The sequence below is a fragment of the Bombus affinis genome, chromosome 8, assembly GCF_024516045.1.
Source record: "Bombus affinis isolate iyBomAffi1 chromosome 8, iyBomAffi1.2, whole genome shotgun sequence".
NCBI lineage: Eukaryota > Metazoa > Arthropoda > Insecta > Hymenoptera > Apidae > Bombus > Bombus affinis.
The window spans coordinates 15770392-15885194 of NC_066351.1; the positions used below are offsets into that span (position 1 = coordinate 15770392).

The 114803-nt window shown below is 40.4% G+C and overlaps 11 protein-coding genes across 29 annotated transcripts; 5 read left to right on the forward strand and 6 right to left on the reverse strand.

The window, feature by feature from the left end:
* Positions 1-4309: 4309 nt before the first annotated feature.
* On the reverse strand, positions 4310-8819 carry LOC126919752 (ionotropic receptor 25a-like). Its single transcript, XM_050729331.1, has 4 exons — positions 7120-8819; positions 6074-6612; positions 5320-5649; positions 4310-5098 (listed from the first exon to the last, which is right to left on the reverse strand). The coding sequence occupies exons 1-4, from the start codon at positions 7402-7404 to the stop codon at positions 4822-4824; spliced, it is 1431 nt and encodes a 476-aa protein (XP_050585288.1). The 5' UTR covers positions 7405-8819; the 3' UTR covers positions 4310-4821.
* A 3205-nt stretch (positions 8820-12024) lies between these two features.
* On the reverse strand, positions 12025-21980 carry LOC126919744 (hrp65 protein-like). 7 transcript variants are annotated; one of them, XM_050729314.1, is made up of 11 exons: positions 21637-21974; positions 20909-21127; positions 20416-20717; positions 19864-20156; positions 19585-19775; positions 19187-19280; positions 18958-18977; positions 14343-17420; positions 13625-14231; positions 12585-12867; positions 12025-12201 (listed from the first exon to the last, which is right to left on the reverse strand). In XM_050729314.1, the coding sequence occupies exons 1-8, from the start codon at positions 21826-21828 to the stop codon at positions 17205-17207; spliced, it is 1527 nt and encodes a 508-aa protein (XP_050585271.1). In that variant the 5' UTR covers positions 21829-21974; the 3' UTR covers positions 12025-12201; positions 12585-12867; positions 13625-14231; positions 14343-17204. The 7 variants fall into 7 exon arrangements, with proteins under 7 accessions (XP_050585271.1, XP_050585272.1, XP_050585270.1 ...); XM_050729315.1 differs by having other exon boundaries at positions 12585-12672; positions 12812-12867; positions 13625-17420; XM_050729313.1 differs by having other exon boundaries at positions 13625-17420; positions 21637-21980.
* A 1077-nt stretch (positions 21981-23057) lies between these two features.
* On the forward strand, positions 23058-27930 carry LOC126919725 (ionotropic receptor 25a). Its single transcript, XM_050729263.1, has 5 exons — positions 23058-23683; positions 23793-24925; positions 25828-26666; positions 26761-27090; positions 27172-27930. The coding sequence occupies exons 1-5, from the start codon at positions 23557-23559 to the stop codon at positions 27512-27514; spliced, it is 2772 nt and encodes a 923-aa protein (XP_050585220.1). The 5' UTR covers positions 23058-23556; the 3' UTR covers positions 27515-27930.
* Positions 27721-34030, reverse strand: LOC126919737 (uncharacterized). 3 transcript variants are annotated; one of them, XM_050729299.1, is made up of 7 exons: positions 33889-34027; positions 32164-32456; positions 31674-32076; positions 31264-31590; positions 30776-31181; positions 29883-30522; positions 27721-29258 (listed from the first exon to the last, which is right to left on the reverse strand). In XM_050729299.1, exons 3-7 carry the CDS (start codon positions 31998-32000, stop codon positions 29198-29200), a joined length of 1761 nt encoding a protein of 586 aa, XP_050585256.1. In that variant the 5' UTR covers positions 32001-32076; positions 32164-32456; positions 33889-34027; the 3' UTR covers positions 27721-29197. The 3 variants fall into 3 exon arrangements, with proteins under 3 accessions (XP_050585256.1, XP_050585254.1, XP_050585255.1); XM_050729297.1 differs by having other exon boundaries at positions 31264-31593; positions 33889-34026; XM_050729298.1 differs by lacking the exon at positions 32164-32456 and having other exon boundaries at positions 31264-31593; positions 33889-34030.
* A 585-nt stretch (positions 34031-34615) lies between these two features.
* LOC126919730 (mitochondrial proton/calcium exchanger protein) lies at positions 34616-38724 on the forward strand. Its single transcript, XM_050729282.1, has 7 exons — positions 34616-34905; positions 35251-35708; positions 35801-35971; positions 36047-36361; positions 36449-36916; positions 37006-37443; positions 37508-38724. The coding sequence occupies exons 1-7, from the start codon at positions 34848-34850 to the stop codon at positions 37922-37924; spliced, it is 2325 nt and encodes a 774-aa protein (XP_050585239.1). The 5' UTR covers positions 34616-34847; the 3' UTR covers positions 37925-38724.
* Positions 38725-39497: 773 nt separating this feature from the next.
* LOC126919775 (MOB kinase activator-like 3) lies at positions 39498-41709 on the forward strand. Of its 3 annotated transcripts, none has more exons than XM_050729371.1 (6): positions 39499-39778; positions 40021-40171; positions 40263-40490; positions 40560-40675; positions 40745-40971; positions 41081-41709. In XM_050729371.1, the coding sequence occupies exons 1-5, from the start codon at positions 39728-39730 to the stop codon at positions 40907-40909; spliced, it is 711 nt and encodes a 236-aa protein (XP_050585328.1). In that variant the 5' UTR covers positions 39499-39727; the 3' UTR covers positions 40910-40971; positions 41081-41709. The 3 variants fall into 3 exon arrangements, with proteins under 3 accessions (XP_050585331.1, XP_050585328.1, XP_050585332.1); XM_050729375.1 differs by having other exon boundaries at positions 39508-39772; XM_050729374.1 differs by having other exon boundaries at positions 39498-39778; positions 40745-41709.
* Positions 41710-42051: 342 nt separating this feature from the next.
* LOC126919749 (mitochondrial-processing peptidase subunit beta) lies at positions 42052-44493 on the reverse strand. The gene is made up of 6 exons (XM_050729329.1): positions 44328-44493; positions 43544-43762; positions 43081-43466; positions 42644-43007; positions 42305-42559; positions 42052-42238 (listed from the first exon to the last, which is right to left on the reverse strand). Exons 1-6 carry the CDS (start codon positions 44394-44396, stop codon positions 42098-42100), a joined length of 1434 nt encoding a protein of 477 aa, XP_050585286.1. The 5' UTR covers positions 44397-44493; the 3' UTR covers positions 42052-42097.
* A 377-nt stretch (positions 44494-44870) lies between these two features.
* Positions 44871-49233, forward strand: LOC126919727 (nuclear pore complex protein Nup107). Of its 2 annotated transcripts, none has more exons than XM_050729264.1 (7): positions 44871-45532; positions 45617-46092; positions 46170-46377; positions 46460-47313; positions 47398-47715; positions 47791-48042; positions 48134-49233. In XM_050729264.1, the coding sequence occupies exons 1-7, from the start codon at positions 45010-45012 to the stop codon at positions 48233-48235; spliced, it is 2733 nt and encodes a 910-aa protein (XP_050585221.1). In that variant the 5' UTR covers positions 44871-45009; the 3' UTR covers positions 48236-49233. The 2 variants fall into 2 exon arrangements, with proteins under 2 accessions (XP_050585221.1, XP_050585222.1); XM_050729265.1 differs by having other exon boundaries at positions 45409-45551.
* Positions 49234-50321: 1088 nt separating this feature from the next.
* On the reverse strand, positions 50322-103922 carry LOC126919732 (protein Skeletor, isoforms B/C). 8 transcript variants are annotated; one of them, XM_050729290.1, is made up of 12 exons: positions 103822-103922; positions 87558-87736; positions 71723-71948; positions 70701-70812; positions 57630-57868; positions 57360-57540; positions 57206-57226; positions 56700-57090; positions 56222-56542; positions 55934-56057; positions 55379-55673; positions 50322-55294 (listed from the first exon to the last, which is right to left on the reverse strand). In XM_050729290.1, exons 2-12 carry the CDS (start codon positions 87622-87624, stop codon positions 55172-55174), a joined length of 2100 nt encoding a protein of 699 aa, XP_050585247.1. In that variant the 5' UTR covers positions 87625-87736; positions 103822-103922; the 3' UTR covers positions 50322-55171. The 8 variants fall into 8 exon arrangements, with proteins under 8 accessions (XP_050585247.1, XP_050585244.1, XP_050585243.1 ...); XM_050729287.1 differs by lacking the exon at positions 103822-103922 and adding an exon at positions 103288-103398; XM_050729286.1 differs by lacking the exon at positions 103822-103922 and adding an exon at positions 90410-90542.
* A 376-nt stretch (positions 103923-104298) lies between these two features.
* On the forward strand, positions 104299-106364 carry LOC126919768 (protein BCCIP homolog). Its single transcript, XM_050729355.1, has 3 exons — positions 104299-104466; positions 105300-105554; positions 105629-106364. The coding sequence occupies exons 1-3, from the start codon at positions 104356-104358 to the stop codon at positions 106166-106168; spliced, it is 906 nt and encodes a 301-aa protein (XP_050585312.1). The 5' UTR covers positions 104299-104355; the 3' UTR covers positions 106169-106364.
* A 105-nt stretch (positions 106365-106469) lies between these two features.
* Positions 106470-111548, reverse strand: LOC126919736 (shootin-1). Its single transcript, XM_050729296.1, has 10 exons — positions 111526-111548; positions 109592-110040; positions 108811-108924; positions 108639-108733; positions 108301-108454; positions 108097-108225; positions 107880-108025; positions 106998-107529; positions 106859-106917; positions 106470-106784 (listed from the first exon to the last, which is right to left on the reverse strand). The coding sequence occupies exons 1-10, from the start codon at positions 111531-111533 to the stop codon at positions 106638-106640; spliced, it is 1833 nt and encodes a 610-aa protein (XP_050585253.1). The 5' UTR covers positions 111534-111548; the 3' UTR covers positions 106470-106637.
* Between the last annotated feature and the right edge of the window lie 3255 nt (positions 111549-114803).

The following is a 114803-nucleotide window of genomic DNA, read 5'->3' on the forward strand; positions in this document are numbered from 1 at the left end:
AATTATTCGTATGGAAATTCGTCGTCAAAGGTCAACTACTTTTGATACGTAAATCGTTTACGAATTTATAGAAAAAGGTTGCGTTCGCGTGTGCTCGTAAATCAACCATCCCTTCTATCCAACTCGTTGAGTAACATCAACCCGATAACTCCCAGAACCAGCGTTTCATTCCTTTCAGCAAATGACTCTGTTTGCTGGTAATCAAACGAATCAGTTGAAAAAGCATTGGAACGTCGAAGCTTACGGCGTATGACTTTGGCGCAAGGAAACTTATCGATTCGTTTCTGACCCTCTTTCATACTCCTCTAGAAACGCATTAATTCGTGAAAATTTGATTTCGTTTATTTCGTTTATTTCGTTTATTTGGGCATCGCCTTCGTTAAAATTTCACCTGGCCGACTTTGCGCTCGTAGGAATTTTATCTCACCGGCTTCGCTCTCATCGAAATTTCATCTCGTCCACTTTGCCTTGGTCTGGCGTGCGCGCCACAATTAACCAAGATACAAGATTAACTCGGAGCAACGAACATTTTTTAAAACTCCAGTGCCAATATTTGTGACGTTCTAACCAAGTCCAGCCACGGCTTAGTCGATTCGTCTTGTTTGCTCTGCTCCGTTTCCTGGCCGAGCCCGTCCCTTTCTAGAAGCTGGAAAATTCATTTTCCGCCGTGACTATTTTTATACGCAACGTCGGTGTGTACACGCGCCAGATATATCTAGCGCTGGAAATGCCGAAGCGGGAGAAAAGGACGAAACGGGGGGGAAATAAAATGAACGACGCGGGAAAACGCAGTCGAAATATGCATGTAGATGACCAGAGGCAGGTTCAATGAAAAATACATGAGTGGCCTCCGGGGGAACTTCGTTATCGAGGTAAGTTGTAAAATCCACGCCAGCCGAGTGCCTATTAACGTCTCTGATTAATGTTTTATGCATAGCGCAGCCGCGTTTTTTCGCCCAGCTCCTCGAACGAATATCGCTTCTGTCCATTCGAACGACCGAAAACCGTCCAGTTCGATTTCTTCCCTTTGAATCGTCGTAATATCCAGCTCCTCCTATCTCCTCCTTTGGAAATCAGCCTCGTCCCGAGGATTAAAGCGACGTTCGCGCGTTTCGATATTTAGACGGATCGTCGAACGTGCTTGTCACGCTTCTTCCGTGAAATCTACAGCCCATAGCTTCGCGCATACACGCCGCGTTTCTGCATAATACACAAAGTACACGAAGACGTTTCAGCTCGCTCCCCGGAGTGCACGCGAGCCTTTGCAATTCCGGAAGATAATTGCAGATGCCGGTTCACTCTCCCGGTGGACAAACAAACGCGGTGCTGTTTGTCGCGAAGGGCCCCTGAGGAAGCTGCAAGTAGCGGCCGGCTATTTCCGACCTCCGCCCTTAACAGTAGTCGAGAAGAAACTAGCTCGTACCACCTTAGCTGCTTTCACGTGGGCGAAAGAGGCGGCGCAAGTACGAACGAACAACCGGCGCAAAAGATTTTGCAATTCGCGATATCCGAAAATCTCGCGGACGTCGGTCATCGTACGATCGCGATATCACGTGCACGAATAGCGACTATCAGCCATTGGACCATCGTATTTCTCGCGATCATCCAGCCGAGGGTTCACGTGCAACTCGCGATAGGGAGACCAAGGCGCGCTTTTCTGGCTTTCGTAATGAAACGTCCCCCTTCGACATCGCGAGATCTAGGTAAGTGCTCTTTCATCTTCGTTCTCGGTGTCGATCGTTGTTATAACTCCCACTGAAAGTGTCCTGACTACGAGTCAGTCTACCGAATACAGCATAGCTCGGTAATAACAGCATATAGACCGGTTACAACTCGATCTTCACCCTCTTTTGCGCTATTTTTTTTTTCTTTTTGCTTGTTGCGCCAATATAAAGACACGTGAATCTCGTAGATTATTTCGTTGAGTTACGAACGGTTGTTTCTAGGATATTCTGTTATATCTCGTGCAATGTGCGTTTTTTAAATATACAAGCTATCGGAAAATATGCGGAAGATTTCTATAGGGTGGATTTTAGATAACGAAACTGTGAAAAAGATTCGGGTGCAAGTACGTCGTTTGAAGTTTATTTCTCCAGTTTCGAACAATTCTATTTTCCGCTATAAATGTACCGGTATCGATGATCAGCTGGTCGATCTTCCCTTTTATCTGACTCGCATCTCGCTCGTCTTTCTCTCTCTTAAACCGAAAGAAACGACACACGGTACGAGTAAGATCTCGACTGCTGTATTAGAAGGATCAATGAAACTGTTCGTAAGTGGAAGAACAAGCCTCGCGAACGACGTTTCTTCGTTACGTTCATATGTATAACGCGATCCAATCAATATCCCGTAGACGTACGTACAAGACAGTCGTTTGAGAATATAGCAGCTTAGTTTGCACACAAATGTGTCCAGTTGAGAACCGCTACGAAATAACGACAAATTACCGATACGATAGTGAATTAACGGACAAAAGTAGCGGATAAACCAGAGTTTATCTGAATATCGGGCTCGAGAGGACCGCAACGTGCGAAGCGTGCAAGAATCGATCGATCGATGATAACGGTTTATTAAATTTTTCGGTGCGTGTAGGTGGTCGCTCTATCGTTGATCTCGTACCTCGTTTGAAACTGATAACCGGTAGCCTAATATCTATCGAAGCTGCAATTATCGCGTAATAACGTTATATTACAACGATTGAACGACGCGCCACGTTTTAAAGATAAACCAGCGCGATGTTTTTCACCGTAGAATTTTCTGAAATTCGATTTTCTCGGTCCATCGATTTGCATGTAAATTGATGCGAGAATGCACGGAGCTTGTATCTGTGTATCGTTCCTTGAGGCACGAATAGAACAACGAACCACCACGTTGCAACTGATTGCACGCTCGTAAATCGTTACGACCATGTTGGAAACTAGGAAACGTTCGGTGGATCGTCAATTATCGTCCACTGGTATTATTAAATACTTGACATTCATGGGGTTGTACGACGGTGTATCAAGAATATTTGATCGAAAATTATACCGCCTGACCCGTCAACTCACCGTATACCAGCCACTCGAACGACAGATTGTATTTCGATCGCTTATGCTTAGTTCTAGTCTACTCCGATGGATCCGCCACGACATAGTTGTACGACCGTTCTAGGACTTCACTGGCGGACCATTAATCATTTACAATGGACCCGTGGATTATCCGGATGTTAAAATTCTTCGCGAAATTCTCGACGATTCCGGTAAATGAGAAATTTTGTTCTATCCGGTGAAAGATCGGTGCAACGGCCTTCGTGCGCAAAAAATTAAAGTTTATGTGTGTATTATTGCGATAATTGTTACTGGCAATAAGCACGCTATGGTTGTACCGATATTCTCTCGAACGTAACGTTTCAGAGTCGACGTAGTTTCCGCTGGGATTATGTAACTTTCATAAATCGTAGTAGATAAGTTGGAATAAGGAAACGGAATTTCTCTAAATGAAACATTCCCTCGATAGAAAATTAAACCGCGTGGCCATCGGTGTATCTTTAACTTAAAACTAAATTATAGTGGGAATTTGACGAACCACGTTACGAAAACGAATATTTAAACATTGAAAAATTCAAAGCCTGAGATTCGAAATTGAACGATTTAATTACTCGCGAAGATCAACGAGCCACGTCCCCGCAGACCCTCGATCACTCACGACGGCGTTCCTCTCGACGTGAACCGCAAATTCGCCGCAAAATCCTTGAAACATCGTCGGTGGCGATCATAAATCGCACGAACTTGATTCCGAACACATAAAAACCAACTGCGATGATCATCAATTTTTACGTTCCATCCTTACGAGATCTCCGTAATTCCTTTTCCCCTTTTTTACTTTATTCTCCAATTTCTTCGAAAGTTCCTCGAAATAATTCCTCTTATCGGACAGAAGAAAAAAATCCAGCGTCGAAATTGCAGCTAATTTTCTCACGATAAGTAACCGGCCGATAATCGAGTTGGTTTCGATCGCGTACACGGTGCTTCTCGAGGCCGGTGTATCGCGTGCAAAAATCGGTCAAGCGACCGACGGTGGTCTCGCCACTCAAAGCTAAGCTTTCGCATCGTTTCATTTGTTTTCGTCCATTGGTTGCCACGGCCGTGATCCACTCGATTTTTCCTATCGACGCAGTTTGTCTCTTCGTTCACTTTCGATAGTTTCTCGTCGAAATTCTCGATCGCAGATCGTCTCGCATTGCCGCGAAGAGGATAGTGGTCGCGTACGACGTTGAGTCATCGCGAAAAATTTGCATGTCACGCGTCGCGTGCCGTCACCTCTCGTTATCTCGTAATTGACCGGTCGATCGTTAGTTTCCTCTCGTCACGTGTACGTACATACTCACGTGTATCGTTGAAACTTTCATTTTAACGTGTTATCGATATCTTTGCGACTGAAAATCGTGACCACTTGCGACGCACCGTTCGACGAAATTGATTCTTTTCTTTTTTCTTTTTCTTCTTTTCTGGAAATCGTTCGAACGATCGATGGGAATGATTTTAATTTTAGTTAAGGATAAAGAAAAGAACAACGGGCAAGGTTGGTTGATCGATGTACATGTTAATCGAAAATATCGGAATTTATGTATGCCTCGGCTACGTTACAACGCGATACGCGAAACTGATGAACAAACAAAAGCGGCAATAGCTAACAACCATTTTCCTCTGATTAACATTTACTTTTTTCGTTGCTCTGTTTGTTACATAGTTTGAAAAAATACTGCTGTGCATTCACGGAAGCACACACACGTACAAAACAGCGTGCAAATATGCCATGTTATTGTCATTTTTCTGTTTTTATTTATTTTCTACGAGAAATGTATCGCGTTGTCGCATAGAGGCCTACTTTTTTTATTCTTCTATTTAACCGATAGCAATACCAGCAATATTGAAGGCAGAGTATTAGAACAGCGAGCAATATACCGAGAAGGATTAGCAGGAACGTAACAGCCAAATTGTCGACGTCGAAGCCCGCGTTAAAATCCTTGTCAGCCGGGCAATTCGCTCTCGAAGGATTTTCGTCCCACCATTTCTTCTCCAGAGCGTTTAATCTCCGTTCAATTGCCAGCTTGGTAATCCTTTAATTAAACATTTATCGTTACGCACTAAATGGAGCTTCGAACGAACGAGCTAATGGCAGTCGTTTTCTTCCACTTCGAGATTATATCATGGTAATATCGTTAGCCCGGTAACGCGTAGTTCAATTTTATGACTACGAGAGACTAGGATTTGACCGTTGCGATATCGTACGAAACCGAGCAGAACAAGGAAACGAATCGATTTGGATCGTTAGACTCACGCGTCATTGAGCTTCGTTCTCAAAGGAGAGTCCCTCTGTACCGCAAAAGCGAACGGTTTCTTGCCAAACTCTTCCCCGATCTGTCTGAAGTCGCAGTTCGTCAACATCAGATATTTTACGGTTATAGCTTCCGCTATAAAGGCGAACTCGTAAGTACGGTTTGCTTCCCGGACCATTTTCACCGCTTCTTCCACGCTTCGAACAAATCCCGTGTCTTCCATCGCAAGATACATCTTCGTGAACTTGTCCTCCAACGGATAATCCCACACGGCATAATCGGATCTCTTTGCTTCTGGTGTATTCTCGTCTAACGCCATACGTCTCCAGTTCCTATATATAGCAATGTTCATTTTACCATTCTGCAAGAACCGTTCGAATCGATGCTAACCCTGCTGCGTTACTTTCTAGCTCGTTCTAACTAGCTGTTTGCATCTCTGCAACGCCAAACGATACTTCAAACTCGGACAAGATGTGAGAACACCGTTGCATTGCTCGTTTCGACTCTACATCGAAGCGTTAAAAATCTTTGTTCGTCGAAACGAGAGCAAGATCGGAGTATAAAAATTCGAGGATCGCGGCAGGGTTGAGCGTAACTAGTCTAGAAGCAAGAAGCTTTCTTCGTCGGGTCATAAGAAAACAGTGGCTATATCGTGAATGAATAATTAATTATCATCGTGGGATGAATAATTTTAGGCCCTGAAAGAGGATTCATTTTTTAAGTGGAAAATGGCACTAAAAGGCAAAAGCGACTTACGCGTAGAACCATTCCTCCGTCCTTCTCATTGCTAAGAAATATCTGAAAGCCGAGGAATTGGCCACGGTGGAATACTGAACTCGATACTGCTTTCTAAGGTCGTCCATGGACTCGATGTTTCTCTCCAACCGTTCTAGAGTTTCATAGGCCGCGAGATTGGCAGAGTAAGCGGCGACCATGACGAAGCCAAACAGCCACCAGGTCCCGGCCACTATTTTCCCTGATAAATTTTTGGGCATTTCTCCTCCTCCGTGGGGAGTGATTGACGTGAACGCGAACCAGAAACACTCCTTCAACGAGGAGAATCGATCGTCCGCCTCGTTCCGATACTTTGCCCGATTGTTCCGGTAGCTAAAGGGCGAGTACCTCTCCAGACTATATAATAGAAATATCGTGAAGAGGAAAGCGAACGCAAAACCTATCCAGACATCGATCTCCAAGATCATTAGGAATCTGAGGAACGGGACTTGCCTCCTTTTCTTCAGCATCATTATCGTGAAACCGCTTGGTCTTTGGTACGGAACAGCGAAGTCGACTACCTGGGTATCATACCATTATACCACTAACTTTTACCAACTTTTTATCATCGAGAAGTTCGATCGTCGGTTACTGGTTAGCTTACCGGTAAAGCGATTCGAATTAAACAATTTTAAAAGCGAAGTAAAAGTAATAGAATAATAATTTCAAGATAACTGCTTATTCGACGCAATGTGGTTTTCTCGAACTTTGCCTCTCGCTTAAAACTTTTCAAACATTCCCTCTCTCTCTCTTTCTCTCTTTTCGATCATACCGCGTTCTTAAAGATCTCGCACGAGCAAATTTCCACGCGTATTCTACGAATCGCTTTTTAGTCGCTGCCAATGTTCGAACGATTTTGAAACGCTCATCATCGACGCGGAATTCACATTCCGCCATCGCGATATAAAATAGATGTATCAAATATACGTCTGTGTATCAATTGATCTTTCCGGGCGTTTCGTTCGTCGCTTAGGACACGAAAAGAAATTTTATATTCTTTTTACGACGCGGCAAGGATCGATAAATACCTGAGCCCTGCTGGATGTGATCCATATGGGTCCGACAGCGATGTCCGACGTATTGCTCGTTAACTCGTAGATCATACCGTTCCAAAGCCCGGTCTTCGGGTCCAAATCCCCGTATTTTTCGTCGAAAGACTTTCTGATCGTGTAATCGAAACCCGCCAACGATCCAATGTCGTTCAGAAGATCGATGCAATATCCGTAAAAAGCGCCACTGGTATTATTGTACATGACATACGGTGGAGCGATTCCCGTTACCGCCCGATAGATCGGTCTGCTTCCGATGGTCATTTCTTACTTTTATCTACTTTTCTCTTGGCTTGGTTGCAGTTTTATGGCCGCGAGATACACCTATCTAATTTCGCAGAAAGATCGAGCGATGTTCACCCCTTTTGTTCTATAACCTCGTGAAAATCTTACGCTCTATCGCGGTTATATTCGGCTATTTGTTAGAGAAACGTTGCTTTCGATCGTAGGATAAAAGGTATATTATAAGACGTTAAGGGAAAGAACAGTTCAGAGATTAATAGATTCACGGTATTCCAGGAACAAAGTGGAATAGAATTTTTGGTGTAAATAAAATAGCAAAATATTTCCCGGCAATGTGTCTCTATCGAATTCTTCTTATATTCAAATGTTCGTGTCTTTCAAACAGGCAAACAAACGTAGCAAAGGAAAGTGTAAGAGTTTAAAAGCAGGTAATAGTAGTAACTGGTCGCATATCCGACACGTCTGACCAGTCGCCAACTTGTTCTACTTACACGCGACTACTGCACGCTTTCTCCGAAATAATCAACAGGCTAAATAAAGGATAGTCGATAATACGGCAAGCACGGACACGTATCTGACACGATCACTGTCCATAATTGGAATTGTTACATTCAATTTGCAAAGCACGCCACGATATTAACAACGAAAACGCAAATGACAAAGTTCGGAGAAGTGGATTCGAGTGTCCGTTTCCGGGTCGAAACTGAGGCTTCCGTAAATTTGTTCGTGTCGCCGAGACGTCTTAGAACGTCAAATCCCTGTACTTAAGGCGCTATTAATCTTCGTAGCTCGGAAGCCTGACACTATACACGTACTCTGATCGCAATCGTGGACGACGAGCGACGTCATAAATTTCGTAGTTAAAGCCGGTGCCGCGGTTTCGAGTAATTAATGCAACCGGTGATGGACACGCGGATAAATCTGTCCTTGGTAAGCTTTCGTCTTAGCCTTTTCGAAAAGCCTAGCCAAATATGTATACACCTTTAAATCCGTACGAATTGAAATTGAACAATTCAGAACGAGAATTAATTGCGTTTATATTCGTCGCAATTATATTATTTAATTATAAGTAACTATTCGCAACCCTTGGTGATCAACTCAGGGATCGCACGTGTAATTTCGTAGTTGGGTAATTCAAGGTGTTTCGCGTAATAACGAGAATAGAAACACGTGATAGAACGATGTACAATATCTTAATAATTAATCAATTTTGCTGTCATATACAGAGCTCGTTCGCGTTTCTCAATTTTAATAAAAAAAAAAAAAAAAAAAAAAAAAGGAAAACATCGAAGATATTTACTGGTGTTAATTCGATAGCCAGGAATCGTATAGATCGAAACAGAATATAACAAACGTTGGAATTCAGGGAAATTGGAACGTATCTCTGAGCGATCGGTCGAGTGGTAAATCTCGAGAGAAATAAGGGTGGTAAGAGTGGCGTACCATGCGATATAATTACGAATCTCATCGAGCCGCAAGCCAGATGACGATATCTATGGATCGGTTATTAATTCGTCGGCAACCTTTTGGCAGAGCCGATATCGAAATCGTGAATTTATTGCCGGTGGCAGCGTGCTACAACAAAGGCAGGCCAATTCGGCTTTGCCAGGAGAATTAACGACGTAAATTTATCGTCGTTGCAGCCGTGGTTAGATTCGCTTTCACTGCCTCTCCCCCTTTTTTTTACCGCCCCGAAATATCGTCATATTTGCGCGCGGTCCACGTTCCCGCGATTAATAACCCGAAAAACCACCGCTGCCCTCGAAAATTGGATTATGAATTTCCATCCCCGGGAAAGGAGAAAAGCTGCAAAAAGGCAAGGGAGGCCGATAGAAGAGCGCGGCGGTATAACGAGGACGAAACGAAAAAGCGTGGAGAACGCGATCGCCAAGCGAACTTTAATTGCCGCGAGTCACTGAATCCCGATAAAATAAACGAAAAAACGCGGCGCCGTCGAAAAAGACCGGATCGTTTGATGCAATTCGTGGGAAATTAGCACCGATATCGTCGCTGCATTAAATCAGAAACTGTAACGGACCTCTCCTATTTCTTTCGATCACGTTGGAAAATTGCAAAATTTCGATACGTTCTTAACGTTCTCGGTTTCTTGCCCCGCGTTTCGCGATAAAGGGCAATTTTACGTTAGAAAGGCGATCGTTCGATCGGAGTACATTAACGCGTTTAATCCCTGAACGACGACAATAGATCGTACCCGCAAATTTTGGGAATCCTTGTGGAAAGCCGCTGCGTTGGTCGGAAACTTCCCAATGGCTGTAGGAAGTTGTTGGCTACAAACGGTGACTGTAAATCTTCGAGAAGGCTGATTCTCGGCTTCGTTTCTATACTATGTAGCTAGTTGCCGCGGCAATGGCACACTGAAAGCTTGCCCACTGCTTTTCCACCGTCTCTTTTCCCTCTCCTCGCTTTCGGTCTGTTCCTCGACTTTTCCCTCTCTGTCTCGCCCGCTCTTTCTTTTCTTCTCCCCCCCCCTTTTTTTTTTTTTACACAAAGTATTTCTTTTCTAACAATGCCGAGCACTATAGTTAGGCGCCGTATTGTAAAATCACCGGCGAGCTTTTTCCACGTATTCGCGCGCAAATTGGAGCACCTTGACATGCACACACATAGATACGTTTGTTGCTTCCCATTCTTCGATTTTCCCGACGTATGATATTGTCTCCGTGGCTGTGCGTCTGTTCGGAGTTAGTTGCACAGGGGAGAGACAAGGGGAGAGAAAGAGAGCGAGAAATCGAAGGAAAGAGGCAGACACGGACGAGAATGCAGTCCTTGACGAAATACCCTCGCCTTTCTATCTTCCAGTCGTCGAATGAATCCTCATTATCAAATGACGTTACTTTCGGTAAAGAGAAAGGGAACGACGTTGAGAACTAGTAATTAGAATCTTCTTAGTAGAGTCACATTTGGTCTTTACGAGCTTCTCGGTATCTTGTATGTCTCTCTCTCTCTCTCTCTCTCTCTCCATTTATCTATCTATCTATCTATCTATCTATCTATCTCTTCTTTTTCTTTAATTAACGAGAAACGATTCCTCCGTTGTTTTAAGACTCTCTTTAATCGCGAAAATGTTTGGAACTTGTAAATACTTTGTATCTATATGTAGTATCTTAATGGGTCTTAGAGGAAAGGACAAGTAATGATGTTTTGATTTAATTAATAATATTCGAAGCAACGAAATAATTACAATGCTGTCGTACGTCTTATTTTCAGACGCGGCTTTCGACTTCCCGATTCACACTCTTCGGCTTCTACACTCGCTCGCTCTCGCTTCTCAATTCACACTCTGCACACCTTTTGCATCCGTTCTCTCCGGCTTCTCAATTAATACTGACTTCAACGTCTCTTTTGTCTTTTCCCGTCGTTCGAGACACGTGTCCCGAAACGCGCGTGGCCAGGGTCACGCGGGCCCTTTCCACGAAACTATCCACTTAAAAAGGATCGACGACACATTGATGTACCCGACGATGCCGCGGCTCTCGCGACATTGTTTACGATTCGGCAGATATCTTAGGCCTTTTGTCCACGATACTACATATATATTATGTGTATCGCGCAATTTCAACATATTTTGTATAACACATGTAATTATGAGACATGTAATTATTCATTTAATTAATATAATATGGATACATAGGACATATAATTCTCTACGGTAAATATCGAAATATTTTCGTAAGCCAATGTATATCGAAACGTGGAGTTTTAACTGTTTATTTTTAATTAGCCGGAAATTAACTTCGCAGATTCGATATACGTAACATTCATTTTGTCAGATATTAACATATTCCAGTGCAATTTTCGTTCGGTTAATACCACGATAACGGCCAATGAGATGCGAATTTTCGATAAATAATTCTTTATGACGACAGCGATGGAGAGGAGAAGTATAACGAGGATACCAGTTTCATCGACAAAATTCACATATTTTCTATGAATATATATCCCGATCGGTGACACTTTGGACATGCCGCTGCCACTCTAATTGAAATCGCTGTATTAACTGGATAGCCGCTGGTCCCGATGCAATTCGTTTGCTTTCGCGAGTATTCGACCATCGTTTATTCAACACCTCGGAATGGATGGAACGCGTAATTCTTTTAAACGAGAACTCTTTGGCCGACGAATTCTGCGAATTTCATGCAAAGTGCCATAGCAAAAAGTGACTCGTCACGCCGCCCTACCACGAGAGTCAACGAAAAGGGCAAACGAAGCGTGTCGATTTTTCCACTCGTGGTATATGCATACCGACCAGATTTTTCTCAAATATCTGACTGCAAACGTAGGCGAATACGCTGTGGCGTCCCATTAAAAACATTGAAATTAACATTCAGGAATAATATTCGTAATAAACGTAACGAAATCCAATCTAACACCAGTCTAAGATCCGAATAATATTATATTGTACTTCTCATCAAATATAACAATGTTTTACAATACAAATTAAAACCAAGTAAAATAGCTATTTTACAGAATGTATTCTATTTTCTATTTTCTAGAATCTATTTTCCTTTTTTTTTTTTTTTTTTTATTTATTAAATAGGCAAGTTTTACGTGCGATAAATTGCGTCTGAGGACGAGGGAGTCTTTTTTGTGTGAAATGGTGCATTAATTTTACAACATTAATGCAGTTTTCGAAGAGACTATATTAAAAGTCATACAATCTGGCGAGTATGAAAAATTGTAATCGAAATAACCATCACTGCTGCGCTCTTGCCATCGCTCGCTCAATTGTCTCCGGAAAATGAAGCGTCCATCATGGTGTCAATAAAGAAAACGACTTTTAACGCGTAGATTTTCCTCCTATGAAAGAAAAAAATATTTTGTTAATGCTATGTGTAGATGTTAAGTCGATTGAAATGTTCAGAGCAATACGCTCAGAACACGTTGGGTCAATCATTGAAATCTCTCTTCAATTATTTGTCATCATGTCAGAAAGGAATTTTACTAAAAGAACGTAATCTCAATTTAACACCACGTTGAATGCCACGGGTGTCACCGGTGACCTCAGTGAGATAAATTCATTACTGACGATTATACACAGTAACATATCTCTTGTAGGTAATATTTCAACGTTATATGTATCGCATAATAAATAATTCATCGTGGCGGCACGGGTAATCCCTAAAACTAGGGTGGCATTCAACGCGTTAATATAGAAAAATAAGGAGAGAACTGAAACAAACCTTATGATCTTAAACTTCTTTTACACGCATATCTTTCGTTTGTATGTCCAATACTACAGGATGCGTACTAACAGATGCAATCAAAAATCTGTAAATAGATATTATATATAATGCCAAGTCTTAAATTTTATATAATCGATACATTATGATTAATATTTCATCGTTATATTTTATATGATTTCTTGTTTGATTTTTAAGGATACGTAATGATTTTTGTGCAAATTTACTTTCCGTTTTTCAATACGTTTTATTCATTTCCTCAGCCAGGAACTGCTATAAGCGCCTGTAAACATAAAAAGTAATATAAATATATTACATAAAAACAATGCACCGAGTTTTAACATAGAACGTAATAAATTAATGCACTTTACACGTAGATTACATGTGAGTCAAATAAAATCAGTAATGCGATTGTTATTAAAAATTCCTTCAGAATCTTAAAGTTCAAGAGTATATCTTGTTAGATATAAATAGCATATTTTACGTAAGTATAATTTCAGTTATCAGCCTAGATTTCAATAATGAACCCAGACAACCTTCGCTAAAGTTGGTATACGAGCATATTTTGGTTGTCAGAGGTAAAAACACCGTCTAGGCTGGACAATTTCCTCGTATTAATTAAGTTCCTACAGAATAATTATATAACAGAATGATTAGATTTTCGTTAGAATTATTATCGGTTGAAAATGATGTCAGTCACATATTGGGTGCATATAATTAACAAAAATAAACCACTTTGTATTATAATTTCCTATTCGTTTTCTAACTTTGAAGTCTAACGATGAATTCAACTTCGCTGGCAATGATTACAAATTATTAATTCCTTTAAAAATATAGAGTTGCTTAATGGCTGCAATATAATTTATATATTCAATATCGAATAAATAAAGATTAATATGTTTAAACATATGAAACGTCTGCGCTTTAAATATCCGACTAATGACAAAATATGGATTAAAATTATATATACTTATATAAATATCCCACCCGAAGATTAAGACAGAATTATGCATAATAACACTTTGACAAAATCTACTCACCTCGTACCAGTAGTTTCAAGTACGCAAGCCTATCTTGTAATTGCAGACTCTCTTCTGTCAGAAATATAGATACATTGCAGACTTTACAATGTATCTCTCGTTTGATGATCGTCTGAAACGCGTGCCCTGATCTACGCTGCGAGCGTCGACATTGAGGCTCTGCTCCATTTGGAGCAGAAAAGAATTTCATTCATTCTCTGAAAAAGAATTCCTTTCGCTCGGCGATTCCACGCGTTCGAGTTTACACATCCATATTCTCTATTTCGTCGCAACTTAGAAGCTGGACAAACGACGTTTTCTCGCCAATGTACGAGTTATATTTAATATTTAATAAAAACACGTAATGTCTGTGTAGTAAGAGACAGTGACGATACAGTGGAGACGACTGTACTGTAATCGACGAGTCGCCGTTACAAATCACATAAACCGCGTGATAAGAGGAAGACAAGGTCGGTTATCATTGACATCAAGTTCGAGCTCCGCTGACAAACGTAAAGACGTATGTACGATCGAAGCAGCTCCAAGTGCTTAAGCAGCTAGTGGAGGGATCGCCGTCCATTATCGTAATCGCTCTCTCGCCCTTCATCCTCGGAGACGAACACACAATCTCCGTGTTTGATCCGGCAGAGGTATAAATGCAGAGGTGAAGAAATGGTTAACAGGACAAAATAGGAGCAAGGAAAATACATAGAAATATGTACTGTTCTCTATCGCTCACCGTTATCCGTTGCTATATTTATATATGCGATTCTTGCAGCCAATACACGCGCTTATCTTCGATTATACCGGGTCTGTCAGAAGTAAGCGATCAGATGCGCATTCCTTTGCCTGGTCATTTTTCTCATCTCTGCGAATATACTCGAAGGAACGAAATACCCATTAGTATACCTGCCAATACCCAAAGTATCGGTTCAAGTAACGAGCGAGTCAGCGAGTCGTATAGTAGAGGATATAGTCGGAAATTAATAGCCAGAATTCAAAGCATCGTATCAATGTTCTCTCTTCAGTGCTCTCAATTCAGGAAGATAATTCGTAGATGGTGTGTCGTTTAATTGTTTAGATACAGCAATAAAAAATTATTACAGCTGAAGAGTACCGCCCTCGAATGACGATAATGTAATGTTAAAGGGTCGAGCGGCCACAAAGAGTACAATGATGTTCGGAACAGCATTAATGGGTCGAGCGACCAAAAAAATATATAGGGTGTTCAAGGCCAGCACAATGGTGCTGTACCGAAAATTGTTCACAAGGACCATAACGATGCTACACCAGAAATAGTTCGTGATAGTTAGCAACGGCTAAATTAATAACCCAGCCGCCGGGCGATTAACAAGTAGTTAGGCGAGTAACAACGCAACCAAGTTATATGCAGCTAGCAATGTTTACAAAGTAACGATTATTATAATACGAGAATACAATAATAATAAATGAACTGAAAAGCGATTGGAAATTTGTCAATCACAATTTATATAATAGTTATATCGTAGGATTAAGATCAGATAGAGAGACAAAATATGGTTAAAGAATAATGCAAGTCGTTTAAAATAGATTTTATGAAAATATATTTTTCCGTTTCATATTATATCTTCAAATAAACAAAATTTTCCGAAGGAAAGGCAAATATTATAGTTCATATAAAAAGTGAATAGAAAAAATACAAAATATTTTCATAATAAAAATTTGTACTATAAACTCACATTATTAAAAGATTTATGTTGAAGATTTCCTGAAAGAAATGCGGCGATATTTAAAAATAATAGATTTTTAATAAAAACAGAATAGAGAGTTCCTTTATATTACATTCACCATGATTTTTAAATTCTCTCTAAACAAATATACTTTTCATTATGCTTAATTGCCTATAACTTTATTTAAAACATCAATATGAAAATGTCGATCTTACTGCCAAAATGAGGCAAGCAAATATGTTGCAAGCATTTTCATATAACAAAGTTTACTATCTTTTAATGATTAACATTTATCTCAAATGAATTCTCAAACGATTATAAAAAGAAAATTCATTTGAAAAGAGATATATTTTGTAACGCTATTTAAGACAAAAAATAATACTGTTATTACTTTCTATTGTAATTAGAATGTCCCTATTCTTTTAGGAAATTCACAACTCACATTTAAGTTCGAGAAATTTAACAGATATACCAATGTCAAAATACTTTCGCTTAATTATCACCTATAAGTAGTACGATTACGTGTACATATGTACGAATAGAGATAATGTACAAGGTAAAACAGACAATCTTTGATACAGACACATATATACGCCTGTGCAATTTTATTTTGTTCTTAAAAAGGTAAGTTACCAAATTACTTTGATATTGGTATCAGTCAATATTAAACGCACTTCTCGCTTATAAGCTAATTTCATATTTTTTTATAATCATAAAGAACAAAACTAAAGATACGATCAGAGTATATACTTTCACTTTGGAAATCTATTGGATCAAATGAAATGACAAACTATGAATGGTATATAGTATATACTATGACAATACAGTAGCAATAAAAGTTAATATACATTATTTGTAATATTTACATATTGTTTCATGAAGTAAAATCCTATGAGATTATACATTACTATTTATATGTTAGCATGGCAAAAATTTATGAAATAACACTGTTCTACTATTGACAACTTAGGGTTCATTTTTCCACTATATGCGATTCTCTTCTTTAGAAATCGGTGTTACTGGCAACTCAACTTGTTCCTTTACCATTAAAAATGATATGATTGTGTTGCTAATCAATGTTTTTAACAGTATTTTGATTTCTTTTTTACAATTCAGTCAAAAAAAAAATACCTGCCAAAATCTTCGCAACTTGACAATACATATAACAAATTCATAACAAATTAGTATTTTTTAAAATGAATATACTTTATATTCGCAAATTTATATTCGTAAAAGAATAACTACACTGCATAATATATTATATATTTATAATTAATCTACACTTCATCGGTCTCAAAAAATTGAAAAAATAGTCAAAAATTCATAGAACATCGTATTAAGATTCTTTTAAATTCGAGAAATGGGTAAAGTTAGAGCATTAAAAATGACTGTACGTTATATAAGGCAGACCGATCTAACGTAACGTAACATTCATAAAACAAAGATTTCGACTGTTTTCTCATCATCGATAAGATATTTTAGACTTGCTTATTGAAGTAATGTCGAGAAACTATCTCGGCCCAGAGAATTTCAACCCTTTGAAACAATGTGGAGTGATTCATCCAAAGTAATGAAGAACGTAGATTCTATAATTTGGACGATCGTTCCGAAGACAACAATCTGTACTAAGCTTTTATTGCTGCTAGCATTTCCAATAAAACGGACATAGATTTTACATTTGAAGACAAAATAATAAGAAGAAATCAAAGAAAAATGTTTGTAAAGATGTAATGCTACTATTTTTATCCCAAAACGCTATGTTATGATATAAAATGTGAGAAAGATGATCGGTCGCAAACGTTGTTGGAAAAAATGAGTGAAGACTACCAATGCAAACTATCGATTCTTCTCAATCGATTAAAGAAACAGAAGTTATTTTAATTCTGCAATTTTTAATAGCGTCTCCTTTTATTAGGATAATCATTCTGACGATTACGATCATTTCCACCTTGCCAACGTCCACCAGCACTATTTCCACGACCACCACCCCTATTACCACCCATATTGACCCTCGTATCCCTCAAATCCATTTGACTACGATCATCGTTGTAAACCCCACGACTACCACGATCCATATTATTATAAGCATTCATAAATGTCTTTGGATCCTAATCATCATTATAGAGAAAAATGAATTTAATTATTACGTGTAGAGCAAAAGCACAATAATATTTTAAGGTCAATGGATTCGAAAGTTATGTGCCGACAATATCACCGAAATGCCAATGATTTTCATTTAATACGGTGAATAACGGTGTTTTGTAAATTTTGGATGTACCATAAATACATTTCACGGTTCAGGGCGCCCATCCATGTTTGTCAGCAGCACAGGTCATCGTCAATTTTCGTCAAATCACATAGAAAAGAAAGGGGAAAACACAATGTTAGATGTTGTTCGCAGATGGAGAATGCTTGAATGCTTGTAAACTAAAAAAAATCGATTCTATTTATTATAACCTACGGATAAAAATTAGGATGTTCAGAAATTAGTCACGTACGATGTAGATTGAAATAAACGATCGCTGCTTAAACGTACTGAACTTGCAGTACAATCAAAAACTAAAAATTTTAAGCATAGAGAGAAGAATTCGTCCAATAAAACCTTAATCTATCTATGCAACTTGTATGTTGCATTATCTACATAGAATTAATAAAAATTCCCTAACATTTCTTCAAAATTTTGTATATTTATTGCTTCCAAATGTCAACGGTTAATTCCATAACATTGAATATTAATAAGTGTTCCACCATGATGAAATCTTCCAATGAGCGATAGATGCATTAAGATATTTTTATTAGCATAGAATAAAACTTTTAGAGAAGCCGCGCCAAGTTTGAGAAAAATAAAAAGTGTGACATATTTCAATAGTTGTTTGTTACAGATAATAGGAAACATGTCACTCGTATTCGTAAATAGCGAGGAGACTAGCAGAAATTGCACGATATATTATTATATGAATGTAGATAAAAGGTTTCAAACATAACATGTGATATGTTTTTCTTATTAGGTAAATTAATTTACAATTAAGTACTTATTTTACGTCGTAAGAAAATTAAGTAAAAAATTTGATTTTAGTGCCCATTCATACATCTCTACAGGCCAATTAATTAATATTATTAGTGTGAGATATACATTTGATATTAAACAGATTTCGTTGCACATATTAAAATCCTGTTATATTGGAAAGCATGTTTCATGAGAATACTCTTAAAGTTCTTTCATTTATGTTTTTTTGCGAAAGTGTTCACTAATAATACTTTTTTACCGTGCAAGAACATAGTTCAAGTTTTTTCCAACAAAAAATTCCCGTATATAGATATAATAATGTTTCATAGTATCACCAAATGGAAATACACATAAATGAAATATCAAAGAAATACTTTAAGAAAAAACAAATATTTTGTGAAAAATATATACAGGATGTTTCCAAGATCGTAAAATTGAGTAGACGCATAGTTAAAAAATATTCAAACTCGATTTTCTCGAAAACGGAACTCTGTGTGAACAAATTTTATTGTATATTTCCGACTTACTTCTACGTTAGGAATCACTTTCTTTCCAGTTGTATCACGAATTCGGAAATACTCTGTATATATATATATATATATATATATATAAAATGATAATTTAATGGGATACATTACCACTGGCATGTTGCTTCCACCTATAATAAAGTAAAATTTACAATTAAAAATAATTTTAACAAATTATGGTGTAGAAATTTTATATGTAATAAAAACATACACATTTCATATTTCATAAACATTTTCTATTTCAAAAAGAACTAATTCAATTCAAATTCAATTAATAAATAAATATGCGTCAGATTGGAAAAACTTTAAAATTTATAAAAAATGACATTTTCAGACTTACCATCAGGTTGTCCAAATCCATCGCGGTCGTTACTAATGGGATCATAACCTTTCCCTACTATTCCACTTCCTCCGCCTCCTCTCATTGCTTGTCCCTTAAATAAAAAAGAAACATAACTTTAAACATTAGTAAGAAATATGAATATTCTAATAACATTTCATATTCCGAAATCATCATAAGCAGTACGTAATATGCCCCCATTATGCCTCTATAATAATAATAATAAATGCTAATAATAAATAAAAGAAAATAAACACATTGTGAAATACATAAGAAGTAATAGTCTTATGATGTAACCTATGCACGTATTTTTCAAATAATTTTTTAAAAATTTCATTTGTTATAGAAATTTTTTGTGATCTTGAAATTTGTTTTTGTTGAAAGTATGAAGTAATTACCTGCAAAAATAAATTATTTTCCTGTTGACGCCTATGCAGCTCCTCTTCTTGTCTTCTAATAGCCATTGCCATTTCTTCTTGCTGTCGCCTTCGTAACTCTTCCTCGCGTGTTCTTTGTTCTTCAGCCTGTCTTTCTTTCATTTCCCATTCTCTTTTTTGCCTCTCACGATCAGCCTCACGCATACGCAATTCTATAATCAATCAAAACCAATTTATGAGGACACACTGCTTATGTTATACGTATCAAAACAATATCTTTTAATGCTTTTAAATATCTACCTTCTCTTAAACGCTTAGTTTCGAACTCGCATCGTTCGAACTCCATTTGAGCTTCCAATTTTTCTTCCTCGATTGCCATTTCTCTTTCTATTGCTTCTATTTTTTGTTTACGTAATTCATAAAGTTGTTTCCATCTTGTTCCATACTCATATTCAAAACTTCCTACTTCTGCAAATCTTGGACCAATTTCACGAGCTTTAAAAAATTCAGTAGTTCGGGGTAAACTTTTATCCGGATAACCATCTATATCGTCTTGTTGTTCAAATAATTCAACAATCACAGGTAATGGAGACCTATAATATAAATATCTCATGTAAATCTTCAAGAGCTTTCTTTATCTTATCTAATATAATTATGTTTAATATAAGATTTTGTGTTCCAATCTTCAGCACACAATACAAACATCTGTTGTATTATGCTTCCTTTGGGAACTATTTTTCTTTCCCCCAATATTATTAATACTTAGGCACTTGTTGATAAGGAAAATACATCAAACAAGCGTGGCATTGGGCTAACAGACTTTTTGAATTTTTACTTATATTGGAAACATACGCTGTTAGACGGTAGCATCCTTCTGTGCATTTCCGCAAAGCAAGTTGGGCTGAGTTCTTCTTGCAAAATTCTATAATTCCTTCTCCACTGGACTTCCCCTTTTTATCTACTATAACTATAGCACGTTCAATTTCACCAAAGACACTGAATGCTTTTTCAAGCAATTCATTTGAAATCCAAGGTGTAAGATTCTTAACTTTAATTGTTGAATCAAGAGGAGCAAATCGAACTTTAAGTGCACGTCCTTTAACCATTTTGCGATCTAATTCATGTTTTGCTTTCTCAGCATTTACCCTGTAATCCTGTAAAGAATAACGATTATTTTGTAGTTTAACAATGTATATATGTATATAAATATGTATATAATATACGTATCATCATAAAAATAACAGCCAAACATTATTATCATTTTTTATCAAACGGTAATTAATTTAATCATTTTGTTTATGTAAGAATATTATAAAAGAAAAAAAACAAAACTTATTGAACTTGCCATTTTAACAAATGAAAAGTTTTTCTCTTTATTTAGAAAAAGTTCAGATGTTTCACCATATTGTTGAAACATCTGTTGGATCTCCTCTTCTGTAACGTCATTTGTCAAGTTTCCAATATATAGACGATTACGACCGCTAAATTTTTTTTCTATAGTTTCTTGAGGTGGCAAATCATGCGTAGGTCCACTAATACTCATAATTCGCTCCATTATGCGATCCTAACCATAAAAATAAGAGCAATATTAATTATCTCTAATATGTAGAAATTCTGGCAAAGAAAAGCAACATTTACCGGTAGTAAATATTGCTCACTCATAGTGATAGAATTATTAACGTATAATACGCAAAATTTGAGATGTACCGATCTGAGAAATATTAATATAATCACTCAAGTACTTCTATATTTTATTTAAATTATATTTGCCATAGTAAAATATGCAATAATATAGTAATGTATAGTAATGTAGTAATATATGAAATATAATCAACTATGTGTACTGAATCATAAAAAAAATTAACTTTGCTTAGTCGCAACACTACAATAAACTAAGTATATAATACAAACAGAGATTATAGTTATAAATAATAGCGTTTAATAAATTAAAAAGCTAGCAGTTTACAACCAGTCGTAGTATGTATTACGCATCAGTTTATAGCAAAAATGGCGATAGAAACAAAAAATATATTTTTTAAATGTATATAAAAAGAAATATATATAATTTCATACGGGTCCATCGCTATATCTGTTTCCTCCGCTCATTCCGCCACCGCGTCCACCAGAAAAACGTGCTCCTCCTCTTCGACCACGCGGATTGCGATTATCGCCCGGAGGATTCCGTTCCCGTGGATTTTCATTACTATTTTCTGTAGAAATATTCTGAGGTTCTTGTATTACTTTAGGTGTTTCAATTCCTGCCATCGCTCAGATGTTTCAAGCAGTAATTATTAAGAATAAACTCCGTCGTGAAACAGTTCGACTCACTTTCGACTTTCCGGATAAATAAATGGCGTCCTAAAACGAAGTGGTAAGATTGGTGATCCACCAATGGCAGCCAGAGAGCAGAGGAACAATTCCCCTATGTAGCTCCATTCTCGGTGCATTATGGGTACATTTCTCTAAGAACATAATAGGTTATTTCATTAGTAGGAATTACATTTGATTGGTTAATTCAGACAGATAAAACATTTAATGGATGTATGATAGATGAGATTAACCGAAAGTGATATTTCAACACTAACAGGATTTTGACGTTCGAAAACGTCTTAGCAACGGTATGAAAAGAGAAACCTCAGCTTCGGCCCGAAAACGGGCCTTTAAAGCTACTCCTTGGAAAGAACATTATCATTTACGTTCCCATTGTAAATACCCAAGTGTACGCTGTAAATTGAATGTAACAATTGCAACTGTAGATAAAGATGGTTTCAGATACATGTTCATACTTACTACTTTATCGACCCTTATTTAGCTTGTTGATTATTTCGGAAAAGCGCGCCAGCAGTCGCATGTAAGTCAGCGGTTGATTAGGCGCTGTTGTTACTACTAGAGTTTAAAACTTTCATTTTTTCCTATGCTTGCCTATTGTTTTCTTTCAAAGTTACTAACATTTGATTGTCTACCTAAAAGCTATACAAGTTTTGATATTAATAGAAAGAATTCGGTAGAGTATATTACCAGGGAACATCTATGTATGTCAGAAATTCCATTCTACTTTGTTTCTAAAATACTATAAATATATCACTTTCTGGACTATTCTTTCTTTAGTACCTTATAAAATACCTTTTATTCCATAATCGAAAACAGTGTTTCATCAAGAAATATGTAACTGAATGTGATCACGATAGAACGTAACATTTTTACGGAATCATAGAACGGAAAGTTAGATAGATCAAAATTAGATCGATCCTATCTTGCGGACATAAAGCTGCAGTCATTCCAAGAGACAAACGGACAAAAGTAAGAAACGAGCATTGAACGCAGATCGCTTCTATCAAGTGATCACGATCGTTAGTCACGAAAATATCGATATCACATCAAACTGAAAGTTTCAACAATACGTGTGTGCATATATACACAATGAGATAAAACTAACAATCGGCCGGTCAATTACGAGATAACGGGAGCTGATGGCACGCGATGTACGACATGCAAATTCTTCGCGGTAACTCGACATCGTACGCGTCTACTACTCCTTTCGCAGCAACGTAAGACGAACGACGATCGAGAATTTTGTCGAAAAACTAACGAAAGAGAACGAAAAGACAAGTTGCGTTGATAGGAAGAATTGATTGGGTCATCCCCGCGGCAACCAATGGGCAAACACAAATGAAATGGAGAGAAAGTCTGGCTATGGGTTTCGAGACTACCCTCAGTTGCTTGACCGATTTCCGCACGCAATATCCCCATCTCGAGACACATCACGTACACGATCGAAACCAAGCCGATTATCGGCCGGTTACTTATCGCAAGAAAATTAACTGCAATTTTAACGCTGTATTTTTTCTTATACCCAATAATCATTTCGAATAACTTTCGAAGAAATCGGAGAAGAAATTTAATGTAAAAGAGAAAAGACGAATCATGGAGGTTTTGTAAAAGGCGGCCTTAAAAACTGATTATTATTAGAGTTAGTTTTTCTGTATTCTCGAAATGAGGCTCGTGGGATTTACGATCGCCGTGTGTGGATTCCTCCAATTTTGCGGTGAATCTGCGGTTTACGCGCAGAGGAACGTCGTGGGCAATCGAGGGTCTACAAAGACAAGAGCTGTTAATCTTTGTGAGTAATTAAATTTTGAATCTCTAAATGTTTAAAGTTATCTGATCAGATCCATTAAATTCCAACGATTTTAACTTTAATCTTTTCTTTACACCGTCTTTCTCCCTAGATCTTATTAACGACGAAGCCAACAAAGTAGCAAAGAGTAGCATAATAGCGGCGTTAGAGACAATCAAAGAAAAATACCCGAATTATTTGGGCGAAGTTTGGAGCGTTCAAGTGAATGAATCTGATGTCAACGATACTCTCGATCGTATCTGCAAACCTTGGGATTCGGCTGTAAAAGAAGGAGGAACCAGAGTTCCAGATTTAGTTATAGACACGACGACAGCCGGTTTAGGGGCCAAGATATCTAACTCATTCACAGCTGCTTTGGGAATCCCCACGTTATCCGCTCAATACGGTCAAGAAGGAGATCTTTTATACTGGAGGAACTTAAACACAGACCAGGAATCCTATTTGATTCAAGTGATGCCTCCGACAGATTTAATACCAGAAGCGATCAGACAATTGTGTATTCAGTTGAACATAACAAACGCTGCGATTCTGTACGATCATAATTTCGTCATGGATCATAAATATAAAAGTTTGTTGTTGAACGTGCCAACAAGACACGTGATCAACGAAGCTTCTCAGCAAGTAATGGAAATGAGAACACAGTTGCCTCGTTTACGAGATTTGGATATAGTGAACTATTTCATTCTCGGTGATGAAAATACCATCAATATAGCTCTGGAAGCGGCGGAAGCTTTAAACTTTACTGGCAAAAAGTACGGTTGGTTTTTATTGACACCGCAACTTAACGTTTGGCCGAGATGCGAGTGTAGAAATATGAACATCCTCTTCATGAAGCCAGAATTTAACAAGAAAAGCCCGATAGAGTCGTCTTTGTCAAAACCGGTTATTTCTTCCGCATTTTATTATGATTTAATACAATTAGGCGTTCGGGCAATGAAATCGGCCTTGGATGACGGGGAATGGCCAATAGAACCTCGACATATCACGTGTGACAAATATGATAAAACTAATACCCCAGAAAGGAAGGTGAACTTTTTTAATAGGTTAAAGGAAACTTATAAAAACATGACACCGACTTATGCTGGGATTAAATGGGGATCGAAGAATGGAGAACACCGGGCCAACTTCGAGATGTCCATTCATTTAGTGGACATAAAAGATGGCATTGTTTCAAACACTATCGATAGTGGATCTTGGAACGCGAGCATCTCCGCACCATTGCAGGTAAGCTTACGTATACAGAATATCAATTTCTTTTCTCAATATCTTCCTTTCTTTCCGTTTACTTTTCTTCCCTGTTATTTTAAGCATTCGCGTTTAACTTCAATTTTTCAAGTATCAAAGTGTATATTCGTTCAACATGCAGAAGAGAGCGTAGAAAGTTCATTACGCGTGAAATTAATCAGACGAACTGATAAACTGTGCACGTGATATTTCTAAGGAAGATTAGGTCAGTCTATTGATCAGCAAGAAAAAATTATGGTGTGTTTGAGTCACGCGACGATAGGAATCTGTTCGATAATCGAATGTCACGGCTCTAGTGTAATATCGTGCAGAATTAATCACTACAAATTACATTACGATTAAATAAAATGGATCGAATTAAACAGAGATGAATGCCTCGTTAAATTTCTTCAAATTAGGAGTGCTAAAATATCCTTATTATGAAATTTTTGTATTTTAAGTTGATGAATTATAAAGAGGAAATTTAATTTCTTAGTCGTGACCTCCATTCGGCTAACCATCGCGATAGTCATGCCCCTGACATATAATCGTTATATTTATTTACCGTTATTGCTGATAACCACGCACGCTAATGGAAATAGTTCATGCAACTATATTTGTTCATCCAATATGTAACGCGAAACCCTTCAACTACGTAAGTGCAATTTGACATTCGCGAGTCATGCATCGAGTAGGTACTTATCCATTCGTTTCGAGATATCATCGTTACTTAGCCTAATAAAAATATAACTGCGTTCATCGAGGTCTTATTATCAGAGAAAACACAATATCTTTACAGAACCATTCCAGTCCTGCGAAAGAATCCGGTCTCTTAATAATTCAATTTTTACATTTATCTGTCTAATCGACCCAATTCGAATTTAATTGCATTTTCTCTAAAGATAACGAATAACGACGTGATGAATACCACAGCGGTGAAGAGCTACCGTGTAGTCACCATAATTCATCCGCCATTTGTGATGTACAATGAAGAAAACGGCACGTATTACGGTTTCTGCATCGACTTGCTGGACGAGATTAAAGACACGGTAGGCTTTCAGTACGAAATACGAGAAACGGAGGACAGACGATATGGAAGTTTAAATCCAAATGGGAGTTGGAACGGAATGATGAGAGAGCTGATCGACAAACGAGCTGATATCGCTCTAGGATCGGTCTGGGTCACAGCGGAGAGGGAGAGGGTGGTCGATTTCACGGTGCCTTACTACGATCTGGTCGGTCTGTCCATCATGATGTTGAAAACGAAAACAACCAGCTCGCTATTCAAATTCCTCACTGTATTGGAGAACGAGGTCTGGTTCTGTATCCTAGCCGCTTACCTCTTTACCAGCGTCTTGTTGTGGATCTTCGACCGTTGGTCTCCGTACAGCTATCAGAACAATCGAGAAAAGTACAAGGACGACGACGAGAAAAGAGAATTCAATTTAAGGGAGTGTTTCTGGTTTTGTATGACTTCCTTGACGCCACAGGGTGGCGGAGAGGCTCCAAAAAATCTTTCCGGACGACTGGTCGCTGCTACTTGGTGGTTATTCGGATTTATAATCATCGCGTCGTACACGGCGAATTTAGCTGCGTTTCTGACAGTGTCCAGGCTAGAAATTCCAATCGAAACGTTGGAGGATCTCAGCAAACAGTATAAGATTCAATATGCGCCAGTGATAAATTCTTCAGCTTATATTTACTTCAAGAGAATGGCTGCCATTGAATGGAAATTCTATGAGTAAGTAATCGAAGAGATTAGGATTACTTTCAAGGTTTTAAGTTGAATAATTTGAAGATCAAGGGACGAAGAGCATTGATCTTGTACATTTTAGCATCTGGAAGGAAATGAGCCTTAACGATAGTTTGTCAGATGTAGAGAGGGCAAACTTGGCAGTGTGGGATTACCCTGTCAGTGACAAATACACGAAAATGTTGCAAGCCATGGAAGAGGCTGGATTTCCAGCTTCCACCGAAGAAGCGCTACGACGAGTTCGGCGTCTTGATTCGAATAACGAGTTCGCTTATATAGAAGATTCAACGACCATTAAGTATCTTACTATGACGAACTGTGACCTGGTCCAAGTAGGCGAAGATTTTTCGAGGAAGCCTTACGCGATTGCCGTTCAACAGGGATCGCCATTGAAGGATCAGTTTAACAACGCGTATGCATCTTTTGTCTACCTAAAATAACAAATTAATTACCGAGTAATTTAATGTCATTGCCTAATTTCCTTTTGATGTAGAATTTTGCTACTACTAAACAAGAGGAAATTGGAGAAATTAAAGGACACATGGTGGAAGAAGAACCCTGACAGAAAAGACTGCGACGCAGAAAACAGTCAAAGTGACGGTATAAGCATCCAAAATATCGGAGGAGTATTCGTTGTTATATTTCTAGGTATTATTTTTGCTTGTTTCACTTTGGCCTTTGAATACTGGTATTATCGACACCGTACGAAGATCACGAAGATTAATCTAAACAGCACAACCAAAGGAAAAGTCACACAAGTAAAACCACTTAGATTCAACTTACAGCCAGCGCCTACGCACGGTTTTCAGAATAGCCAACTCAGACCAAGATTTTGAATGTGTCTGTGAAAAAAAAAAAAAAAAAAAGATATTCATGAATCGATCATCGTGTATTACACATATAACACCTCAATGTTTAATATTTACCGTTGATTAATGTTCAATAAAAACATAAAAAGACGATGGACAAAAATACCTAAAAAATTAACAATTTTTTTTATTACAGAAGAAAGTCTGGACCAGAATTATAAATGACATAGAGCTTCAGCGTTTGCAATGCCTTTATTTGGTTACTCCCTTTGCGTACATTACTTCGCGCAGAGAATACATATTCGGATATTCTTTCGTTTCTTTTCCCTCATATTCCGTTCACTCTCTTCGCATTACAATTCACGTACATTGTTTGTCATTTTAACTAACCTTCCTCGCGACGTCTTAACATATCACCATTTTTTTTCTTTCTTTTTTTTTTTTTAAATAACGTTTTACTCACCCTTTTCCTTTCGCTCTAAAAGGCATTCGTTTTTTTTTCTTTTTTTTTTTCTAATAACGTTGCTCTCACGTTTTCGTCCGCTTATCCGCTTTTTCGCCGAGGTAGGCATAGTATTTTGTTTTCAAGTTATACGGTTCTTTTTTTTTTTTTATATACATATATATTTTTTGTTTTTCCTCACATGTACGCTTTCAATAATATTTTCCGATATTCTCTCTGAGGGAGCATTGGAAAAGCATTGGATACTCTGGGTTTCTTTAAAACGTGGGATCTGGTGGATGATGGAATTGGGGGACAGGGTATTAATCATCTAGGATGTTAAATTATAATTAGGGGGATATAATTAAGATAATCCATTAATAGTTACGAAAAAAACAACAAGAAAATAGAATAGTACTTCGATGGTTCTCGGTTTAATATCGTGCGGCACTTTTTTTTTATCCTTTTTATTTATACTTATAAGTACTCCGTCCTCGAATATTACTCTTTTGGCTTGATCTTCTCTTTCTTTATTCTTTTCTTTAAATTAATTCCATTCTTTTTTTTTTGGCATTTTTTTTTTTTCTTAGTTACATTTTATTTTCATTTTTTTCTCTCTTTCCTGCAATGCATCAAATGCAAACACACAGTGAACGCCTGCACATCAGATGAGAAACAAAAAAAGGAAAACTGCACGCTACAATTCCTAGAAAAATCAGCGCACTAATTATATATATATATCTTTTTTTTTCGTTTTCGTTTCTTTCTCCTCGAAAAAGTTCACATAAAATTATCAACAAGCTACAAACGAAATCTCATTGACTACGTTCTCCATACTTCTCTCCTTTTTCATCGCATGCGCCCTCATCGTTAAACGCTGCGTAAACATATACACCTTTTTTTTCTTTCTCTATTTCATCCCGTTTCTCTTTCTGCCTTTTGTTTATCAAAGGATTAATAATAATTATCTAAATGAACGTTTAATATTTCTCTCGTCTCGCTTTGCAATCATTATTTATTTATTTCTTTTAACTCTTTGTTCAACGACAACGGGGGATACATTTTTTTTTTTTTTTTTTTCATTTAACGGCACCATCTTGGATACATGCATAACAAATTCCACATGCCAAGAGGCCCCCCAATGTCATATTTTTACTTTTTCTCTTTTCTTTGTTAACAATTTGCGTCTTCGTCTTGAGAAAAAAAGTATAGCTACACCTCAAACTCTCCAGTCACAAAGCATTTGTAGCAGCTCATATCTATCCAGTTCATAAGGTCAACGGACGCAAAGTCGTCAGAGGCTGGCATCCGAAACTGCTACTGTGCCTTCTATCGGAAAAAACATATTAAATATGTAACGTTAATTGTAACTGCAGTAAGTCCGGCTAAGTACTCGGACCATATACATTCTACGTTACGCCAAATCGCGTGCTTCAAATTAAAACCCGATCGATGTAGTAATGCATCGAGACCAATCTCTCAAGAGGCGTTTGCTCAATTAAATGTTCCTCTATTTCGTAACATGTACTACATATCACGTGATTAATTACGCGTATATAAGTACATATACATATACACATCTTCCAATTTCAGGTTACATAACAACAAATATAACAAAAAAAAAAGTATTTCAACGTTCGTAGCTCGAGTAACATAATACATAACGTATAACAGTTTTCAATTTGACTGTTCAGCCAATAATCTTTGGTTTTATTGTATATCTGTACACATCGTACACATTCGAACAAATGAGAGAGGTCTTATTAATTTGTGTATATTTTGTTATACTAGTACGAAATAACGGGTACACAACGTTTTTTCGTTCGTATTTTCCAACACGGTGACGGTTGACGAATAGTACAATGGAGCGTAATAGATCAAAACGGAAAAAAAAAGAAAAAACCAAAGCCTTCGGCACGTAGTATGATTTCCTTTTTATGTACACTTTATTACCTTTTCCTATCATTGTGCAGAGGTACATTAGACCGTACCCAGTCCAGCTGACCCAATGTATAGCAATCTTTCTCGATTTTCTCTTCTTCGCGAATAATAGTATCTTCCATTCCGATCGGAGTATAATGAAAATGATCCTGTTCGGAGAGAATTCTGCGTTTGACCGGAGATCGAATGGGCTCGGTTTGAACGCACTTGTCACATTGACGCACCCTGAATTTCAACGTTAAATTCGAAGATACTGGAGGAAGCGGTGAGTCATTCTCTCGATACTCCATGTAAGGACTTTCTCCACCAGGAAGATATAACAAGTTTCCTGACTCAGATCTGCGATACGCGACCCGCTCTAAAGTATTGTTCACAGGAAATGTTGTCCCATCGGCCCACTGACCATCATCCTTTATTGGACGAAAGTGTGTCCGCGCGGAAGTGAGCAAATCCTCGTCCGGTTCTGGAAGGCTGTTTACCTTCAGATTTGAACGAGATTCTTTGCGTGTTCCAATGGGAGTTTTACGCGGTGCGACTGGAAAGAAGCAGCTACCTGTCTGAGGACTGTGGCCCAAGGTAGCTATGTTACTACCTAGCCCTTTCCAGCACCATGATCCATCCATAGCTGAGTCAGACCAATTAACATTGCTCTCTGGAATGGTATACGTCAAATATTTACTTACCATTGATTTAGATAACAAAGTTAGCGACTAACTTTTGCACGTATATGAAACAAAAAATGAGAATAAAACATACATTGCAGTACGACACAGATATTCTACGTCTAACTTGATGTACTCTGTTATTTACTTACATGTCACAACGATCTCCTATCCGTTAGATATACTTAAGTCAGTATTACTATGTCGTGATACTGGAAAATTATATGTATCTAAGATACTCACTTAATTTATTCTTGTTACTACATTCATCCGCATAATCTTCAATGCTGATTAAATCGATGTCCCATGGAATGAGCGGCGAGTCGTCAACAATAGATTCCTGATACGGCGTGTCAGTAGCATAGCCATTATCTGAGGTGGATACAGTAAAGATTGTCTCGGTAGTGTCTGTCGGCCAAAGGGGTCCTGAAGGAATAGAAAGCGTAGGTGCTGCCCAAATCGAAGCCGTGTCCTGTGCATTGCCTGGTCCTGAATCCCAAAGTGCTTCCAAGCTCTCGTCAAATTTTGCTTGTAACTGTGCCAATCGAAGTTTATCCAATTCTAATTCTAGTTCTTTTTCCCTCTCGCGTTCCATTGATTTAGCAAATCCAAAACTTTGCTTTTCTTCTGCTCTGCGTGAATCGATACTCTATAACAAATAGATCAACTAGTCAATGATTGATGATCCTTGATAATATATTACGATAGTTGACTTAATCTCGGATACTTACAATGGACATTTTAGTTTTCTTATTGCGAGATTTACTAGCGTTCTTATTGTTATTGTAGTTGACTCCGTTGATTTTGTTATTATTGTTGTTGTTATTATTTCCAAAATTCCTATCTTTCCTCTGAGAAAATTTCTTCAAGGTCGTAGGTTGCAAAGCAGGAAATGCCGCGTAATATCTGAGAGCTCTGTCGCGAGGTGTAAGCGACTCTAGATTTGTTTTGTTTTCACCATCAGACTTCTTGAAATCTTCTTCTTTTTCATCTGAACCGCTTCCTTCTAGGTCTCGAAGTTTCATACATAATTCGTCGACCAACGTTTCCACCCCACACTTCTATAGAATAAAATATATTGTTGATACGCGTAAAAAGATGTTTAAAGTATGAAATGATAATAACAATTACAATTACGTACATTATCAGCAGCACTTGTTAAACATTGCACAACAGCACGTCTTTGTTCTGTGTCTCCTCGCGTGGGCAGTTTTGCTTTAGGTCGGGCCCGAATGCGACGTCCTCCGTTTCTACCTGTACCAACTGCTTCTTCTGGAGGGCTTAGGGCCGAGTCGGGGCAGCGCAGTAGGCTGAGTACAAATCGCGAGTACGCAACGGGGTCGATTCCCAGTGCGTCCAAGCGTGCCTCGAGCCACTGGCGCAACTCCTCCTCGGCCCTGGTACCAAACACTTCACCTCCTCCAGGGGACGTCGCTATCCCAACTAGGTGCAGTGCTGGATTCCTCATTTCCTTTTAATAAAGCTCCTCCTAGACCCAGGAACTTTCACAGACTTCACTACCTCCAGGGTGATCATCTTCTCTCCTTGAAAAGCAAATCAATTTTAACAGTTGTATACTAAATATTGGTATGATGAAGATTAATGAAAGAGCTAGTAACAAATCAAATTACCTATTTACAATAGAGTTACAGTATTATATTATTGTCCTTTAATGTTTCAATTTTACTGAATCCACCACCTTGACATTTACTAGATTAATAAATGTACTTTTGTTTCTTGTTACTTGTAATTTCTCTCTTTTAGTTTCGTTGCCCACAATCAATGGTGGTACTTCCTGAGATTTCAGTTACGTGGATATTAAAAATTATTTAGTTCTTGTGCACAGGTGGTGGATATCTTGTGGAAATGAGGCTGGCAGGTCTTAGCGAAGGATAACAAATATAGTCTCCTCCCCATTTTGACACTGAAATTTTATAATTCCCAAATTATCACTTTAGACATTCTGAATGCAAATAATATTTCATGCAAATAAAGAAATACATGTTATTTCTTTTTCATTATTCTCATTTATTTATACGATAGAAAATATAATTCTTCACTTTACAATACATGTTTTGAAAACTCCATGTTACACATATGTAGCAAACTTAAATTTATAAAAGACTTCATAACTGAACTATAAATTATTGTTATCACATTTCTTACATAAACAACACTAACTGGTAATTGTGTAGAACTTTCACTTTCATATAATCTAAATAAATGTTGGTGCCAATACATTAATAGCTCATATATCATCCTATAAACATATAAAGTAATACAAAAATAAAACAATGTTTATTGAAACAAAGTTCCGTCAATAATAAATCTCACTTTTACCAACTTAGATTAATTTGGCTAACTTAGTCTCTTGTAATAACAAACATTACCGAACGATACATATCACATATTACAAAAAAATAAAAAGTAAAATGAGTCATAGATATTTAAACATAATAGAACATAAATTGGTGACTAAGGTTAGATCTCATATAAAATATCAAAGTATTGCTGAAAAATTTATTCTCTTTATTTCATAGATATAATATAATACAAAATATATTAAATGTCTAAAGCAAACTGATTTCTTAACCCTAAGTGGGAACAATATTTACTCCAGAATAAACACAAAACATTTAATATGAAATTTTGTTTATTTTACTATAACACAATGTCAACATATATTTCTCCTCTAAATTTTTAAATGTCACGTTCTGTAACACGTTCATTTAAATTTTAGAGTATTGGAAAATTTTTATGTAAAATACAGTTAGTAATCTAAGACGCAGTTAGAATCGTACGTTCATGTATTAGAGACTATTAAATCACGTTGCACGGATCGTGGAGTTAAAATACATGTTCCACATCGTGGTCAGGAGATGAGCTATCATAGTGCGTACGCAAATAAAAACAAGCTACAGAATCTACCAGGACGAATCGACACTTTTATCACTGTTGTCAAAAACGTTTATCATTGGGTTACGCGGGTACAGGAATTCGAGCATGATAGGATAAAATTTTCGAGTTTTCCACGTATTATCAACCAGCCTCGTCCACTTGATAGGTGTCTCTCGTACTGATACACGAAAACAAACCGTAAATTCGTGTGCACAATGCTGCAGCTTGACTGTCTATGAATTGTTGGCAAAGATATTTGTTCGAGCAATGCGAATAACCTTGCAGATTGCGCTATGCATTTTGTCTGAGTCATAGTTCTCTCGTCAAGAGAATGAGCAACTGCATGACGTTACAAAATAACAACAAACCTGCCTTCATACACAACGCACTGTCAACTCGTGACAAGCATGGTAGCTAGTTCGATCATGATCAACAAATATTTGGAAATTTTGACGTACCTGCATGCCTCGAGAGATGATTTTCACCCCGGCCTCTTCTACACACCCCACTCAGAGAAAAACATGGCGGCTACTAAAAGCTTCACTGTCCCTCCCCCTTCCAGGTGCTGGCAATCGCACAGTTCTTGCACAAGATTCCGTGGTCTGTTCAGAAATGAATCTTCTATTGATAAATATAAATTTTCATAAACATTCATAGTCTAATTATCTGACTTCATTTCATACTTCATTTTTGAGGTTTTATTTAATATAGTTCATTGTAAATAAATATATATTTTATACATATTATTGACATATTATTAATGATACATAATGACACATAGCAGTAGAGATGACTGTAATCTAGGGAGATCGTAATGAACAAATCCAGATAAAAGAAAAGATTCATCAAACCATTTAAATACCTTCGATGAGAATTTAATATTTCACTCTCTGATATTAAATTGATAACAAGATAAAGAGAAAATTTAAGGAAGATATATGTACATAAAATATAAAATATATTATACATTTAAAAGTAAAATAATATTTAATTAATTATAATTTATGTATTTATTAAATCATTCAATAATGTATATTTTATAAAGAGAAGTTCATGTGTTTTCATTCGTGCAACTAATTTGCATTAAAAATGCTACCTGTATGTTCTTAAACGGTTAAGAATACACTATAAATAAACAAAAACTATTTTTCCGGAAAAATTATGATGTATATTTCATTGCAAATATACTTCTAAAAAGAAAATATATTGAAAGAAGTAATCCTAGATCGGTATTAACGGAGATATTAATTATTACACTAAAAATAGTAATACACTAGTTCAACAACTAGCTGATCTTTGTTCTCTCATCACTATGTTCAAGTTGGAAAATGTATGACGGTGAAGTATTTTACCACATTGCAGTTAAAAACGGCTTCGAAAGATTACAAAAATTACAAACAAAATATTGTAGTACAAGATGAATTCTTTAATTCATACAAAAAGGATGGTATCTGGCCACAGAACAGCAATTCGCCGTATGTATAATTATTTTTATTCGATAATAAATTGAATAATGATTGTAACATTTTTTAATACACATATTCTAGATTGTACACACTATGTTTATGTAACAGGCGAATTTGTAGTTAAAGCTATTAATATCGGTGACAAATTAACATAAATTTTTCATTTTGCATTGACATTTTGTTAATGATCTATCTAATTATTCCGATTGTAGGTTATGTTGTGAAATAGATATTACATCGATATTATTAAAATATATATGTCATTGAAACTGATGAATATTAAAATATCTTGAATTATACTCGTGCTTTGCTTCATCTTACATCCAAATGATTTATAAAGTATATTTATTACAGAATATTACGGTTTTAAACTGTGGTATAATACCAATCAAATAAATGGTAACTTAGCATTTATTTATATGGGTAGAAGAGATACCAGGAATAATAGATTATTATTGCATTCAACGATAACAGAGAACTGCAATAGTAATAACTTGTCATATGTACAGTCTCGTTCATTTTATATTACACCAACTTGGCATGGTCAAGAATCATCTTCCAAAGTGGAAGACACTGTAAGAAATATCAAGGAACAAAAAGAAATAAAAAATAAAGCACAAGAATCTATTGTTCAAAGTAGTTCAAAATCAGTGGAAAAAGTAGAAAAGCTAACTGTATGGCAAAAAGTCAAAGGAGAAATTATACATTATTATCATGGATTTAGGTTGTTAGGTCTTGATATGAAAATTTCAGCAAAGCTGATATGGAGAATTTTGAAGGGTAAAGAACTCAGTAGAAGAGAACATAGACTTGTAAGTTACAAATTGTGTATAATTATAAATGATAGTTATAAGTTATATTCATTCAATTACTTTAATGATTTATTTAACTTAATTATTTTTAGCTTATAAAAACAACAGGGGATGTCTTCAGACTTATTCCTTTCTCTGTCTTTATTATTGTACCCTTCATGGAATTTTTACTTCCAATTGTGATTAAATTTTTCCCTGGTTTATTACCATCTACTTTCCAAACAGCAACAGAGAAAGAGGATAAACTAAAACAAGCACTGAAGGTATCATCTCTATAATATTTAGTAACAATTGTCATCTTAATAAGTTGCATATGTATATAATTTTCTGAATTTTAGATGAAAATTGAAGTGGCGAAGTTTCTGCAAAAGACATTGGACGATATGGCAGTGCAGTCACCTGATTATAAATCGAAAAGAGCCAAAGAATTTGCCGAATTTTTTTATAAAGTACGGTCATCTGGTGCTGTAGCCAGCAACGAAGAAATTATGCAATTCAGCAAACTTTTCGAAGACGAGATTACATTAGATTCTCTTACTCGACCACAATTAGTTGCATTATGTAGAGTACTGGATGTACAAACTCTTGGAACATCAAACTTTCTACGATTTTTACTTAGAATGAGACTTAGAAGTCTCACTGCAGATGATAAAGTAATTATTATGTATATGCACATAATAAGCTTTTTCGGAAATAGTAATTAATGTTAATATGATAATAATTAATATTTATCTTTACAGCTAATTGAAAAAGAAGGTATAGACTCACTTACTAGAACTGAGTTACAACAAGCGTGTAGGGCCCGTGGAATGCGAGCGTACGGATTACCAGATAGCAAGTTAAAGGAACAATTGTCTCAATGGTTAGACTTAAGTCTAAATAAAAAAGTTCCACCTTCGTTACTGCTTCTTTCGCGCGCGCTTATGGTCCCCGAAACGATACCTATGTCAGACAAATTGAAGGCTACCATTTCTGCCCTTCCTGATACTGTTGTTGCACGTACCCAAGGTGCAATAGGAGAGAAAGAGGGTAAGATGGACCATAAAACAAATATTGAAATTATTAAAATGGAGGAACGTAAAATCGAAGAGGAGCGGCAAGAGAAAGAACCGCAAACCATCACTGTTGCTTTCCAAAACCATAAAACCGACGAGATTACAAATTCAGATGTAAAAGTAATAGAGCAGGCTTTAGATTCTCTGGGGAAGGTATGTGAAAATTATTTTTTATGATAGTATTAAATTAGTAGTTTTTATTACTATTTTTGAGAGATAACTGTGTATCCAATTTTATAAAGGATAAGAAAATGTCTGTTGAAAAAGAAGAATTAAAAGAGCTGAAGGAAGAAATGGCAGAATACCAAGAAGATATCAAAGAACTTTATGAAATAAAAGCAGCTGCTAAAGGCCAAGAAGATATAGAAAATATTAAGGTATCCAAAGGTGCTACACGTTTGTTTAAGAAAGTGAATAAGATGATTAATAAGATGGATGCGGTCTTGACACAACTTGAATCTGAAAAACAAATGAAAGAATTACAAAAGAATACTGTTGGCGAAGAGGAAATTACTGTTTCACAAACTGCTGAAGAATTAGTTAAGATAGATGAATTAATTTCAGTAATTAAAAAAATTCAAAATGTACCTGATCAGCATCGATTACAACGCATAGCCGAAATTCTAGCAAAAATTGACGACGATAGGGACGGATCTATAAAAATTGAAGACGTCTTAAAGGTATAATATATAATATAGAATTGAATAACGAAAATTTATACTAATTGCATATTGTAATTTTAAGGTGGTGGAGTTAATAGGTAAAGAAGATATTAAGTTAAGTAAAAAGCAAGTAGATGAATTGCTTGAATTGATTGATAAAGAAGAAATCTTAGAAGAGAAGGGGCAGACCGAGAAAGTGGTACAAAAAGATGCAAGTGAACTTAAAGATGGAAATTGTACTCAAACAAAATATGTTCCACCTAAATCACCAGTTCCTGCTACACCAGTGACGACTGAGAAGAGTTTCGGCAAAGAAGAATTAGAAGAAACTGTTGAAGAATCGAATAAAAGTTTTGCTGCACATTCATCCGAAAAAGAAAGAGAGAAGTCAGCTGCAGTTTTTAAGAGTAATTCCAATTCTGACCCAGTCAGAAATCCTCCGTTGACTCCCGGTGTTCCACCACCTGAAAAAAAAGCGGAAGGCTCTAAACAGCTGTAATAACCGCACAAACAAATATGATTAATGTATGTAATTATGAATACAACCCTTTTACTGGGTACTAATTTAGAAAGCTATTATATTTTCATCTTTAGATTATGTTTCTACCTCCATAGTACGATATTATTATAATTTTTTTTTTTTGTAAACGAACTTGTAAAGTAAAAAGTGTTTGCGAGAAAAACAGCTGTATTAGCTTCATGTATGTAGTAACGCACTGTATGGTAAATGTTACTGTTACTTGCATGTCTTTAGATTTAAAACATCTGATTAAGGACAAACAAAATATTAATATAATTTTTATATTTATGAAATTAAAACAGATATTGAATTCTGAAGACTGTGGTGCATTTAATCGCATCAATATACCATTTGTTTTATGAATTTTCTAGGCAACACGTGCTGGACACAAAAACTATATCTTGCATGTAAACTTTCAATGTAAAAAAATGCTTTGTAAAATTGTATGTCGTGATAATGTTATTAATATTGATGGTTAGTAATGAAATACGATAGAAATATACAGCTTTTATTTCAATAAAATCTAATTACAAAATACTGTAATAGCATAAAGAGATCATTCCGTCTGTTCAACTATTGATTATTACGGAATTATAATCCGCAAATAATAGGTCATTTCTTTTGTTGTATAACAGCTTCTTAATCAAGGTTAAAACAAAATGTACATTTATAAATAAAATAATTAATTGCTAAGTATACAACAGAGAACTAGTGGTTACCTGTATGTACCAATTACATAAAGATGAGATTATATAATAAAGTATACAATATTTTAATAAGTACTATATATTATATGAAAAATTGAATAATAAATATTATATATTATATATATATATTATATATATATATGTATTATATATATATTATATAAGATATATATAATATATGTATATTGTCATGTTACAATTATTTTATTTCAGGAAAAATATGAATGATAATGATGCTTGGGGCAAAATATTTACTTCTTTACACTAGTGCATCAAACTCCTAGTTTATATAATAAAAGCATTTCTGTATAAAAGTTACAGCAATTTTTTCAAATTTAAGTCAATAATCATATTTACATATTTATCATTGATACATTAATATATATCTTTCACTCACATTTTTATTATATTCATTTAATATGTTATGTTTTATATGAGTTATAGAAAATTATATATGTAAATAAAAAAAAAATCAAATAAATTTATATATATGAATATAAGAGATATTTATTATGATTTCTTTTCTCTTTCAAATATCGATGTTTTACATTTTTAATTTGCAATTATTTAATTTCTTTAAATCCATTTGATTTTGTACATTATTATTTAACTTTAGATATATATATAAATCCTTCTATCTTTAGATGCAATTTTTTCTTGAAATAAATATAATTTTCATAAAATCTTAATCATACATATTCAAGATATCTTAAAATTACTGTAATAATGTGAATTTTACATAAACTACTTGGTCAATGAATAAGACATTTAAAGGTATCATCATATATCATAAATCACTTATATTTGTTCATTTTATTGTATATTTGATTCGAGCACTAATTTTGAAATTTATTTATAAGGAAATAATATTACATATATGATAAATATTTCAGCAATTCATCTTCATTCTAATGTTTGTAAATAAATTAAAAATAATAAAATGTAGTGAAGATTTATACATACATACGATACAAGGATTTCCTAGCACATGTAAGAAGACAGAGTGAATACTTTGTACTACCGGTTACCTCGCTACTCGCGAAAGAGGTGCAGGTTTTGTGTATATTTAACCATAATGACTGCGTTAAGTGGTTTTATGGAATTTTTTCAAAAAGGGAAGGTGAATGTAAATTTCTGTTTGTTACATTTTTTTTAAATATAATAACAATTCTAACCTGATATTACCGATCAATTCTTATACTTAAATGCATTCTATTTAAACTACGTAAAGTTATTAAAACTTTATAAAGTTTTTTACATAGAGTTTTGTGAATTAAATTTTAATCCACATCTTTCGCTTTATTCACTGTATAGGTATTTAAAAATAAATTTGTTTAATAATGGATTTTTAATTATTTGACATTTCAGACATTTAGGCCAAAAAAAAAATTTGCTCATGGCACATTACGATATTCTTTGCATAAACAAGCACAAGCTTCATTGAATTCAGGAATTAATTTGAGATCTGTTGTGAAATTACCACCAGGAGAAGATCTGAACGATTGGATTGCAGTTCATGGTATTTGAAATTTTTTATTAATCTTACTATCTACTATATAACAAAAAGGCTTAAAAGATCATAATCTTTATAAATAATAATATAATTTCAGTGGTAGACTTTTTTAATAGAATAAATCTGATATATGGTACTGTATCTGAATATTGTGATTCTGCGTCTTGTCCAACAATGAGTGGCGGAGCTCGTTTTGAATACTTATGGGCAGATGGTGAAAAATATAAAAAACCTACTGCACTGCCAGCACCACAATATGTTAGCCTTCTTATGGATTGGATTGAAGCACAAATTAATAATGAAACCATTTTTCCCGTATCAACAGGTATAAAGTTTTAAAAAATTTTAATATTTTGTAATTTGATAACTTATATATGTTACAATTTCTTTTTAGATGTACCATTTCCAAAAACATTTGTACCACTCTGTAGGAAAATTTTGACACGTTTGTTCAGAGTTTTTGTCCATGTCTATATACATCATTTTGATCGTATTGTAGCAATAGGAGCAGTAAGTTTCATGTACATGCTCAATAAATGTTATCATATTAAAATATAATTTAAAATATTTCTATTTTAGGAAGCACATGTAAATACATGTTACAAACACTTTTACTATTTTGTAACAGAATTTGAATTAATAAATACAAAAGAATTAGAACCATTGGCTGAAATGACTGCTAAAGTTTGCAAGGATACTGCATCACCAACACAAGCAACAGCACCATCAAGTAATGCTAGATAGTTGTAAGCTTAATAACTGCATGAAGTCATAATCAAATTAGAACGAAACAAATTTGCTTTAATGTAAGTAAAATAGACAATGACCATACAATTTTATTGCCTTTCAAAAAGTATTGCAAAATTTTTATTACTAGGATACCACAGGATAATATTATTTTTTTGCAATTTACAGAATCAAAGAATTTTAACAAATGCTTTATTGTGTACAGTGCTTAAGTTCTTTAATTATAATATTGATATTTTTGGGATATCTTATTAATGTAACTATATCTCTCTCTTCCTGGTTAGCCATATTAAATGCGTAATAAATGAAACAATTAGATTTTGAAAATCTATACTTTTTGTGCGTAAATAGTTACAGCAATTATTACAATAATTGTAACAGTAAGCAATTAATGTATAAACATACAAGTCATGTTTTTACAATTGTATGTCTTAAAATTAGTTTATGTATCTTTAAATGTACAGATTAACACTTGTACTCAAGCAATTTTATACGTCGAGTTTTATAAATAGACTAATAATTTTATAAATAGATTATTTATGATACATATTAATTTTATAAATAGATTGTATTTATAAAATTATTTTATAAAATATATTTGTATATATAATTTTGCGTCATTAAGATGTTTGTGTAATATTCTTATATATTGCATTTAAAATTAAAAACATTTTCTATGAATAACACTGTACTAATGATAAAAATAGATAACATCGCATATTGTAAAAAAAAAAAGAAAAAAAGAGTACAAATTTAAAAATTAATAAAACACAATAAACCAATTTCCATGATAAAAACTTGTTTACTGTTTATAAATAACTTAAAATGGATTATGACTATTTGAAATAATTTCACTTATTATATACAATTTTCGTTTACTGCAGATTACAAGTCAACAAATAAACTTTTCGAGGATAAATTTATTGTTATATTGTAGCCAGATAATACATGATTTGGAAATGTACTATTTATTTACCAGGATTAAAATAAGACTATAAAATATCACATTAAAGATTAAATACAACATTTTTTTATGTAGCTTCAATAATAATTTTATATTATAGTTATGATTATATTTTATAGTTACAAAAAATTTGAATTTTTATAGTCTCACTTTAATTCCAATTCCTTTGCTAAAATCTGTGTTACTTATAACTTGTTCTAAATTTATTGATGGTAACATGTTTACACTCGTAATCTATACATGCCGGAACGAATGACATTATAATCTTGTAAGTTTTCCACTGGTCCAACCGCTGCAATTACTGGACACTGATCATAAATGTATTTCATGCCAATATCGTGAATATTTGAGGCAGTTATGCTCTGTAAATAATTTTATTGATATGAGAACTGTATTTAAAACATTAACAATATGTGAATGTTACTTACATTTATCCTAGCTTCAAGTTCGTGAAGTGGTATGCGGCGGTTATAACAAAGCATTTGCCGGCCGATGTCTTCACAGATTGCAGTTGTTCCATCCAATTGAAGGAGCATATTTGTTTTAAGAATGTTTTTCGCGCGTTCTACTTCTTTTTCAGTCACTGACGTGCATAATCGCATCCATTCACGTTGTACATTATGTACAAACCATTCAATTTCCATTGGGTCAGACACAAAGTATACGCCCCAAAGTCCTGTGTCCTATAAAGAAGATATCTCATATTAACACATGATTAATGTACAATATTATATACATATGTAGTAATATAAATTAATAATAAGTACTTGGTAACAAGTATTGAAGCTTTGGTAACTATGGCATAATCCATCAGTTGCAGAAGCTTCAGCCAAGAAACTTATATTGTTTACACCTCCTCCTTGGCTACGGTCCCATGCTCCCATAAGGGTATTTGCAACCATAAGAGGAATATTATCTGGATCAGTCCAACCAGCACCTTCAACAGCAATAGCAACATGTGCGAGAGGTATACTATCATCACGAACCCTTATTTCTGATCCTGTGTAACGGCATGGTTCTAACAAAGGAGGAATTTCATCATAGAATGGTCCTTTCATTTGGCCAAAATGCTTCTGAGCTAAATCTACTAGTTGATTGTGATTTACACCACCTGCACCAGCTAAAATGAATCTGTGAAGATATTTCAATAATTTTTAAATACATATATATATAATAAAATTATTTTATGGATAGTTGCAATTACCTAGGTGGACCATAGTATTGCTTAACATAATTAACAAGATCGTTTCTTGTAATACTTTTAATATTTTTAGTAGGGCCAAGAATCGTTCTTCCTAAAGGTGTGCCTTGATATGCACTAGCATGTAAATGGTCAAAAACAACTTCCTGCAGATTTGTTTCAACTTCTTGCATTTCTCTCAAAATAACACTACGTTCTCTTTCGATTTCACTTTCACCAAGCTTTGAATTTTGAATGATATCACTCAAAATTTCAACAGCTTTTGGAACATCTTCTGCTAAACATTTAGCATAAAATACTGTTTGTTCCCTGCTTGTATATGCATTTAAATGAGCACCCATGTTTTCAATTTCTAATTCTAAATCAGTTTGTGAACGTTTAGTAGTTCCCTGTTTGTAATTACATTCTCATTTTGATTGTCATTTTTAACATTTTATTTCAAGTAAACTTGAACACCATTACTTACTTTAAAAGCCATGTGCTCCATAAAGTGGGCAACTCCATTAATTTCATCGGTTTCAAAACGGCTGCCAGCATCAATCCATAATCCCACTGTAGCTGTTGGTGCACCACTGTCTTCAGTAGCAATTCTCATACCGCAATCTAAAGTTGTAACATGTGTTGGTGGTTGATTCACCAATATTTCTTTTAATGATGCTGATGTAGATTGCCATTGCTTTGGTACCTGATATTAAATATAACTATAGACATATAACAAAGAAAACTAAAAGGACAAAAGTGTAAAAGAATTTCATTTTATGCTGGTTTATTTTATTTAAAAGATATACCAATAATAATAATCTTGACAAAACTAATTTTATAGGCTGAAATAATAACTAAAAGATTGTACAAATTGTAAATTTGATAATATTATGAATTATTGAAATGAAATTGATTTGATCATTGTAATAATATAGAAAACGATATCTGTCAAAATTAAAGTTCTCTCTGTTTACGACACCGTTGTGCAAGATGAATTAAGGTTATGATAGCTTAATACAAATATTTCTATATATATCATAGAACACGATTTACTGAATTCTATTTGTTATTCATTAATAATAATTCATCATATTTCTTTTGTTTCTACAAACATTTAAAAAGTTCATTCTTATTACGTAAGCAGTAAAAGGATTCAATGGTTCCTCAGCTTGAGAAAATCATATTGAATGGAACGTAAAGTTCGAGAAATTATTCTGTTAGTATTTGATAATAATAGCGACGTTATGATAGAACTTGAATTTTACTACCTTTACGAGGCTGGTTTTGTTAGAATAAGCCCGCAATGCGGAACTAACTTTAAGCAGACGAGTCGCCATTTCTTTAAGTCTTTACAATTGTACGACCTTGCGACGAGTATGGTGGTAGAGTTCGAACTGATGCTTAGAGGAGTATAGTTTCGACACACTTTTTAATATTATATATATATATATATATGTATATATATATAAATAAATGTTGATGAAACAATACATCAAAATCCATATCTATTATGATAACAATCCAATTGTACAAAGTTTCATATAGTATAAATGATATAAAGTCGATTCTTTTAAAATAGAGAATACTGAGGAGATTATTACTTGATTACATTTTATAAAATCTTCGTAATACTTTTATTTCTTAACATACATGTCCGACGTGAGAGAAGAAAACATAATCATATTAAATATTACATATTAACAATACATTACGGCGTAAATATAAAAAAAAGTGCATGTTTCGTACTTGATCGTGAACTTTATGCGATATTGATGTAGGGAATTTCGTTACATTGGAATAATTCCCTATCCTCATCCCGCCTCTAGTACCTACTGTGAATTTGAAAACCGGTACGATTGTTAAATATCCTGCAGTTGTAAATATTCTCTATCTGAATGAAATAAGAAGTCTTGCATAAACGTTTTTAAATCTTTAAGTCTATGTTTCAAAATGGATACCATAAACAATAGTAATGAGAACTTAGAGCAATCTATTCAAATGCTTAATCAAGAAAACGCTCAACGAAGGTCATTTTTGAGGTTAAGCGGAAAAAGCACACCTTCTAAAAGACTATCATTACAAAACACTAATTATTTACGAAAAGATGTGGATGATTCTCATAACTTTAATGACATCAATAGTTCAAGAATGTCGGGCAAATCCTATCTTCATTCAAGATTAATTAAAGCTCATGATCTTTTGGATATTGATACTTCATTAACGCTTGCTCCTCATGAAGTACGAGATATAATGGCTGCTTCAGACAAAAGTGAATTTACCTTGAGAGAAATGATGGAAGATAGTAGTGCGACTGGCATGATTTTAAAAGCGAGGGAACCTTGGAGAGATGTTATGTCTAAACTCTTCTATGATTTCTTACATAGTTTACAGGCAAACTTTTCAGAGGCACAGGTATTTAATACTATTGCAGATTTTATACAAAACTGCACAGACACGTTAGATATAATGAGAGGTACATAGAAAATTATAATGTATGTATTGACTTTGTACTTTAGTATTATATTTTGCATATAATTATATATTTTTTATCCTTTAGGTATGCAGTCAAAAGTAGAAACTACTGAAATATCAGAAGATGAAATTTCTTTAGAAAATGAAAGGAACACATGGAGACTTATTTATTGTTTATACCAAAATAGAATAAATAGTCTCAATTTTCCTACTCCAGTCGAAAATAATATATACATATCAGAAAAAGTTGTAATAGATAATTTGTTCAAAACTGAAAGTTACATTAGAGAATACCAGTTAATAATTGACTGGTTGGAGAAAAATGCATTAGACCAAGCGGATAAATATCCAATCACTGAACATTTCACAGATAAAACAGTCGCATGGGAAAATACTGTGAGACAATTATTAATGTATAAAGACAAAGAACAAATTCCATTTCGTTCATCTAGACCATTGGTATCGTCTCTAGATCCGGATGCTCCAATAAGAGAAGGAAAACCTCTCCATGATTTAGACAGGGAAGATGACGCAAGGATGGAGAAGAGAATGTTCATAGAGGTACCTGATGTTTAATAAAGAATTAATCGAAAAATGTTTAAAGAATGTAATATATAAAATATATTTTATTTAAATAGGTTCGCTGCGGTCGTCTTCAGAAAGCACAAGCATTAGCTCAATACTGTGGACAACCTTGGCGAGCTGCTTGTCTGTTAGGATGGATACCTCATCATGATCCTAACTATCAAAACCCATTATCTGATTCTAAATTACCTATTGAAGGAAATCCTAACAGAAGTCTTTGGAAATTATGCGCTTGGGAACTTTCTCAGGAAAGGCGTGTAGGTAATGATTGTTTTATTATCTGTACTATTAAACATGACTTACCACAAGCTGCATCTTATAATTAAAATTTTTCTGCGTTCAGGTCAATTTTATCGCACCATATATGCTAGTCTTTGTGGAAATGTTCAACAAATGCTGCAAGTGGCGTCTTCTTGGCAAGATGCACTATGGGCTTATATGAAAACACTGTTAGACATTAAAGTAGAAAGGGAAGTGAGAGATCTAGTTGCAAAAAGTTTTACGGACATGCCTGACGATTATTGGAAAAATGAGATCTCGTTAAAAGATGTATTTAAAGAACTTCACGCATCGAAAAACCCTGATATTCGAGCACAATCGAATAAACCCGATCACCTTATTCAGAAATATCTGATACTGGATCAAATACCAAAATTGATGGAAGAAATAGAGGACATGATATGTTCGAAGTCTTGCGATCCTCACTTCTTAAGGTTTTTAGCGCATCTAATATATTTCTTTCGCCAAATTGGGAAAAATGCAAAAGATAAAATTGGAGATAAAGTTCTGTTGGCATATGTTCGCGTTTTAATTGAAATGGATGATCCAATTTTAATCGCTTTCTATACAGCTATGTTACCTCAAGAACTTCAAATAACAAATTATGCCAGTTATTTGGAGACTATAAAAGATTATGAACAACGGAAAAAATGCTTAGCTGCAGCAGAAGATGCCAATCTGAACGTAGAGGCAATTACGAAACTAGTAGTAGAAAGCATACGTTCTAAAAATATCGACGTCGATCCCACTGATTTGAAAGGTACTATGACTGACGCGGACGTTGACAAGATTAATGCTCTGGATTGGTTAATATTTTATCAAAGTCAACGGGAAGAAGCATTGTCGCAAACTAATGCTCTTATAAGATATTTTCTGACAAATGAAAAAATTGACGCTGCTAGAAAAGCTTTTAATAAGGTACGAAGTCGAACGATTCTTTACTTTTTAAATGTTTCTCCAGTTGTTTTTAATCGGTGATTCTTTGCTTGTCAATTTTTATAGATTCCAGTAGATTCCATTGAAGCTATTATGGCTGAATATCCAACGCTAGAAGGTACTTTAACAAATCTCACGATGACAAATAATCTGTCGAAAAGAGCGTCTTCAACGATTCGGGAATACCTTTGTTATAAAACTTATCTCGATGCCCAAGAAGGTTTCGCCGAATGGTTTTCTCATTTTCATCATGGAAAACCTACGCCGTTAGAAGAGTTACCAGCATATGCGACATTTACCGAAAAAGTCGCATATGAACATAAAAAGTCACAATACAACGTAGAAATGGAAAGGTGGAAGTCTACGATGCAACATCATACGAAGGTTCGTGAAATAAAATTTATCATATTAATACGAGATAAAGATCGTTAAGTATTTTTAATATTATTAATCTCATAGGCAGTGAAACAATTATTGTTTAACGTATTGTTATTCCCGGATGGTGGTTGGTTGGTTGATTCAAATAACAATAACGACGAATCATGTACCCCTGAAGAAGCGGCCCGCGAGCATCAAATGGAAAAGTTACGGGAACTTTGTATTCCGAAAGTTACGCTTCTTTTACATTCTGTGATGACCGAAATGAATGAACACGCTGAATGTATACAATTGGCAGACATTCTTGCCTCTGAACAGTATCAACTTTATAAGGTACATACTGATACTATATATCACTGTTCGTACACGATCAATATGTACTAAAACTGAAAGGTAAAATAATCGATACTTTAATTTATTTCAGGTGTTCCAAAAAGGAAGACTGCGCGAAGTGTTTAAGAAAATCTGCGAATCTTCTCTCGTCCTAATGGATCAAAAGAAAGATCCTTGGGGATACCCGAAATAAATTTAGCAAAATTAAATAAATAGCTAAGGAATATATTTAATCGTATATGTAACAACGAAACAACGTATTGGAATTTTAATATCGAAAAAATTTATAGAAAATTTCTTTAGCTTTTTTATAAAACCAGTTTATTGTCAACCACAAGAAGTGAATATAAAATTTGATACAATGTTCAATAATTCATAATCATAATATATTATATACTTCATGATTATTTAGATGCTCCTTTTACCCAATCATTAATAAATGTAGCGCTGTCAAAGCTGTAGATTTAACGCGTGAAATATTGCGGAGAAATTCAGGGTCAATGAAGGACATATATTATCCTGAGATATTTTCATTCGAATAATAATAATAATCATCGTAATTCCACGATCTTTCTCTATAGTTTAGTCACTTCTAAATCTCATACACATCGTTGGTATTCTTCGGACGTGGATCTGCGTATAGTGGATAAATACATACAAAAGTGTTTATTCGTATATAGAATTTCAAAGAAGACCTTTTCAAAGGTTTTATGTATCGAACGAAAAGGTAAGAATCATGATAAAGAACGAAGGTGGTCGTGATGCGTGATGTACATTGGAGTCTCTATTTCTATATTCATAGGGTGTTGATACTTTTTGCCGGTAAGAGCAGTCTTTTCATAACATGTTTTTTTTTTTTTTTTTGAGAGCATTTTTCTCTCTATGTGGTTTTATGCGTACATTTGCTGTCTTACTTTCCTCTTTATTTCCGTAAAAAAGAGACCAAGAAAAAGAAAGAAAGAAAAAAAAAATGAACCGATATTATAAACGAACCATCGCCTATTCTCGTACAATGTATAGACTATATCAAGAAAGTTAACATTGCACGGAAATGTCTTCATTCGTAGCTGAATCAGAGGATCAAGTAGGCTTTCGTAGATTATTTGTAATTATTCACCAATGAATCGAAACTAGAAAGATATGTATATCACGGAATAATTGACCAAAATATACATGTTTACTCCATTTTTATCCAAATTACTTTCATTTCATATTTTAGAGTTCTTAGCCAGTACGTAGAATTTCAGAACGTGAAATTATTTATACATATTTGATGGACAGTTATTGAAAAAATTTACTATATTCAAATTTAATCGTTAGTTTGATAATTAAATAAAATTTGATTCGATAGTACGTTTCGAAAATTGTTGAACTTATTTCAGAAAGCTACAATGCTCTTATTAAGTTGATCGATTAACCTCAAATATATTAGTAATCTCGCAGAAAACAATTTTTATAGCACCGAAATCAGAGAAATAACTGTTTGAAGATTTTAAAAGGAATGTATATATTCAATGATGCAATGCGAATAGTTGTAGCGTCGTGAAACAAGTTGTCCGAGCATTTATATTTTTACAATATCTGTTCTCGCTCGATGATATATAAATCTATTCGGTGTAGAATCAATTTCACCACGAGTAAGATTGTTGGATCGAAAACAGACAAAAATAAGATGAAAAGAAACGACGACACGTGCAACATCATACACATACATGGCTTAAAATGCACTACACTGCATTGACATCGAAATTCAAACTCGTATACATCTTTGTATGCAGTTAGGCTTACACTCTGGACCAGAGCGTTTTATTTTCGCATTCACGATGACCATAAACTTCAGACACGTGCGAGTAGTTTGGTGTTCGATAAACGCAATCAACAATTGCATTACATTCAAAACGTTTAAATTAAGCTGGTATTCCAACTATTTAGGTACTTTCATTTCTCTTTCTTTTTTATTTTTTCCTTTGAACAACATAAAACACAATGCACGATTAAATTATGAAAAAATTCGATATGTTCTTAAAACCATGTTCGCACGTGTCTCGTAAAAACACGAGGACCTTGACAATTGAATCGACTTTACAGTAATACGAGTACACGATTAATAGAGTTACTTTGTTGATTAGTCTAGTCTAACACGTAAACGTTGAAAAAAACGGTTGACAATTGTTTTACCATTTCTCGATAATTCTACGTTATATTTTTTACTTTTTTGTTCACGCGAGAGCTGGATAAATTCGCCGAAACATCTCGCATACTTTCCAGAATCAGGTTCGTTTTCGTTTCTTCCTCTTCTCGACACGTTTCTCGGATAGAGTAGTTGATAAATATTTTACTTCTTTTTTTTTTTTTCTTTATTTTCGTTTCTTCGTTTAAACTTTCACGAGCTATGTCATCCTCTACGAGATCTACTAATTACTAATGGGTGGGTGTCAGCATGTTCGAAAACGACTTATCTACGGATACTTGGATATGGATTTCACGAATTTTTCTCTCCTTCGACTCTTCGCACTCGCGTCTGGCCATTCTACCACTTTCGATCGGATTTTTAAACACGGTTTTTCCTCGACGCGTTCTCTCTTAACGATAAAACATCGTACCACTCGTCCGATGATACTCGCCGTTCAAAAATATAGATCCTTAGAATTTGTTAAACACAACTGAGGACGGTCTATCGCAATAAATCAATTCTTTCTTATCGACACCACTTTGTACGTTGTTCGTATCGCGCTGGCGAATAAAATCCTTCCGAATGTTTTGCTACTCTTAAACTCGATACCCGTACGCGTCCTCTATCTTTCGTTTCTTCTTTACACGTACGTCACACGCGTAGACGTACTTTATCAGCGAAAGCAAGAGAGCAGACTGTTTCACAAGAGCGCAAAGAGCCGAAGCACCGATATACCGTTTCTCCCTTTTTTTCTCTCGCTCTCGACGCCGTGTTCTTAAGTGTGAAAATATATTCTACGACAAGGATAAGATTCACAAAGATATCCACTTTTAAAAGCCTTCCAGTTCTCTTCGCGATACATCGTTGAAACAAGAAGACCTTTGTCGTTACATACATATTGACAGTGTTATACATCCGTTCGATTGATCGACGCTATTAAAATCGCTAGTTCGAACGTTCTTCTTTACTTATCTCTACGGTTCGTTTGCCACTCGCTCGATCTTTCCCATTATCAATTCCGATCGATCTCGATTCTTCTCTTTCTTATTTCTTCGTCCGATCGTTCGAGATATCCCTGAGACGGCATTTGCGAAAAATCAGAGACACAAACGCCGATCTCGAATGACTCTCGACAATTTCCACCTAATTTCCTTACGTTCCGATTCAAACGACAGTCCGCTGTTGTCTTTTCTTTCGTCGAATAAAACGCTGATCGAGAACGTTTCGTCTCGAACCTTTCGAGCCTTACATTAGGGATATGTTCGTAGGGATATGTGAGCGGGTATAGTAGAAGGAAAAAACTGGGTATAACAAATAGAGAAGTTTGTCGAAACTATCGGCCAAGAAAGGATTACACAAGGAGGAACGTGCTTGAATACGAATTGAGCGCTATATATTGAACGGTATAGAATCAGATTCTACCGGTCTCTTAGGTTCTTCTTTTTCGCTTAAATTCCTCGAGTTAATCGATTCTTGGATTCGTCGATTTCCACGAGAGGATCGACGCTTATGGAAGGAAAGTTACACGAGTAAAACGCTATTTGAACTACGATACGAGAGACACAAAATGTAAACGTGTTTACCTGCTATAAGATAATCGCTAACGATTCGAAATTCACGCTTCGAACGTCGTACATTGGAAACCAAGCCATCGTTTCGTCGATCCGAACGACGGCCGATCGATCGTACGATCGTCTTCGACGCTCCTACATTTTCATCTTCTCTTTTCTTCGCTTTTCATATTTTCTTCTTACGTCGTTTTTAAATTACACTTGGATACGGCGAGAAAAGAAGGTTTTCGCTTAACTTCTAAACTATCGTTTTTTTCTTTTTTTTTTTTTTTTCTCTCTCTCCTTAACTGCTAACAACTTGAGGGACATCGCTCGGGCTGCTCCGTGAATATTCTACGGGACAAAGTGAAAACGAGAGACAAAGAGAGAGAAATAGTGGCGTAGAAAGTGCACATATACACGAAAGAGACGGACAGAGAGAAAAAGAGAGGAGAGGAGAGGAGAGGAGAGGAGAGACGAGATTATTAAAAAGAGAAGATCTTTACATTCCTATCTAAAACTTTCGTTCGTTCTGTACACTCGTTTACAGCTAGTAGCTTAATGCCGGCGCAACTGTGCGCCGTTTAAGTTCTCTTTTTCTACACTTACACCTCGAATAATTGATCCGTACAGATACATATTTGTCTTCTAACGAATGGCGTCTGCTGTCCTACGACCGAGCGTTCTCTTCGCGCGGCCATTCCTTTCACCAATGACCGTATCCGTTGTCCGATCTAATAACCGACAAACGCGATCGATTATTATCGGACGTTTGTACTTGAAAGGATCGAGCGTGATTATTGTCGGAATTTCAAAATTTAGAACAGTAAACCGTATCCACGAATATCGTCAAGCGTTACTTTCGATCGTCGCGATCGAGATACGTTTTACCATCCCCTGCATAAAATATAGAACTCTTTGGTCGCGATTAATCGCGTTATTGTCCGAGTAACATTGGCGAACGAACGATCGATCCTTACGGTTTCAACAGCTCGTTTATTGTCTCGAGTAAAAGCAGGAAACGCGGGACAGCAAGTTTCGTGGAGTCCGGCGTCTTTCGGAACGTTCCTTTCGCTCGCGGCTCGCGCGTAAATCGCTGGATTCATCGGAGCAGCCCCTCTGCTGAATTTCCGATCCGGCAAGTCGGTATCATATTATTGTCGTTCACAGAAGTAGGAGTTTTATATCCGCTTACATGCTACAATCCGCCTCGCTCTCTCGAAGGACTCGCTTAGAAAGAAGAATAACAGATACGATAAGGGAGAAGGGACGAAGAAAAGCAGTGAGACGAGGAAGAAGAACGAAAATGGCGACGAGGATGCGTTATTCTAAGGTGTACAGACCCGAAGAAAATCATGTGGAATCGTATGGTATTCTCTGGAGGATCGCCGTCGAGCATCGCTGGAAATACTGCAATCCAGACGCGTTGAATCGACACGGCGATCAAACGAATCTTCGGCTTCGCCTTATGGTCGCTTAATTAACTTTACAAACGCGTGTAATACGTAGTATCCTTACTTGACACTCTCGTTTCTTTGACGCATCTCGCTTAAAAGCTCGAGCAACGATGTCCAACGTGCGTATTCGTTGCTTGTTTACACGTGTTGCTCGAAGAGGAGCCGATCCTTCGATCTATCGCAAATCGAAGGTAGAGCTGAACGGTATAAACTGTTGTGCTAGGTATTTGTCCAATTGTCATTGTCATTGTCATTGTCATTTTTGGTTATCGCGATTGATAAGCGCGGACGAATACAAACTGGACAACGTTGACAGCTAAACGATGTAAATTTCCGAATTTTCTTTCATATTTATGCATGTAGTACCTCGTATAATGTATGTATGTTTAATATATATATATATATATCTGTGTGTGCGTGTGTGTGTTTTTGTGTATGTATGTATATATATATATAATGTTTATGTTAGGTATGAATGCATATGTAATTAAATACAGGCTGGTCTTCGTGCGTTAAGCAATCGGAATTGCAAAGAATTTTGTTGGTTGCTGGCAATTTTGAGGACACCCCGTTACTTAGAATCTGGACACTGTATAGTTTTTATCATTCACGTTTAAAAAGAGGGAGAGATATATCGTTTTTTTCCTTTTGCTACCTCGTTAATCTCTACGTTTCTAGAGTGATTATGTATTTTTCTGATTTCTTGGTTGCACGACGTCTCATTCCTTGCACGTATCACGCTACCTGTTCGCTCGTCGTTACGTCTTTGTGAATTGATTTCGATCGGATTCACCAGTTAAAACAGACTAAACCGTTTCACTCGGTATACCCTTGTGAAACGAAACATCAACGTTGATATTCGGTTCTACGAATTGACCACGTACGGATACGTTCAACGCGCAAGAAACCAGCTCCTAAGTACTACAGGGTATCTCTTGTCCGAGTGGTTCCTAATTCGTGTAATTAGAGAAGTTCATTATCTGTACCCAAGGCACATTTTATACTTTCATTCCGTTTTAGGAAGGTCCACTCTATAGTATGTACATATTATAGCATTGTTACACGTATAGGGGATAGTTTGCAACTGTATCACCCTTAAATTACATAATGTTTGACGTTACCTTGTACATATTCCCCCGTTTTTTTTTCTTCAGCGATTCCTTCATCGTTTACTACCCTACGTATTATTGTCAAGTCGACAGCATTTATAAATGTATATCTTAAGTACTACTCGATCTTTAATGTTACATTATACTCAACTATAGCTTTGTGCAAAATTTACATTGTACATGTACCACGGATACTTTCCCCGTTCTTTCGTTTATCACCGATATACGCATCGATCTACACCGATCGATTCCGCTCGATAAATTATAATATCCCTCCCTGTACCCACGATAAACGATACAAGTTTCACAATACAGTTTATTGTCAGAAATTATCCACGTTTATACCCCGCTCCCGAATTATTATTATTGTCAGAAATTATTCTCGCTCTCCTTTTCCTAAGTAATCTCTTAAATTCTTAAACGTTAAAAATCACCTCGAATCTCGTTCTCCTCAAGTGCCGTGTTAATACGTGTATGTATGTATGTATATAATATATATAATTATATATATATGTGTATATATAAATATACATATACATATATATATAGTATAATATGAAATATTGAATCTGATAGAGATCTTAAAAATATTCTGCTAATCTTTTACGTACGATTAAACCTTACGGGCTAAGTACTTTCTTACAACCTTGTATCGTGTTCAGCGGATTTTAACAATCGCCTTTTTTTGTTTTTGTTTTATCACTCTCGTTATCTACGCGAGTTTCATTCGAATCCGAATTCACCTTTCCCTTCGTCTCGTTTTGTTTCAGATCTATCCTCGCGATCGCACGAACGGTCGTAACTTGCCGCGTATGTTTTAGGCAATATTTAAGGGTTAATTCATCTTATGAATTGTAACATACCGACGACGAACGTCGTTGTAACCATCGACAGTAACGGCATGACCGCGTGTGCGCTGTTGACAACGTTTATCTTCCAGCCCAGGTTATTGTGCGTGTAACACTGCGGAGACAAATTGTTCTCGTTGAATAACGTTTTCTATTCGTGACAATTGACATTCGTCAATTGTATCTTTATGAATCGTACCTGATAATAGACCAAATCCGGAGTATCTTCGGCCACGGTCCAAACAAGTTTAGCGGGCTCACCCTTGTCACACTCTAGTCTAAGGGTTTCAAAGAAATTCTCAAAAGTTTCCATATCCGCGCTCATGTCTACCGTCTTGTGAACCCATTCGCAGTAGCGACCAGCCGCCGTGGGATAAGGATATCCGTCCGTGTCGTATTTCACTCCAGCAAACACTCTCTGTGCCCTTTGCTCCGTCTCGGTCTTTTGACCGAATCCACCCTCTGGACTGTCGGTGATATAAAATGGATGGTACCTGCAGGAAAGAAATCGCGTTCTTGCACTCTACGCGAAGCAGAAACTTATCGTTTCGCGGGTAATTTCGAAAAGAAACAATTCGTAAAACGATAGCTTCGACAATACGTTCTAAATTCCATGGAAAATCGTAATCGAATGGCAGCGAACGACGTATGCCGGCGCTACAAATTTCCTATAATTATCGAACATCGAACGAGCGGCGAAATCAAGGAAACAGAATACAAACCGGACTATTAATAGTTTGAAATTTCAACTCGCCTTGCTGGATTAGCCGGATCGTTCCCACCTTCGACTATGAACGTGTACGTCTGTCCTCTCTCCACTGTGATTTCAGGGATCAGCAAGTCGTTGATGTACCACGCGATTCCCCAAGCAGGTTGTCCTACGTTTTAATCCCCGATCATTACGATATTCGAACGACACGACACGAACGTATAAAAGAGATACGGGATAAAACGATTTGTTAAAAATAATAGCCCAATAGGTTCTCTTTTTAACACTCGTTTTGAAAGTTATCCAACGAACGTAGCATACAAGGGAGGATACCTGTGATCCTCGTGTATCCTCTTTTCCCACCAGCAGGTCCGATCCTCGTGCTGAAGGTAGTTTCGTTGGTGATTACGGCTGCTGGCCAGGGTTCGATGTCAGACATGTCCGGGAGGTTGTAGAGGGAATTTGTACACTCGTGCACGTTCCTCGACGTAAAATCAATACGAATGTCCTCGTTCGTCCTGTCGAAGCTGTGATGAGCATTGGCTTCTCCTCTCATATTCAGAGGTCCTATGGCCGCGATTACGCTCGTCTCTGTGTTCGGGATCATTCTGTCCTTTACCGGCTCGTTTGTACTCATAGGTCTCATATAAGTAACTGAAATGTCGATCGCGAACGTTACATCACGCTGTAATCTTCGATGATAAACGCGATAAATAAATTTAATATACTTGGACCTAATTAATCAGTACGTGTACAAATGCTACGATAAATACAGATGCTTTTCGCGATCATTGAAAAAGTAATTTCTTACCTGTCGTTACGCCGTTCTTTCGTTCTCCGTGCACAAGAACGGCGTCGTTCTTCCCTCCGACCCTTTCATCGGGACACACACCCTTTTTGCCGTCGCATTGAGCGTAATCCGACAAATAATAGTCGACCGCGATGAATTTACCGGTCCTGTTGTCGTAAGCGACTACAACCACGTCGCCACCGATCATTTCGGGCTTCCCTTCGCGACCGGATAAACCGAACGCGACGTACTGGTCCTCGTTGATCCGGCCGGACACTCTGATCTGGATATCGTCTCCTATCATCTCCCATTGAACCTGCACACGGCCCTCCATTATTTCTTTGCAGTTGGTCAACTCGAGTTTCGACAGAGGCGGCGTTTCCTTGTCCGGTGGCGGTGGCGTGCTGCTTGTCTGCAAAAACAACGCAAGTTTTTGCTTTTTATATAGGAGCCACGCTTGTATTTAAAACGGATGATCGTTTCTGACACGTGGAAATCGTCTGTTTGATAGACTCTACGTTACTTACAGGATCGTACCACCAAGGCGGCTATCCCGATAAAAATACATTTCGTTAATGAAATGTCAGATTCAATTGAACGAACGTAACTTTTTGTTTAACAGGTGCATGAATACTAAGAAATGAAATTCAGTTTGTTCGCGAACAGTTCGTTTCCAGTTACCGCGATCTTTGTCTGTCCAAGAGCCGGTGGAACGTCGAGGTCCTTCGGGATCATAACGTGTCCAAAGTTGTGCTTAAACTGAACGCACCAAACCGACAGCCAGTCGATGTCGTGCACGGTCAAGTTAGCCGGCAGAACGATTTCTATGTCCGCTCCTTGATAACCACTTAATGGCGCCAAACTGTAAAATACAAATGTTCGTTTCTTATTCGTAATGCGCCAAGTCTAAAGGAAAGTTCGAACGGATGGAATAGATCAAGTACGATGTACCTTTGTCTCTCGCTTGGTACTTTGATGCCAAACGTGTTGGGCTCCGAGCCGTTTCCAACCCAGAAATAAGCGTCAGGACCGGCGCCGTCGTAATGCAGATTCGGGATGTAGATAGTTTTGCAATCTAAGATGGTGATGTTGCCGCTGCGGAGGCCGTGCGCCAACCTCGAGAATTCAGGCAGCACTCTGGCCTTCGGCGCTTTCAGGTTCGCCGGGATGAAAACGTCTCCGAAGTTCACCTGCGGCAAATTAGACGTAAGTTCGATTCGATCCAACATTTGCACCGATGAGATCCGACCGATGGAATAGCGTCAACGTATAACGCGACAATTTCCAGCAAACGTATTTTTAAAGTTGATGTTTTTCAAAGTTGCGCGGGACATTGCATTCTCTGACTTTTCTGATCTTCTTGTTGAAAAAATTCTTCCAGTCTCGCGTGGGACCAAGTTTCACGAGAAAGTTGAGCGATTCGAAGGTTCGATTTGCCTGTCGAAGGTAAAGGATCAAGAGGGCAGACAGAGGGGGAGAGAGAGAGAGAGAGAGAGAGAGAGAGAGAGATTTCCGGCGTCGAACAGGAACCGTCTCATCAAGCTGTCTTTCAGAGACCGCATATTTACACCCTGCCAGTCGAAAAAGTCGATCTATCATTCCTTACCCCCTGTTGAAGCTGACGTATCGATAGGGTCTGGTTTGGGGTCGTTTATATTCTAAGTTCCGTCAAACGTCTGAATAAGCGAGACGAGGAAAGCATAGGAGTGGAATAACGATAGAAAGAAAAAGAGAGGAACGCGATTGGAGAGGTGGAGGTTTAAAGGGCGAGAGAGAGAGAGAAAGAGACTGAGAGAGAGGGGAGTAGAAAGTAGAAAAAGAAAGATCTCGAGCGGGACCTCGTAAAATCCGAGAAACGGATTCCACCCCGTATACAGGGTGATCTACTCGCTTATCCCCTGGGGAACGTTTTATGGGAGAAAATTCAGCGCTCGCGACGATTTCTCAACTCATTCCGTAACCCTGGACAAATCTATTTCGCGTACGATACAGTTTTATACACTTCCGCTTTTCCCCCTTTTATTCTCTGCTCCTTTTTTTCTCCCATTTTTACGTCGTTTTCATGTCGTTTATATATTTAAAAAACGTTTGCTAGCCTTTTTGCTTTAGATCGATCAAGAGACTTTGCAAATTTATATCTACAGCGAGCTATTCCGTTTTCGGTCATTTTATTCGATCCGAACGTGCCAATTTTGTTTCGACTATTTAAGGATTTTTCAGTAGGTTCAAGCATCTACTCGCACGTGTGATTGGCGTAGACCGATTAACCGGCTCTGTCGGCCGCTATTTCTCTATTGTCTTTTTTATCGACTCCTCGAGAAGTGTGCCAAGAGTGGAAGATTGAAAAGTCGGTGAATATCTTCGACGTCTTCGATATTCCGCTCAAGGCTACTGTATACGTGGCCTGATTCCGCCCGTTTCGAGATGTTCTTTGGAACCGACTCGCAGACTTTTGTCTACAAAGAAATCGATACGCGCGATACCTTGAACCGACGATATGAGTTTTCCATATCAGGGTCGCCGGATTCGTTAAATTATTTGCTTTTCCCTCCCGACAAGCTTTTCGAGTCACGGAAAAACGTCGCTCCAATCGGGCCAAGAAATTTCCAGGAGAACCACTCTCCCGGCAACTTTGTCGTTTTTCTTGTCTCGGCAACTCGATCCATCGATAAACGGCGCGGAAAATTTCGAACAGCAGTTCCTCAGAAATCGTTCTTTTACTTTCGTCTCGAGCGGATTGTACGAGCCTCTTCGAAGCGTGAAATTTCACAAACAGACAAATTCATCTATTCCGTTCCAGACCGATTTCTAATTAAAACACAACGTACGACGATCCTGACGAACTCGCTTGCGAACTAGTCGCTTTTTTCTTTATCTTGAAACTGGTCACCTTTCTCCTTGCCTCTTTAATCGTTTCCTTCGCAACGTTCCTTCCACGTAATCTTATTTTCACGATTACTTTTCCAATACCAACCGACGATGATAACACGAATTCTCTTGCAGGACAAGTACGCGTCACTGACTCGAACCAGGGTAGATACACCCAGGTAGAGTCGAATTTCGAAGGAAAAATCGCAGGTGAAAAGGTGTGTGAATGGGACTGGAACTTGGGCGAAGGATCGACCAGCCGATTACTCGATTAATAATTTTCCGGCGAGGCAGGAAGTTGGCGAGCAAAAGAACTTCGTCGTTGATCGAACCGGCACGCTTCAAAAGGCGACAGCAACGAGACGGCGCGGCGTCGCTTTTAAAAATTAATCTTCCACCGATGTACACTCCTTTTGGCCATTCAACCGGCAAATTAACGTTCACCTTTATTTTTAAAGTTCAACGTGATCGGAGAACGGCGAAGGAAATTAAACATTTGGACGGACCAATTGGAAACGACGGAACAAAACGGATGCGAAACTTTTCGCCATTGTCTACGAAGTTTTCGCCGGCATTATGTCGGCGCCCGGAAAGCAAAGTAGCTCCCTTTGAGTTCTCCCAAGTCCGCACTTCGTCGAATACTAATTCCATCGTTAATAATAATGATTATCGGCAAGCCGGGCCCGACGTTTCCCTTCCCGCCGGCTGAGTTCGAAATTTGCACGCGCATTAATCCCATTTCGTTTAAGGGCTCGTCAATCATATCCACCCTCTGCGAGTGGCTATGTGCTCGCGTATACGCAGACAGTGCGATAGACAGAGAGGGAGGGAGAGAGAGAGAGAGAGAGAGAGAGAGAAAGAGGAACGGAGATGCTGGCTACCAATGAACTAGAACTCGAGCTTAATGGTGTTTTGAGTGGGCGAGATCTTCTGAAAATTGGTGCTTATGCGAGTATGCGAGTCGAGGGTCCACCCGAGTTTGCACGTTGGGTCCCCGGATGAATGAATTACTCGTCGATTAATTCGTTATTACTCGACGTACTCGATACCGTACGATGTTGTTCAAACATACACGAGGGAGGAGGTAATTTCGAAAACAATTTAAGGTGCCTACGTGTAAAGCGTTTTACGCGAAAGAAATTCCATCGAAAAAGGGACAATGGTTGCGTAACTTTGCCATTCACGTTACGATTAATTACGTTGTAAATTTACGAAATTATGGGTGGTATAATACGAAATGTTCGAATTTGACAGCACCCACGCGTCTTCCTTCGATATTTATCGACAACCCTTCGCGTTAAATACGGACATCGTCCAACGAATACCTTTTATTTACCTGTTACGATCGCCCACGCGATTCCACGATCTTCCTTGAAACGTTACACCTTCGATCAAAACGAACTTGCTCGATATTTTTCACCAACCGTTCACTTTGCCTCTTTCACGCGGATCTCGCGCGAGATCCATTCACCCGTCCATCCCGGACAGTTTACGCGCTAAAACTTTTCATCTCGCTTTTCAACATCGATTTTTCCCTGCAAGCCATCACGCGGTCTCCGTTGGAATGCCGTTGTTTTCGCGATAATCGCTAAAGGCTGGGAACACCGAAAGTCGCGATACTTCGACGTCGATCATCACGCGCCGCGTACGGTATCATCCGCAGCCAATAATTAATCGCCCTTTGTCAAACTAGCTTTTGGTAAACTTTCGATTCGAATGAAATTTCACGTTTCCATTTACGTCGAACTTTTTTCATTATCAGATAAGAATCGCTGATATCCGACTAGACTCGTGTTTCTGCTAATAATCGTCGATGGAAAATTCGATAAATAATTTGCTTGAAAATCATCCGAATATTATTACTCGGAATTCTAATCGATCGGGGGAATAAAATTTCCGGTAAATTGAAGTCGCGCGAAAGGAAGACACCGGCAGTTTATAAATCGGGATACGATGGTCACGAGGGGTCCTCGTCGATCCGATACCTTTGATCTGGTCGTTATAGGCCGGTGGAAGTTTCACCGAGGGTTACTGCAGCCCCTAATAGACTGTTTATCTCGTAAGCTGGGATTTAGATTCGAATCGGCTTCTATTATGCGAGTCTTGGGTCTATGTATGCGCCATGCGCGCACCCGTGAGTAAATCTCTTTAAATCTAATGTCTTCCACGTAATATGGCCAACGTTTTTCGGTGCCAAGTGGTAATGGATATAAATTATAAAACTGCAATCACGCGTTACAGAATAGAATATAAAGAATCGAAAATTCAACGGTTTGAAGATTTGAAGATTTCAAATCTCGAATTATACCCGTTCTCAGAGAACAAGATCTCCGAATAAATTCACCGCGATCATTTTTCTTACGTTATTTTCGAAAAAAACGTGACCAAGACCCCGGTCGGTTGATTTGGATTAAGATCCGTACCGCCCCATGAACACAATTCACGGGGGTGGTCCCCGTGGACGGGTGCGATACGGCCGATGCTGATATACTCGTTATAACCAAGGCGGGTGCCCGAACAGTCGATATTCAATCAAATAAATCCCCCTAACAAACTGGAGAGTCAGAGATAGCATCAAGAAACAATCCCGGGGAAAGGGAGGCGACTGCACGATCGAGGACGAACGGATCTAATAATCTGCCCTTGTAACTGAAAAATATCGTCTCTACGTTGATTTTTCCATCGCCTTTACATTCATCAATTATTATTGTACTTTGATCTCTTTAATCTTTCAGAAAGAAATTGCCCGAATGGATTCTCGTTAATTTACAATAATTTGAAGAAACGATCCAAGTGTTGGTAAAATTAAGATAGAGACTCTAGAACGACTAAGAAGGAACGCAAATAACGTTGTATTAAAATATCGATCCAAAAACAATATAACGACTGCTTCTGTTAAGAAAAGTAAAGATAAGATTGGTAAAATTATCGTAATAAAAATTGACCAAGGAAATAAATTAATCTAATCGTAACTTACAGAAGCTATCGCGTGTCTGATACAGCGATACACGCGTCAATTCTATCTTTCTCCCTAAAGCTTCCATCCGTGTTTATCGATCTCGCTTAGCGATAATCTCTGTAGCGGGGACTAATAATTAGAAAGGAAAGAAAGAAACGCATCCGAATCTGAGAGATTCCGAACAGGTCATAGCCGTATATTATTTTAGCACCTTATCAGCTCCGTATCGTCCCTAGACAGGCAGGCGTTCCCCTTCGGGATTGGTCACCCCCTGTTGCGAGGCGCACGTTCTTACGGAAATTGAGACATCGAGCATCGTTAGGCTCGATAGCAACGCCCCTTATCCCTGTTCTTCATCGAACGAGAGCAAACGCACGTTATGTTGCACTTTACTGCTACCGGGCCAGCGATTCTAGTCTGTCGCGATTATCGTTCAACGTCGTGCCAATAGACGATTAAATTGATAACGCAGTCACGACGTTGTCTCAACGTCTAGACGATCTTACGACATCCGAGATTTCTCGGCTAATCGTTCGATCGAGGAAAGCCGTGGATTCGGGTGTTTTCGAGGAAAGTATCGAAATATAAAATATTTTCAAGCGAGGGAAATAATTTATACAAGGTAGGACGAAGACGATTGGATTCGAAGGTCAAGCGTAGATGGACGAAGGATATAGCGTGGAACAAGGTCAGGAAGTATCATCGTGTTTGTACGAGGCTCTCGTGAAATGCCGATCCTGGCAATTGGCCGAACCTTGGAAATCGGAGCTAAAAAGGACCGCTTCTATCAAGCAGCGTCCGTTGGATTTAAAGCAGATGATAAATTAAAAGAGCCTCCCCTCCTCGTAATTCCTCTATATCTTAGCCGGCGGATTTAATGGAACTTTTTTTAATCGAAACTTTATACTAACCGGGGATAAGCTCCCGTTAAATACGTTTCACCAGTCTAATTACATGGATTTCTCGCGTCACTTCGAACTTCTTTCCGACTGAGCTGTTTCCACGCGCGCCGCCTGGGGACTGATAACGGTTTATAAACTTGCCAACGTAATTGCTCCACGCTCTGTACCATATTACTCGATATTTATATATTTCCTCGAACTCGTTCCCTATTTAACTAATACGTTTTTATTAACGGAAAGATTCGTGAAATATCAAAAAAAAAAAAAATAATAATAATAATAAAAGAAAAAGAAAAGAAAAGAAGAAAGAATGGCAAATAACGCGATAAAATATTTACGTTAAACGTCTGTACGTTGCGAAAGTCTCTGGAAAATCACGATTACGCGAGCGTACCGATCTAGGACACACGGTCCAGGTTCATTCGCGAAATCCTTGGAAATTTAATTACACCTCGGTGCCGGAGGTTATCAGAAAGTGGCGTGTCGCGTGATTTCTGAATAGGGCCGACCAATTGCCAAGGTATACAGCGTCGCCGGCGGAGCAACATCAGCAGCGGATTCCCTCCCTGTTCTGCACGGAATGACGAAACTTTCCCGGCTGCAGGAGGACCGGTGGGCGGTCCTCCGGGATACCTGGAACTTTCGCAAGCTCCCGTCCAATCGGCGTGTCGGGAGCGAGAAAGATATATAGAGGGGAAGCGGATGACAGAGGGTGCGAAGGAGAGGCGAACGAGCCAGAGAATCGGTCAGAAAGGGAGAAGCCGCTGGAAAAGAGACGGATGAGAGACCGCGAGAAACCGACGAGCGGGGTGAATGAGCGAAAAAGGGAGAGACAACGATGGAAGAACCACGGGGCAAAGCGAGAAAGAGATCGGTGAACCGATACGCAGAGAAGGAGACGTTAGGAGGAGGAAGAGACGAGTTACAGGGTAAGAAAAGCGAGAAGAAAATTATAGAAAGAAAGATAGAAAGGAGTAGTTAGGAGTAGTAGAAAGATAGAAAGCTGGAGGAATGGCCTGGAGAACGGGTAAAAGAAAGATCTACCAACGGACCTTCAGGTAGAAGAAAATGGAAGTAGGGGTGGAAATGGAGGAGACAAGATGGAATTCGTTCGCTATCTCGCTCGCTCGCTCGTTCGTTTCGCAACGAAAAATGATAACTTTTGTTCAAGTACGTCGCTGGTCAGACGCGAGATACTAACTTCGTTCCACTTCGCCTCGTTCCACTCGTTTTGCTTCTACCGCTCTTGCCAACCAACGCGCTACCGACCCGCTCTCTTTCTGCACCATCGCCAGCCAACCACTCTGCTCGGTATTTCATTTCCACGTCTACTCGTGTGTACTCGACCACTTATGTGTATCCGAATGCTGCCTGCGCAGATACTGTTCATATGTACCGTGGAAATGCATGGTCGGTAACCCCTTCCGCCCCCGCCGGTCCCGCCAGCAGGAGGGTTACTTAGACGGTAAAAAAGTTGGTGGCTGCAGGTGTTTCGTACTCGTGTTAATTTCGCCCTTTTCTAGGTGTTGTTCGTTTTTTGCAACGCGCGATGGCGTTCGCGTTTCTCGTTAGTATATCGTTCTATTTTCAACGACGAGTAGGGTGGCCGGGGAAGAGGCAGACAGGTAGGGAGGCAGGGAAACACAAAAGATAACCGCTTGAACTTGGTCGATTAGCTTGATCGCGTTAAAATTTCGATGGCGTACCGATTTTTTTCAGACGGAAGGGTAAGTTTATAGGTTTGGCGAGATTCCAACGGTACTTGCCGCACGATGTACGCGTGTATAGCCTTATATGCGTGACTGCAGCACCGTCATGCACCTGATGCACCGTTGTGGCTGCTTTGAAACGTGTGTCGAGCTTTGGGGTGGCTTCAAAATGGCGTCCTGTTACAATACATGCCACCCGGTTCGGTTCATAGGCCGCGTTACGCGATTACAAACGAGTTTTCTTCGTAAAAACGTGCAATCACGTAATCGTATGTCTGTCGCGAATTCTACGACAGCTTCTAAAACTACCATCCTCGGTGAAGATCTTCGTTTCACGGAATAAGTAATCGCGTGTTGCGGGGAAGATGTACCGGGTGAGAATAGAATTTTATAGAATAGAATTTATTCGGCTCTTCTAATCCCTTTGCCGGCGTTTGTGCTTTATGGGTCGGTATCGATAGTGGGTTTTTGAAACGAGCACTAACGAGACGGCTTTCGCCTTTCGGTTCCGTCGTTGGAAAAATCCTTAGCGATGGTAGCTAGCGATGCCGCGATATTGTCCCTTTAAAATTCAAAGAGCCATCGCTCCTTTCTCAAGCTTCGATCGACGGTATCTTCGATCTTTCGAAGCAAGCGGTTGATCCTCGCCACTCGACCGCGTAGCCATCGGCCAAGTCTTCTCAAAATGGCGGCCCTTTGAAGCGACCAGGAAGTCGCGACGCCGCAGACAAGGGTAATGACCATCGTACCGAGAGTACTATCGCTTCAAAGAGGAAAAAAGGAAAGCCAACGAAAGAAACGAAGGCATTGGGACGGAGAAGAAACGAAGTTCACAGAGAGAGAGAGAGAGAGCGAATCTGTGGATGGGAATGGAAACGAGGAAACGATGACGAAACTAAATAATTTTTCCAAAAAGTACTGTCGAGAGGAACGGGGAGGGGGTTCTTTGCAGATACAACGGTACAAAAGGTGGAAGCGGAAGCAAGCGCGTGAATAGCGGCGGCAAGAATTTTGGAGGGAAAGAGAAAGCGAAACGGAGACAGAGAAGAGTTAGACTTAGGACAGAAGGGAAGAGAGAGAGAGAGAGAGAGAGAGGAGGAGAGAGGGAGAGGATGAGGATAGAGGGCAGAAGGGAGGGAAGATAGAGACGAAGAGAAAGGGGGAGAGCATCCTCGGTTAGCAGCCGGCAGCCAGTCAGCCAGCCCCGGCCAACATCGACCCGGCGAGCTGCTTTCTGCCCATGCGCAACGATCTTACCCAGGACTAGCGATGGGCCCGATCCAATTCTCGACTTACAACTTTGCGTTACTTTTACAAAACGATAACTGCCCAAGTTACCGACGGGTTAAAGCTGGTCTTGCGAATGGGTCGATTGGTATATCATCGGTAAGCACTGGTAATTTACTTGCCAAAATCGCATTCGGGATGTGTAGCACGTTAACGAGTCTACCAACTAATGTATCGTTAACGAGGTAAATTATTCGAAAATTAAGAAATTATCATAGGCAAGAATCTGCAAAACAAAGTTTTATTCACCCTGGTTAAATATTACCACGAGTTTTTTAGCTACGATAACGCTGATACGATGAAATTAAAACAGAACCACTTTTATACGCGCATTGCTGTTTTCCCCGCGGTTTTTAAGCTTTTCGAGTGGAATTTTTATATTTAACAGGAACATTGTTTCCTTCGCTTTCGAGTGATTCTATTATAAGAGGCGGTATTAAAACCAACGTGAAAATATTTTGGTGGCTTCGAGACCGGGAAACGTTATTCCGTGTATTTTGTAAATGTTTCGTTTTTTCTTTTTTTTTTTTCGCGCCATCGATACGCGTACGCCGATATGTATTTAACGATCGTGTCAGCGGTAAAATATTTGAAGACGATATTACCAGTTTCCGATCGACGATTAGCGTCGACCGGCTGGAAAGAGCGAAACTGGAATGCCATGGAGTGTTTTCCGAGAAGTCCTTCAACGTGGTTGGAAAACATTTGTCGCTCCGGCACAATAAATACTGTCAATGCAAACGATTTATACGAGAGCTTTTGCTCATGTTTTCGCCCCGCTTTTCCCCACACATTTTTCCCTCGCAAAGACTGCGTAATCTGTGACAATATTTTTTCAATAAACAAGCGCTACATACGTATATATTTTTCATCTTCGTTCGAGATTGATATTTTTCCCGGTTTCGTAATTCCAACGGAACAAAAGATACGACCGTAATACGTATTACATAACGTTAGAAATATTTTTCACAAAGACGCAATAGTTGACAACGGAGGTAGACTGGTTGAGGATCGTATTCCGTAAACGGAACGCCATTCTCGTATTTACAACCCGTTTGAAACGGTTATTAATTGACGTTCTAGCGGGCTAGGATCGTCCACTTGGTGCCACAAACAGTCCTACTTCATCATCCCACCCCGAAAACTATAAGGCGTTTAATTAACTCCCAGTGTTCGTGGAAAGAGACGGAGAATTTAAATGCAAATGCCGTGACACGCCCACAGGACGACCCTTTCTTCTTCCTGTTAAAACACAACCATCGCCGAAAACCGGTGGTTGCAGCGATACCCCAGCTGATAGAATTTAAATGCGCCACCAATCTATAATTTGTCGTTTAGAGGATCGATTTGGAATATCTTAGAGTCGACTAAATCCACTGTATTACGCTTTGATTTATTTCAAATAAATCAAACGAAACGTATATTTCAACGCGATTCCAATTGCGTAATCGTCCATCATTGTCTATTATCGTACATCCGATGATCGCACGAGAGGTACAGAGAAAGATTAAATACCTGTAACGCGAACCGTGCATATTCATAATGGCAGAAAGCACGTACGAGATTCAGGGGTGAAGCCATTCCGCTCTATTTTCCTTCGTTTTCTTCTGATTTTTCCTCGCAGGCAGCGTGAGTGGGCAACGCGTGCCGCAGTAGTTGCTGTCGTTCACTGGTCAGACCGATACATACGACAGACTGTACGATTTGTTATCCGTCGATTTCTCTTCTCATTGTACGTCTACTCTCTGATCGAATTAAGTTTACGAATCAAGGCATCGCAGCAGGATATACTTCAAATATATTTCAAAGAACGAACAAAGTATCTTCCACCGGAATTTCTTTTCTTCATTCTCTTCGCTGCTCTGTCACGGTGGTCGAATAGAGTTTGCCACGGGTCACCAAAAGAATACACTAACGAAAAGCGGTTCGAAGACGAAGAAAGAAAGGCACAGATCGAGATGAAAGACCGATCAACGGCTTGAACGTTTTGGATTCCCCGAGGAAGCCCCGCGGATAAGATCCCGGCAGTCAGAGGCTTCCCCCAATCGCGTGCAAAAGTGGCGAGACCGTTTTGGACGTTGGTCTGCCCGGCAAGGGGAGATGGAAGCTGGAAAAAAATTACTAAATCCTATCTGAATCAGTGGTCCATTGAACGGTGGTTTGATATCGAGCAAGGATATCTCCTGGAGTTCTTTTGAAAAGGAACCCAAGCATCGCGCAGCAATAGCGGTGTATCTATGGATGGAACGAGAACAGAAGGGGAAAAGGAAAAGCGGAACAAGAAGAAGGCTTATTCCAACAATACATCCTTCGACGTAACGCGAGGGTGTACCGACTGACAGACAGCTCCTGTCTACCAGATACCCAAGCAAAACCTACCCCTGTTGTGTGTATCGGTCAGCCCCTTCAAGAGATCGGTATACCCTACCAGCCGTTTCAAATCTTTAGCGAATCACGAATAAATGGAAGAACACCGTATCGAAGAAACCAAAGCCCTTCCGGGGATCGTATTTTTGGGGATTTTTCCTTGTATCGAGACGTCGTCAAATAGACACCGTCTATCGGAAGAAGGTACATTCGCGCGTGTCAGCGATCGTTCGAGTCGCGTGTAGCGGTCGCTGGAAAAGTCGTTGTTTTAAAGACGCTAATTTTCTTAAACTTTATCAGGATGTTGACCTTAGTGCGGGAAACCGAGGGTACCCGATTCCTCATTTACATCTCTTTTTTAACATTTTCTTTTTATTAGTGTTATTAAAGTTTCAAACTTACCTATGCACTTGTCGAATAAGGGACAAATTTCGATCGCGCTACGTAACATAGAAACGGGAGAATATTTTCCACTGTATTCAAAAGTTACTTCCATGACAAATAGATTTTTTCGAAAGCGACTTTTCAATCTTTTCCAGGCAACCTTTCGCGAAATGGTAGAACAGCCTTTTCTATATTCCTATCGCAAAATCACGATCGTACATTCATCGTGTTCCCCTTAGACGACTGGTCTGGCTTCTACTCACGTCCCTGATCGGTGCACTCAAAACGAGAGAGAGAGAGAGAGAGAGGAATCGATTTATACTAAAGAACTCGACGATCACTTACCGGGTGGATCGTAACGGGACACCCTGTAGAATGGAGCATAGGCGGCGGACAGCGCGTTTTGCGGTGACAGAGCGTGTCTGATGGAGGGTTGTCACGGTATGGGAGCACCCCTCAGACTTCGATATTAAAGCCCTCCTAATATAAGAGCAAAAGCTTCGCTCTCTACCGTCGATATGCTCGTTTCAAACCTTTTCTCTCTCCCTCGGATATTTCCAACAAGCGATACTGACTTTCGTGCGACCGACCGGACGACTCTGGATCTGTGGGTAAGCGAGTGGGCGTGCAAGAGGGTGAATCGTGAAAAGGATGGGCAGATTCGTTAAGCTTCGCGATGTTTCTCTCGAAGCTCGCAAAAAGCGTATCGCGGTAAGGAAATGCGTACAGAAATTGCAATTATTCCGGATTACTATGATCGTTAACGTCGGATAATCGTCGAACATCGAATGCGCGAGTTCTACGAGAAAATGTAAATTTCTCCGATAACTAGATGCTTTTTATGCCGATCCCGTAAATTGACGCGATTCCGTGAAAATTCATGAAAGCAAAGTCGAAAGCAGAAAAGTAGTACCGGAAGAAATAGAAAAAGGGAGGGGAACCGGGGATGGGAGAGAAACGACTTAAACGCATGCTTTAGGTGCGTGCACGCACCCAACTATGCTGCTTCGTTCTCGCGTATGTGAATGTGCGAAAACGCGTGCACGCCCCTGATCTCGGTTTCCGTATCCATCTCACACGCACCATTGACCACGAATGCATGTCCGATAGGGCGGCCCACGTACCTCCTCAAAAATCAAGTTATCTCCATTCTCCGCGCGTCGTGGGGTTTCGAATAAAACGTCGCGCGACGGGGGTGGCTCCGTGCCACGACCACGTTCCCTGCGCCGCGACCAAGGAGCCGAGTATGTCGCACAAATTTATTGGAAATGCCGTACACGAGATTACAGAGGATCGTCGTTCTATCATCGGATTCAACGAGACAAGGGAATTTATACGGGGAGAAAGGAGACGAGGAGTAAAGTTTAAGATTTCTTAGAATAGATTCTCGACGCAGCGAATATTCTCGTGAAAAGATACTTTCTATATACATATATACCTACGTATAAATATGATACATATAGATACACGTATAGGTATGTATCTAGACACGGACACACACGGTAAATAGAAGGCAGAAAGAAAGGAAACGTTGGAGTTGACTTACGGTAAATCGACGACACCAAACGCTCAGCCATTTGATGTCCCGTATCCGTTTCCCGTTAGGCAGCTTCAGAATGATGTCCGTATAGTTGTACAATTTGAGCACCACCGGGTCACTGAGAGCAACAAGAAGAAAAAGGTTTGAAGGATCCAGCGTGTTGTAGTCCTCGTAACTATCCTAATGAACCGCGTTTTTCGCTGACCACTTTTTCACCGACGAGATCGTACATCGACTGGCCGTGCAACGCGTCGACGATTTTGGCAAACAACAGTGTATCGATCGTGCTCGCGAACATTCGAGAAGACGAGGAGAGCCCGTCGAACAGGAACAAATACTTCTAATATCGTCCTCTAATAATCTCCGTTCAATTGGATCCGTTTAAGCGAGACATCGTTATTGTGCGCGGCGATCTCTCGCGACTTAAAAGGCTCGCAGAGTTCCGACGAGGGTGGAGAAGGAGGCCGAGCCGGTCTCAGACGGTGTCAACTTTTTTCACCGAATTTCAACGACGAAGCACAGAGACAAGTAACAGCGAGTGGAAACGTAATAAAGTGCTCGCGTGGACGAAATCCGAACGAGATGGCCGTATAATTCCCGTTTTATTAACTGCACCCCCGCAATCCGTTCGCCCGGCCTTCCGTCTGTTTCATCCCCCGCCCTATCCTCTCCCCTTTCACCGCCTGTCCCCTCGACGCACGCAACAAGCTCTTTGAGTTTCGTTTCATCCCTTGGTTACGGTATGCCGTTTGCGTCCACCTCCGTCCCCCTTTTCTTTTTTTCCCCTTCTTCTCGGCGTTTCTATCAGGCGTCAACCCTGACCGCATACGCGACTTTGTTCCACTCTTCTTTGTCGCTTTTCGTCTTTTCTTCGTTCGTGCTCGTTCGCGCGAGAACCAGCGTATTCGGTTTGCCTCTCGAACGTAAAAGAATGGCGACGCAACATTTCAGATTTCAGTAGGAATAGAACGACAACGATGGAAATATCTGTAGGAAAATTACGCGCGAAGAAAGAATTTCACTCTTACCTTCCCTCCTTTATTTCCGGATACGGGACGATGTAACCCTGTGGGGTGGGCGTGGAGCTATTGCCCACCCAGAAGTACGCGTCCGGTCCGGTACCATCGTAACAGAATCCTTTTATGAATATCGTCGTGTCGTCCACGGCGTACACGTCTCCTTTGATTCCATGTGCGTAGTTCTTCAACGAGCCGATTAATTTGCCGTAGTAGTTGGGTCCGTTGTTCGCATGACCTGTAACAATTCGTTTTATCAATTAACGTCGACGGTAGACGCGCGTTCCATTAATTTTTATCTTTCAAACTAACGCGATTAACCGAACTTTCACTCGTCGAACCCGCTCGTTCGAGCTGCTATCGCGCGAGCGAAAAATACAAGTGGAGAAAATCGGTAAACCCACGTCGCGTGATTTCCAATACGATTAACTGTTTGCCCCGACAAATTCGGATAAATTTAGTTTTCTACCGTGTGGTAGTTTAATCAAACGATTGTTATTCGTATAAGGTTCTAACGTAACGTCGAACATATGGAGCGAACTGGAGCCTAAACGAGCGAGACCGCGAAAAGACGCAGCGGCGGCGGCGGTCGGGACTTCGTTCGAGGCGTGCTACGTTCACGGTTGCAAAGGGGGAAGTACGGTTTCACCCTCGTGATATAGGTTGGACGCATCACCGCCCCGATACAAAAGCGTCGACGGACCAGCCGGCCGTGCCGCGATTTGCATGAATTTCATTTCATTTGCTCGACAGGCCCCATAAAGTTGGACGAGCGAATAGATCGGAAGAGCCGCCGCGGCAGTAAAGATCATCGGTGGATCGTTCGTACGAGGGAACGGATTCAAACGCGCGAACCGATCGTCTTCGAGCGCTTTCTCGCCTTCGGATTAGCGGTTGCGTTTAACAGTCTGAAGCGTGAAATCGAGGGAAACGGATTCCGCGAGATTGCTCGCGATGGATAGGATTTATTTCCGGTTTTATTGGCGCTCCTGGAAAGACCGTACTATCCGCGATCGGTTACCAGGGTTAGAGAGGATTTCGATTTGCACGGAGTAATCTTTTCTCATCGCGCGGTTCGCGTATTATTGTATTTTGTAAGCGCGGTAATTAGACTGCGAACGTTTACGACGATTCGCGCAATAGCTGCAAAAGATGCCGACACGGCTTTCATCAGCTTCTATGTTTTACTTTACGAAGATAATCAAAGAAATGCAGATACTTAAACAGCGATACGATTCATCCTTTGAATATTCTTCCTCGCCTGTATCGCATTTTAGGATTTCTCTCGTGGAATTCCAGAATTCTACCTTTCACGATTCTTTCTCGCTGTCTTCTTTGCTTCGGGTGTATCGTATAATATTTTTCATACTGCACGCACTGTACATTTTTGCGTATTTTAATTTCCCGTAAATATGCAAACATCCGTAATAACGTCGATAACGTAAAAATCATGGAATAATATTTCCAACAACAAACATTGTTTCGAAAACATTTCTCCTCGTTTCAAGGTATTTTAAGGTATTTCACGATATTTTTACAAAAACCGAAGCATAGATTTGGGTGCTGTCCGAGTAGAGCTAAAGGGAAGCATCGGTCGTTGATATTTTTTAGGCGAAAAAACCGATACTCTGCAAATCTTATTTCATGCACACCGAATGCACGAATTTCTCTTCGAATCTCGTCGCAATCGGCTTAATAGTTCGATCGGAATTTTGGATTTAGGGCATACGCACACACGCCTTCGCGTGTACCTATATTTTTACCAACCGGATAAATCGCCACTGTTGGCTACAATCTCGCTACAAAAGGTAATAAACAATTTGATATTTTAAATAACCGAATTCGATGCTGAAAAACGACTTTGATCGTTTATCTTTCCGACGAATATTCCACCCGATGAAACTAGACGCAAGAAAATCCGATCGACGTTGGTCATTTTATTAAAAACAGTAGCTCTCTGTTATATTTCGTCAAATCCGTTTCCCCGCTAATATTATAAACCGACACGCCAAACGCTCTATTTATTATCGCTATGTTTCAATCTTCCACGCGTTGTAACAACTCGATATTAATACAATTTCTAATACCCGAAATGCACGTTCCGATGAATTAAACATTGCACATCGATCAATAATAATAATGTATCTCGCAAACCGTTTAACGAGCCGATACTTCGATTAGGTTCGATGCAGGTCAACGACTCTCGTCCGCGCGATATCGGCATCGGGCCTCAAACCTTCTTGCCCTGCCAACTCGTTCTCCACCGGCCCAAAAAGACGTAATTCGGCACGATCGTACGTATAATTCTTAACCGCCACGAAGCTCCCTCCTCAATTAATTCCCATTGAACGTCCAACTTGGTGGTGCGTGATTTTTGCTGGGAACGAAACACCATCACCGTCGCCCAAGGATAATTAACACGTCGTTGGCGCGCACCGGTGCGGTGTTGGACCGAAACGCAGACTCGAGGCTTTTAGTCCACCCTCGATTCCCATTCACCCCGTTCGCTCGCGGTTGTATTGGTGAACGTCGAGGTTCCGGCTACCGTTCTTTTCGATCCGTCCTCCTCCTCGTCGTCGTCGTCGTTGTCGTCGACGTAGTGTGTCTACACCCCATCGGCATCGCAGGATATTATGGTGATGCGACAATGAACGCGGTGATCGCTATCTGGCCGGTATTGGGGGATGTCGACCCTCGCTGTGCGCTCGCGAAATCGGCTATGGAATGACGTGGACGGAAAGAGGGGCAAAAGTAGAAAAGTACAAGAGAGAAAAGGAAAGAACAGCGAATAGAAAGGACGAGAGAGAGAGAGAGAGAGAGAGGGAAGGGGGAAATCCGAACGGAGGGGTAGAGATATAGAAGCGTCTTGGGATAGAGAGAAGCGAAAGAGAATATCTACTAGTAAACAGGAGCGCACACTGGTGCACGAGTACGTCCACAGGCAAAGAGAGGTTATGTAGGTGCGTGCCTACGCGCCACCACCTAAACTACCCCCGACTGGTGCTTAAACTGCCTCCCCTTTTATTATGGGCCACGACGGTTATTGGATTGTACCGTGCTATTTGTTGGCTGCCACGCTAATGGATCCATAATCACCGGGACGAATTAACGCAATGCGACGACGCGACGCTTCGCCTACGACTCGGTGCTACTTTAAACACGGCTACACCGAGCGTTGCTTCTTTCTATCCGTTGACTCGGTCAGCCGGCTCTCCTTTTAACGTACTTGACTCGTGTACTCGTCGTTAATCGGTGGATTCGCGTTCGATTACCCGCTATCCACTGTCCGCTATCCTGGAACTTTAAGCGATGTATCGACGAACCGTGTATCGTTCGCGTCTTCGTGGATGCTCAAGAAGACGACGGCTGTGAATCGTGAGCGACGCTTTAACGGAATCTGCGACTACGTGTCCTACTGAGAGGTTCGTCTGAAAGCAGGATATGATCTGAGAGTGGTGAAGGGAGTACGGTCAACATTTGAACCGAGTAAACATCGGCCGACCGTGCTTCTTCCCTTCGTTCTTCTCTTCCCCGCATCCTGGCTCCGTCGTGCTATTCGCAACCGTCGATGAGACCCCGAATCGCGCATAGGTTCTTCGAATAGTCTCTCCTCTCTGGCACACGTCAGTCTTATAACTCCGCTTTCACGGGCCACTGTGGGGAATACCTTAGCCCCGGGGCAGCGTAGCACAAAGCATATTGCATGTGCCCCAAATACACAATCGCAGCCGGTTGGCTGGGCTGGGAGCGTCAGGATTCGTTAGCTTCTGGCGCCGATGGTCTTTGCTCTTTCGATCGGATTCAGCGGATCCACCGTTCGCCTCCGGGCACGCGTTTAATGAGGATAGTCGTAAAAAATTCACTCGTTATCTTGCTACGTCGCGCGGTAGTACGGTTCGCGCGACGCACCGCCAACGACCATGAAATCGAAGAATCGTAACGTTTCTTTTTCATTTCAAACCTTCCTCCTTCCTTTCCACTATTACAAAATCGTGAATCACATTATACCGGTTTCTATTTACGGAACCGATCGGTCGATCGATCGACGATAAAAATAGAAACGAATTCAACGATTCGATAGAAGTTTCTATCGACCTCCCGTTTACGAGAGTAAGCGACAAGTTGGTCCACGCTCTATGTTCCAACTTGCAGCTAATTAATTAGAAGCAAATGTTTTTTTAGTCGCGGCGAGAACTCGATTGTTTTTATGGCTTCGCCAGACTTTGCGCGCCTTCGGCCACGCATTTAACCAGAAAAGTCTCGAGAAATTCTCTTGTTACCTCGCTCTTAAAGAAACCGCGTCGCGTCTTTCCGCAGCTTATGTTCCTCGTTTCGTTTCCACTGGAAATATCTGTTCGCCTCGGTGTATTTACTTTAAATCGTAACGCAATAACGCTGGAGAAATCACCTTTCTGGCTGTGATTTCGCGACGAGTCGCTCAACCAGCTACGATCTATCTATCCGTGTCGATCAGCGATGTAAGCTAATTGGAGAATCAATTAGCGATGCCCCTTTGTTTCTTCGCAAAATCGATCACGTTTCGTGCCCTACGATTGTACGAACAGCGGGAAAATCGTAAGCCGATCTCGTTTCGTTTTTCACATACCACGCGTTTATAAACTTGAGGTAAAACGAAGGTAAAATGAAAACAGGATACGACAGGTGCGTCGTTTTATTCAACATTCCAAGATAACGAGCCAATTTACGCGCTGTAAGATCATCCTGTCTTACCGCCGTCACTCCAATCAACAGACTCGTCCTATCGTTAACTTTTTTTCATCGCGGTAAGCGTTACGCATAAACGGTTCCGTCTCTAACGCAATCACCCACGTAGCAATGAATTTAAATTTAAAGTTTCAATTAGCGTTCGTTCGAAGCGCAACCGCGACGCAACGTTGCGTCAAGTATTCTCGTCTTGATTTTGTAACGATTCTACCATTTCGCGAGACCTATTTGACCCGTTCGAATAACACCGGATAATCAGACCACAAAAAACGAGTACTATCCGATTTTACATGCGGGCCAGCCAGCCAGCCAGTCAGTCAGTCGTTTCGCTACCGGTTCGCTGGGTAGCTGACTAGACCTACAAACGCGTGAACTTTCACTTTCGCGCGAAAGAACGGCCAATCTCGTTCGACGATAAACGAGACACCGTGAGATCGTGGAGAGAGCCGCAGGAACAGATACGACTACCGCGTCGCGATGAGAACACATCGATTTATGGCTCGACAGTATCGGTTTTCACCTTATGTCATATAGGCGTGCAGCAATTACCACGAGTGAGAATATTTCCTTTCCCAATAAATAACGAGTTACGTTCTAAAAATTATTTGTTTTACGCGTCGTAGCTGTATTCTTCGGTTCGTTCGCTCGTCGTAAGGAAATGTCTTAAATTCGAGGGAAATATAACGCGAATAGAGAAATCGACATTGATACGATGATTTGTACAGAAATAAGGAAATTTATATACCAAAGACGCGTTTCGGAAGCGATGAAAGAAGCAGCGATGAAATTAATCGAACGACGATCAACTGTTTTCAAACTTATCTATCCGGTGAAATCGAATGTGAATGAAATCGCGAAGAAAAAAAGTTGGTCGGAAGAAAAATTGGTGGAAGGAGCGAGCAAAGAGGGGAGTCGAAATCGTCGGAAGCGATGATCCTAATGACGAAGTGTACGCGCGCTGCCGGAGTGCTTCCGTCGAATCAAGCCCGTCGTGGAACGATTTTATCGGGCACGCGTTAGAGCAGAAGTGGCGGTGCAAGTTTTCCAGCAAGCTCGATGTTCCATTGTCCTCGAGAGGAGAAAGTGGCGTGGATGAAGAAGGTTATGAGAGCATGGAAGATAGAAAGAGAAAAAGAGAGAAGGTGGTTGGAGAAGCCGGTGACTTAAGACGTTAACGAGACTAACCGGATTCATCGCTAGGCGAAGGGCTGGATCTTGCGCGAGAAGGGTGAAGAAAGGAGAGTGCCGGGTGGCACTGATTTTAATCAAGATATGGCCTGGCAGCAGCCAGCGGCGGATCAAGCGAGCCAGGGCTTATCGATTTTCTAAGTGCTCCCGACCGAGAGAGCGTGTCGTCTGCGACACTAGCTGAGAATTTGAAAATAGCGAAACAAGAGAACCGGAGGCGTCGCCTTTCGCAGACTAAACAACCGGATATTCAACGATTTCGTAGAATATTCGATTACTGTACCGGCATTCGTTCGTCGTCCGATTAGTCAGACAGACGACGTCGATATCTGCCTTATTTCTAAGCGAATCGTTTCATAGCCTAGCAAGTTTCCTCTAGACGTTTTTAGAATTATTCAAACATCCTGTTGTACCTGTATCCTGTTCGTATAAATATTCATACCGTCGCTTGGGATTTTATGAGCCAGCTTACCTCTAAGTTTCCGTGATACGATTAAAAGCGGATCATACGGAGGATCGAGAGTGGAAGAGAAAGGGATTTCACCCGTTTCGCGATCCGAGACAGGAAAATCGTCGAAACGAACGCGTTCGTTCAAGCAAACGCGCGTGCAACGATTACGCAACATAGCCGATCGTCAAGTTACAACGTAGACGAGCGACATTTTTCTTAACTGGATTTCTTCCTAACTGGAGAAACGCAGATAGTCGTATGATCGCGATATCGCGCGGAAAAGAATCCTACATCCGCATTTTAGACTAACGCTTTAAACGATCCGCTCTTCCATAACCGAAACATTCGCCGAATCACCGTCGTTTTTGCCCAATCTGATTTTTTTATACTTTCTTCTTGTCGCTCGTTAAAATCTAGTTCTCGATTTTTCCAACGTCTTTGAAGATAGAGATATTCCCCTAAAAGGGCGTTCGCTCTAATCCGTGGATATTCTTTCGACGCGCACCGGTTAATCCGGATAATTGTCGCAGACAAGGCAATCCCTTAATTGATCGGGCCAGACAGCCTCTGTCCGTCTCCGAGGAAGAATACGAATGATATTTTTTGCCGTTTGCCCGTTAAGAGATTAAAGCCAAGGGGTCGGTCGCTTCGTTTTACAGTCATTATACTCTCGGGAGAGGGGAAGCGCCGGAGATGCGGGCAAGAGAGGAAGAAAGAGCGCGTTAAAGAGACGAATAAACGAAGACTGACTTAGCGAAAGCAACTATGCTCGGGAAAATTCGAAAACCTGAGAAACACGCAAATAAAGAAAGACAAGCGCGGAAAGAGGAGCGGCGAGAAGAAGGTAAAACCGATGCAACATTAAACCGAAATAAACGGAAACGAAAGAAGGGGGCGAAGAAAGGATTAGGTGAATCGAACGGAGTAAGAAAGAAGAGATAGATATGAAACTCGGCATCGATTCAAAGAAGACGCGGAAGAAGGAAAAGGAGAAGAAGGAGCGAGCGTATGCAGGCTTAGAGATAAAAAGAGAAGAAGAAAGAGCTGAAGAGAAAGGGAGCGAAGGGAGAGAGCACGCTGAGCTTGCAAAAAGGGTGCCTGGTGATGCGTACCATAGCTACCTCGACAAATGCATTAAGACCACCCTCTACCCTCCTCTCTTGGCGATATCGAACTGACTGTGCGACTCGCTCCGTAGTCAGGATACACCTCGATTTCTCGCACCTCGTTTACTATAAGAGTCTAACCGGTGCCGTAGTCTACAAGTATTTTCACGCCTTTCGATACACCCGGCGTTCAAGTGGTAAAAACATCGCGAAATACCTTTGACGGGAACAGGTTAACTTTCCAGTGAAAAGAAACGAGATTCCAGGGAAATAGAACTCGTGCCGGGTAGACTGTCTGCAGGGCTCAAGGTGATCGACAAACACGGCCGGTGTAGAAAATAAAGGCACGGCTTACGGATAAAACGAATCCTCCTGGATAAGATGTTTCTTTGCTCGACGTCCACGTGCACGATTCTTTTCGTTTATCTTTACTTTTCCGTTCTATTTGGACACATTCCTTCCGTTTATTTCGCCGACTTGTTTACGCTTCCATTTCGATAAATGGAGTTTGTCGCTGGTTACGATTTACGCCGAGTAATAATGGAATACTATCTTCGATCGAATAACCGCTCGTTAAAACCTGGCTTACGGTAATGGTAACTAGGAAGGGGACTCTATCCGTTAGATATTATCTCGGATGGTCTTTTGAGCGGCTCGAATGGGGGACGAGCGTAAGGGTGGACAGGTAACGTGACAGCCGTCCTATTTAGCGTGCACGTAATACTATACGTTGTTCTGAAAAGTTCCTTCTTGTTGGATAAACGTATTTCGTAAAATAGATGCTTCCTAAAATAGCAGATAATACATTTTACTATTGCTTCGTATCAAAGATGACTTAAATCGAATTCTAACGATCGTGATCCGAGAGATCAGCGTTTCGCGAATCGTGCGTTCGGAACGTCCGACACGGTCTGTTACGAGTGTATGTGACAAATGTACCTGGCTGACACCATTATCGTGGAGCAGCGATGGTGACCGTGTCATCGGTCAGAAGACGCTTCACGGTCGACTCCCTCCGTTTCGAAGCTACAGTTCCCACGAATTTCGTGTTACGACGTAGGACCGCTGGAAGCGGGACATACATACATAGATACATACATGGACGCGTAGCTAGCACCTCATTCCAATCGATATGCGACGACACCCCCATGGGGAGACATTCATATCGCAGTGGAACTCAAACACGGACCAGAGACACGCCACTGTAATATCGTCCCCTTCGGCCGACTTGATCACCGTGCCATCGATATCGGAATATTTGGATGCCAATTTCGATCACGATCTCCACCGCTTTCTATTTGATTGCTCCAAGAGGCAAGTGATTACACTCGCCGAAGACGATCAAAGTGTTTCGTTCGATTTTGATTTTATTTTTATTTGACTGTGAAGCGAAAGAAAGATAAAAGGAAGCGTGTGTTTGGGGATGAGTTTTCCAATACACGCGTGTATTTCGCTTTATAGAGTCGTAGGCATAGAAGCACGAGGTGTTATAACGAGAAAGACAGCAGTACGGTCGATAATGACTCCGTGTCAGAGCACGTGTCAGCCGTTCGTCTAATAGCACATTATGCATCCGCAAGACGTGCAAATTACACCCGGCTCCGATACGGTCGACAAGACGAAGCCAATGAAATACGCCGTTGCCGCTTAGTTAACGCGATGCATCTGTGCCTTCGTCAACGCATACGGATAAAGGACAAAAATACAGTAAAAGTATCCGAACGAAATATTTCGTTAGATTGAGAAAATACTTCTCTTCGGTCGACGTTGACCGATATCGATCGATACCATTCCGAGGAATTAGAATCGGCCACCGATAACAAGAACGACCGGTGAAAAATTCGGATAATATCGCGTAAAAAAGGGGGTCTGGTGCGCGTATCGTGTACGATCGTAGATCTCTACGGGCAATACGGTTCCATTAGTTAAATTGTTTCCCTGATACGTCCGCGTTCTTTGACTCCGGCCTTTCATTCCGTTTTGCTGGTCGGATAGGCCCAGCTACGATGCAATTCCGGGTTATTCTCTCCCCGGAGGAGTCGATAAGAAAATAGTACGAAAGAAGAAAAGGGGATCCCCAGGGGAGATGGGTGATCATTTGATTGCGGATAGATTAAGGTACAGGGGTTGTACCGTCTGACAATGCAAACCGAACGTTTTATGTCGGACCACCGGTTAATGCGGCAGACTGATCCAACAATGGAATCAAATTTTTTCTTTTTCTAATCGAAAGTAGAAAGAGAGCGAGAAACAGCAGAAAAGAAGCTAGACGGAAGATGATCAAAGTTCTAGTTACGACGCGAGTAAAACCACCTCGTTGCGAATAGGACTTCGATGTGTCATCCTTCGATCGTCGATTGATATCTCGCTATTGCGACATCGGTCATTTAGTGGGACCGTTAATCGATTACAAATATCGCCGACTGAGATAAATCCCTTTAGTCAAAGTCTCGAATTGGCCGTTTACATCTATTAACACCGAACCGCTAACTTTGAGGGTGGTCGCCGTTTGCTCGCCGTTTCGAAAGCATCGTGTAACCGGCTCCGTTGGGAGCCACACATCTGGCGAACAAGCAACAAGTATACTATACACGCATTAAATGTACACCCGTTACCGACTCCAATTACTCCGAGTAGCCTGTCGCTGCGTCGCACGTGCACATGTGATCCTCTATCTTCGATTGCGCGCCTCCCTTCGATTACCGTCGAATTTTAATTACGCGGATGCGTCAGTTCGCTCGGTCTTGCTCGGTGCTAACTTTCTACACTTGTCGCTTTATTAACCATAGAACGAACCCTTCTTTTAATACTGGCGACGATAAGAATCTCAATTCTCTCTAAGATTCTACTACGAGACTCTCGATGAGAGTATATATCGACTTTAAAATAATGCTTCAGTCGAACTGATATATTTACGATGCAAACTTAGGTGCCATGAATAAACTAGAGATGCAGGTTTACCGCTAATGGTGCATTATGTGGAATTACGTATCCAAGAGCGCCATAATTTTCTATATAATTCAGATCATGGACGAGAGAATGACGCGACGTCGCATTCCAGGACTCTTGTAGCAACGACCGATCGGATATCAGGTATACGATTCATTTATGTCAAGGTATAGTAGCGATTACGAGAACGAGCATCGCAAATACGTATAACACAGACGCAGATTTAGACCGAGACAAGGAAGAAATTCTGATAGAAATCGTCGAAATTTATTTTTGAACAGTCTCGGTGTTGGAACAGAGTATCGCAGTTTCATTTGGTAATTCGCGAGAATTCCTCTATATACGTACGTTTCGTAATGCGCGAAAAATTGGGAACATAAGAAACGTGTTTCTGAAATTTCGTTACGAGTCGCGTATAATGATCTCCGGTAATGGGCGCGTTCCACGACACATCTGTGTCATCTATGGAAGGAACAAGCGCACGATTACGTTGATGCATGCGCGTCAGGCTCGCATGCGAGGAAAATTGCAAAGCGTCCGATGTTCCAGAAAAATATAGGAATCTTGTTCGATGCGATATACTCGGGAAATTATCATCCTGCATAAATTTTTCACGTCGAACATGGCTAAACCGATTCGTTTCTTGCACACGGACGATTATAACGAAACAAAGTTTAACGTGCGGTATGAATGAACAAATCGTAAATACGAACGAATAAAGCAACGCCTAGAACAAATCACTCGTGATTCGAAGAAATACCGAATAGAAAACCATAATTAACATTCTACTGCTTTCGTTGGAATTTCGATAGAATTTTATTAGCAAGAAATATGGAAAGTTATCTTAGAATATTGTACTTCGTATACTCTGCGCTTGAATAATTCCACAGGGGTAGATACTGGGGTACTCTATCGGTAAATGCTTGCAGAAGAATCGAAAGTTTCAAAATGTATAGAAATAATCGTAACTACAAGGTTTATTCAGAACGTCCGGCTGACCTATTCCACTTCCATAGTGGCGTGGCGATGGTGGGGTGCTCTTTCGTACGCTTCACGGTGGGGACTCGGCTGTCTGATTGTGAGCGGCGAGCGCTGAAACGACGCCCCTCATACTACCGTCGAGTATCACGGAGGGGACGCCGTGGTTGAGCGCCGCGTCGAAACGACGCTCCCCACCCTGTCTGTGTGCACTCTGGTAGGAGCTACTTAAGTTTCAGGGTGCAGAGCGCTCCGCGGTTCACTCTCGTTCCGGCGATCGAGTGGAAAGCAGAGTGCATTTCTATTCTTTTTACTTTATCATCGGTCTATTATTTCGTAGCTTGTATCGCGTAATCACGCGACACATCGATATTCCGTCTTTTATCATCGATAAGCGTCAATTGTATCCGTAATGGAAGTAAAGCTCCTTCGTTTTCAAATGGTAAATAAACGAATGATAAATTTCATCCCCTAAATATCAAATCGAATTTAATCTCTTCCAATCATTTTTCCGTAGCATTTTCTAGTCATCGAGTATCGTTTAAAAATATTTCTCGAGCATATAATATTTCGTATGGAATAATAACTCGTCGAATCGAATGGAATCGTAGACGCGATACAATCTCGATCGAAGAAAAGGAATAAAGATCGTGCGTCCCTGATATGCATCGAACGCACACGAACGCGCCCGATTTTCCAGCGATATACATATATGCAGTACTTTTATGCATATGGGCGACTGGTCCGTAAACGCGCACGCGTACTACGAGTTTACATACTACACACGTGTTACTATAGATGTTACTACGGCGAGTACTCTGTAATCTGACACAGAGTACGGAGATTGAACCCGACTGAGCGGGACTCGTTGAACCGGAAGTAATCCCGCGGGGAAGCAAGAAAAAAAAAGGGAAAAAATTGCTCGATTACTTTTGCAACGAACGGCCGCGTAACCTCGCAATCGCAACGTCCGATGAATGCCTGTTCTCGTTCGCGATTTCCATCTCCGCGAGTCTTCGCGTTTGCTACGAACCGAACCGCGTTCCTTTAGACATCTCCCGACCTATTCTCCCTAATATGCGAGAGTACATTTGAATTTCGTTTTCCAGCGAATCGAAATAATACATATCGAACGTAGCACGATCGCAGTAGAGAAATAACGCATTGTCGTGACGAAAAAAACAAATTTCTAGAGGACGTAATTATACAGAAGCTGGGACATACGATATTTTTTATACGACATCGAGGCTTGCACGCGTGTCTACCGACTCGTCTTATTGCGAACTAAACCCCGTACGAGAAAAACGAAACGGAAGGAAGAAAAATGTGAGTAAAAGCGTGCTGGAAAAGTCGATGGATTACACGTGATACGCATCGCGTTACCACGCTCGTGACAAGTACGTCCGGTAATCTGTAAGCTTGTGGATTGGACACGATCGAGCCTGGCTGCTGACCCGGAAGTAATCCCTGACAAAGAAGGTAAAAAATGTTGCTCCGCTGGTTGTACGGTGGATGTTCGTAACCGTGCCACGAGGCATTACCGCTCCCTATATAGATGCTACACTCGAGGGACCTTATGGGTTATTTCAGATGGACGTACCACGAGGGTATTGTCCGATTCAAGATTCGTCGAGTACCGAACGAGCACTCGAACGGAGCTTTATTGGAAGCTACATGAGCGCGCCCTGTTCTATCTCCGCGTATGCCGACGTACCAGGTGTCCCGGAAATCGAGTATGTTTCTCAGACTTTTCGTGCTACGAGTAACGAGTTACGTTTGCGTAGCTAATTTCGTAAATGGAAGATCGTCGTGCACAGCGTTACGAAGAAATAATGTTCGATACTTGTGCAACGTACCTCGAGGCTTTGTACGTACACGCCGGCAGCTATCGTCGCTTTAGACATTGCGAAAGTATACGACATATTTATGGTACGCCTTATAAGTTCACGACGAAGAAAGGAAGCAAGCAGAGCCTTTGAGCGAAGGTAGTTGGTCGTTAACGAGAATTTTCAGGCAGAAATTCGAGAAAAATATTTCATTTCTAGAGCAAGTGGCTGCCTTTTAACGTTCAAACGAAATATTATTACGAAGATGCTTTTCATTATCGTGGAAAGCAATTTGCACGCGAAATATCTACCGTGTAAAATGCGGTTGTAAGACACGCGCGAGCCCACGAAGAGAGCGTCCGCGAATGAATATCCGATCGGATTCTAATCCCAAGGTAAAATTTTGTCGAGAGGGCACGATTGACCTTGGGACGCGTGAGAAGCCTTTCAAATTATCCGTAGGAAGTAGGTCAAACGTTAAACGTTCAACCGTGTGTGCCTGTACGCAAAGAAATAGAGCAAATATTGCGCTCTGTAATCAATTAACGATCCCAGTGCGAATCGATATACGGCTGCAAAACGATATATGTATATCCCTTTTATACCAGTTGAACGCAACTCATTAAACCAGCTTCCAGTTTATCTTGAAATCTCGCGTAATTTTTCTCACTGAATTTACGCTTCCTCCTCCGCTGAAATTATTTCCGTTATAGAGACCGAGCTCGAAGAGAGAGATAGAAAACAGAAGGGAAATAGAGAGGGAGAAAGAAAAGAATCAAACGAATAAGAGGGGAAAAGAAGGAAAAAGAAAACGTCTCTAATCCTCTTCTCCGTTTAATCCTTTTCCAGACGGCGGAACGAAGAAGGAAAAAGAATATCGTCCGGTGAGAGAAAACACGGTGAATTTCGAAAAGCGCCAACCGTCCCGCGTTTTTACCCCCACGAAAAATACTCCCTCGGACCGTGCATGGGGAAACGATAATCCAGATAAGCCGCTAAATGCTGGCAATTTGAGCGGCGGGATCTCCAGAAACAATACTCCGTACTTGAAACCGACTAATGCCAAGTAACAGAGACCCGCCTGTTCCTTATATACCGGGTGTCCTCCCTGGATCCTTCTCCTCGGTTCTGTTATTTACGATGTTCATCGTGATTCGTGGCGAGCACACGGAAATTACAGCACCGTTTCTCGCATCCTCGCAACAGCGTTACAAAAGTTTCCCGCGAATGAGACGATTCTTATAGAAGGTAATTGAATTTCAGAATCTATCGTACCTCGATTATTCGAGGTGCGAAATTAAATTCACATTTACGAGCAGGAATAAAGATAACGATACGTCGCTAAATAGAGAACCGAGAATGACAGCAGGAGAAGATAAAAACGGTCGAACAGAGAGGGAAGAAAAATGGAGTAACAAGGAAACGCGTGGGATAAAATAAGGAAGAGAGAAACAGAAACACGACGAGAGAAGGAATATCGAGGGAGATGAATACGAAAACAAGGAAGGATAGAAAGAGAGAAAGAGAGAGAGAGAGAGAGAGAAGAGCCAGTGATGCGGAGTGAAAGTCCTCGAGTAAAAACCAGGCCAGGGCTTCGTATCTCGACGCGAACACACCAGGTCCATTATGCAATTACGGCGACGCATTTGCTGCCGCCTTTCCACCATTGCCTCGGTCCTGCTGTGCCACGTCCTCGTTTTCCTTAGCAATTTACCTTCTAAATCGCTCAAAGTTTTGAAATTACCATAACCATCCTAGCGTCCGATAAGCGAACGTTACTCCCGTTGTTACAATTAACTTTAAGTCTTGTTTTAATCCTCGAGATTTTAATCGGCCAGCCTCCGTATCGCGATCGGTTGATCAACGACAATTTCACACGGGTTTTTCTATCGGCAATCGTCGATGATTTGTGGCGGGAACGCGAAACAGAGGCGGAGAAAGGTCGGCAGAAACGCTGGATCGACGGATGTTGGAAACATCGAAATGCTTTTTGAAATGAACAGAGCTCGGCTAGCGAAAGGCAAACGCGTCGTGATTCGTGTTTCGAATATCGTGGCTGCGGTATGAACACGTGTTACGTAGTCAGCCGTTCTAGTTGGTTGTATTTGTACCGGAAAAATGGCGAGCTCTTAAAGCGGTTACCAACGAAACTAAAATTTTCATCCTTATTATTATTATTATTATTATTAAACACAAATGCGTATAATAACATTCCGCGGAGATAGTATTTGTAAGAATAATCTAAACATTATCATAAGGGTATCTTGTCTAGGCCGTGCTTCAAAGATTCTTCGAGACACGAAGAATTAAGCTATCTTCGCTTTTAATTAATCGAGTGTACGCGTGGAATTTTTCTCTGATAATAAACCAGAGTCTTATGAACTAGAGGGTGGCCAATTTTCGTTAATTCCCCCTCTTATCTGCGAGCCTCTAAAATATAATTTTGACATTCTATGGACGCAAAATACAACGATCGAAGCAACGTACAACGATCGGCGAAGGAAGGATGTGTTTTTCGAAAATTGACAAGATTCGCGACAAGAGGATTCAACTACGCGACACAGACAGACAGACGCATGCACACAGAGGAAGAAATAGTAGTTTTATTAAGCAAAATGACTTACTAAAGTGTGACGCGGTGTAGGCGAACAAAAGCAGTCCGGAAATGAGTCGCAGTGACGTCGCATCCATTTTTCGGTTCCGGCTTCTGTTGGCCCGAGTCCTCTTCTCTCCCGCTTATCGCTCACGCGGATGATGGCACATGTATACACACACGAACCACACGCGCGCACTTACTTTTGATCTGGAAATTCGAAAGGAACACTGTGAAGCCTCTACTATCCTCGCGAGAGTTTTCTCGGCGGGGATTTTTTTTCTTTGCTCCCTCTCTCTCCCTCTTTCCTTCTCTTTTCTTCCTTTTTTCCGCGTGCTTCGAGCTGTCGCGGTCAGAAAATCTTTGTTTTTTTAGAACGGGCGGTGAGCACGCCGCTCGAAGATCCTTGAGAACCTTTCGCCGCGGGAACCATGAAACGACACTGTGTCTCGGACAAAGGCTTTAAGGAAGGAGCATTATGATCGCGTACTTACTCGTCGAGGATTATTTATGAACCTTGAATCGTTGAATCTAACCGCGCCAGGATACGTTAATAGAGAGAATGAAATTATTTTTTCGCGAAATTCGAAAGACAGTTGTTTGAAATTCGTTCGACGATTCCGAAGGAAAATAATCGATCGTCGTTTAAACGACGTTTCACGATCGAGATTCGGAATAACCGAGTTGAACGAGCAACTTACCAACGACAAAGAGGATAAAAGTGCTATCGAACATCGAGTGAAATGCCGCGTGCGAGTAATTGGGGAAAGAAACTAACCAAAACGAATTGTACCAACACTCGAATCGATCGGTCGGAAGAAGCTCGGTGAAAAAGTGAACGAGAGGCGACGGACTCCTGTAGAACGTGTTGACTATTGACCGAGACAACGTCGACTGAGCAGAAATTTGCCATCGGTCTGCCGGCACACCTTTCCCGTACCGGCTGGCGAGTTTGAAAAAAAACAGCCGTGCAGTCTACACGACCTCGAGAGAGTCCACGAAACGCGCCGGTACTTTCTATCAGCGGCCAACAAATATTTTCCTCCGAACGAGTCTACCGACTCCCGCCGTCCATTCTCTCTTTTTAACTCTTTCTGTTTTTCTCTTTGCCGTCGAATGGTTCGATAGAATAGCAACGAACTACGGATTTCACGTTGAATTTCTCGTTGTCGCAACAGCTGTAACGTCTCTCCTTAAGCGAGCAAATTGCGCTCTATGCACGGAGAACGTGATTACCGTACGATCGAAAGAAAATGCGCGAAACGTTGTACTCTTACTCTTACCTTAATTTCTATCGATCATATTAATACGTAGAAAGATACGTTGGACTGATGGAACAAACAAGAAGCCACGTAACCATACCGTGTAGAACTTTAATTTTCAGATCGTAGGAATTATTTGCAAGTAAATAAATGCGATAGTAAATAAATACGAATCGATCGGCAAGATTTCACTACACGAATGCGGCAAACGTAGCTTGGCGAAGCAAACAGGAGGAGAGAGTAAGATACGCGATGCGATGCGTCGAGCAATTAAAATGCCATCGGTGTGTTCGTGTCAGAGTTCATTCACACGTTGCATCTTTAATTACTCTGTTGGCCATCTAGCGAATACCAAAGGAGAGATGGACAGGAAGTAAGCTGCACACGTACTGGTACGCCAAGCTCGTACACCGTTGTTGTTCCAATGTGTACGCGATGTTTGGTTGCAACATTGCTCGGCAATGTTTTCGATAATTGCATTCCTTCGCAATCGCGCAGTACGAGCCGATGGAAAGTAGAAACGTATCGTGCTAGGTCAAGCCGAACGCGCCATCTTCCGCGAACGTTTAAACACGATCGCTGATGAAATTGTATCGTGACTTATTCTCCTACGGTTGTCGCCGCGATTCTACGTCGTAGAACGAATATTTGAAAACGTTTTCGAAAGGATATAGTTGCTGGAAAAAATGAAATCGCGCGATCCACGTTTTTGACGCTCTACGTTTTCCACGCTTTCACCGCGGCATTATTTTCCTAGCGATAGCTGATTATTATTATTAATGTATTTATCGTACAACGCACTATGCCGTTGTATACCACCGTGGCCGTAATCTCTTTGTACCGGACGAGAGCACACGAAAATCGACTGGCGTTTTCACATCGGACGAAGAAGCAAATTTCGTTCGGCGCACGATTCGCGGTCGAGTTGCTCGAAATGCAATACTCGCTATTTCACCGACGATTCACCGGATATTTTTCGATCTATCGATTCGAAAGGATCCGTCCTACATGTACGTTCGTGTACGACGATATATTAATATTATTCGACCGATTTCCATTTTATCTACGAATACTTTCAAAGTAATACGTCACTGGAAATACACTGCAACTTTCCCTTCCGCGTTAACAACCTCGCACTTTCGCGGTTTTGGCACTGAAGCCGAAATTCCAGCGCTTCTAATCGTTGCTCGTAGAAATCGGAAATCGCTGCAGCTTACCAAACAGCGTGCTTGTTATTCTTTACTATATCTTCGCAAAAAGCCAATACGCGCATACGACGAGCTTTGTTTTTTGAGACAAACGAACTGGCGTAGCAGCGGTGGCGCCTTGCGCTAGAAAATCCACGCAGAACCCGCCAGAATGGTTACGACGAGCAACTCGGAAAGTATCACCAGAGTCGAGACGAAGAGGCTCGACGAATCGTCACGGTGGAAACAGATTGCAAAACAGATTCACCAGCATCTCCCTCGCCGAATCCGTGACAACGAGATATCACGTCGGCGGAACAGCGGCGTGACAACGATACCGAGGGACGAACGATCGAATCGTCGGCGATTTAGCAAATATCTGAAAGCGCTCCGAGCGCGAACGTTCTGGTGCAGGTATCGCGAAAAGGGCTAACCTGTTCGGATACGCTGGGCGCAGCGCAGCGCGGCAGAGAGAGCAGGGAGAGCCCGCGCTAAGCTCACTCGCACCGGGTGCGTAGAGCGCGCGTTTTCGGACGTGGAAGGACTGACTGGGGTTACGCACGTAGCGTACACGGGTCCAGGACATGTATTGGCGGCCAGGGAGGCTCCACCTATCGCGTGCCAGAGTGGGAGGATACGGGGACGACCTCGAGCTTGCGCCCTCGGACGGACCTCCGTTCGAAGCACAACCCCTTCCTTGGCTTTTTCCCAACTTTCGAGCTTGCGGTGCACCCCCGCGCCATGCCACCCGAGTCCACCCCACCGCCGCCTTCCTCTCGGCCCTGCTAACCCCGCGGAACCTACCAGCCAACGTAGTCACCATTACCCACGCCGGTTCTGCGCCCAATCTCACCCCACCCTGGATACCTAAAGAGCTCTAGTCTAACACGGCTACGACCGCCGCTACCTATGGGACCAATACACTCGCGTCGACTTATCGATACCGATTCGGAGACGTTGTCGATCGTTATCGCGATCGGTTCCCTTCGATCTGCAGGATCGTAACGCGGGCAAACGGCGTAAAAGAGTCGCCATACCGCGAAGGGACGAGGCTTGCGCCGAAGAACGCGAGACGAGTGACCGATCGCGAGGAAGAGCGGAAGGTTGTTTCAGATGCTTTGGGACGAAATAAAAAGGACGAAAGCAAGGACGAAAGCCGAATGTTCGCTCGTTAGTGACGACGTAGTAGGAAATACCGTATAGTCGGTCCGTTGGCCGCTCGCACGTACTATCGGATCGCAACTGAGCTCGTATCTCGCACGATTTGGCAGACGTTGTAACTGTGACGAACGATGCCGCTATTACGTACGTCATAACGTTCCGAATATTCGACACCTACGTTCGTTTGGCGATAGGTTAAAGTTCGTTCGAAGGACTACGGATCGTCCTACGTGAAACCTACGCGCAACGCTTCCGTCAAGGTACGATAAAGGGCAAGTCAGAAATACCAGCTGCGAAATATCGACGCCATCGCTAGAGACAGACGTAGACGAAATTTAGACCAGCAGAAACGGACCGCAGGCACGCCGAGGATCTCGCCGCGGTATCAGGAAGAAAAGTCGGGCAGAAGGGGATGCGATTGCAGCCGCGGGTCGTGTCTTCTTGTAACGAACCGCGGTTAGATGGTTCGCTGTTCCACTGACACGTTGGAGTCGACTCGGCTCTCCTCGTCGTCTCGCTCCTCGATACGTATCGCACTTATACACCGATCCCTCTGTCCCACCCCCTCTTTCACCCGCTACCCTCGCCGGTGTTTTGTGTTCTTAGCCGGCTCACAGCCTTTAATGAATGTAATACGATTTCGTTGTCGCGGCAAAGAATTCGAAATCAGCTCAACGGCTTTATCTGTCTCCCCGACCGTGTTGGTTTGCTCGTGGAATGAAAATAGAGGAAGCGAGAGGGAAATTAAATAGAAGAGAAGGACGCGTGAATGGGCAAGGCGAAACAAAGTTGAGACAATGGCAGGGTAATAATTGCGATTCGTTTAAGGCAGTAACAAGGACTAATGATAGAAATATGAAATAAAGTAAATATGAAAAAAATAACGAGCGAGAGAATGGAGCGCGCTACGGTAGAAAATAGAATAAAAGCAGATTGGAACATAAATAAAGAGATAATCGACGTAAAGCAAAGTTGCCGAATGTTTCGAGCGAAGTTCATACACGTGCGACCGATAGCCTTTTCGATCGCTTCGAACTTATTCATCGGCAATTTTCCTTTTCAACCAAATTCTTCTATCTTTTTATCCCCTTCTTTTCTGTGCCGCCTCTGCCGAAATCCTGAATTTTCACTCTCGATGCCGGTGATTCTCGATCGGGAACAAGCGAAACGTTCGTTCAAAATTTGTCGATTCGCGATCAAACTAAAACAACGGTGAAAGGATTCGATCATTGCCTGAACTCGTTATTCGAGGCGTGCTTAAGTCGAGAAGTCTCGGTTTTTCTTTACGCTCGGATGACTCTGTGCAATATGCTCATCAGCTGGTAAATTACGAGTCGATCGAGCATCGACGATCGTCTACCGGTTAATTAAAAACGTTCCAGGATATAACAAGCGGATCGCTGTTTCGTCGTTTCGTTGTTGCAGTTCCGGCCATCTCCGACGATACGTTTTGCACGACCACACGGCACGCTATAACCAGCTTTCGCCGGTCGTTCGTGCGAGCTTTGAGCGTGTCCGTAACACTCCCGTGGTCGATGAAATCGTTGCTTTTAACGCGACTCTACGATCATTTTCGATCGCAACCATTTTTCCTCTTTTCCTTTCCCCCTTTTTTTTATCATCCCCCGAGGAATCGGTTACGATGTCCACTCGCGAACGTCGAGTTAATCAACGGTACTCTACGCGACAAACAGGACGTGGTGCGTAAAACTAATCGATTCTATTAATAATCAATTGGTTACAGCGAATTTAAATCTAGCATTTTGATCTTTTTTATCTATATCGCGGAAAAGTAAATTTTGTTTCTTAAGAAATTTAACTTGTTCATTTCCCTCGTCGATTAGATAAAGATCGATAATCACGATGCGTAACGGGGCGCATTTGACTGTTTGGGAAAACACAGCGAGACAATAACTTCGATCGAGCATTCCGTCGGACAGAAACGAATATCGAGTGGCCGCATCAGGGGAACGACGACGTTGACAGGTTCGTTAAAATCTAGCACGTCCCGTCTGCTTTCAATCGGCCGGGTCCGATTTAATTAAATATATATCGTTATCGAACAATGACAGGTAATAAGGGCGTAACGTAATTTCTAGAAGGACTCGTCGATGCGTATTTTCACGGCAACCGTCAAATATCATCCGAGTGGATCCACTTTGATTGACACCGAATCGAACGGTTTAATTTCATTTCGGAATATACACGCGGAAAAGGAGATCGGCCGCGTTTCGAAATCCCATCGTCGGATTAATTCGCTCCTAGATCGCATCCGATCGAACGATGCCTTAACGCGATTCTACGTACGTCCAGCGTCCAGGGAATTTGAAGTAAAATTGATACGAGGTAAACGGTACGAACGTGGAATTTTACGAGAGACTCGTCGCGAATCCAAAGGAAATACATACTTAAAAAGAAATACTCGAAATATGTAGAGGCGATTTCGTACGGAGAGACAGGCAAATGTAAGAAATTTGTCAGCGGCGAGAATGTTAAGATCTATCGATAAAGCGATCCCTCGGAGAGAGGGTAGCGATGGCTTTCGTTTCCCGCATTATTTCCAATTCGACTCACAGAAAGCGCGGCGCGTGATTTGCTCTTAGCGAGATCGAACCCGGCTCGCTCGTACGTCTTAGTCAGCTGTGTGCGCGAAACGCATTGGCAACGCGGAAATATGACGGTATTTCAATGAGAAATGTGCTGCCTCTTTCTAGACTCGCTAACTTGTACAGGGTGTTTCGAAATAAATGATCAACGTGGGCGGTTCACCGTGAAGGGAGAAAGATCAAAATGCAGCGATCTTTGGATCGTTGTGCAAAGATTAAAATCTTTTTTTCGAAACACACAACTCGCGAAAAACCATTGCGAATAGACCGCGAATGTTTATGCAAGATTTATACGACCGATTAAATAATTTATACGCATTTACACGGCATTTTGTACTTTTAAATTTCACGTAAACGTAAAAACATTCGCAGTCGATTTACAAACGGTAATTCCACTATTACGCGGAGCGAACGCGAGTACGCACCCTCGTACTATCAAAGTCGATTTTCTCGAAAACGATGGCTCACGCGTAAAACTTTCATCCGACACTCGTGGTTTATTTTTTCATGCATACAATCTATTACCGTACATCCTCTATGCCCGCGTTTCAACAGCTCGCCCATCCGATTCGTTCCTGCGACAGCTTTCAAAGCTCTCTCCTCTCTCTCTCTCTCTCTCTCTTCCTCTCTGCTCCTCCTCGACGCGAGTACCTGCCTACGTGAATGCGTACTTTCAAAAAGAGAAAGAGAGAGAGAGAGAGAGAGAGACTCAAAGTCCGAGTTTCCTGAAGCTTCACGCAGCGAAGCGTCCTTTTTGAGCTTTTGCACTTTGACTACTTGAATTCAGCGCGCGGCAAAAGGATGCAGCCACTGCGCTGGCTGAATCCGCTGCCAGGATGCTATCGGATATCTAGGATTTTGGAGGAGCGAGTCGAAATTACGAGCGCTTTTTGTTTCGACGTGTGTTTAACGGTTACGACCGTACTAATGAAAGCACGAACGTGGCTCGTGAACGTCGATGCTTCGAAGAAAAGATGTTTAGAATCGTTAGCAAATAGTTTCCGAATTTCCTAGCGGTATAAATGTATTTTATCAAATAATTTCATTCCGATACGAAGAAAAAACGGATTTACTACTTGCCAAGTTTTTCTCTTCCAATTAATCGCCTTTTCCTTTGCATTCGATCTTCAAACGTTTCGCGTTCCTCTGTATAATATCGTCATAATGGAATCGCGACAACTTTTGCGCGGGAAATTGTCGCAGGACCGATCGTGCGTCGATAAATAAGCAGCTTCTCGATTTCCACAACCGACCATGCAACGTTTCGTAAATTCGTTCCCGTCAAGGGGAAATCGCATCATCGTCTCGCCGTTGTCTGTATCGGTTCCGAAGAAACATAATAACGCATCTACTCCCTATTTTTCCTCCTTTCTTCTCGTTCTAAACTCGTTTGCGTGACTTTGCTTCGTTGCGAGAGAGGAGGCAAGCTCGTTCGTGCGACGTAAGAAAGGACGAAGCTGAATTTCAAATTACTCGCTCGAGCCCCGTCGAAGAACTCGTGGCGAGACTAGAACGTTTTCCCGGTTAACGCAAACGACTTAAAACTTTAGGAACGACAATGTCGCGCGACGAATCGTCCACGACTTTTGATAGTTCTACGCGAACAGCAACGCGCGAATCGACGCTACTCGAAAGTTCCTCGACATTTCTCCACGAGAGATAGAAAAAAAATAATTTCATCAGCCATGGTTTTCCAAGCTTGCGACAGCCAATGTATGGAAATGAAGAGGAAAGGTGGGAAAATTCACGGCGGTAAGATAAACTGGCGAAAGTCGTTGTCTCGAAGAGCGGAGGTCGCGATAACGGAACGATAGGGATGAAAATCGAAGGACACGCGGTACGACGCCGCGTCGCCGACAAATTCACCACGGGCTTTCGGCCACTCACGCGCGAATATATCACGGTATCGAGGCCCGTTTCCAGGCGTACGAGGCATAAATAGCGCGGCGCCTATGGAAAATAAAATTCTATCTCTTCGATTCACGCGTCATCGTCCACCCCTCTCCGAACCGACGACGGGGAGTTCTTTTCCCGATCGAGAATCCGTAAAACCAGCCTGGTTTCGTGGACGACGATACGGCCGCGCGTCCTTGGGGGTAAGTCGAGCGATACTCCGATAAAACCGAGCCGATTCAGGATGAACGAGAAGAAGGGAAAGAAGAGAAAGAAGAAGAGATAATGGGGCCACGTGGAAGGTGTCGCCAGCCAAGGCAGGGAGGTTGAACGAGATCAGGTGTAAGAGAGACACAATTAAAAAAAGCTCGAGCCACGCTTTTGTCCGTAGCCAGCCGGCACACGAGCTCTCGCGTTTCTCGCGCGCACGTCGCTTCCTCGAAAAGCTCTCTCTGTCGCCCATCGTCGCACACACGCAACCACGTACCATCCCTTGGCTGGCTTCCATCCCTCCATCGGTCTACCGTCCCTTCTTCGACCTTTGTCTTATTTACTTCTGCCTCGGTCCTTTTTTCCTCTCGCACCCTTCGATCGCGTCGACGACCACCGCCAAACCTCGCGTATACGTATATCTGGAGTTTCGCCGCGCGATTTCCGAACCGCTCGCGCGAAAGAACGATTCGAAAATGATATTTTACTTCGTTTTTCATTCTTTGTTTCTTCTTTTTTTCTCTCACTCGTTGCGGGAGGAAATGAGGCGTCTTTTATGTCGCTGAAGCTCTATGGAGACGCGAAATCGGTCGCGATCCGCACCGAGAAGGGCGCCTTTCTTTCGAAGGCTGGCGACTATATCGCTTACGGTACGATGAAAATTTAACGGATGAACGAAGAGTTTGGAAAATGAAGCGCGCGAGTAGCGAATGAAGATTCGTTACTGCTTTAAATTATTCGAGCAATAAGTAACGAAACGCTTGAAACGAAGTTGTCGAAGGGTTTCTTTGTACACAAAGGAGCTGAAACTCGATACCCGCATTCCTTTCCCGAGTTCCTTTCCGGAGTTACGCTCCGAGTCCGCCGAGGCCGTGCATCATGTTGGAAGTTTAATATCTTCCCTTCGCAAACAACGTTTGAAGCTCGCCGCGTGCCACGTGACCACTGTATTTGTGTAACAGACCGTAGACAATGTAACTGACCAAATATTTTATCTCGTCGAAAACGAAAGTAAAGTACAGGCTCTTTCGAATCTTCGATGGTCCCCGTAAAACATGCAAATTTTCTTCAAAGAAGATTCTTTTTCCAAGAGATCGCTGTCTCGTATGCATGCGTCTCTCTGCATATGCGCGTGTAGACGCTATTTTCTCTTAATTAAAACAAGAAACGATCTTTAAACGTGGAAATACTCGTGCGGCAATTTTCGTATTATCCAAATATTTTTCCGCAATTTTTCGTTATCCCCATTACGGCCGATTCCCGTCGATTCTATTCGTTGGCCTTAATTGCGAGTCATTAATTATATCGGTAAACGCGAATTCGTACATACGTAGGACACGCAAACGGAACATGTACGTACGAAGGACGAGCGGAAGAGACGACGGTCAGCATTAAACAGATAATTAAATGGAAGACAATGGGCATTCCAATCAAAATTCAAGGCAGACAGCATTGTGCCACGGCCTTGTATGCCGTTCCCTTTTCTTTTCTCTCAGTTTATCATAAATGAGCGCGTTCTTCTCGCAATTAAGATGTCCGGACAATTTTGCAAAACCAGGGACTCGTTCGAACGAAGCCCTGTTATTAAAAATAAGAAATAAAATAAAATAAAAGTAAGTACGATAGATGCACGATAGAAACGAATTCCTTTTAATTATCGTACGTCTCTTTTCATAGTCGTTCTCTCTTTATTTGAAAAAAAAATTTATCGTCGCGTTATGCTAATTGACATGGTTTAAAACGATCTCCGTTAGGTATTTATTACGGATTTGTCTTATCGTTAGAAAATAATTCGAGCCGAGCCGGTCGGGTAATTGCTGGAGCCGCGGGCGAGAACTAAAGCTAACAAGCTATCGGGAGAAGCAGAAGGATTTAAATGTACCGCGGAAATTGAAACCTCGTGACATCCTGTCGTAATGAGAGAACAATGTCTGGAGAAACAAAGACGAGTAACAATTGCCACGGTGTCTATCTCTCTGCGAGAATTATACTCCGTCAACTGTTGGCCAGAAAATGAAGTCACGTCGGTATCGAATAGCGTCGATCGAATTTTCCAATAAATTCCGAATGTTCCGACCGTTGCCTTGCGCATCAAGAAACACAATTATCCGTGTTCGATCGTTGCCGCGATAAAATCTACTTTTCTAAAGATATATTCCCCTAATTGTCACTCGTCAAACATTCGAGATAGCGTGCGCCATATGATTCGATCGCAGCCAGAGGCAAAACGCACCCCCGTCTAACGTTAGAGGGAGCGATACGAAATCGATCGTCGATTTAAATCCGCCTACTTTGATCGCCAAGCTTTATACCTTCGTTCGTTCTATCTCGAATCTATGTAAAATTTTGTGGAAAATTTCCGAAAAGCTGAAAATCCAAATCTATCTTTCTAGGAAAATGAAAATTCCTCGGCGAGCGGCTTCGAAACGTCGAATATTACGAACTTACGAAGAAGCGAAAGAAATATATAGAAATATATAGATAACGATGATAGAGAGGCGAGAATCGTTCGGTTATTTATCGTCGCATCAACGTCCGAAGTGAAAAGATCGCTGTGGCTAATTAATTATCCGAACGGCAAGGTAATTCTCAGTACTTGGTCGGCCCATTAATGCAAGCATGCAGTTCGAAGGGTCGTAACTGCTCGCCTAGTTACATAAGTAGGTGCAAGGCAGGAGGCAGCAGGCTGGAGGCGAGATCGTAGGTTTATTGATTCGGTTTTCTCTCGCGGTAGAGTTTTTTCCCTCTCCCACCCCTAGATCCACCCAGTCCTTATCCTACCCGTTGCTTTCTGTTGCACTCCCACCCAAGCATCACGACGTTGGAAGTAGGACGCAACCTTCAGGGGCTCTTTCCTTTCTCGTACGACCCTGGCTGACCCAAAACGCTATCAAATTAGTTCCGGTGTATCGGCAATGGTCCTGCTATACTCTTTCGTCGTCGTTCGAACACGACCATCGACGCTCCTCGGTTGTCGGAATAATCCTAACGATCGACTTTGTCCAAAAAGTAACCTTGTCTTTCCGTCTTGTTAACGGTTAGCTAGGAAGCTTGTTCTCTCTCTCTCTCTCTCTTTCTCTGTTTCGTTCCTTTTCCTATGAGCGAACATTTGGAAGGAATTCTTCCTTCGACGATACGCAAAGAAACATATAGAATAGGCTGAGCGAACGAGAGAACTTTAATAAGCGATCACGGATATTTTTATCGTTCGACGATATTCACATAGCAAATTTAATAGCCCTATTATCCTGACGATACAATGGCATTATACAGCTCGAGCCTTCCTCGCATAACAATCCAACGTTATAAGGAAGATTTCTCTTTCGGAACATTGCCGTAATACGACGCCTTACTTCCATTCACCGTGCAGCCTATTCTGTCTTGCGAGCGAGTTATTAGACCCGGTCGTTCCATTTCGAGAACAGTTTGATTAACGATTTTCGTCGCAGCTCCGATATAACGACCAACGATCGTGCAACACGATGCCGTCGTAATTTTCATCGTAAATATCACCGTGGCTCTCTTCTCTTCTATTCACTTCTATTCTTCTTTTCTTATCGCACCCGGAAATACATTCGAAACGTTCGTGTTTACTCTTCGTACTCGCGCTCACTGGCAACGCTTCATGAATAATAATGCACCGAGTCGACTTAAATTCGAACGCCGGTCGAACCGACTGCCAACCGTGCAACCGGAAACGACGTTTAAGCCGCGAGGGTGAAACCGGAAAAACCGGACCGGAGCAGATAAAGATCCTGCTACGTCACCACGCCAACCAACGTAACATAATATTAGCAATCCGCCGCGAAAGCTTTAGAAACCGGATAAAGGAGAACTCTAACATACGATTAATCATCCGCTATCCTCTTCTACACGCTATATTCTTCGTTATTCTTTTCGCGAATGAGCAATTTAAGAAACAAAAGGACAACCGTCCTTATCCACCGCAGATAGACGATTATTCCGGATGACTTCAAATGGCTGCGCCGAATTGTTACTCGAATAATCAGCGCCACGACGAATAAACAAACTTTCCACGACGGTGTAAGTGAATAATATCGCTAAGTAGTTGACAGCGAGATTCAGAGAAGAGTTGCGCGATATTCGAGACGCAGCATCTTTCATTTCCCGTTGAATCCTAAGAATCTTAGTTACTCTAAGAAGCTTTTATCATGCGAATCTTCCCTATAGGGAGTACAGAAGCGTAACTGAAGGTATTTTGGTTGGCTCGATATTCCCAATGATATGGTGCGCGTGTTCAAAGTCAAAGATACTCTTTGCTTTGGCCGCTTTGCTTTCTTCGAGATCGTCCAAATTGAAACGGCGTAGAAATAGAATAAAATTAAAAGAAGTTGCCAGAGATTTGGAAATGAAACAGGAAAGTACGGAATCACCGAATCGTAATCATCGTCCGAATCTTTGAACAGTTCGAAACGACCGAATTTGGAAAGAGAACCATCGCGATTGTTCCGCGAGGAAGACGTAGCGATTCGATGCTTGTTAGGCTGGCTTCTTAACCACTTGGCTTCGGCCAAGGATCAGAAACGAGGATGATAAATCTCTGGCGATTCAAGCAACCCGAGGCAACGATGGGAAATCGAATTTATACGTATCCCCTCGACGGACAACTTGTTCCAATGGCAGAAAAATTCCGCTCGATAGAAGAAAAAAGCTTGACCCAGGCGCGTCCGATATTCCGACGTTTTCTGAACTTTCGACGCGCTGCAATGTAATCAGCTTCGAGCATTCTTGCCATCGAAAGGGGAAGAAGAGGAGCAGGAAGAAGCGTCGACGTCGGGAGTACGTCGAGCCAAGATACGATGTTAATGTCCACCTACGTTGCCGTTTCGAAAGGTCAAGCAGGAAAGGACCTCAAACGCTTTGACGTAGCGTCGACCAAAGTTGATTAACCCAGCCTCATTTTCTGCAAATTTACGTCGCGCGTTACGTAAAACGTGGTTCGATCGTGAACCGACGCGATTTCTTTTTCAATTCGGAATTCGAGTTCGCGTTACTGCCAACGTAGAATCAGGGAAATAATTTGGCCGACCGAAAATTATTGTCGTAGATGGTTCTCGAAAAAATGGAGGGGAAAAATATAGGAACAGATCGATAAATAGAACGATATACAGTATGTGAGAACGATACCTGACGCAACGGCCTCTTTAAAGTCTCCTTTGCAGTCTGCGAAAGACGCGCGACCCTTAAATTGCATTTGAATAAAGCAATTTGTGCACGCAGCGTAATTCAATTCGGCCTTCTTGCTAGTTTTCGCTACGCGAAAGCACCGATAAATCAACCAGTTGCTCCGCGCATCGAGCCGAGCACACCCCTGCGATATAACCATATGGCTTAATTTCGTTCGTTTCGCTCTGTAATTCCCACCACCGGCGAAAAAAGAGGAACGCCTTGTGTCCGAATCGCACCAACTACTCCATACGTTTAACAAGCGCGATCACTTTGTTCCCGATGCCGATATGCGATCGTTTCTATTCGTTCGATAATAATTATCATTATCGTCGTATTGCGAGCGACGCGACAAACGTTTCAACGAATAAAAGCACGATCTACGTGTGTACGACGTATCGTGCTGAAATATACATGTTTAAACGAAAACATCCAGAATTGCGTCGTACAGACTGGCGCGACAAACAGCGCGATAGTATGGAACGGTCTAGGGCAACGCGAAATTCCAAATCGCATAAAATCAATAAACGATTACGGTAGGACTCCGTATAGCGCGGTACTCGTACAACTCGATTTCGAAAATAATTTGCAAAATAGCGAAAGCGAAATAGGGAAATTACGCTGAAGGAAACATTTGACGGTACGTACGTATTTACCGCGTAATAAGGATCCTACCGTGACTCTTACGGATCCCCTGGTGCTTTCCAAATTCGCCGATTAATACCGCGTCTTTGAAATTTCCACTGAAATGGACGCTCGTCTCGTAACAAACGTTCGAACAAGGACAAAGTTGGATAGACGCGTCACCTCGAAGGCCGTCTAGAAGAAAACGGCGAGGAGAAATCAATAAACCAAATCCCCCGAAGCTAACGAGGTCCAAAATTATAACATCATCCATGGTCTGTGCCTGTTAACCGTGAAACGCGCTCGCTTTCTCTTGTGTCCGCGATCAAACGAGCCACGGTGGTTATCAGTAGTAGGCTATCGAATTAGAGAACAGGGAAGGGACGGCGCAATTAATCGGCAATCGCGTTCGATCGCCTCCGTTCAACGGGATCTCGCGTCCGCATCGCGCGTATACCTGGAACAGTTCACTTTCGATACGGTCTTTCTATCGTCTCGTATCTCATCGTGTAACGTCACGATGAAACGATTCGACGAGCGACTGGATCGACGAGGAAAATGTAAAGAAACGACGTGGTTTCCGGCAGTCGAGAAACTTCCGTTGGGACGCATCTCGCCAGAGGAAGCATAGGATAAAAACGAAACGCACAGGTGGTACAGATCAAGGCAGGTGAGACAGCTATATGCTATGGAACAGCGCTAAAGAAAAGACACCGAGCAGCCAAAAAATGAAAAACATTGCAGTCGTGTACACGTATGTATGTATATATAGAGAGTGGCTCGGTGGCCAGGAGTAGCTCAATTTCAGCTTGTTAAATAGTTTCAACGAGACTTACGAGAGAAGGAAAGGCTGACGTTTTCTGCGGATATTACCGTTATTTACCGCCTTTAAAACCTATAGCTTACGTTAAACATAATCGCGAAAAGATTACCCGAAACATATGTTGTTGTTCCGAGATGCGATCAATTATTCGAAGCAAATTTTTAGTCGCGTATATCGAAATATGGTTCGTACGAGATCAATTATTAAATTACTCGTTCTTTCTTATGCGTCTTTTTTTACGAAAAGCCAGCTAATCCATGTTATATTCGTTATTTAAAAAAAAAAAAAGATGCTATTTCGTTACGAATAAAAATCAATAGAAAACATAAAAGGAAACATTAGACGTTAAGATGGAGTATAAGACACAAGGTTCGTAGTTCCTTCGGGTCGCGTAAAAGTTCGCTGAAACTATTTACTTCCGGTTACGTAGCTGATAATCGAACTAATCCTTAATGCATCGGGAGCATTGTGTACATCGATACACGATATATACACGTTGTATGCGTATCACGAGGTACAATCGCGAAGGGGGGATGTACATGGTACACTGTTCGAGAACATCTATTCAGCCGAACATCTATAAAAACACCAGATAAAGAGAAAGAAACAGAGATAGATATATAGAAATACAGGTACTAGAAGAGAGAAAGAGAGACAGCCATCTCACCGCCCGCCACAGCTCAAAGCACTCACGAAATATTCACGGGGGAGCACGACAAAAGAGGGCCACCGTCGGCTCTGCTTTTTGCGCGAATATTTTACTCTATAACTCGGGGATATACGTTATAAGGCTACGTGTTTTTATAACCTAAAAAAGCGATCGCACTGCTCCGTATTGTTCGATGTGATGTACCCGGACCGGTGAACGACGTGGTGCCACCTGACAGACTCCGGGAAATTTGAGAAAACAGGATTTCCTTCGGCCCATGCGCGAGAACTTTAATCGAATTTTGGCTTGCAGTGCCGACAACGGACGCGTCTTCGCCTCACTGCACACGAGTATGCGATTCGAAGTTCAAATTTTTCCCTCCCGTTATATCGAAACCTATCGAACGAATACCGAATCCAAGGTAACTTTCTCAAGTAGCATTACGCGCATTATCCTTTCTAATGATTACATTTCGGGGTAACGAGTAGCTAAATAGCAAAGCTTTTATTTAAAAAAACAGTTCGCTTGCGCGGTACGTTTCAAGCGCATGACGAATGACGACACTTTCCACAGCGGTGGATACGAAATTTACGACCTTCGGTATAGTCACCAAACACATCCTTTTGCTTCTTGTTTGTTAACTTAATTCGTGTCTTTTTGCCATAAATAACATGGTTCGTCAAATTCACTTACCTTCTTTCTCGCCTCGAAGACATTTCCTTTTTTGTGCAAAAGAGTCTTGTAAAATTAACACTACACTGCGTACAACACACTCGCGCGCTAAATGAGCTGTGACTGATCACCGGAGCCGCGCGATGACAAAAGCATGTATTTGGCGACATCTGTCGACGAATGTTTGAAGTAATTGAAATTTGAACTAATTAAAACTTAAATGCGATATAATTATTTTATGCGATTAATATCGTAATGTTATCGTTCATCTTTCTTGCTAGATAGTAAACAAATATTTTTACTGTTTTATAGTTGAAATAATTGTATATACACCCATTATGTAAAAATCGAATACCTAACTTGTATTTGTTAAAAAATAAAAAGGAATATTTATGGTTGTTTCTTTATTAAAAAATATAAATACTAATATCGTACGTGAACGAATAATTATCGATCTTGGCATTCTTGAAAATTAAAAACAATTGCGTTGATACTACGATATATATATCACGTGGTGCCCAGCAGAACGGCAGAACCGCTCCTTAGTCCGTGACAATGGCTGCTCCAACCAAAAAACGTGACCAGCGAGTTTTCCCACTTTCCAAAGACGATGATCAAAGTTCGTCAAGTAGTGAGCATGACGAGAAGGAACCATTGGAAGAGGAGGTAAGGAATTTGAGTGAAAAAAATCAGTATAAAATGTGATTAGTCGGTCTTAACCCTACTTTCGAGCACGCGGTCGTTGGTTCGCATTTATTTGAAAGCTGTCTTTGAGACAATTGACATTCATCGAAAATAAAACATAATAATTAAGTACGCGTATAATCTTTAGCAATAATGAAAATCATTCCGATAACTGTCATAACCAATAAAGTGCATTCCATGGGACCATTGTTAAGCAAATACAGTGTTGTAAGTTGTTAACCCCTTGTCTTACGATTTATGTTCCAATAACGCGTGTCATAAGCAACGACATGATCGGTCTCGTGTCAAGCCATTTGACAGTTTGGCCGAGCGCTCAAACTTGTGCAAATCGCACGCCTCTATTGATATATAAATGCATGTGTAAGGTATAACTAATTCTATTTGCAAGATGGTTGATAAATTATTGCTACCAATTGAACATCGAACAAAAAAGATTTATTATCTCGAGATAAATAATAAATCAATAACATCGACGTACCATGTCTCTCACGCGTCTTGTTGATGTTTGGCCCTATCGACATACCACGTCCCTCACACGTGTTGTTTATGTTCGGCTCGATCGACGCACGACATCTCTAACACGACCTCGCAGGTTAAGGGGTTAATGACAAAGACATCTTTAATTTGTGATAAAAATTGCTTATAATCAGAGAAAATGTGAATTTATTTCGAATTGTATTCTGTAATTAAGTTAAGTATATTTTTTAAATTTCATATTTCACAATTAATATGTCATAATACAAAATATTAAATATAAATAAACGTTAAAGTATAAAATTCTTTTTTATATTTAGGGAATGGAAATTCAAGTAGACTTTGAAGGAAGATATCCAGTGGATCCGGATTATCATGGCATTAAGACCTTATTACAACAATTGTTTTTGAAAGCTCACGTTGATTTAGGTGGTCTGGCAGATTTAATAATCCGTGAAAACTACGTAGGTTCGGTTGTCAAGCAATCGGCGGATTTAGAGGGATCGGACGACGAAGATACCGATGTCAACGACGTGTTTGGTATTACTACAGTAATTAATTTATCTTCTAAACAGGTAAATATATTGTATATAATGTCATTTAATTAGTACAAAAGTCATTCAGTGATGCGCAAGTCTGTTTATTTCAGAGTTATCCTTGTATACAACAACTCAGAGAATTACTGACGCAAATGACAAAGGAACATGCAGCGGACACAATAAATGCTATGATAAGAAAGCTTCTTGAAGACGATACGGAAGTATTAGGTTTATTGATCAACGAAAGATTTGTTAATATTCCAGCACAGATATCCGTGCCACTTTTGGAAAATTTAATGTCCGACATAAAAAAGGCAAATAACAAGAAGATGTCCTTCAATTTTTCATATTATATATTAATCTGTAAAGTCTATAGAACAAAAAGACCGGATCTAGTTAAAAGACCAAAAAGTAAAAAGAAGGATAATACGTGTGAAGAGTTTATTATATGGAGCAATCCGGAGGAAGAAATTTTTGCGCAGGAAGCAGCAATAAGTTTTGAATTTTCGGTCGAGAAAGAATCAGACAGTGCTGTATCTGGAACATGGACTGAGTCTGACGATGAAATGACACCTTACAGGAGAGTGCTTCTCTTTGAAGCTTCCAAATTACAATCAATTATCGACAGAATAAAAACTGAAATACCTTAATCAATTTGAAGGACTAACGTTAATTCATCTCATATTCCTAAGAAAAAGAAAGACCAAGCACCTTCCTTTTGCGTACCAAAGGAAGGTATGCGCTTTCGAAAGTTGGTTTCTTTGACAATCTATTGTACAATGAACTACTATGTTTTACATGTAATCAGCTTTTTATAATACACCTTTTCGTACTGCTTACTGCAAACTGTCTCCTGTCACTTGCCCTGTAACCATCTGTTACTCATTTTCTTTATACCTAAAAGTACATGAATATTTCGATCTTTCATGGACCGTCAATGTAGATACTACGTTTAGTGGTAGAAAATTTATTTTCCATCTAAATAAATAATATAAACATTCTTGTAGAACAGATCTTTGTTTAAAAAAATACGCGTCGCGATTAATGTCCGAACAATGGCACGTAACTCGTGCCTGAGGCGTACAAATTTTTTGCATATTACTGACAGCATCTACACTTTTATGTCGATGAGTCTGTCGATTTCAACGATTGCTTTATCGGCTTGGCTCTTCTTCTCATGGTACCCAAAATATTTAACATTTCCGAGACAGCGGGCGGCGCGCTTTCCGCTTCCTGTCGTCTTTTTCTCTCCTCTTCCCTTTGTTTCTGCAACGAATCGTTTCACTTGAGAAACGTAATTTACGTATACAAAAATAATGTCCACGATTGCATAAACTTACATCCGTTTGCTTCAACGTGAAACGTCCACCTTTTATTTGGTTGATAATGTCGTCTATAGCTGGAACGATTAAAAAATAAAGATAACACACGATATTAGCACAGTTGCTCAACCACCTGCAAAATCTAAAACATAATTACCAGGCTGTTGCGCAACCGTCGGTGTTTTTTTCGTGATTCCAAGCATGTTCTCCATGTCAGTCACCGCGTTTCGTTCCGAATTAATTTTTTCTTTCGTCAGCAATTTTATCGACGATTGTCCACCGTTGTTGAACATCGGCGGCGGCGGAGGTGGAGGTAAAGGGGGTGGTGGTGGCCTGGAAAGCTTTTCTTCCAGCTCACTGATCTTCGCCTTCAAAGTTTGAACCACTCCTTCCAGAGTTTCCACCGACTTTTCCGCCCTTTCTGCCCTTTGCGTTACGACTTCCAACTCTGACTCGGCCAGCTTTAACTTTTCCTCTACTATTTCGAACTCGACGTTCGACTCTTTCTCCTCCAACTTCTCCTCCAGCATCTGTATGTGAGAAGCATGGTTCTGTTGCTCTTCCTCCAATAGTCTCTTCAAAGACTCCACCTCTTGTAGAACGGTTAATAATCTTCCATTAGGGTCATCACCAACTTCAGCCATCAGGAGTGCACTCTGATGAGCCAGCACGTTTCTTTCCTTTTGTACCTGTTAAAAGTACGATACAGAATGCCTGTTATGAATTTTTACGCATAATTCTTTTCCCTCAAGATTCTGGGGTAAGTGCCGAGCCGTTCGACTCAGTCCTTTCGCCAGATGATTCATCGCCTTTCCCACTACGTGGCCAAATTCTTCTAGGACATTCTTATCATCCTATAAGCGCCGCGGAGTATCGTAACATCGAACCATTGCTAAGAATCAATTAGAAAAATGTCGAAACTAGAACATGGTACCCAAGTTTGGCATAGCATATCTCTATAGGGAACGTGACGCTAACATGACGTTTAAATTGTTTGTCTTGCGATTGCCTTGAAACAGCCATCTTAAAGGCATCTTACCCTTTCGGCCTCTATCTTCATAATCTTCGCGTTTTCTCTCTCGCGATCGCATTGAGCTTTCAACGCTTGCACCTCCTCTGCAACCATCTTCGTCACCCTTTCCATGTTTTCTTTTTGCACCTTCATCTCGTTCACCTTCTCTTCACCTAATTGGACAATTTCATTATTATATATTATTACATGAACGTTGGAGAATCGTACAGATATTTGCAATTACATTTTCGTCTGAGAGTTCTCTCCTCGTCCAACTGCGTGGTCAAATGCGTCACCTGTTCTTGAGCTTCAAACTCTTGAAGGCGTGCGGAATGCAACTCCGTCTGAAGTCTCGCTATCTCTTTACTTAATTCTGCAAATTACCCGCTCTTATAAATAACTTGCATAATTAACGGTGAAATTGTAAGCCACTAATCTCTGTTTATACCTTTCACCGTTTCTCTCAACTGATCAAGATCCTCGAAATTCGAGTCAACTTCGTCTGCTATCTCAAGGTCTAGCGAGCCTTCCGGATTCGATTGCAGGAATTTTTGAGTTATGATCTGCGATCTTCTCTTTAGTTCGCGATTTTGTCTGTACCACTGAAAGTCATTTTAATTTATACGATAAATTATGCATAGAACTCGGTTGCAACGTTGGAAACAGATTTTTCCTCTTATGCGATATTAAGTGTAATAATAAAGATTATATCGAACAATAAAATACGCGAGCCCTGTATCACGGCATCTACAATTATAAAAGCGAAATGGATTGTTTTAGATTTACCTGCGATGCTTGTTGCATGGCTTTATGCATGGCGCCTGTCTCAGTTTCGTATTGATGCTTCAGTTGTTCGTATTCTTTGCATACTGCTTCGGAAACTATAAGAAAACGAGGGAATTTGTTAAATAAAAGTAACGAACGTCGGAAAAGATTTCTGGAATGTATAAACAACTACCTGTTCGCAACTTTTGAAGTCTCTGTTCTTTTTCTTGGACTTGCGACTGCAAAGTGCTATTTTGTCTCTGTAGTTGTTGATATTTCTTCTCCAAGTCGGCATGTTCCTTGCTTGCTGCGATAAAAAAACGTTTATTAAAATTTTAATAATTTAATTGCAAACGTACTCACAGACGCAGACGTCACGATACTCAGGTGATATTTTATTCCGGTTAATTTATAACTTCATCGCGTATGGCCAATGACTAAGAAACGTCATAGAATTCGTTTCGCGTGCACGAGTGAATCACGACCGAATAACGTTTAAGTTGTATGATTGTCGGATGATTGGCCATGAACTACAACCATGCATCAGCCACTTCCCTCTCGCTATACGTATCATGCCTTGCTCTTATTTTACGTAAGTCCATTACACCTTGATCTTTCTCGCAATAACAGATTAATCGATTCGAAGAAACGAAGTTGTTGTTAGAAATTGATCGCGTAAAAGTGAGAAATAAGATCGCAACGAGAAATAACTATATGAAGCACGTGTTAAAAAAGAAAAGAATAAAAGGATGTACGAAAGGAAAGTTGTAACTACAACCGGCGCCGTTCCATATTTACCAACCTCCTATCCCAACTGTTTAATCGAATTGATGTTCGCAAGCGGAGAGAAGAAGCCGTGTTTCGTCACTTCGTTAATGATGACTAATGGAATCATAATAAAGTTCTCTAACGACTTTAGGCGGCCCATACAAACGCTCATTACGCCGCGAAACTTATTACTAATTATTAATTACCGGCCTCGCTCTTCTGTAGCAACAATTTCCTCCTCTTCTCCGATTCCTCGTATTTGCTCTTCCACTTGCTCTCCAGGCTATTGCTCCTGTTCAATTTCGCGACACCGACCAGCTCGTTCGTCTTGCAGTTAGTAGTAGTGTGGAAAGCAAGTTTCTCAGTCTCGGAGTTGCGCATCTCGATGCTCGAGCTCGACAAATTATTGTTCCTCGATCGTTGCTGCTGAACGGAAGCGTCGAGCTTCTCGAAGGACGCCCTTTGAGCAGCGACCGACACTCCTCTGTGCGACAGCTTTTCGAAGGACCCCCTGCGGGATGGGGGACACCTTTCTTGGGCTTTAATTGCATTCGATATCCTCGGCACCGGAATGTGCGAGTGAATTACACTCGAGGATGTCCTCGCTGGCTCGGTGTTCAAGACGATGTTCAGTTCCGTTTTATTCATGTCGCCTCTGCGAACAGACGATATATTTGCTTTCGTGAGAGCCTTGCCTTTCCGTCTCGTTGATCGACCTTGTACAGAATAGTTGTAACACTGTACGAAATTTCGCGCTTATATCCCGCGAGACTCGAAATTCATCGATGATGTATTACAGGTACGTTCGAAAGACGTTGATTAGAAAACGAACGACTCTACGCATATTGCAACGCGAAAGGGTATTCCTATCGAAGCGTACTCGAACGGTAAAGGGTTAATAACATCGTTTTCTAAAAATACGCATATCGGTCGCACCCCCTGCGGCCACAAGGCGCGTTAGAAATAGCCGGCTCTGTCAAAATGTATTCGTGACTAATCTCGATTCCACGAATCTCGAAGTACCCGGTATGGGAAGATAAGGTGCTTTCCGAGCCGCCACGCGAACTTACCGGGAAATGATAAACGTGTTACGTCCAACGAATCCCGAATCAAGTTACCGGTAATTGTGAAGTCAGTTGGTTCGGCGAGTCTAACGTTTCTCTTACGGAGGTTCTCGATAATAAACGATCGAGCAGGAAAATACATATCGTGCCGGTTCGAGGCAGTTTCGTAGCACGTCGATCAGCGTGAATCGATGAAACGCAATACCGATGTCGATTGTAATCGGACGAGCCGCCGTTGTCGCGATGACCACTCCTCGAATTTTAAACGTTATTTCTGTGATATATTACGTCACCGTCCAATTGGTCCCTATCATTGTTACTGACACTGTTGCCCGTCAGACAGATGCAACCGCCGAACGAATTTCCACCGTATTACTTCGTTCATGCCAGCTTGATTTAACGGTCACGCGTGAAAACAAGAAACAAAGAAGCGCATCGTATTTACTTACGCGTCCAACGTTCCAACGCGAGACTACGAGGACACGTGTTGTTAGACTTGGTGGGAGCCAGTTAGATCTCCCGCAAACATTTCAAAGTTGATTCGTTGGAATGCACGGGCGACTGTTGCTCGCGAGGACGATCGTTAATGTTACTGCGGGCCGCGTCATTCTAGAAAATCCGATGTTTCGATAAATGGCTTAGGTTAACGACCACCGGAATCTAAAGGGGCATTTGGGTCATTTGCGTGATCATTACGGAAGTCCTCGATCGATATAGATCGCGATTAGTCCAACGTTACTTCTTATCTCGTTACGGCGTCGCTTATCGTTATTCCAAAGTACCTAACTGTAAGAAAACGTATAACGATGTACAAATACTTGGACGAATTCGAGCACCGTTTACGAGTTAGAAACAACGATGACGCTTTCCTTCCGACGAACACACGCTTTATCTACCGCGCACCGCAAAATCTGTCCCGCAGACGTCCTCGCTGTTTTATGGCAATACCAAAGATTTCGTTGGCGTTTTTACACCAAGCCCAACTATTTTTAATTCAAGCTTCGCGTCCCGTGAACCCGACAACGACGACGGACGCGGCATATCGAGGAAGAGCGAAATGATAATTTGAAACGTGCCGTGTCATGCAAGCATCAACGCAGCGGGTCGACGGTCACGTAGATCGTTGCACTTTTCCGTGCGTGTATGCCACTTGCAATTCAATTGATCACCTTGCTGCTATCGTTTCACCATTTACGTTGGTCGATTGATAAAGGAACGATGATCAGTTGACGCCTTTGTCCATGGATCTGGACTAGGACCAATTTCTGTGCGCGCAGATGTACGACGAGACTGTAGTAAGAGGCAACGTTTTCCAAGAGCACGATTGTCGGTCAAGAAAGCACGTCGGACGTAATTTTACGGTTACACGTACGAATGGCAGCATCACCTGCCGCATTGCCTCTACGGGAAGTCTATGAAGTCCTTTCACTTTTCCTGTTTCGCGCTGGTGGATGTTGAATGCTGTCAAACGGTGTTCTTTGCGCCGTGCATACTTTCGTTCGACGCAATTTCCCGCATTCTTTTTATCAAAAACAAACGTTCGCGATTACGTATGTTGCTTCGCGACAAAATTACGAGGTACGCGATGCAGGAGGAGAAGAAAGAACGCAAAGACAAAAACGGAATAAACTGTGCGAATAGAAACTTACGATCTATAGTTGGCAAGTTCGACATCAATATACCGATCGATATATCACAATCGGGCACGTAGCTGCATTTTTACAAACCGATTGAACGACGATGAAACAAATATAAAAGAATATCACTGTGCAACGAAAGATGTGTTGATGGAACTATGGTCCGATGAGCGAGGAAGCGAAGAATGACAGAAAAGAAGAACGAAGATGCGCGTTCTCCGACGTTCGCGCGCATACTGCTCGCACGGCTGACCGTAATGTCACGTTATCTCAAGAGGTACCAGACGACTCGAAAGAGCCCGAGATTGCGTGCCCTTCCTTTAATGAAAGACGTCGGTGTGTGCGTTAGTGGCCGCAAGGTTTTCTCATTGTCAGCGAAAAATCGCGCCTCGCACGCCATACTTCTTTCGTTTACACATAATTTCGCGATATATTTCGAAAGAAATGCCAATTGCCCAGCTTGAGTTATCCCGATAAAAGGACAATCTATTTTTCCCCCTTTTTTATTTCTCTTTTACTTATTTACGCGCCGGTTTTCCCATATTATCGTAGCATATCGAGCCTCGCGTTATTTCAATTAATCTATTAATTGTTCTTGTTATCTCGTAAAGTGCCAACAAAGATGGCTGTTCACCGATGTTTCTTTAATGCCAATAAAAGGAACGAAGAAATGTTTTCTCGTGTAATTGGCCTCTTCTTGCGCAGTGCATCGAGTAGCTCGCTTTAATAACGCGTTATCACCGAATCTGTCAGCCGTGAAAGACTCTTGAGAATATATATATATATATATATACATATCTATGCTTCGTACGGAACCGTGTAAGTAGGTACATATGCCCACGATCAAAAATTTCCCCAAGAGAATGTGCAACGGCACGCGTCTTTACTTCGCACGTAACATTGTTTAATGATCGAAATAATCATCGAATTTGTTCACCAGAATTTGCTCGAGTTATCGACATTGACAAACACCAAATGTGTACTTTATACATACCGCGACGAATAACAGATTTCGGTGCTCTTCGAGCAGCAGGTTTCATAAATTTTACTCGAAGACTACGATTGATAAAATTATGAGGATTAATTCAAGGATACGAGGCAATAAAGAAGACATTTCTTTACTCGAGCGTACTGCTAATCTTCTGTTTCGACGCACGGGTGTTGCCTCTTGAGTTTCGATTTAATTGGTCGGCAATGCAGATGCAGATGCAGATATCATGCACTAGTTGTCAAAGTATGCATAAGTCAGGTACATTAGTTAAACGATACAATGATCTCGGTTCCACTGCGATACGCTTGTTTTTTCTGTCACGCAGCTGCATGCATACTTGCGAAAAAAAAACTGTACAAACATAGATACAGCGTCTACATACATACGTGGACTTGAGTCATGATTTCTGAATAATCGTTGAAGCCGAGTCTTTGTCTCGGTTCGGTTGCTATGAAAGCCCGTCGACGCCTTCGAGACTCGAACCGATGTAAATGCGAGAGAATTAAACACATTCGTTTGATACAATCGACCCCGCGTTTTTTTCGTTTTTGTCACCGATAAACGTGCCTCGAAAAAACATCTCTCGTGGGCTCCAGTTCGGAGAATCTGTACTTATCATAGAATTTTCGAAGAAGCTCGTTCGCCTCGTTTAAAAATGATTTATATCGATCGTAGCGTTTATTTTTATACCTAACATGTTAGGAGGAAAATGACGGACTCGAGATAGCTTTCCATTCCTCCGTGCACGTTTATTGATCGCTGACTGCACAGCGTCGAAGATCTATTGCGCAGGAACGGCGTTATTCAAAATCCGACTTTCTCTTCAAACACTGGCAATAATATTTTCTCGGGAGGACAAATATTTCCCTTCTTATGTGTCGTATCTTGTTCAGAGAATATGTACTAGTTGTTTTTCGGAAGAACGATCTTTACTCCTATACTTTTAATGATAAATCATTTAACCTATTCACGTGTATGGATTGTACGAAAGACGTAACGACAATAATTCAATTTCGAGTACAATTGGGATATAAAATTGGTTACGATAAATGTTATAACAAGTTGGAATCGCTAAGGTCGCAAAAACGCGCGTTATTCCAAGCGCGTGGTTTAAACTTCCGTAGAGTGGCATCATTAAACAGCTTTATTGTCTAGAATTATTCCCCTACTCTCGTCATAACTAAAGAGATGTGAGTCACGTTCATTAAGTATATAACGGGTGGTCATGCACAGTTCGCGGAAACTGGAAACGAGATAAAGGACTAGGATTTAAGATTTCGCTACTAAGGATTCGATTACACGGCTGTGAGCCTCTCCGGTTTCGCTCGTCTTTGATTCTTTTCTTGTTAAACGTACGAGAACTCTATTTTCGTTTTTAGTTTCACGCCCTTCGTTCTGCATTTTATGCGCCTAATCAATGCGCCCATTTTCTCCGTAAATTAAACGAATACATTGAGTACTTTGTTCACACATATGTTACTCGACGATAAATAAAAAAGAATGTTTGAAGAGCCGAAGTGAAATTGCGACGTAAGAGTGTGCCAGGGGCATGTCTTGATTCAACATCATCGCAAATTATCATGGTTCTGCTGGATCTCATTAAGTAAATTCGATGCAGAATGACGAGCTGTTATTTATAGGTCAAGCTCGTGACAGTGGCAGCCCTGATTTCATATCTTTTCTTCTCACGAAATTTCACGATGCATAAATATGGATTATTCGTTTA

Bases quoted from the DNA above. Each gene is read 5' to 3' on its own strand.
- LOC126919752 (XM_050729331.1), bottom strand. From the start codon at position 7,404: ATGACCATCGGAAGCAGACCGATCTATCGGGCGGTAACGGGAATCGCT. The intron at 6,613-7,119 runs GTATTTATCGAT...TATGATACCCAG, and splicing joins TCACATCCAGCAGGGCTCAG to GTAGTCGACTTCGCTGTTCC. The intron at 5,650-6,073 runs GTAAGTCGCTTT...TGCTATATATAG, and splicing joins ACGGAGGAATGGTTCTACGC to GAACTGGAGACGTATGGCGT.
- LOC126919744 (XM_050729313.1), bottom strand. From the start codon at position 21,828: ATGGCAGGAATTGAAACACCTAAAGTAATACAAGAACCTCAGAATATT. The intron at 21,128-21,636 runs GTATGAAATTAT...TTTTATGGTTAG, and splicing joins ACAGATATAGCGATGGACCC to GATCGCATAATGGAGCGAAT. The intron at 19,281-19,584 runs GTAATTACTTCA...TTTTTATTTAAG, and splicing joins AAAATAATTTATTTTTGCAG to GGACAAGCAATGAGAGGAGG.
- LOC126919725 (XM_050729263.1), top strand. From the start codon at position 23,557: ATGAGGCTCGTGGGATTTACGATCGCCGTGTGTGGATTCCTCCAATTT. The intron at 23,684-23,792 runs GTGAGTAATTAA...CTTTCTCCCTAG, and splicing joins GACAAGAGCTGTTAATCTTT to ATCTTATTAACGACGAAGCC. The intron at 27,091-27,171 runs GTATGCATCTTT...CTTTTGATGTAG, and splicing joins AAGGATCAGTTTAACAACGC to AATTTTGCTACTACTAAACA.
- LOC126919737 (XM_050729298.1), bottom strand. From the start codon at position 32,000: ATGAGGAATCCAGCACTGCACCTAGTTGGGATAGCGACGTCCCCTGGA. The intron at 31,182-31,263 runs GTAAGTATCCGA...TATTTGTTATAG, and splicing joins AGAAAACTAAAATGTCCATT to AGTATCGATTCACGCAGAGC. The intron at 29,259-29,882 runs GTAATAAAGTGT...TTTTTCCGATAG, and splicing joins CTGCACAATGATAGGAAAAG to AAGGCACAGTAGCAGTTTCG.
- LOC126919730 (XM_050729282.1), top strand. From the start codon at position 34,848: ATGAATTCTTTAATTCATACAAAAAGGATGGTATCTGGCCACAGAACA. The intron at 34,906-35,250 runs GTATGTATAATT...TATTTATTACAG, and splicing joins CCACAGAACAGCAATTCGCC to AATATTACGGTTTTAAACTG. The intron at 37,444-37,507 runs GTATAATATATA...TGTAATTTTAAG, and splicing joins AAATTGAAGACGTCTTAAAG to GTGGTGGAGTTAATAGGTAA.
- LOC126919775 (XM_050729374.1), top strand. From the start codon at position 39,728: ATGACTGCGTTAAGTGGTTTTATGGAATTTTTTCAAAAAGGGAAGGTG. The intron at 40,172-40,262 runs GTATTTGAAATT...ATATAATTTCAG, and splicing joins CGATTGGATTGCAGTTCATG to TGGTAGACTTTTTTAATAGA. The intron at 40,676-40,744 runs GTAAGTTTCATG...TTTCTATTTTAG, and splicing joins GTATTGTAGCAATAGGAGCA to GAAGCACATGTAAATACATG.
- LOC126919749 (XM_050729329.1), bottom strand. From the start codon at position 44,396: ATGGCGACTCGTCTGCTTAAAGTTAGTTCCGCATTGCGGGCTTATTCT. The intron at 43,763-44,327 runs GTAGTAAAATTC...ATTTAATATCAG, and splicing joins ACAAAACCAGCCTCGTAAAG to GTACCAAAGCAATGGCAATC. The intron at 42,239-42,304 runs GTAAGTAACATT...AATTATTTACAG, and splicing joins AACTTGAAGCTAGGATAAAT to AGCATAACTGCCTCAAATAT.
- LOC126919727 (XM_050729264.1), top strand. From the start codon at position 45,010: ATGGATACCATAAACAATAGTAATGAGAACTTAGAGCAATCTATTCAA. The intron at 46,378-46,459 runs GTAATGATTGTT...TTCTGCGTTCAG, and splicing joins TTCTCAGGAAAGGCGTGTAG to GTCAATTTTATCGCACCATA. The intron at 47,716-47,790 runs GTTCGTGAAATA...TTAATCTCATAG, and splicing joins CGATGCAACATCATACGAAG to GCAGTGAAACAATTATTGTT.
- LOC126919732 (XM_050729290.1), bottom strand. From the start codon at position 87,624: ATGGATGCGACGTCACTGCGACTCATTTCCGGACTGCTTTTGTTCGCC. The intron at 57,541-57,629 runs GTACATCGTACT...TGTATTTTACAG, and splicing joins GTACCAAGCGAGAGACAAAG to TTTGGCGCCATTAAGTGGTT. The intron at 57,227-57,359 runs GTAACTGGAAAC...TTATCGGGATAG, and splicing joins TTGGACAGACAAAGATCGCG to CCGCCTTGGTGGTACGATCC.
- LOC126919768 (XM_050729355.1), top strand. From the start codon at position 104,356: ATGGCTGCTCCAACCAAAAAACGTGACCAGCGAGTTTTCCCACTTTCC. The intron at 104,467-105,299 runs GTAAGGAATTTG...TTTTATATTTAG, and splicing joins AGGAACCATTGGAAGAGGAG to GGAATGGAAATTCAAGTAGA. The intron at 105,555-105,628 runs GTAAATATATTG...TGTTTATTTCAG, and splicing joins TTAATTTATCTTCTAAACAG to AGTTATCCTTGTATACAACA.
- LOC126919736 (XM_050729296.1), bottom strand. The intron at 108,734-108,810 runs GTAGTTGTTTAT...GTTTTCTTATAG, and splicing joins ACTTCAAAAGTTGCGAACAG to TTTCCGAAGCAGTATGCAAA. The intron at 106,785-106,858 runs GTAAGTTTATGC...GATTCGTTGCAG, and splicing joins TCACGTTGAAGCAAACGGAT to AAACAAAGGGAAGAGGAGAG.